A 114,903-nucleotide genomic window follows, 5' to 3' on the forward strand; every position below is an offset into this window, starting at 1 on the left:
CCCACAGGGGACCCTCTGACAAACTGGGGAACACAACCTAGAATCATGCCAAGAGGATGAGACATTTATCCACTGACTCTGATGCCCCGCTGGTTGCGGGATTCCCTGGGGGAGGTCCCCCCACCACTGCACTTGTGGGTTGCCCCTGTTTGAGGCTGAGTGAAATCCTGCAGTGCTAGAGAAATCCCTCAGGAGAGAAGGAAGCAGGAGGGTGAGGAGAGCGGTGGAAATGCTCCACTGCCACTGCAGGCCAGCTCAGGGGGCTGAGGGCACTCACCAGTGACACTGACACTCACTCCTGATGCTGACTTCTTAATGCCGGGAAACAGCCCAGCGATGGACACACATTGGGTCCTCTCACTGGACACACAGTTGGTCCTCACACCGACCCCCAGGAAGCATCAACTGTTACTGTCTCCGTTTTACAGAGTAAAGTAAGTCACCCAGAATGAGCCAGCCTCAGATCTGGGTCTGTCTGGCTGCAGAGGCTGGGCTATTAAGGGCAAACATTAGGGCAAACCTAAAAAGAAAATTAGCCTGTTTCACAGAAAGATGGAAATGCCCATTGTGAGGAATTTGCCAGACAACATTAAAAAGTAATACTAGGACTTCCTAGGAGGCACAGTGGATAAGAATCCGCCTGCCAATGCAGGGGATACCGGTTCAATCCCTGCCCCAGGAAGTTCCCACATGCTGTGGAGCAACTAAGCCTGTGTGCTACAACTGTTGAGCCTGTGCTCTAGAGTCCACAACTATTGAGCCCACGTGCCACAACTCCTGAAGCCCACGTGCCTAGAGCCCATGCTCCGCAACAAGAGAAGCCACCACAATGAGAAACCCACGCACTGCAATGAAGAGTAGCCCCCACTCACCACAACTAGAGAAAGCCCGTGTGCAGCAGTGAAGACCCAATGTAGCCAATTAATTAATTAATTAAATTTTTTAAAAAGTAATACTAGTACATATAAAATTGGTAAACAACAAGGACCTACGGTATAGCACAGGGAACTATACTCAGTATCTTGTAATAAACTATAATGGAAAAGAATCTGAAAAAGAATATATATGTGTGTTATGTGTGTAACTGAATCACTTTGCTATACACTTGAAACTAACACACCATTGTAAATGAACTACACTTCAATAAATAAAGAAGGTAATGCTAATTATTATTCTTTATACTGAGTTATGAAACAGGTATTGAGCAGAGCTTTGGCTTGAATAAAGAAAAGATGGCTGTGATAGAGCCCCTGCTCTCGGGGAGGCCTTGGGCTGAGGCTGGGCTTGCAGTGCGATGTGGCAGGTGCAGTGGCAAAGCTCTCTCCAGCCTCATAACGTACAGTGAGGATGAGCTGAGGGCCAAAGATGCCAAGTGACCTGATCCGTCACACAGTGGTGAGGAAGGCAGGATCTGAACATGCATCTTTAGCCCTTGAATCCTCCATGTTTCCTGAACTAGTTCCCTCTAGAGGAGGAGTTAGCTCATTGCAATCAGCTCAGATCAAAGCTGGTGACCCCAATGACCTTGGGTAGCCACAGAGTTAAAAAGGTCTATCACTTCTGATGGAGAGAAATCCTATGAAGACACATATTGCAGAGCAGAGGGTGAGTGAGTGATTAGAGCACGCAGAACTGGCGGGATTTTTCTATCCTCTGCCATGGAGTGTTTGTCGTAGAGCCGAGACTTACACAACCCTGGGACTGGGAGGAGGTGATGTAGAAACACCCCTGGATGCATGGGTGAGACTTGTCGAAACTTCACTATATTATAAATAAAACTCAGCCCCAAACTGTCTCAGCATTAAAATGACTCCTATTGCTTGGTTGTTTGGATTCACTTCTACATCCCTCCAGTCACTCATTCTTTCAATGCTTAGACTTGAATTCACTGAGTGCTTACTATGGGCCAGCTTGTGTTCCTGAGAGCTGCTGGGCCTTTGTCATGAACATTTCCTATTAGCTGGTGGCCCACAGCAAGAGATGAGTGTTGAGAGGTGAGATCAAGGGACTTTCAGAGCTTATGGAGCAGGAGAAAAGCCCTGGGTGCTAGAATGAAGGGCCCCGAATACATGCTTCCCTTGTTTCCTTGACAACTGCTCTCATTTTCTCTGTGTGAGAGAAAGCATATGAAAGGCAGTAAATGCTCATGAGTCTCATAAACCCAGTTAACCCCCTGGACAGTCTGTGTGACCCTGGCCAAGTTACCCAGCCCTGGGTGCCTCCATTTCCTTATCTGTAAGTGGGGAGAATTTCCCATGCCTTGAGAGCTGCTGCCAGGATTAAAAGGAGGAAAAGGTTGTGGCATCTTGTCCTCAGTAGTGCTCAGCAAACGTTAGTCCTCATCCTCCCAGTCCATCATCTGGAGAATGGGCTGGCCATTCTAGAAAAGGTTGATCTTATTTCCCTAGATTTAAGCATCAGAATGTAGAAACTGATCAAAATCAGGGACACTGTCTAGACCAGAATCATAATAGGATTAATAGAATAACTAGGTTAAACACACACACACATACACACTCGAAAATTTAAACCAAAACATGCTACAAATAAGCTTCCCTTTTTCTCATCCTTGGATAAGAACAGATCAGCATCAGTTCTGGGTTGTATCACATCAGACAAACAGCCATCCTTTTGGAAATGACCTCTTCTAAATAATAATCTTATCACCCAGACTAAGACAATGCTAGAATCAGCCTGGATGCAGCATTTTAGATGTTGTACAAAGCAGATACACATTACTATACTTAAACCCCACAATAACGCTGGGAAGTAGGCAGGGAAAATGTTACCCTCCCATTTTCCCAAATTAAAAATAAGACTAGTCATGTTGCCCTCGATTTTTCTCAAGGTATTCTAACATCAGAGGGGAGTAGTTGTGAAAAAAATTAAATTCAACTTTTCTCTGCAAAAATAATATTTACTTTTAAAAAAATCCTTAAATATAGAACAACAGCATGTTTAAGTAGACCACCCATCATCACTAACCTACAAAAATATGGTTATAATTGGATATATTGGTCAAAATTAATACATGTTAATTTTTCTTTCTTTTGTATTCTGGAGAGAAAAAAGTAAATCTGATTGTGAACCCATGCTGCCCAGGAAGAAGTCCCAGGCCCCTTGTGGCTTGTGAAGATGGTACTGGAATCTGCCAGCTATGTGTGATATTTCAAAGAACCTAACTAAAAATTTTATATTTTCTCTCATATAATTAGGCCACTCAGACTAATTAAAATCACAAATCTTTCTTTTGGCTGGAATTTGGTAACACCAGAGATCACACGATGATCAGCGGTCCTGATTGGTCTTTGATGATGTCATAGCAACTCTGAGGCCTGGAAAACAGGACCACACTGTGACTTATGCTCCATGCCCAGCTATCTCAGCTCTTAAACAGCCAGCACAGCAAGAGACCCTGGTCATGCGTCTAGACACTCCAACCCTTCAAGACAGAGAGAACTTGCTTGCACATACAGCCAGGTCATGTAAAAGGAGTTCTTTGTGATTAAAAAGCTAGCATCCCTGGACTACCTTTGAGGGCTATTGGTTTTCTGATGGAAGTTAGGGGGCGAGGTACAAAGGGGGAGTGCACTTGATAGGCTTTTCTTCCCACAATGAAATGAAAGATGTTTCTTACCACAGATTAAGAAACTCTTTAGGTCTCAATAAAAACACGTTATACAAATGCTGGAGAGGGTGTGGAGAAAAGGGAACCTTTCCACACGGTTGGTAGGAATGTAAGTTGGTGCAGCCACTATGGAAAACAGTATGGAGTTTCCTCAGAAAACTAAAAATAGAGTTACCATATGATCCAGCAATCCCACTCCTGGGCATATAGCCAGACAGAGCTCTAATTTGAAAAGACACATGCACCCCAACAGTTCACAGCAGCACTATTCACAATGGCCAAGGCATGGAAACAACCTAAATGTCCATCAACGGGTGAATGGATAGAGAAGATGTGGTACATATACACAATGGAATATTACTCAGCCATAAAGAAGAATGAAATAATGCCATTTGCAGCAACATGGATGCAACTAAGATTGTCATACTAAGTGAAGTAAGTCAGAAAAAGACAAATACCATATGACATCACTTATGTGGAATCTAAAATATGACACAAATCAACCTATCTACAAAACAGACTCACAGACATAGAGAACAGACTTGTGATTACCAAAGGGAAGGGGTTTGGAGGAGGGATGGACTGGGAATTTGGGGTTAGCAGATGCATTCTACTATTACGTGTGGAATGGATAACAGCAAGGTCCTACTGTACAGCACAGGGAACTATATTCAATATCCTGAGATAAACCATTTATGGCAAAGAATATAAAAAAAGAATGTATATGTGTGTATGACTGAGTCTCTTTGCTGTACAGCAGAAATTAATACAATATTGTAAATCAACTATACTTCAATTTAAAAACACGTTAAGGGACAATTACCAGGAATTTTATCTGTCATGTATCTGAATATATCAATACTTAAAATAGATATTTTTACCACCTGCCAGTATTAAAATGAATGCTTTTAAGTAAGGGAAGAGAGGGTATCAGCCCTGCTGCTCACAAGTGAGGGGTGAAGGGAAAGGAACCTTTTGCATTCCCACTTCCTTTAAGAGATTTGCCAGCTGAAGTAGTAAATGGATGAAGAGCACAGACTCTGGAGTCAGAAGATGAGGGTTTGAGTCTCAGTTCTGCTATTACTTGCTGAGTAGTGCTTAATATCTTTGAACTTTGGTTTCCAGATAAAAAATGGAGGTAATGCCTCTCTCTCCAAAGAATGTGGTATTGCTGAATGAGCACAAGATTACCAATCAATGAATCCTTTCCTTCCAATCCCAGTTCAGCCATTCACTTGGAGTATGTACTTAGATAACCTGCCTAACTCCTCCAAGCTTTAGTTTTCTCCCCATGAGTAAATACCACTTGTCCTTCCAATCTCATAGGTTGGTTTCAATGATACAATTCAGGTCAGAAAAAATAAATCTTGCAAATGGTAAAGCAAATTTGTCAATGAAAATGCACTATCATATTAATGTAAAAACAATGTACCTTGTTTTTGTTCAGATTAAATATAATTTCAGGCCAATCTTCAAAGGATCATCCTGTTTCTTTTCTTGCTCAAAGAAGACAAAGGTAACAGGTTTTTGTTCATTACTCAACAGACCCCATGGTTGCCTGTTCCCCACCACGCTGTAGAGCTGTTTGGGTGCTGTCGACTGTATCCATCCTTTCTTCAGCCAGTTAGGACAATCCCAACCCCTGGCATGGTGATTGCTTCCGGGATACCCTTTTGAGGCCGCAGTCAGTGTTGAAGGCTTTGTTTAAAAAGTTGCAAGACGGGTCACTCTTCCCACCTACATGTGACATAAACCTGGCAGCGGCCCAGAGCCATCTTGGTATCACCAGGCGAGAGAGAAGCCAAAGCTGAGAAAAACCACAGGGAGAAAGAGCCACTGCTCTGATGATATTGTGACCCTCTGAACGAAACTGTGTCCAAAGCTAGTGCACTTCTGGGCTTTTCTGTTAGGTGAGGCAATAAATTTTCTTGATTGAGTCTGAGTTGGTTTTTCTGTTCTTGCAAGTAAAATAATCTTAAGAAATATACCATGTAACCTTGAGCAAGTTTCATTAACCCCCTACACATCAGTCTCCTGACCTATAATGGGGGATAATATAATACCTATCATATATAGGGTTGCAGTGAGGTTCAACAGGACTTGAAAAATGCTTAGCGCAGTGCTTAGTACAAAGTAAGAATTCAATAAATTGTGGCTATTTTTATTATGTTTGGAGCTCTAGACAGTGTGCTAAATGCTTCCAGTACATCATTTCCCTTAATCATCATGTCAACCCCTAAGGTAGGATTTATTATCCCCATTTTACAAATGAAGAAATGAGGGTCAGAGGGTTTAAGTGACTTGCCCAGGGTCCCAAGGCTACCAAGAGGCAGAGATTTCACCAAGTACGACTTTCTCCTTTTCTGTTTTAAACCTTTGATCAGATGGTGTTGAGTGTACTTTATCAGCAAAATGCTAATGTGCCAAAAATGATTAGGTATTAGGGACATAGCAGTAAATATACATATTTTCTTTGAGCTTAGTTTTAGAGGATATAGTCTTACAACTATCTAGATTATAAAAGAGATTAGACTGAATTTGTGCTTTGGATTTAGTAGCATCATGTTTCTTTCAACTAAGCTAACCAGCCAACAACATTTAAATCCTACAGGCACATAAAAAGCACTAGAAGTAAGTTATGCAGCTAAATGCAGGATATACAGAGGTTGTTTCTGTGTATAACTTAAAGCATATATATACATATTACGTTCCAATTGCTATTTAATTTCTCCTAAAACGCTGAGCTGAAATGTAACATTTCTTTTACATTTATTGATTCCATGGGTTAAAAAAAAAATCTTTTTCATATGCACTTTAAAGGTATATCTATATTTTCTCTGCTCTTTCTGACATGATGTCAACTTGTATATGTTTTCTAGGAAGTCTGAACAATACAATTAAGACATGATAATGGAAGAAAAAAAATAGACTAGGGTCTCTGCTACACAATTTTCTTAGGAAATTTACCAGGAAATCTAATGGTGTGTTTTAGTTTGCCTGTAGGTGACATTCTCCAGGTGTCTTTACATGTCACAGAGTGCCTGTGACAGAACTCCATTCACTGGGAGAGGAAAGAACAACTATATGGAGAACAGTTAATCTGAACCTCTGCCTTACAACTGTTGTCTTGTGGGCAAATCAGGAAATTCCTTACAAGCAATCTATAGTAAGGCTCTGGAAAACAAGGCTCTGGACTTGTCTTAACAACTAGGTCAGCATTTTGTCTAAGAAAACGTAGTTATGTCAGGACACACCCCAGATGAGAAGTCACAGGTTTTCACAGGCAGGGCCAGAGGTTCCACTCCTATCCTGCCTCACTCTAGGCTTTCGATGTGAAGTTAGATAGAAGTGTCTGAGAGGAGGACCTGGAAAGTGGTCCTAAAGATAATATAAGCAATCCTTGATTTTATACTTAGAAGATTTTTACCTGTATCAAAGTCATATATGAGGAAGCTAACAACTGAGAATAGAGTCTGTTCTTTTTCTTTTGAGAGCTTAGTTTTTAGATAGCTGAGAGTGTGGAAGTGGATAGATTGGTAGTCTGACAGGTCTAGCTTTGCTCTTTCTAGATGAGAGACATTGAGTACATCATTTACCCTCTCCAAGCCTGTTTCTCATGGTAAAATGAAAATACAGGCACACCTTGTTTTATTGCGCTTCACTTTATTACATGTCACACGTACCGTGTTCTTTACAAACTGAAGATTTGTGGCAATCCTGAGTCACATTTTCCCAACAGCATTATTTTTTAAGTAAGGTATGTACATTGTTTTTTAGACATAATGCTACTGCACACTTAACAGTCTACCGTATAGTATAAACATAGCTTTTATATGCACTGGGAAGACAAAAAATCTGTGGCTCACTTGATTGTAACATTCGCTTTCTTGCAGTGGTCTGGAACTGAACCCGCAGTATCTCTGAGGTATGCATGTGATAAAGCCTACTTCATAGGTTTGTGGAGTAAATGGGCACAGCTCATAGTAGAAACTCAATAAAAGGTAGTTTATATCCCCTTTAATTCTCTAAGAAATGATTTATTTGATTTCATGTGTTACAAGAAAAATGTCCATCTTAGAAATATAACCTCAACATCACTGGACTTCACCAGTGTGAGAGTACAAATAATACATGAATACTAATACATTTTTAAAAACTATTTCCACATTTAGCTAATACAGTAATTTCTGGGTATCACTAGGGATGTGTCTTGTGCTTCTCTCATCTTCATCCAGCCCTTTGTTGATATCCGCTGCCCAGGAAGATCAACTTCGGGGCCGCACCTCACCCCTGTGTCTCCTGGTGATACCTCAATGAGAACACAGTGGTTGTCTTCTCTGAGAACCCCAGATATACTCAAACTGTAATACCATCAAGGAGCCACGATGACGTGACTTCCTGCTAAGACTTCAGTGACCAGAAGCACACTATGTCTGCACAGAGATGATGATCCTCTCTCCCCATTTTCTCACTCGGCTACTTAGACTACAGACAGCACTACTTGTGCCTCCCTGTGAAAAAAGCTTCTTCAGCTTCTTCTTAATCCCTCATCAGCCATAAGCAAGGACCAGGAAACTCTCTATCCCAAGGTCCCCTGTTCCATATAATGCCACCCTAATGCAAACCAATTCCTGCATATTTCAGACTGTCAGTTTCCCAGTTCATCACAACCACCCAGACTCTGAAATTCAGCTGTGGCTCAGCTGGAACCCTCTTGACAATAACAATTACTGCACATGCCGATATTCTGGTTTCTCGTCCACTAGAGGTCTGCCTTCCAAATCAAAAGTATACGACAGAGTAAAATGTGTAATATAAATTTATTCTGTGACATCGTCCTCATTGAAGATATTTTAAAACAGATTAAAATATATCAATATTTCATGAAAAGTAAATACCCAGTATAAGAATTTAGATAATACCTGTAATATACATGATTTGACCCTGAGTATCCTTTTTTTTTTCATTTCAAACATAATTTTTTACAAAGTAACATGAAAATGATAAGGATTGCTGCATTCTTCATATATCCTGTGTCTCATAAATTTTAATTCAATTGCCAGTTCTTTTCTCAACTATACATGTTAATGGTATGTGCTTCTGATTTTGAATGGGAAGAGTATCCACCTTCTGTTTAACAGTGATATTTAGGTCTTCTTTCCCTGCTTCTTCAAGAAAATTCTTCATGCTGAGTTTGAACAGTAATCGAGGGTCTGGTCCAGAAAGGGGTGGGCAATTACAGATCTCTCTAATTTTGAGAGCCTATAAAGAAAGAATACAATACAAAATATACACACATACATAAATTTATTAAGGTTATTCCAATAATTCCTAATATGCTTCTATGCAAAACAATGAAACACAAGAATACATTCTGTATTTTTGCAATAAAAGGTATCTTAATTACAATATATGAGAGAGAACCATATGTAAATTCATAGTAAACAGTTATATTTACATGATTTGTTCATATAATAAGATATCTGCAAAAAACAAGAGTATCTGCAATGACTGCCCACTGTCCTGTTGGGGATAAACAAGCCTTCTTGGAGGTATCTCTAGGATGTGTCAAATTCGAGCCAACCCTGAGAATAATATTCAGATTAGAGGAGATCTGAAGACTCAGAGATTTTTTTCAAGAGAAAGAAAATAAAGTAGATGTGATGTACTGAAAGAAGATATACATCACTGGGACAGTCGGGGTGGAAATGATGCTAAAAACCTAGAAAATAAGCAAATCAAAATCACAACAGCTTTTAACTCCAGGAAAAATAAATGCTGCAAGGAAACGAAAAGTAAGCTCAGTATACAACACTGCTCAGCTGTGATTAGTGTTCACAGTTTTTAAAAACTGTATATTTATCTAACCAAAATCATAACTTAACCATATTGGGAAGGGGGGGAGCTGGATACATGTGTGCGCACAGGGTGTGACAGTGCTAAGGTAGAGCTTAGTTCTCATCTCCTATGGGGGAAAAGAAATAGATGGCACCTAAAACTGAAAAGTTAGGAAGGAGCAATATAAGCATGTTTCATAGGTATGGTGGGAAATACCAGGAGAATCATTTAACAGGGTTGCAGATGGTTACCCTCGAAACTGAAGGCAGGATAGGGAGACTGCTGCTTCAAGTACTAGCCTTAGAGAACAATGTGCTTCTCTAAAGCGGGTACATGGATGACTTTAAGATATGAAAACTAAAACAGCAACTTTTTAAGGGAAAAAAGTCTTAATATCTGAGGGGTTTTAGAAGAAAGATATTTAGGGGGGAAAGCTACTTCAGGTTTTTACTAAAATTTATTTCTAAATTTTTTATAGTGATGTATGTTAAGGGAAATAAAGCAGGGAAGGGGAGAGTCAGTGTTTGGGGAGCAGTAAAATTGTAAAAATATAAGCTCTCACTGACAGAAACAATGACTTGGAGGGCTGGGGAAAAGACCTAAAGGACAAGGACCTGAGGGAAGAGGTCACATGGGTACCTAGAAGAAGAGAATTCCAAGAAGCAGCAGAGAGTGCCAGAAGCTGAGATGGGAGTGTGGCTGGAGTGTTCTGGAAAGGCAAGGAAGCCAGGACAGCTGCAGCAGAGTCGGGAGGAGGTAGGAGCAGATTGTGTGGGATCTCAAAGGTCAGGCTAAGGATGTCAGGCCTTACTCTGAGTGGGCCTGCTCCTCATATTTGTGGGGTGCATGGCAAGAACGCAAATGGAGGCTCAGATACCATCTATTTAAACATCTAAAATGACTACATTAAAAAAAATGTTCTATTCTACTTTGAGGGATAGCCAATCAAAATGACCCTGACAGCCAAGTATGAAAAGGGAATTCTTGAATTTCACAACACGCAAGGTTGCAGGGAGCCTAGCCCAGCTGCTGCCACTGGCCTGCTGTCCACTCTCTTCTCCTCCCACCCCTGGCCCACCTGGCCCGGTGAGGGGCCTCGTGTGCATGCGTCCAAGGGAAGAGGTCCACGCAGGCCCTGGAAGCAGGCTCCAAAGTATTTGGGTGAGGAGTTCCATTATCCCAAATACCAGAGTGCCATGTGGTGAGGGCATGGGTTCTTAAAAGGGGCTATTCCCTTAGGTCCCACGGGAGAGGGGACATGCACCCAGAGGCAAGCCAGAAAAGGGTCTTTTTAAATGGCTGAGGCCAGGGCAAGAGCTTGGGTCTAGGAGACTTTCGATTCTGCACGAGGCTCTGAGTTACCAAAATAAACTGAAAAGGAAAAAGCATTAATGTGATATTCTTTGGTGACAGGGGTCTTGTCTGAATTTTCTTTCTATCTCACAATGCAATAGATTTAATATGTACTGAATGTTATACAGATGTTTGTTAAAGTAAACTGAACTGAAAAAAAGAAAATGTTTCCCAACTCTGGCACTGAAGTAAAAAGAAATTCAGACCATCAGCTAAATTGCAACGTACTGTCCAAACCAGGATACCTTTCAGAGTGAAAGGAAACACTATTATAAGATTTACACTGAGACATCAGGCATAAACTGAGACTGTCCTGGAAAAAACTGGGACATACAGTCTACTCTTGCTTTAACTCCTTTACAACCATGTTGATGTTCTTTCCCAAGTGAGAAGCCAGTGTGTCACAGCTGTTACATCACATGCCTAAGGCCTTCACTGGTATCAGCAAAGCACCAAGTGTGGAGTTCAGCAGGTAACAGCTGGCACAGCTGAGTTTAGCAGTGAGAGACGCAAACCAGCAAACAAAGGGAAGAGAGTGCCATCATCTACAATCTTTTATACTCAGTAAAAGCTCTTCTCTTTCCCTTAAATTATTTTATTCAGTACTTTTACATTCAACAAATATTTAGAACACCACACTAAGGTACTATGTGCACACTGATTAGAACAAATAGTCACGATCCCTGCCCTCGTGCAATTTACTTTGCATTTCCCCATTACTGGGCATTTGAATCGTTTCCATAGTTTTGTTTTATGTGGCTTTTATAAATTTCCCTGCTATGAAAACCTCTGTTTAAAAAAAGATGTTGGGACTTCCCTGGTGGTACAGTGGTTAAGAATTCGACTGCCAATGCAGGGGACATGGGTTCGAGCCCTGGACCAGGACGATCCCACAAGCTGTGGTACAACTAAATCCACGTGCCACAACTACTGAGCCTGCATTCTGGAGCCTGCAAGTCACAACTACTGAGCCCACATGCTGCAACTACTGAAGCCTGCACACCTAAAGCCTGTCCTCCACAACAAGAGAAGCCACCACAATGAGAAGCCCACGCACTGCAATGATGCGTAGCCCCAGTTTGCCACAACTAGAGAGAGCTCATGTGCAGCAATGAAGACCCAATGCAGCCAATAAAAATAAGTAAAGATACTTATTAAAAAATTTAAATTTAAATTTAAAAAAAGATGTTATCTTTTAACCTCCATTTGGATTTACTTGAAGGACAACCCCCCAAAACAGAATGATCTGATCAAAGAGTAAGAACGGAATGTAATTTTTGTTATATAGGACCAGACTGCTTTCACCAGAGAGGCTTTATCACCTTACAATGTCATCAGCATGCATACATACCTGAGTTATTCATAATCAGCACAACATAAGATTTCATGATTTCTATCTACATAACCACAAAACTTCAAACCTCAGAATCCTTAGAAATCATCAGTTAAATTTTACAGAGAAGAAAATTGAGCCCTAGAGAGGTTAAGTGACTGGCAGGAAACAAAAAACTACTTAGGGTTTGTTTATTTACTGGTAATTGCCAAAACTTGGAAGCAACCAGGATGTCCTTTAGTAGGTTAATGCATTAATCTGAGATACAAGCAGACAATGCAATATTATTCAGCACTAATGAGAAATAAGTTACCAAGCCATAAAAAGACATGGAAGAACCCTGAATGCATGTTTTTTAAGTGAAAAAAAGCTAATCGGAAAAGGCTACATAGTGTATGATTCTAGTTACATACATAACATTCTGGAAATGGCAAAACTATAGAGACACTAAAGAGACACTAAACTATAGAGACAACCCCATGTTGTCAAGGGGTTGGCGGAAGACAGAGGAATAGACAGAGCAGAGAGCGTTTTCAGGGCAATGAAACTACTTTGTGGTACTATAATGATAAATACATGTCATTATACATTTGTCAAAACCCATCGAATGCACAACACTAAGAGTGAACCCTAATGTAAACTATGGGCTTTGGGTCATAATAATGGGGCAATGTAGGTTCATCTACTGTAACAAATGTACCACTCTGGTGCAGGATTTTGATAGTGGGGGAGGGCTGTGTTCATATGCAAGCAAGAGGTATATGGGAAATCCATGTACCTTTCACTCCATTCTGCTATGAACCTAAAATTGCTCTTAAAAATAAAGTCTATTTTTTAAAAAGCTGGCATGAAAGTATTGAAAAAAGGGCTTAGAAAGAAGGGATTAAAACCCACTTTTGTTGCTTCTGTTTTCAATCCTTTTGCATTACATGTACTAATGTGGTTTATTTTTTGCGGGGGGGGGCACCACATTATATATTTCTTGACTAAATCTTTTACTGAATAAAATGTACTTTGGAGATGTCTGAGCTTCATTTCCTTAACTGCCAGAAAAACTATATATACTTTGTAAAGGTTTTCTGTTGCTATTTCTTCACGTGAACTGTTTTTCTCCTCTACCTATCAAGCAGAATCCTGTTACAGACCATATATATTTCCCTCAAATCTTCATCTGTTTTGCATAGTAAGATTTTATCGCATATGTTGGTAAACTATTCTTTTTTTTCACTTTCGTTTCCACATTTATTTTATTACATTTTGCAGTGTCAACATCTTTTACTTTTTATAAATTCAAATCTATCTTATTAAATATGCCGTCATCTGTTTTAAAGTAAGCAACGTTTTCCCACTATACAGCTAGAATACACCTTTCTATTTCTTTTACTTTGTTTTGTGTTTAACTTCATGCACTGCACATAATAGGTACTTAATAAACACATGCTGAATTTTAAACAAACATTTACAGAACACAAGCTATGAATAAATCATTACAATAAATGTCACAGGAAAAACACTCTTAAGAGTTTATAGTCTAAGAGAAAGCAGGAATGCACTCTCGTATATACAGTTCTAAGAATCACATGGAAGATCTGGAGTTAAATATGGGATTAGCCATCCTAAAGATTCCAATTAGAAGTGAAAGGAACTAACGTTTACTGTTCATTTTCTATGTGCCTTACACGGTGCCAGGTATTTTACCTGTTATCTGCATTGGTGTTATGATATGAACCACTTTTGAAATCTTGGTGTCAATGCTGAATACTTATCATTTAAGTGTCTTATAAGGGAGAAAGGGAGGGGAGGAGCCAAGAGGGAAGGAGGCAGCATCTCACCCACATAAATATACAAGTGCATACATAAAACATCCAGGAGATAGTGCTATCGCAATTTTACAGATGAAGAAAACTGAATGTTAGATTAGGTAGCTACCTCGAAGTTAGGTGAGTGGGTCAGAATTAAAACCCCAAACTCCTTAGACCACTGCTATTTTTTCACTACTTCCTATAAGCATCCTTTTCCCATCATAAACTATTAATTTGCTACATGCTAAATTTCTGAGAGAATGTAACTGTTATTCAATTGCACTGCAATTCCAATTTTTCTATTTTTAATCCAATATTTTATTACTTATTTTTCCTTTTATTACTCATTATGCAATAATTTAACAAATATTCACTAAGTATCTCATAAATGGTCCCAGGCACTATGGATACAGCAGTGAACAGGGAGGGGCCTTATGTTCTAGGGGAGGAGACAGATAATAAACAAGCAAACAGGGGAACTTTAGGTAAGTACATGAAGAAATTCAACAGTAAACTGTGTTGCAGAATGACAGCATGTGATTTCTCTGGTGGTGCAGTGGTTAAGAATCTGCCTGCCAATGCAGAGGACATGGGTCTGGGAAGATCCCACATGCCGAGGAGCAACTAAGCCCGTGTGCCACAACTACTGAGCCTGCACTCTAGAGCCCATGAGACACACCTACTGAAGCCCTCGTGCCTAGAGCCTGTGCTCTGCAACAAGAGAAGCCACCCCAATGAGAAGCCCCGGCACCACCGTGAAGAGTAGCCCCCACCGGCGGCAACTAGAGAAAGCCTGTGCGCAGCAACAAAGACCCAACGCAGCCAATAAATAAATAAATAAAAATAAATAAATTTATTAAAAAAAAAAAAGAATGTACAGAAGAGAGGCTATTTGAGATGGTGGGATCAGGACCAGCCTCCCTAGGCAGGTAACGGTGTGTCAAGAGCTGAGGGAAGAATGTTCCAGGCAGAGAAACGGACAAGTAGAGGGGCTATAAGCAGGAACCGGGCTCCACGTGAAGCAGCTAGAATCAAGGAAAACCTGCGGAGAGCGACACGTGGAAAAGCTAGAGAGGCAGGCAGCGGCCAAATTACATGACTCAAAGACCAACTCTGGATTTTTATTCAAAGTCAAATGAGAAGCCACTGAAAGCATGGAAATGACCTTACAAGAGCTGTATTGAACATAGGCTGTTAGGGATTGAGGTGAAAAGTGGAACAAGGAGATTAAAATAGAAGATGACTATAGTTAACCTAGGAAAGAGATGACAGTAACTTTTACTAGTATGGTAGCAATGCTAGCAGAGAAGGGAACACATCCCTAATGCCTTGTGGAGGCAGTCGACAAAATTTTCTAGTTGGCAAGACACAGAGGGTAAGGGAAGAGAGAAATTAAAGATGAGTCCTAAATTTCCTTTGTGTTAACAGCTTTCCTGTCATGATGCCACCCATGCATCTGAGGATACCTTACTTGCTCACAGTAAATAATTACTGTTGAGCAGTACTGTATCATTTGCTGGTTAATGACACCAGTCCATAGATTCTTTTAAAGCTGTTATTCTTATCAAAGCGTCAAAACAAAATCTTTCTGCTCACAAAATGACTAACATTTTGCTCACCAAATAATTAACAATGTCCCTTTCTACTATAGTTTGAAGCTAGAATTAATTATTCACTGAACAATTGTTCTTTGAACTTTTAAAAAAAGTCTCCAAAGTTAATCCCCAAGAGGGGTAGATGTCCTCTTCTTTGCTAATTTGTTATGATTCTTTGGGTTTCTAATACAGTTGTTTTCATTTATTTGATTTAATTACATGTTACCACTTTCCTCAAAATTTAATTTGAGAAGGTTCATTCTAGTTATAATTTCTACTTCTAGCTGCATCCACTTTGGCAATACTCACACACACACACTCATGCATGCACACACTTTAATTATTTCTGATTTTGACCTGGCCCATTAATTAATATCCAACTAAAAATAATTCTCCTAAATATTTTTGGTTTTCTTGTATGTTGATTATTGCAGCTCTTCCCTGATCATATTTACATTTTATTCTTTGTCTAACCAATGATTCTCACTTTGACTAAACTTCCCAAAGAAACAACTATTGTAATTTTTCTAATTTCTGCTTAATTTTATTAATGGTATTTTCCCTGTCTGGGGCACATTACTCTATTTCTTTTCTCTTTTTCTGTCTAATAGAGACATTTAAATTGATAAAATTTCCTTTACATATAGGTGTGACAGCAACCCATGGAAATATGACTACCTCACTGCTCTCATTGTTTACGGATTTCTCTCTTGCCTTATACACACACACGTGGCCACCCATTGTTTTATTTTTGTTATACTAATTTTAATGTACTGTGTTCTGACAATTTGAACCATAACATTTTTTATAGTACATACATGTTTTTGTCCAAAAAAGTTGTATGACCAATACTGTTATAAAAGATTTATGCACATTTAAGAAGAAAATATACATCTATTTCCAAGCATTTAGTTTCTAGTATCAGTTAAATCTTATTTTTGTACTACTTAATTCAATTCTTTGTTAATTCCTTTACATTATCTGTGGCTCTCTAAGAACAGTGGGGTGCGAGCTATAATCACAGTCATATATAAACAAACTAAACTATACATTTTATCTAATTCTCGAGAGTCGCTGGATTCTGGAAAGAGCACCACTGCTACTGAGCACTTCACTGACATATTGTTTTATGTGTTTCATTTATTAAGGGATCTTCCATCTTAAAAAAAAGAAAAGTTGGTTTGGCTAGATACCATAGCAAAGTGTATCAGTTCCATTGATTTTTGTTTGGTTGGTTGGTTTTGTTTCTTTCCCCTTTAAACTCTTACAGTTCTCCAAAGTCTGAAAAGTAAGATCCAAAGTCATTCTTACTCTTAAGTGTTTTTAAATTTCTTCTTTATATCTCAGCATTTTGTAAGAGCCTACCTTTGGAACGAAGAACAAACACTTGATAAATTTAACTATCTAGGGATGTTCGTGTCAGGCTTGTCATGCGTGATGCTCTGGGATTCTTCTAAAAACCTGTCTTGAGAAATGTTATCTAAATCAAAAAATGTGATACAGAAACCAAAGTCAAAGAAATGAAGACTTGAATGAATGCACTGGTCCTTACCACTATTACATGCAGCTTGGATTTCCTTGTGTCTCCAATATGCTTCCATTATTTAGACACTTTTTTTAGCTTCAGATGTTTTAATCTGGTTGTGCTATGTTCCTCTATCTCCAAAGCATCAATGAGTCTGCTCCGGAGCATCAATTCTGCTCTTTACAACCTTCAATGAAAGTTTTACAGCCTCTCTGCTGTATTTGCAAGTTTAGCAATTTTTTGAAATGATGTATCCTACATTTGTAAAGTCATTCTTTCTTCTTCTGTCATTTTCAATGTAGTTAAATCAGCCTTATCATGCCAGCTTCACGTGGTGCTGCCTCTCTAGTTCTTGTCACCTAGGCTGTACTCTCTGATGGAGTGAAACTTTTAAATTAGACTAAGATTTGAGATTTGGTTTTGTTCTTTAGATTTTTCTACTCTTTGAAGCTTATCTTATTGGAGGAAAATGGGCATTTCAGGGCCTTTGTTTTTTTGCTGCTGTTATTGTTGGATTTAGTTTAGATGAGGGACTTTGTGGTATTATTAGTTAAGGACACTCAGACACTACCTAGTCTTTTAAATACAATTACCTATGATCAACTTTCCTTTCTTGTCAACTCTTACACACTCACCATGCTGATTTTTTTTTTTTTAAATCTCTTACCTACATCTTAAGTCTACTCTCGAAAAGGAGAAAAATGTGGCTGCAACATCTTTTATTCCATTAGAGTTGACTTAGCTGGTCTGAGCTCCTTCTTCACTGTTCTATATAGATTCCTCCTGAAGACACACATTCAGCTGAGCCTTTTGAGACAGAGGAGGAGATTTCCTCAATCAAAAACACTTCTCAGGTTGCTGAAGAACTGGATCTTTAACAGAGTGCCAAATAACCATAATCACTTGCTGGCCATGAGGGGGAAAACCACATTTCCAAAGGAAGGGTTAGGCCATCGCCATCCAAACCCCCTGATCGAATGTGACATTGGTAAACATGGAGCAACCAGATTAAGAGGATCCTGATGTGAAGCAATATGAAGCATAGCTGCACCACCTATAGAATATTCTTGCCAAAAATTTAACTTCCATTTGTAGGTATATAGAGAAATAGGTTGGTCAAAACCACAAAGAAGCAGATAAATCTAAAATGTGGGACTAGATTTATTCAACACGTCAATTACATGTTTAAAAACAAACAAAACAAAGGGGAGGGGCACTGTTCTAAAGCCAGAGACTTAAGGGATATAGCAACCAAACACAATGTATGGATCTTGACGGACAGTGATCTGAACAAAATAATCGTAGAACTGTATTTTGAGACAGAGAAATTTGAATATGCAAAGGATATTTAATTTTATTAGGGGGAATTAATTTTCTTAGCTATGACAGTGGTATGATTATGGAAGAAAAATGATGCTACCTTCTAAAATGCATGCTGAAGTAATTAGGAGGGAAAGCCCTCATGTCTAGGATTTGCATTAAAATACTTCTGGGGAAAGAAATAAGAAAAGAGGCAGATGAAACAAGTGTATAAAAAGGTTGACACTATTGAGTGTGAGTGAGTAGAAAATGGGAGTTCATTAAGTTATTCAAATTATTCTCTATCTTTACATAGGTTTTTAAATTTTTACCATCGAAAGGTAAACTATAAAATTTTTCCTTTAAAAAAAAAACACTTTTCCTATCTTCCCTTTTCCTCTGTCATTTTTGCATTTCTGTAACTTCATTCTTGATTTTACAACTATATCTTTAGTACTAAATGGCTCATGAGAGGCTTAAATGTTTCTTCTGAAAAATGAAAGCAGTCCCTTTACACCCTCTCAATTTCCAACGCTCTCCCTTAATTTCTGAAGGTAAGCATAAACTTTTCAAAAGATCTGAAATTTTAGCATCAATAACCTCAATGCAAAAACTCACTAGAAACAAATTTAACAGAAAATAATGAGAATAGTAGGTTACCTCTTTAAGAGACGGAAAATACAAGGATAAATGTCTATATGGCTACTTATAAATAACAAAAATTTCTGTTTATATATTAGTCTAACAGGATGATTTGATTTGGTATCTACCTAAAAGGCTAATGGAAGACAACAGGAAATAAAAACAGAGAAAACTGAAGGAATTTGAAATGGGCACTAGAGATCATTTGGTGTCCTGTCAAGTGCATCCTTGGGTATTGTCTCAGCCTGTCACGGCTTTAGAGCTATTTTACCACTCTGTAAGTTGCAGAAGACTTAAAACAATGTAAATGATACTTGTCCACAGAAAAGGAAATGAACTATGTCTGCTGAAATGCAACTGATTATTGCCTTGTGAATGTGTCAGTTTTGCACCTACTTGTACAGTTGTCTGAGCTAGTTATAAGATATTACTGGCTCCCTCATTAATAATAAGTTAGATAAAATCTCAGATGTGGTTCATTTAATATTTGTATAAGTCATGATTTTACCTTAAAAATGTTTTTTTTCCTCTAACTCATTTCCTTTCATAAACTGCAATGGAAATTGCAGTCTAATTTTTTAAATGGTCTAAGATAATTAAGTATAAATAACTAAAAATTTTAAGTAAATAAATATAAAAAATTAAAAATTAAGGCCACATTGACACAGGTCAGTTATCCTCTGGAATGATAAAATAATAAGGGAAAGTTTTCAAACAAAATTTTATAATCAATCACTCCTAACATATGAGAGTCATGTATTAAGAAATGGCTGTATTTATTCCCAGTAAGAACTGAAGTATTTATAAAACAACTGCTGGTACATATTAGGATTCTTCTAGGTACTACATATCAAGTAAAACAACAATTATTTACTCATGAAAATTATAATAATTAAGTTCAAAGATGAAAAAAGGAAAAAAACAGGAAAAAAAAATTAATGCCAAAGAAGGCTCATAATTAGATTAAAAGCTTCCTTTGAAAATAGAAAGCAAAACATTTCAAGGGAAAAGAAAAATCACCTCCATTTTTTAAACATATTTTTCTAAAAATATCATTACTTTTCTCCCCTTTCCCCCAAAAGCAATTTTTTTCTAATAGCCCATTCACTCCAGCCTCAAGTAGATACACATCACATGCACCATAATATTTTTTTAAGGTTTTAGACAATGTTACTGTCAGGCTTCCTGGCTTTATATGATTCAGAGGCCAATTCAATTACAGCAGCTGCTATGATATTTGCCTTTTCCTCAACACTCCTCATGTCAGACAAAATGAAATTCTGTAAGGTGAACAGTGTATGTTTGTGTACATTGGCCAACAACGACATTTCACTTCAATGTTAAACACTCTCATATTTTCTACTTATGAGATGTATAATATTAATCATTTATGCATTTACTTTGTCCAATTATAAATGTGTAAGAACGATTTACACATGAGTTAAAACCCCCGGCTTCCTGAAAGTTTAAAGAATTTGAAATAAAATGAGATTAAAATGAATGCATTTATAGTCTGCCACTGAGTGATTCTCATATCTAAAAATTAAATGTAGTAAATTTGAAACTCAAGATTTAAAACAGTTTACAAATAAATCTGACATTGAAAGTTCTAAGAACATTAAAAAATAAATCCTATTCAAAATTATGATTACAATAACCTAACCCCAGACAACTAATAAGTCCAAATTAAATGTTTTTCCTACATATTCTATTATTCTCCATCCCCTTACCCCTCACCAAGGAAAGGATGGCAAAGCATTGGTGAGAGAAGAAATAATAAAAAATTCAGTGTAAGTGCTTTCAGGTGTAAAATAAATCTTTCAAGTAAATTTCTACCCTGGGTTATCATTCAATTTCTCTTATTCACATCTATTCATACTGTATAATGATACTTACAGAAAGAAAATTAAATAAGGTATTGCTTTCTAGGACAATGTATGGTATGTATAAATTTAAAATCTGAACATCATAACTATAATTTCAAAACTGTCATATGATTAACATCAACAGGTTGGTATAACATCTGCTCTTCAGTTTTTCACCCAAGTTGTTATGGTAACTGAATATGTGGGATATGTGTTTCCTAAATTTAACTGATTATTTCAAGTAAATAAAATTATGACATATCGTATTATTAATGACAATATTATTACTATAACCCTATATTTATCCTTTTTAAATGCTAGTGGATTACATTTAACTAGGCATTTACATATACTTTATCTCAGAATCCACACTTTTTAAAAAACAAGGTTTTTTTTTTTTATTTGGAGGCATTTTCTTGATTTAGAAACAAAAAAGGAACTAGTCTGTTTTCTAAACAATATACTATACTAAAATACTCCAAAATTATATGATTGTACTGCTTTGCAGGAGCTGTAGATCACATTCTTTTCAAGCAGAATTCAGATCCTGTTGCTCCTCCAGTCCTCAGCTCAAAACCCTCCACTGGTGTTTCATCGCGGAGCAAAAGCCAGTCTTTTTTTTTTTAATGGGGCTATAAAACCTGCACCCTCCACCTACCCATCCAGCTACACTGTTTTCCTTGCTAGTCCTCAAACAGACCATGCTCACTCCTGCCTCGGGGACTTGTACTTACTACTCCCTCTGCCTAGAAGGCTATTCCTCCTAGGAAGCTACATGGCTCACTCTTTCACTTATTTCAAGTCTTCATTCAAATACCACCTTCCCAGTGAAACCTTCTCTGACCCAACCCCATTTCAAACAGCTATTCCAGCACCATGACCACCTCTGCTCACACATTACCCATCTGCTATGGAATGAAGTGTCCTCCCCAAATTCACATGCTGAAGCTCTAATTCCCAGTGTGATAGTATTTAGAGACGGGGCCTCTGGGAGGTGATGTTTAGATGAGGTCATGAGGGTGCAGCCCGCATGATGGGACAGTGCCCTTACAAGAGGAGGAAGAGGACGAGTGCAATCACTGTCTCCACCACGTGGGATCCAGCGAGAAGGCAGCTGTCTGCAAGCCATGAGGAGAGACTTCACCAGAAACCAAACCCACCAGAACCTTCTTATTGGACTTCCAGCGCTCAGAATTGAGAAAAAGTGAGTTTCTGTGGCTTAAGCCAGGATCCTGATCTTGTACTTCCAGCCTTCTAGCCTTCAAACCTGTGAAGAATTTCTGTTGCTTAAGCTGCCCAGTCTATGGTATTTTGTCCTCCCTCTTTATCTTTCTCCCTAACACTTACTACTGGCTAACATACAATATATTGGTGATTTTTTCTGTATGTTACTAATTTATTCTATTCATGGTCTATCACCTTTTACGACAGAACAAGCTCCCTGAGGGCAGGGTTTTTTGTCTATTTTGTTCACAGCACCTATAATACCTACAATCTGGCACGTAACAAGTAATCAATAAATATTTGTGGAATGCATAAAGTATAGATTTAAAACAACTTAAAGGCTGATATGCAACGGTAAGAAATAATACACTTCTGTGATGATATTCAAGGAAAACATTAAAAAATAAAAATATACAATCTAAGTTAAATTTTAAAAAATCAAAGTTACCAAGACTTGTAATCTCAGAGAACTAAAGAATATTACTTTCCTAATTTTCTTGATTTTCCCCTCATATGAATCTCATCTACTACAGGCTCTATCTCCCTCCTACCAAGTGAATGTGGAATCCACCCAATACTGCTAACTATCCAGGGTCATTTTCCTTGCTTACTTCCCAAGTGAATTCACTTACTCTCACTGCTTCAACTATCGTCTTTTTTTGGTGAATTTGAAATCCTCATCTCTGGCCTAGACACCTCTGTACTCTGGTGCTATATTCCCAACTACCTTTGAGATGTACATTACTTCAGGCATAACGTCAGCAATGTTAAAGGACATGAGCTTTGGGTAGAATATAACACTGTCCTTGGACCTCCCTGGAGGCACAGTGGTTAAGAATCCACCTGCCAATGCAGGGGATACAGGTTCAGTCCCTGGTCTAGGAAGATCCCACATGCTGTGGAGCAACTAAGCCCATGCATCACAACTACTGAGCCCGCAAACCATAACTACTGAAGCCCACGCACCTAGAGCCCATAATCCGCAATGAGAAGCCCATACACCTCAACGAAGAGTAGCCCCCGCTCACCACAACTAGAGAAAGTCTGCATGCAGCAACAAAGACCCAACGCAGCCAAAACAAAAAAATTAAAATAAAACAAAAATACTGTCCTCACTTAAGTAGAAGAAAACCTTAAATAAAAATCTAACCCAAAATAGGTAGTCTTCAGTAGTATAGAGATTCACATAAATTCTATATATTGCCTGAGGAATTGCTTTCTTTCATTACAGAAATTAGACTGATGATAGTAGGGAATTCCAATCTCTGAATTATGACTATGTATTCTAATTAACAATATACTCTCGTCCCAACTATCAGTTTCACTTCAACCACTGAATTATTCCCAATATTGTAGTAGAGTTTTATTACTTTCAAATTGAATTTAATCACTTGGGGGGAAAATACAAGAAATTATATGAGGTTTTCAAATTAAGTTTCTTTACTAGCATAGTTTATTTTTAGATGAAAAATATCTCTCAGTTTTTTTCTTTGTCATTGGCTTCCAAATAACATATTGGTTTTTCCAACCGTTTTTCTTCATACTCACTAATCAATTCATTATTATTTTAAAGACTTCTCTAAAGCACACTTATTACTTTTTTTTTAATATTTATTTATTTACTTCATTGCACCGGGTCTTAGTTATGGCAGGTGGGCTCCTTAGTTGCAGCGTACATGTGGGATCTAGTTCCCTGGCCAGGGATCGAACCTGGGCCCTGTGCATTGGGAGCGTGGAGTCTTAACCACTGTGCCACCAGGGAAGTCCCATTTATTACTTCTTTAAAGATCCTTAGTTATCTGAAGATGAAATGAAAACCTGGAATTTAGGACAGGCTCCAGATAAAAAAGTTGGGTAGAACTCATTATCCATTTTAAGCAAACCATATACTTTTAGAATTTCACTAAGCAAAAACTTTACAAAAGGAAATTCTAAGACAAAAACATGTGGTTATTATGGCTTTAGAGATAGGTTAAGCCTCCCAGGGTAGTAAGAAGTCCCTCGGTGTTGGATGGCACTAAGAAGACTCACAGAGTCAGCGCTCTTCAGTACAAATCAGTTACTAATGAAACACATGTTGTCCCAGTCCTATGTTGTCTTTTAAGATGAATAATTACTATACATTATACCAAGTAAATTTCATTGCTGTTTCTTTCTCACATATTTTTTTCCTTCAAATAAAGAGTATAAATGAAATATATTTACGATAGGTCTCAAGAACCTATGTCTGGCTGTCTCTAGTGCTCATAAAAGACAAAGTATGCTCAAAATATCAACAAATCCTGTCATCATTTCTTTCAAAATATATCCAAAATCTGACCACTTCTCTCCCTCTCTTCTGCCTCCATAATCTCTCACCAGAATTATTGCAAGAGCCTCTTAAATAATCTTCCTGATTCTACCCTTGCCCCACTATACTCCATGCAGGAGCTCCAGTGATCACTATAAAACACCTGAGCCAGATCAAGTCCCTCCTCTGCTCAAAACCCTCTCTTAGCTTCCCACATCCCTTGAAGTAAGAGTCAGGTCCTTACAATGGTTTAGAAGACCCTTCACCGCCTGGCCCCCCTATACCTCAATCACTCTCCCCTCCCTTACAACATTCAGCTCCAATGTCTTCCCTGCTATTCCCTGAACACACCAAGCATACTCTCACTTCAGGTCCTGTGATTTGCTGTTTCCTCAGCCTAAAAGACTCTTTCCACACACCCAGAGGACTTGCTCCCCTGCTTCTTTCCGGATTCTGTTTAGAAAGGCCTTCCCTGACAAACGAACATTGACTAGTACATGTTCGCCGCCGCCCAGCCTCCTCTCCTACCTTTAACCTGCTTTATTTTTCCGCAACATGCTCATCACTGCTTGACGTACTGTATGTGTGTCTGTTTGCTTGTTTATTATTTGCATTACCTAACTAGAATGTTAGCTCCAAGAAAACAGAGACTGTTTTGTTCCTTCCTCATTCCCCAGCAATAGAGTGCAGAATGGTAGATTAGCAATGAATATTAATAAATATTCATGAATGGATGAGTGCATCTTGTGGTAGTTTCTTATTCCAAACGAGATGCAAGCTATTACTCCTTCAAAATGTATACCACTGTATTTCTACTTTTCTTATGATAAATCATATTCCTTACTATATTAAGAATCATTTTGTCCTTATCTTAGCATCTGAAAATATCAAGACCATGTATCATTTCTTTCATATCTTTCTTATAATAGGTATTCAATGTTTGTTCATCTGAATTTGAAGTCATATTTAAAGACACTTTTATAATACGTCTGTATTTGTTGTGTTATCCTTTAGCAAATAGCCCAAAACCAATTCTTAAATTGGTGAAGAATATTCTGCTTTTATAACCAAGCAGCAAATTTAATGGAAGTGAGACAGAAGAGAGCATGTAGCCTGGCTTAGAGATGTCTGACATTCACTTTGTACCAATGTGGAAAGCACAGAAAACATTCTGAATGATGTTAAATCAAAAGATTTTTAGAAGATAGTGAATATTATTTGGAAGAAAGCTGCTTCAGCTTGATCCATTAATGAATTCTACAAAAACCAAAACAAAAACAAAACAAAAGAGCACATGGCACATGCTTTATTCTATCTTTTAAAAGAAATAACAAGGAAGCAAACTAATATGAAGGTTTTTTTTTTTTCCCTAAGAAAACAAATTCCAGCATCCATTAACACCCTGTTGACCCCAAATTTTTGCACAACTAATTAGCTGATATTTTCAACAATAAGCTTAAATCACTAGGAAAAGATTATAATCAGTATGATGAAAAATATGCCTTGAGTTTTAGACTTTCACCAAATCAGTTAAAATTAAAAAGTATATACCCCCCAAAAAATAATAAATAAATAAAATTAAAAAAAAAGTATAATACTAAAAAGATTAAACCTTCACCATCAAGAAAAGTCAACTGTACATGCCAATTTATTCACCAAGACTTGCGAACTAGCAGGATTTTACTTTTCAGTCAAATCCTTTGAAAACTGATGGTAATCAAAGTAGTTGACAGGTTAGTGCTCTTTTTCTAAGCACAAGAAGCAACAGTATTAAAAATAAATGATACAGTAAAAATAACATCTTGCCTAACACAGTGTTAGCTCACCTGAGGTATGAGTCTGTCCAAGTGCTCAGCTCGATTTCCATGAGAAGGGTGAGTAGATAACCATTCTGGCAACTTGGGATGACCATGGAGGCTTTCTGCAAATTCCATTTGCTGCCAAAACACTGAACTGGCTCTGACGTCCACACAAGCCTAAAACCAAAATTAATAAGAGCACAAAGTAAGCTTAGTTATGAGGACATTATTTCAAATTTCCCTTCATGTCATTACAAGTTTTAAAAATATCTTCCAAAAAAAAAAAAAAATCTTCCATTATTTTAATAAAAGGAGAATATGCTTATTGCTTTAAAAAAAAAAACTTCAAATAATGTGGTATTATAAAACCCAAAAAGAATCCTCCTCCCTTGCCCTTCCCCCTACACAACAGTCACAATAATCCCACTTGCAAAGATAACCCACTATTTTCAGTATGATGGACATTAAGAACATGTATCAAGGGCAAAAATCTTCCACACTAATTAAAAAATTTAGGTTTTCATAAAAAAAGATTTTAAAATCTAATCTATTATTAAACTACTAAAGAATTTTACTCTTCATCTACACCACTAGATTAGGAAAAGACTTCAAATAAATATAAAGAAAAGACGGTTTTGCCCATTTTTGAATCAGCTTTTTGTTGTTGTTGAGTTTTAGAAGTTCTCTATATATTCAGATATTAATCCCTTATCAGATACATGGTTTGCAAATATTTCCTCCCATTCTGTGAGTTGTCTCTTTTTATTCTGTGGATGGTGTCTTTTGATGCGTTTTGTTTTGTTTTTATAATTTTCATGAAGTCCAATTTGTCTATTTTTTCTTTCTTTTTTTTTTAATTTTATTTATTTATTTATTTATTGGCTGTGTTAGGTCTTCATTGCTGCACACGGGCTTTCTCTAGTTGCAACGAGCGGGGGCTACTCTTTGTTGCGGTGAGCAGGCTTCTCATTGTTGTGGCCTCTCTTATTGCTGAGTATGGGCTCTAGGTGCATGCCCAGCTTCAGCAGTTGCAGCACATGGGCTCAATACTTGTGGCTCACGGGCTCTAAAGCACAGGCTCAATAGTTGTGGCGCACGGGCTTAGTTGCTCCGCGGCATGTGGTATCTTCCTAGGGCAGGGCTCGACCCGTGTCCCCTGCATTGGCAGGCGGATTCTTAACCACTGCGCCACCTAGGAAGCCCTGTCTATTTTTTCTTTTGTCAACTGTGCCTCTGGAGTCATGTCTAAGAAATTATTACCAAAATCAATGTTGTGAAGCTTTTGCCCTATGCTTTTTCCTAAGAGTCTTATTAAGTCTTACACTTAGTCCTTAAAAAAAATTTGACTTAGTTTTTGTATATGATGTTATGTAAGGGTCCAGCTTCACTCTTTTGTATGTGGATATCTTGTTTTCCCAGGCACTATCTCCTGAAGAGACTGTCCTTGATCCATTTTCCACCCTTGACAAAAAATCATTTGACCACATGTGTGAGGGTTTATTTCTGGGCTACTTATTATTCTATTGGTCTATATGTCTTTCATGCTAATACCACATTCTTTTGATTCTTACAAATTTGTAGTAAATTTTGAAATTGGGAAGTGTGAGTCTTGTAAGTTTTGTTCTTTTTCAAGATTGTTTTGGCTATTCAGGTCCCTTACGATTGCATATGAACTTTAGGATGGGTTTTTCTATTTCCGCAAAAAAGTCATTGGAATTTTGATAGGGATTACATTGAATCTGTAGATTGCTTTGGGTACTGACATTTTAACAACATTAAGTTTTACAATCCATAAACATCCACAGGATGTTTTTCCATTCATTTATGTCTTCTTTGACTTGTTTCAGAAATGTTTCGTAGTTTTCACTGTACAAGTGAAAACTTGGTTAATTCCCAACTCTTTTATGCTTGTGGATGCTATTATAAATGGAATTATTTTTGTAGTTTCCTTTACATAAGATTGTTCACTGTTCATGTACAGAAATACAACTGATTTTTGTCTGCTGACTTTATACTCTGCTACATTGCTAAATTCATTTATTAAACAACTTTTTTTGTAGAGTCTTTAGGATTTTCTACATCCATGATCATATCATCTGTAAACAGAGATAAGTTTACTTTTTCCTTTCCAGTTTGGATGCTTTTTATTTCTTTCTTCTTGCTCTGGCTAGAAACTTCCAGTACTATGTTGAAGAGAAGTGAAAGTAGGCATCCTTGCCTTGTTTGTGATCTTAAAGGAAAAGTATTCAGTCTTTGCTGCTATGAGTTTTTCATATATGGTTTTCATTGCAGTGATGGAGTTTTCTTCTTATCTCTATTTTGTTGCATGTTCCTTATCAAGAAAGGGTGTTGAATTTTGTCAAAGGCTTTCACTGTATCAATTAAGATAATCATGTGGCTTTTTTCCTTCATTTTGTTGATACAGCATATCACTTTGATTAATTTTTGTATGTTGAACCATTCTTGCATTCCAGGGATAAATCTCATTTGGCCACAGTGTATAATCCTTTTAATAGGCTTCTGAATTCTATTTGCTAGTATTCTGTTGAGAATTTTTGCATCAATGCTCATAAGGGATATTGGTCAGTAGCTTTCTTTTCTTGTAGTGTCTTTGTCTGACTTTCATATTAAGATTACACTGGTTTCACAGAATGAGCTACAAAGTGTTCCCTCCTCTTCAATATATGGGAAAGTCTGCGAAGGACTGGTATTAATTCTTCTATAAAAGCTTGGTAGAATTCATCAGTGATGTTGCCAGATCCAGGACTTTGCTCTGCTGGAAGATTTTGATTATTGATTCAATCTAATTACTAGTTATAGGTCTATGCAGATTTTCTATTTCTTCATGATTTAGTCTTGGTATGTTTTGTGTTTCTAGGAATTTGTCCATTTCATCTAGGTTATCCAATTTGGGGGAATACAATTGTTCACAGTACTCTATTATAATCCTTTTTATTTCTAAGGAATCAGTAGTAGTGTCCCCACTTTCACTTCTGATTTTAGTAATTTGAGTCATTATTATATTTTTCTTAGTACAGCTAGCTCAAGATTTGTCGATTTTATCTTTTCAAAGAACAAACTTTTGGTTTTGTTGATTTTTCTCTATTGTTTTTCTACTCTCTATTTCATTTATCTCCACTCTAATCTTGTTTACTTCCTTCTACTAGCTCTGGGTATAGTCTGTTCTTCTTCTTCTAGTTCTTTAAGTTGTAAAGTTAGGTTGTTCATTTGAGAGCTTTCTTGTTTTTAATATAAGTATATATGACTATAAATTTCACCCTTAGCATTGCTTTTACTGTGTCCTATAACTTTTGGTATATTATGTGTTCATTTTCATTCATCTCTAGTATTTATTAATTTTCCTTGTGATTTCTTCTTTAAATTCATCAGTTGCTTAAAAGTATGCTGTTTAGTGGAGGCTAAACAATATGACTAAACAACCAATGGGTTATGGAAGAAATCAAAGAGGAAATAAAAAAAATACCTGGAGACAAATGAAAATGAGAACACGATGACCCAAAATCTATGGGACATAGCAAAAGTGGCCCCAAGAAGGAAGTTTATAGGATACGTGCTTATCTCAGGAAACAAGAAAAATCTCAAATAAACAACCTAACTTTACACCTAAAAAAACTAGAGAAAGAAGAATACACAAAACCCAAAGTTACTAGAAGGAAAGAAATCATAAAGATCAGAGCAGAAATAAATGAAATAGAGACCTAATAATAATAATAATAATAATAGAAAAGATCAATGAATCTTAAGAGCTTGTTCTTTGAAATGATAAACAAAATTGATAAACTTTTAGCTAGACTCATCAAGAAAAAAAGGGAGAGGGCTCAAATCAACAAAATCAGAAATGAAAAGGAGAAGTTACAAACAACATCACAGAAACGCAAAAGATCACAAGAGACTACGGTGAACAATTATATGCCAATATAATGGACAACTCAGAAGAAATGGACAAATTCTTAGAAAGGTACAATCTCCCAAGACTGAACCAAGAAGAAACAGAAAATATAAACAGACCAATTACCAGTAACGAAATTGAATTAGTAATTTAAAAATCCCCAACAAACAAAGGTCCAGGACCAGATGGCTTCACAGGTGAATTCTACCAAACACATAGAGAAGAGTTAATACCTATCCTGAAATTATGCCCAAAAATTACAGAGGAATAAACACTTCCCAACTCATTCTACGAGGCCAGCATCACCCTGATACCAAAACCAGACAAAGATATCACACACACATAAAAATTACAGGTCAATATCACTTATGAACATGGATGCAAAAATCCTCAACAGAATACTACAAGCAATCTGAATCCAACAATACTTTAAAAGGATAATACACCATGATCAAGTGGAATTTATCCCAGGAATTCAAGGATTTTTCAATATCCACAAATCAATCAACGTGATACACCACATCAACAAATTGGAGAATAAAAACCATATGATCATCTCAATAAATGTAGAAAAAGCTTTTGACAAAATTCACCACCAATTTATGATTAAAAACTCTCCAAAAAGTGAGCATAAAGGGAATAAACCTCAACATAATAAAGGCCATATATGACAAACCCACAGCTAACATCATACTCAATGGTAAAAAGCTGAAAACATTTCCTCTAAGATCAGGAACAAAACAAGGATGCCCACTCTTGACACTTTTATTCAACATAGTTTTGGAAGTCCTAGCCACAGCAATCAGAGAAGAAAAAGAAATAAAAGGAATCCAAGTTGGAAAAGAAGAAGTAAAACTCTCACTGTTTGCAGATGACATTATATTATACTTCGAAAATCCTAATCATGCCACCTGAAAACTACTGAGCTCATCAATGAATTCAGTAAATTTGCTGGATAAAAGATTACTACACAGAAATCAGTTGCATTTCCATATACAATTAACTATCAGAAAGAGAAATTAAGGAAATAATTCCATTTAGCATCACATTAAAAAGAATAAAATACCAAGGAATAAATCTACTTAAGGAGGCAAAAGGACTGTATGCAGAAAACTATAAGACACTGATGAAAGAAATCAAAGACTATACAAACAGATGGAGACATATACCATGTTCTTGGACTGGAAGAATCAACATTGTGAAAATGACTATACTACCCAAAGCAATCTACAGATTCAATGCAATCCCTATCAAATTACCAATGGCACTTTTCACAGAACTAGAACAAAAAAATTTTACAATTTGTATGGAAACACAAAAGATTGTGAATAGCCAAAGCAATCTCAAGAAAGAAAAACAGAAAAAGAAAATTAAAAAAAAAAAGAAAGAAAGAAAGAAAGGAAGGAAGGAAGGAAGGAAGGAAGGAAGGAAGGAAGGAAGGAAGAAAGAAAGAAAGAAAGAAAGAAAGAAAGAAAGAAAGAAAGAAAGAAAGAAAGAAAGAAAGAAAGAAAAACAGAGCGGGAGGATATCAGGCTTCCTGACTTCAGACTATACTACAAAGCTACAGTGATCAAGACAGTATGGCACCAGCACAAAAACAGAAATGTAGATGAATGAAACAGGATAGAAAGCCCAGAGATAAACTCAGGCACATATGGTCACCTTATCTTTGATGAAGGAGGCAAGAATATACAATGGAGAAAAGACAGCCTCTTTAATAAGTGGTGCTGGGAAAACTGGACAGCTACATGGAAAAGAATGAAATTAGAACATTTCCTAACCCCATATGCAAAAATAAACTCAAAATGGATTAAAGAGCTAAATGTAAGGCCAGACACTATAAAACTCTTAGAGGAAAACATAGGCAGAACACTCTATGACATAAATGACAGCAAGGTCCTTTTTGACCCATCTCCTAGAGTAATGGAAATAAAAATAAAAATAAGCAAATGGGACCTAATGAAACTTAAAAGATTTTGCACAGCAAAGGGAACCATAAACAAGATGAAAAGACAACCCTCAGAATGGGAGAAAATATTTGCAAATGAAATAACTGACAAAGGATTAATCTCCAAAATACACAAGCAGCTCATGAAGCTCAATATCAAAAAACAAACAACCCAATCCAAAAATGGGCAGAATACCTAAACAGACATTTCTCCAAAGAAGACATGCTGATGGCCAAAATGCACATGAAAAGATGCTCAACATCACTAATTATTAGAGAAATGCAAATCAAAACCACAATAAGGTATCACCTCACACTGGTCAGAATGGCCATCATCAAAAAATCTAGAAACAATAAATGCTGGAGAGAGTGTGGAGAAAAAGGAACCTTCCTGCACTGTTGGTGGGAATGTAAACTGATACAGCCACTATGGAAAACAGTATGGAGATTCCTTAAAAAACTAAAAATAGAACTATCATATGACCCAGCAATCCCACTACTGGGCAAATACCCTGAGGAAACCATAATTCGAAAAGATACATGTACCACAATGTTCATTGCAGCGCTATTTACAACAGCCAGGACATGGAAGCAACCTAAATGTCCATGAATGGATAATGAAGATGTAGCACATATATACAATAGAATATTACTCTGCCATAAAAGGGAATGAAATTGAGTTATTTGTAACAAGGTGGATGGACCTAGAGTCTGTCATACAGAGTGAAGTCAGAAAGAGAAAAACAAATGCCATATGCTAATGCATATATATGGGATCTAGAAAAATGGTACAGATGAACCTAGTGACAGGGCAGGAATAAAGATGCAGACGTAGAGAACAGACTTGAGGACACAGAGGGGGAAAGGGGAGGCTGGGACATAGTGAGAGAGTAGCACTGACATATATACACTACCAAATGTAAAATAGATAGCTAGTGGGAAGCTGCTGCATAGCACAGGGAGATCAGCTTAGTGTTTTGTAATGACCTAGAGGGGTGGGATGGGGAGCACTGGAGGGAGGCTCAAGAGAGAAGGGATAGGCAGATATATGTATACATATAGCTGATCCACTTTGTTTTACAGCAGAAACTAACACAACATTGTAAAGCAATTATACTCCAATAAAAATGTATATAAATAAATAAATAAATAAATAAATAAAAATAAAAGTGTAGGCCATAAAAAAAAAGATCATCTCAATAGGTACAGAAAAAGCATTTCAAAAATTCAATACCCTTTAATGAAAAAAGAAAATCAACAAATTAGGAACAGAAGGAAATTACCTTACCATAATAAAAGCTATATGTAAAAAATCTCAGTGAACATCATATTTAATAGTGAAAAACTGAAAACTTTTCCCCTAGGGTCAAGAACAAAACAAAAATGGCCAATCTTGACACTTCTATTCAACACAGTACTAGAACTAGCCAGAGCAATTATGGAAAAAAAAAGAAAAAGGGACATACAAATAAGAAAGGAAGAAGTAAAACTATCTCTGCAGATGACATGATCTTATATGTGGAAAACCTTAAAGACGCTAGAAAACTGCCAGAATGAATGAACTCACTAATGTTGCAGGATACAAAAATCAACATATAAGAATCCACCTGCTGGTGAAGATGATCCAGGACTTTGAAAAAAAGACTGGATGCAAAGATCGAAAAATTTATCAAAGACCTAGAAGAATTAAAGAGCAAACAAACAGAGATATGCAACACAATAACCGAAATGAACAATACACTAGAAGGAGCCAATAGCAGATTAACTGAGGCAGAAGGGCGAATAAGTGACCTGGAAGACAGAATGGTGAAAATCACTGATGTGGAAAAGAATAAGGAAAAATGAATGAAAAGAACTGAAGACAGACTAAGAGACCTCTGGGACAATGTTAAACGTGCCAACATTCACATTATAGGGGTCCCAGAAGGAGAAGAGAGAGAGAAAGGACCTGAGAAAATATTGGAAGAGATTATAGTTGAAAACTTCCCTAACATGGGAAAGGAAATAGCTACCCAAGTCCAGGAAGCACAGAGAGTCCCAGGCAGGATAAATCCAAGGAGAAACATGCCAAGACATGTAGTAGTTAAACTGACAAAAATTAAAGACAGAGAAAGGTTATTAAAAGCAACAAGGGAAAAACAACAAATAACATACAAGGTTAACAGATGATTTCTCAGCAGAAACTCTGCAAGCCAGAAGGGAGTGGCATGATATATTTCAAGTGATGAGAGGGAAGAAACTACAACCAAGAATACTCTAGCCAGTAAGGATCTCATTCAGATTCGACAGAGAGATCAAAAGCTTTACAGACAAGCAAGAGCTAAGAGAATTCAGCACCACTAAACCAGCCCTACAACAAATGCTAAAGGAACTTCTCTAAGTGGGAAACATAAGAGAAGAAAAGGACCTACAAAAACAAAAACAAAACAATTAAGAAAATGGTAACAGGAACATACATATCGATAATTACCTTGAATGTAAATGGACTAAATGCACCAACCAAAAGACACAGATTGGCTAAATGGATACAAAAACAAGACCCATATATATGCTGTCTACAAGAGACCCACTTCAGACCTAGGGACACATACAGATGGAAAGTGAGGGGATGGAAAAAGATATTCCATGGAAATGAAAATCAAAAGAAAGCTGGAGTAGCAATAGTCATATCAAATAAAATAGACTTTAAAACAAAAAATGTTACAAGAGACAACAAAGAACATTACATAAAGATCAAGGGATCCATCCAAGAAGAGGAGATAACAATTATAAATATACATACAATATAGGAGCACCAATATAGGAGCACCTCAATACATAAGGCAAATGCTAACAATTATGAAAGAGGAAATGAAAGGCAGAAATAGAGATACAGATGTAGAGAACAAATGCATGGACACCAAGTGGGGAAAGCAGGGAAGGCTGGGGGGGGATGAATTGGGAGATTGGGATACCAAATTGTACACTCTAAACATATGCTGTGTATTGTCTGTTAACTGTATATCAATAAAAGTTCTTAAAAAAAAAAAAAAAAGAATCCACCTGCTAGTGCAGGGGACATGGGTTCGAGCCCTGGTCTGGGAAGATCCTACATGCCGAGGAGCAACTAAGCCTGTGCTCCACAACTACTGAGCCCATGTGCCACAACTACTGAGCCCACATGCTGTAACTACTGAAGCCCGCATGCCTAGAGCCTATGCTCTGCAACAAGAGAAGCCACCTCACTGAGAAGCCAGTGCACTGCAACGAAAAGTAGCCCCTACTCGCCACAACTAGAGAGAAAGCCCAAGTGCAGCAACAAAGACCTAATGTAGCCAAAAATAAAAGAAATTAAAAAATAAATAAAAAATGGTAACTGCTGGAAAGGATGTGGAGAAATTGGAACCCTGGTACACTGCCAATGGACAGCCCGATACAAACTATATGAAGTTCCTCAAGAATTAAAAATAGAATCATTATATGATCCAGCAATCCCACTTATGAATATTTATCCAAAAGAATTGAAATCAGGATCCTGAACAGATACTAGCACCCTTATGTTCTTTGCAGCAGTTTTTACAACAACCAAGATGTGGAAATAATCTAAGTGTCCATCAATGGAAAATTAGATAAAGAAATGTGGAATATATACACAATGGAATATTACTCAGTCTTTAAAAAGAAGGAAATCCTGCCATATGCAACAACATGAATGAAGCTCAAGGACGTTCATTATAAGTGAAATAAGCCAGTCAAAGAAGGACAAATACTACACGATTTCACTTATATGAATGAGGTATTTAAAACAGTCAAACTTATAGAAGCAGAGGGTAGATGGTGGTTGCCAGGAGCTAAGGGTAGGGAGAAATGGGAAGCTGCTATTCAACAAGCATAAATTTTCAGTTATGCAAGATAAGTAAATTCTAGAGATCTGCTGTACAACATCATGCCTATAGTTAACAGTAATGTACAGTATACTTAAAAACTTGTTAGGAGGGTAGAGCACATGTTAAATGTTCTTACCATAATAAAAAAAAGAAAAAGAAGTGATAATTATAGATCAAAATATAAATATCTTTAAAATAACTACTTAGCCTATCACAAGCATAACTCACTTGCCTCGATAAAAATTATGGCAAAGTAAGGAATTTGTGTTTATCAAGTGTCTGGAAGTACATAAAGAAAGAAAGAATGAGACACTTTCTAGACATTTCCTTTTTAAAATAGAACTAGTAATGGCCACAGTTGTTGAAGGGAAACATAAGAAAATATGTTTTAGTAAAATACATTGGTCCTGGAATGCTTTCTGAGACACTATGCTGAGGTAATGGGAAGAGACTGGGTTTTTTTTTTTTAATATAAATTTATTTGTTTATTTATTTATTTTTATTTATTGGCTGCGTTGGGTCTTCATTGCCACACACGAACTTTCTCTAGTTGCTGAGAGTGAGGGCTACTCTTCATTATGGCGCACAGGCTCCTCATTGTAGTGGCTTCTCTTGTTGTGGAGCATGGGCCCTAGGCACATGGGCTTCAATAGTTGCAGCACATGGGCTCAGCAGTTGTGGCTCACAGGCTCTAGAGCACAGGCTCAATAGTTGTGGTGCACGGGCTTAGTTGCTCCGTGGCATGTGGAATCTTCCCAGGGCAGGGCTCGAACCCATGTCCACTGCACTGGCAGGCGGATTCTTTACCACTGCACCACCTAGGAAGTCCGGGAAGAGACTGGTTTTAAAACCAGAAAGACTGGGTTCAAAATAGCAGTTATTTATTTTATTTAATTAATAATCACTTACATGATGCTATGTTACAGGTATCATTATATTAACTCATTTAATCATCATAACAACCTCACGAGGTAAATACTATAATTATGCTCATTTTACAGATCAGACAAAGAAAGCAAGGCCTACAGAGGTCAAGTAATTTGCTAAGGTAACACAGCCTATAAGTGGCAGAGCTACAATCTGAACCCAAGGAGACCGATTCCAGGGCGTGTGACCTTAGACCAATAATCTAGTCTCCAGGAGACTCAAATTTATCTGTAAAAATGAAATTAAAACAGTGAATCATTGGCTTAGCTGTGATAACTCTTGTAAAGCACCCAGCCCAGAATCCAGACCACAGTAGGGGCTATTTTCACTCTCCCTTTCCCCTGGTGAGCAGCCAGAGGCCTACGGTTACGCAGCGTCCTCAACATGATGCTAAGTGACAATGTCATGAATTCACAGCTAAAGAAGGATCTAGTTTATTCAGCCTTTAATGTCAATATGCGAGAATATGCATTAGGGGATGTATCAATGGACAAAGAATTTGCTACTATTCAATCAAAAACTCAGTGGGATATGATATTCATAAGAGTACAGTAGTATAAGACCTATTCTTATAATTTGAACACTTCCCAAGGTCAAAATAATATTAAAGAAAAATATATAATTAGACTTAGACCTAGTACACCCTACCTGTAGCCAAATTTTCATTAGAAGTACAAAGAAGAAAAGTGTCTCTGAATTTTTCTCTTCCTATTCACCTAGACTCTCCAACCAAACTCCTGCCAGCCATCAACCTTCCAAGAGGTAAATTCTGACACCAGCAGTTGTGCATTTTCTTTGGAATGGCATTGACACCCTACACTTGTCCCGGTCACTCTGACATTCTCTCTTGCATTCCACATGGGCATGTGGTAGATAAAACAGCCATCTGAGATAATACTACAAAGCACTGTGGCAAAAGGGTAACTGGACTCCTAGATGTAGAAAAATACACTGAGGGTATTTTAAAATTAGATTTAAAGGAACCAAAATAGACATAAAAATGGTCATCTTAGGGGCAATAGTGCAGATGGTCAAAATTGCTCCTAGCAGGTTAAAGTATAATAAAAAGTCCCATTTCAGAAATAGGAGGAAAAAACTTTATTATGGGTCAGCCCTTTGACAAGTTACTTGCTTTCTCTACCCCTCATATGTAAAATGAGGATATATAATAATTGTACCTATATTTCACAGGGTTGCTATGAAGATTAAAAGAGTTAGCATATTTAAAACACTCCTAACGGCGGGCACGGCACATAAAGAAATGTTAACTATTATTGCCATCACTGTTGTCACAATCATTGTCAGTGTTATCAGCACTGCTGTTATCACTGTCACCATCATCTACCAGGAAACTAGTTTATTTCAGTCTCTCACTTTATCAGTTTCATTTTCCCAGTACCGCTGATGGATGGCATCGCTTGTTAGAGCTCACTTTACTTTACAACCCACTTCTTGTCTAAACATTCTTCCAGTCAATAATTAAAAATTGCTCTTTTCCAACTAAATGTGACATAGTCTTGGGATGGTTACAGCTAAACCATTCTCAATATGTGCCAATCTCTCTTATTTAAAAAGAAAAAACCTTAACTTTTCAAAACTACTTTATGTACCCTAACAAAGAGGAAAAATGAGATGATTTTATAATTCATTTCAGTTTAGTTTTTTGCATCTTTTGATTTCCAACATATCAGTTAATCAACATAATTTTAATTTTCATGTATTTATTTTTTTCTCTATTCTAAAGTTTTATCATAAGATTCAACACTAGTGCTGAAATCAGAGCAAGTAAAAAGTTAAACACAAAAGTTTGTCTCATTTCTCTAGCTGAAACAATTAGGTTCAGAATGAGACGTAAGGCATAATATATGCATTATGAAAGTTTACTTCATAACACACCTAGTTAATGAGATGTTCTCATTTATTTTCTTTCTTAAATGAATCATTGAAAAAGAACCTAAGATATTCACCCAAATGGGACACAAAGATACTCAGTTTTCTATGAAGAAGGCTCAGATTACTAATCTGGAAAACTCTGAGACCTGAATTCTAGCCCTGGCTCTTGCTAGCTGTATGCTATTAGACAAATCACTGCACCTCTTTGGACCCTAATTTCCTAATCCATAAAAGAAGAAGGTGGATCAGATTATCCCCAATTTTCCTTCCCACTCCAAAAGTCTGTGATTCTATAACCTATTATTTTACAGAAAGTTTAGAATTTTAAATTTTCTCTTATTCCTGTGATGAAAGTAGATTTCGCTTATTACCTATTTCCCTCACTAGATGGTGCTATCTGCATAGTTATTCAGATTACTTGAAGAAATCACCCAGCTATGTATCTCAAGAGGGGCACTTACAAGCTTTTGGGGCTGAACAATTCCTCCCTCTGGAGAGCTATCCAGGCCACTACAGTATATCTAACATCCCTGCCCCCTCCATGCCCACGAAACACCAGGAATGTGACAATCAGTAACAATCATACACAGTGCCCTAAAAGGAGGCTGTTCCCTAGCTTGGAACCAATGAAAGAAAATTAGTTTTCTTTCTCATATATAAGAAACAGATACTATATATCACTTAGGTTTTTTTGTGAAATCAAATAAAAGTCATTTCTGTAAATGACTGTAAAGTGTCAAATTCTCTTTACAGTGACAAATGAATATACACAAATCATGGGACGGCGTTTTGTCAGCTGATAACTGGCCAGCCAGTTGTTACTCTGTGCTTATGACACCTCAGACCTACCAGTTTTTATAACTATATTTGTCATTCTGATCATTTATTATTTATGTAAAGATAAATATCACGTAAATGAAAGATTAAAACTACAACTATAAGAATGTAAATATACAAAATAAACTCACTCACAGCCAATAGCAGAGCAGATACAGAGTATCTCTAGGGGAGGCAAGCTGCCTATTTTGGAAGAGGCCTCATGAGTAACCTGATTTTAATGAATTTTCCATATTCTGTTTAGCCCTTGGCCTTAAAAGTTCACAAATCCAATGGGACAGCACATGACCAATAGATCCATCTCTCAGGAACAGTTCCCATTAACCAAGCTCACAAGAATGACCTAAAAGGAGAATGCCAACTTATTAGTTTATAGCAGTAACTATAAATGCCCAAATTACAAGGGCACAGGGCATTTGTGTCCTCAAGTCAGCATGTTCTCTCCCTCGTACGCATGGTACAAAGGAAGCCAGACTATAATCAGAAGGTTGTCTAGTAAGGATAGAATTAGGAATGAGAGAATTATGTTATGTGATCTGAATAATAAGTGGCAAGAAGTCAAAGGAGTCTGATGCATCAGTGTCCAAAAAGAGGACATAAGCCACAAGAAGAATCAAGTTCAGGACATTCAAATTAACCTTTGAGGTAGATACTATCATTATTCCTATTTTTCAGAGTAGAAAATAGACTTAAAGAGGTTAAAGGATTTACCTACTCATGTCAAGGAGACAAGAGTTCAAACCACAGGTGTGACTCTGTAGTCCAAGGTCCCAACCACTGTGCTGGATAAGGTATAAAATCCTAAAACTGCTATTGAGAAGTCTCTACCCACCTTTTAGTTTTATCTCTTAACACTGGTGCTCTTAAATACTGTCTACATTTTCATCATACAGAATTTTCAACCCTTGGGCTTCCCTGGTAGCACAGTGGTTAAGAATCCGCCCGCCAATGCAGGGGACACAGGTTCAATCCCTGGTCCAGGAAGATCCCACATGCCATGGAGAAATTAAGCCCATGCTTCACAACTACTGAAGCCTGTGTGCCTAGAACCCATGCTGTGCAATAAGAGAAGCCACCACAGTGAGAAGCCTGAGCACCACAACGGAGTAGCCCCCCGCTCTCTGCAGCTAAAGAAAGCCCGCATACAGCAACAAAGACTCAATGCAGCCAATAAATAAAATAAAATAATTAATTAATTTTAAAAAAAAAGAAAAGAATTTTCAACCCCTGGACTAGACCATCATTTTTCTTGCCTTTGAACATCCTGTCTGCCATGCCAAAAACAGTTCCATCGACATCTTCACCAGGCTAATTACCACTTGCGCAAGTATTATCTATCCCTACATTCTAGTAAATGGTAGGCACACAATAAATACGTTGATCTAATAAATGAAAATCAACCCAATAGGTCAGAGAAAAGCTGTGTACATCAATTTAAAGAGAGTGACTATAACAGAGTGATCTGGGCCTCAAAGATCTGTCTTCTAATTGCTTGTATTAACAAATAGGAAAAAGAAGTGCCCATCACAAGTAGGGGGTTAGTCAGCCCAGGAACTGAAGAATCTAGTGGCCAATGCTGGTCAATGACCATCTAAATCTCACCTTGAGAAAGTGAGCATCCTAGCTCACTGGACCTGACTCTTATTTGTGGCAGGGGGGAATGGAATGAAGGCGAGTAAGACTGCAGTCCATGAAAGCTATAACCAGGCTGGTGCCGACAGTGGAAGTGGAAACATAGTAAGATACACTTTATACAGAGAGCTACCAGGACTTGGTGAAAGATTACATGCAAATGATAAAGAAGAGGGAAGTACTAAGGAGGACTCCAGACTTTTTCCAAAAGCAACTGAATAGAAGGTGGTATAATTTGGGGGAAAGAAAGACTACAAGAGAAATAAGTGTGAGGAGAAATCAAGGATTTAACATTGAATATATCAGGTTTGAGATATTTGTGAAATAGAAAGAGGAAATAACAGGCAGACATTTGAATATAAATAATCAGAAGATTCACGCTTTTAGGACTTCAACTGTATTAATTCTATGATCTAGAGAGCCTATTTGTGTTCCTATCATACTGATGAGGAAAACTGAAATACATAAGGGAAAAATAACTTGCCCAAGATCACAGTGCTAGTACTCTCTCTGGCAAAGCAGATTTTCAAACAAAGGCAGTCTGGTTGCAGAGCTCACTCATTATTACTATACTCTGCTGCTGCTTTGACAGCTGACTGACACCCCCACGCTATGGGAACCCCAGAAAGGTTCAGCATTTGATACCCAGGAAAGAAGGGTTGAGGTATAAAGACTCAAAAAGAGAATTAAGTAAAAGTCTCCACAATGAATGAGAAAACTCCCACCTCCCTCTCCCATCTCAACCCCTAAACAATTTACAAGATTATTCTGCAGACACTTGAACAGCCAGAGAAAAGATATGCATATATATATATATGTATGTGTGTGTGTGTGTGTGTGTGTGTGTGTGTATACATTCCATGTGTAACTTTGCAAAGAAAGAGCTATAATCTTACGGTTAAGTCCACTATCCCAACTTACGAATACAGAGCTTCTAAAAAGTTTCTTAATGCCTTCTTATAAAACATGGACAGAAAATCATGAATCACAAATTTGGGGCTTTACACTTGCATCCATCAAAATAACTAGTACTGGACTTGTCTTGCCAACATGAATAAGTATAAAACAGAATGATTCTAAAAGGTACACGTTTTCAAGTACTAGACAACAGGCAGGACAAGACTGTGATCCTCGAGAGAAGAGAAAAACATGAGTGATTCCCAGATTTACCCCTGCTCTCTGCCTGGGGAAGTTTTCAGACCACAACAGAGGGAAGTAGAACCCAAGCAGAGCGTGGTGAGCTTGGCTGAGCTAAGGTGTTAGAAGACAGGAGTTTAAGGCTGCAGGAGTGGCTGGAATGTGTGGGGCAAGGTGTCAGAAAAAGCTTGCCCCCCAAATTGGTAAATTGCTGTGGAGTTTACTTGGAGATTCCTTAAACTGGATTTCATCAAAATTAAAAATGCTTGCTCTGAAAAAAAATTCCCTGTTAAGAAAAGACGAGCCACAGATGAATAAAAGCTATTTTCAAATCACATATCCATCAAATGATTGTATCCAGAATATGTAAAGAACACTCTAAAGTCAATAGTAAGAAAATAATCAGACTATATCTTCTATAACAAGAAATCAATAATGTCTAAACCTAATGAGTCACGAAATTACAAAATAAACTCATTATGTAGAAATATAGAGGTAAATAGCAAAAAGAAGTTAAGGTGATTTTCACCTCTGGAGTATAAGGCAGGGGCCAGTGAGTGCTGTTATTTCCCATTATGAGTTTATAACACTAAATGACTTTCTATGCTATACTGAAATGTGGGCTACACACACAAGTAGATACATATTTTTTTAAGGGGAGTAAGTTAATAGCATCAAATGCTACTAAGGAAAAGAACATGATAAAGGTGGCAAAGTACGCATGGGATATGACAGCATACAGGTAGACAAGCTGACCTTGAGAAGTATAATTGTGGAAGAGGGATAGCAGGCTGGAGGATGGATTTTGAAATCAGTACACTCAAGTTTGAATCACGGCTTTACCATTCTGTACCTGAGAACAAGAAACTAACTTAACCTATCTAGGCTACAGTTCTATTATCTATAATTAAATTAAAAATGCTTGCTCTGCCAAAAAAGAAAAAATCCCTGTTAAGAAAAGATGAGCAAAAGAGGTAATAACAACTACTTCATGGAGTTACTATAAGGATTAAAGTAGGCAATGCATATAAAATAATAAGCAAAGTACTGGAACATAGTAAGTATTAAATGGCAGATAATGGTGTTATTATCTAAAAAGGTAACACAGAATAAGTGGTAGTATAAATATATTTGACGTTTTCAAACTATTTCTCCCTTTGGTAGAAAAGAAATACTTGTATTCAGAGATGGCAATTTTATATCCTAAGTGCTCCATAACAAAGATATTACCTTATCACTATGTATCTATCAAGATATACTCTTTTAAAAAAAAAATATGGCTTGCATATTATAAATAATCAAAGGAATGTCAATATTTCTTTAATAACTTCTCTAATTTCATTCCTTTTTTTTTTAAAATAAAACAGGAAATTTAACTTACCAAGTCATCTCAAAACACAAAGCTGGCATTTGATTACTTAAAGCAGTAATTTCCAAATCTGCCTGGATATCAGAATCACTTGGCAGCTTCTAAACATTTTCAGATTCAGACCTTCATCATCTAGCTACTGACTCAGAATTGCCAAGGGGGAGGCTAGAATATGTATTTTTAAAATCTACTCATTAAAACATAATAAAAGGCAATCTGCAAAAGAAGAAATAAAAGAGCCAATGAAAATGAAGCATTATGTTCAACTTTACTGCTAAGCAAGAAAATTCAAGTTTTAAAAGCAATGATACAGCTGATTCACTTTGTTGCACAGCAGAAACTGGCACAACAGTGTAAAGCAATTATACTCCAATAAAGAGCTAAAAAATAATAATAATAAAAGCAATGAGATTTCATTTTTTGTCCCAATTAACAAAAAGAGATTGAAAACAGTACTAAAGTGGGTATTAAAAAAAGGCATCCTGATTTAAGATTCGCTATTAATATTTTGAAATAATTTTTTAAAATAAAATAAAATTTGAAATGCCAGTAATCTTTTAAAATAAAAATTGAAATGCCAGTAATCCCACCCTATAGCTATAAAAGCCCAAGGAGCAGAAGGACATGTGTGTAAGGCTGTCAATCTCAGAATTATTTGTAATAAAACAACCCCAATAAATAACCCAAACGTTCATTAATAGGTATATAATGAAATGAGCTATTCAAATTACAGAATATTAGGTAGTTAAGCAAAAGACTAAGTTAGGACTTACTCTCCTAACACTGATGGAGTCAAGTAGCTTATTATAGGAGACTGATATAAACGTCAAAAAAGATTAGAAAATCTGGATAAAATAAATATAAATAATGTTTGTTCAAAGGTATTGGAGAGTTACCAAGTCAACCAAGACTAGAAAAGCCAAAATCCCAGAAAGAAGGAAAGCTCACTGAGGTGAGTCTGATCTTCTGTTTCACAACGCCATCTAACAAATCTACTAAATTTTAAGCAGTGAAGAACAAGAGACTGAGAATATAAACAGAAATCAAAAGAAATCCAAGTGGAAGGAAGTGACTAAGAAGAGCTTTTGACCGCCTATCAGGGCTAGAGAGCCAAAACTTAGAAGTCAAGATTAACAAGGCAGTCAAATTTGAAAAGTCAAGATTTGAAAGACTAGGGAGACAGAGACAACACTGGATGCCAGTTCACCAAAGTAGCTGCATACGGCACTTTTTAAAACAAAAACTAGATGAAAAACTTAGTAAAGATTTCAACAGTCTTATGACACCGCGAGAACAAAAACTGAAGTTCAGGAACAACTGCAGAGAAGGAACTTAATATCTACTCCAAGCCTTCAGTAGGCTTTGCTAGACAGTAATACTCTTATGAATGAAGGTGAACTAGAGATAAATTGAAACTTATACTAAAGGCTCAGCTCAGGCTCTGACTGAATGAAGTGATCTGCTCTGCTCTAGTTGTCCACCAGACTACAAGGAGAATCCCAGGTAATGCAAGACATTACCACTCAGAGCCAACAGTACTGTTTATATAAAATGTTAAGCATTCAATCAAAAATAAGCAAGCATTAATTTCCAAAATATACAAAGAGCTTATAAATCTCAATATCAAAAAAGCAAACAACAACCCAATCAAAAAATGGGCAGAAGACCTAAATAGACATTTCTCCAAAGACGACATGCTGATGGCCAAAATGCACATGAAAAGATTCTCAACATCACTAATTATTAGAGAAATGCAAATCAAAACCACAATAACGTACCACCCTCACACTAGTCAGAATGGCCATCATCAAAAAATCTACAAATAATAAATGCTGGAGAGGCTATGAAGAAAAGGGAACCCTCCTACACTGTTGGTGGGAATGTAAACTAGTACAGTCACTATGGAGGTTTCTTAAAAACTAAAAATGGAGTTACTATATGATTCAACAATCCCATTATAATTATAATTCAAAAAGATACACGCACCCCAATATTCATAGCAGCACTATCTACAAGAGCAAAGACATGGAAGCAACAGATGAATGGATAAAAAAGGTATGGTGTATACACACACACACACACACACACACACACACACACACACACAGGAATATTACTCAGCTATAAAAAAATAATGAAATGATGCCATTTGCAGCAACATGGATGGACCTAGAGATTATCACAGTCAGTGAAGTCAGACCGAGAAAGGCAAATATCATATGATATAACTTATACACGGAATCTAAAAAAATGATACAAATGAACTTATTTATAAAGCAGAAGCAGGCTCACAGACATAGAAGAATAACTTATGGTTACCAAAAGGGAAAGGGGAGGTGGAGGGATAAATTAGGGATTTGGGATTAACAGACACATACTACTATATATATAAAAGATAAGCAACAAGGATCTACTTTATAACACAGGGAACTATATTCAATATCTTGTAATAACTTATAATGGAAAATAATCTGAAAAAGAATATATGTATATTCTTAATAAATATACTTCAATTACAAAAGACAATATAAAATCATAATTAAAAAAATAAGCAAGCATACCAAGAACAAGACCAAAGGCAAAAAAAAAGCAAAAAACAAAAAAACAGACTATAGAAACAGACTCAGAGATAATAAGTTAATAAACACAAATGTTTAAAAAAATTGTGATTAACACATTCAAGAAAATATAAAGAAAATTATACAAAATGGAGAATTTCACCAGAGAACTGAAGTTTATAAAAGAGAGTCAAATGAAAAACTCTAGAATGGAAAAATATAAAAACTGAAATTTAAAAGTCAAAAATGAGTTTAATGGTAGAATGGACACAGCCGTAAATAAGATCAGTGAACCACAAGACAGGAGTGGAAGATACACATTTTGAAATGTAGAGAGACAAGGACAGAAAATTAAAAAAACAAAAAAAGAATGCAAGAGACATACGAAAGTATGACATGTATGTAAATTCCAAAGCTACAGACAAAAAGAGAAAAATATTGCAAAAACAATATGTTAAAAAGTAATGCCTGGGGGAGACTCAAAGATGGCAGAAGGGTAAGACGTGGAGATCACCTTCCTCCCCACAAATACATCAAAAATACATCTACTTGTGGAAAAGCTCCTGCAAAACTCCTTCCAAGTGCTGGCAGGGGACCTCAGACCTCCAAAACGCCAAGAAAAACCCCGTGTGGCTGGGTAGCACAAAAGAAAAAAAGCAAAAGAGGAGACAAAGTAATCTGGAGGAGACGTGGCCCTCTGGGAGGGAGCTGTGAAGGGGGGGAAGCTTCCAAACACTAGGAAGCCCTCTCACTGGTGAGGACAGATGGGGGGAGCTCGGGAGCCCCCGGAGGAAAGAGCAACAACAGGTGTGCGGAGGCCAGAGCAGAAAGATTCCCACACGGAGGATTCAAGCAGCACTCCCCAGCCAGAGACCCTAGTCTGCTCACGCGCAGCGATGGGTGGCACCTGGGCGCTGAGGCTTGGGCTTCGGAGAACAGACACCAGGGAGAGAACCAGGACTGGCTGCGTGAAAACAGCCTGGGGGCAAGGGAACCACAGCTAGCTGGGAGGGAGTTTGGGGAAAAGCCTGGGCCTGACGGAGAGGCAGGAGACCTTTTATCGGGGTGCACGAGAGGAGCTTGCTGCTCCGCAAACTCACAGGCTGCAGAGCGGTGCCTGTGCCAGCACCACCTGTGACTCACAGCTGCTAAATTGAAAACACAAAGCCTGCTGCCACCGCCACAGCTCCCACCACCAAGGGTCCTGTGTGTGGAGCAGGTCATTGGCCACATCCTTCCAGCAGCAGGTGAGGTCCACCAATGCCAAGGGTCCCACTTTCAGGACCAACTTCCCTAGAAGAGTGCACAGCATACCTCAGGCTCATGACGACCTCTGCTGCTGCAGGCACTACCACAAATTTCAATTAGACTGCCATATCCCTCCCTCTCCCTGACCTGAATTTGCAAGTGAGCCCCAATCACCTTCTTTTGCCCCCTCTTTCTTCAGTGGGGAACCAACTCCTGAGAGCAGCCCACAGGCAAAGAAGGGACAAAAACCAAAACTGATCCCCAAGGACTGCAGGACCAAAGAAGAGAAAGGGAAACAGCAACAGGAGGAGCAGATTTAATACCTACAATAGGCTTGACAGATGCTGCATCTGTGGATCACCTGAATAGACGAGTGTTTCTACGATAGAGGCTGTAGACTTAAGGGGCAACTGTGGACTGTGGGGGCAAATACACACAGAATTAATACCAGATCACAGTCTGAGCTCTCCACAGTCCTCCCCACAGGAGGTGCAAAGACCTACCTAGAAGTGTTGGAGGACTTCCTGGTATGCTTCACTTCTTCCTGGTTTTATGTATCTGTTAGTTTAATCTTTACTGTATATATTTGTATATGGATTTGTTTGCTTATTGGTTTGATTAGTCCCTTCTTTGTTTTCTTTGTTCTCTCTCTTTCTCTTTTCTTTGCTTTCTTTTCTTATTCTCTTTTTTGCAAGTGTAACTCTGTACATCTCCTTGTGTGATTTTGACTGATTAGAGTTGCTTTTACCACCAGTCTTGGGATTTGTCTGTCCTTTCCCGTTCTTCTTTTTTCTTTTTCTTTTTTCTTTTCTTTCCTTCTACCATCTTTTTCTTTGTACTGCACAGCTTCCATGGTCTTGGTGCTCTGGCTTGGGGTCAAACCTGGACCTTTGAGGCAGCACAGCTGAGTCCAGGATGTTGTACCACCAGAGAACTCCCAACCCCATGGAATATTAATCAGCAAGTGCTCTCCCAGAGATCTCATTCTCAACACTAAGATCCAAATCCAACCAAAGGCCAGCAAGCTCCAGTGTTGGATACATCAAGCCAAATAGAACAGAAACAAAAGGAATTACCACTAGGCAACATAGGGAAAGGAGATAGCAAATACTACAAATTAGACAAAATAAGAAAACAAAGAAACACCTTGCATGCAAAGGAGCAATATAAAAATCCACAAGACCAAATAAATGAAGAGGAAATAGGCAAACTGCCTGAAAAAGAATTCAGAGTAATGATAGTAAAGATGACCCAAAATCTCGAAAACAAAACAGAGAAAATACAAGAAATATTTAATAAGGACCTAGAAGAACGAAGAGCAAACAAACAGAAATGAACAACACAGTAACTGAAATTAAAAATACTCTAGATGGTATAAACAGCAGAATAACTGAGGCAGAAAAACGAGTAAGTGAGTTGGAAGATAGAATGCTGAAAATAACTGCCACAGAGCAGGAAAAAAGAAAAAAGAATAAAAAGAATGGAAGACACTCTCAGAGACCTCAGGGACAACATTAAGTACACCAACATTCAAATCATAGTCCCAGAAGAAGAAGAAAAAAAGAAAGGGTCTGAGAAAATATTTGAAAAGATTATAGTGGAAACCTTCCCCAACATGGGAAAGGAAATAGTAAATCAAGTCCAAGAAGTGCAGACAGTCTCATACAGAATAAACCCAAGGAGAAACACACCGAGGCACATATTAATTAAACTAATGACAATTAAACACAAAGAAAAAATATTAAAAGCAACAAGAGAAAGGCAACAAATAACATATAAGGGAAAACCCATAAGGATAACAGCAGATCTTTCTGCAGAAACTCTGCAGGCCAGAAGGGAATGGCAGGATATACTGAAAGTCCTGAAAGAGAAAAACCTACATCCAAGAATACTCTACCTAGCAAGGATCTCATTCAGATACAACGGAAAAATCAAAAGCTTTACAGACAAGCAAAAGCTAAGAGAATTCAGCACCACCAAACCAGCCTTACAACAAGTGCTAAAGGAACTTCTCTAGGCAGTAAACACAAGAGAAGGAAAAGACCTACAAAAACAAACCCAAAACAATTAAGAAAATGGTAATAGGAACATACATGTCAATAATTACCTAAATGTAAATGGATTAAATGCTCCAACCAAAAGACACAGACTGGCTGAATGGATAAAAACACAAGACCCTTACATATGCTGTCTATAAGAAACCCATTTCAGACCTAGGGACACATACAGATGGAAAGGAAAGGGATGGAAAACATATTCCAAGAAAGTGGAAGTCAAAAGAAAGCTGGTGTAGCAATACTCATATCAAATTAGACTTTAAAGTAAAGACTATTACAAAAGACAAGGAAGGACACTACATAATGATCAAGGGATCAATCCAAGAAGAACATATAACAATTGTAAATATTTATGCACCCAACATAGAAGTACCTCAATACATAAGGCAAATGCTCACAGCCATAAAAGGGGAAATCGACAGTAACACAATAAGAGTAGGAGCCTTTAACACCCCACTTTCACGAATGGACAGATCATCCAAACAGATATTAAATAAGGAAACACAAGCTTTAAATGACACATTAGACCATCTTGACTTAATTGATATATAGGACATTTCATCCAAAAACTACAGAATACACTTTCTTCTCAAGTGCACATGGAACATATTCCAGGATAGATCACATCTTGGGTCACAAATCAAGCCTTGGTAAATTCAAGAAAATTGAAATCATATCAAGCATCTTCTCTGACCACAATGCCATGAGACTAGATATCAATTACAAGAAAAAAATTGTAAAAAATACAAACACATAGAGGCTAGACAATACGCTATTAAACAACCAAGAGGTCACTGCAGAAATCAAAGAGGAAATCAAAAAATACCTAGAAACAAATGACAATGAAAACACAACAACCCAAAACCTATGGGACACAGCAAAAGCAGTTCTAAGAAGGAAGTTAATAGCAATACAATCCTATCTCAAGAAACAAGAAAAATCTCGAATACACAACATAACCTTACACATAACACAAATAGAGAAAGAAGAACAAAAAAAAATCCCAAAGTGAGCAGAAGGAAAGAAATCATAAAGATCAGATCAGAAATAAATGAAAAAGAAAGGAAGGAAACAATAGCAAAGATCAATAAAACTAAAAGCTATTTCTTTGAGAAGATAAAATTGATAAATCATTAACCAGACTCATCAGGAAAAAAAGGGAGAAGATGCAAATCAACAGCATTAGAAATCAAAAAGGAGAAGTAACAACCAACACTGCAGAAATACAAGAGATCATGAGAGACTACTACAAGCAACTATATGCCAATCAATTGGATAACCTGGAAGAAATGGATACATTCTTAGAAAACTAAAATCTTCCAAGACTGAACCAGGAAGAAATAGAAAATATAAACAGACCAATCACAAGCACTGAAATTGAGACTGTGATTAAAAATCTCCCAACAAACAAAAGCCCAGGGCCAGATGGCTTCACAGGTGAATTCTACCAAACATTTAGAGAAGAGCTAACACTTATCCTTCTCAAACTCTTCCAAAATAGAGCAGAAGGAGGAACACTCCCAAACTCATTACATGAGGCCACCATCACCCTGATACCAAAACCAGACAAAGAAGTCACAAAAAAGAAAATTACACGCCAGTATCACTGATGAATATAGATGCAAAAATCCTCAATAAAATAATAGCAAACAGAATCCAACAGCACATTAAAAAGGTCATACACCATGATCAAGTGGGGTTTATCCCAGGAATGCAAGGATTCTTCAATATATGCAAATCAATCAATGTGATACATCATAACAAATTGAAGGATAAAAACCATATGATAATGTCAATAGATGCAGAAAAAGCTTTTGACAAAATTCAACATCTATTTATGATAAAAACTCTCCAGAAAGTGGGCATAGAAGGAAGTTACTTCAACATAATAAAAGCCATATATGAGAAACCAACAGCCAACATCATTCTAAATGGTGGAAAACTGAAATGATTCCCTCTAAGAACCAGAACAAGATAAGGGTGTCCACTCTCACCATTATTATTCAACATAGTTCTGGAAGTTTTAGCCACAGCAATCAGAGAAGAAAATGAAGTAAAAGGAATCCAAATTGGAAAAGAAGAAGTACAATTGTGACTCTTTGCAGATGACATGATATTATACATAGAAAACCCTAAAGACTCTACCAGAAAACTGCTAGCACTAATTGATGAATTTAGTAAAGTAACAGGATACAAAATTAATGTGCAGAAATCTCTTGCATTCCTATGCACTAACAATGAAAAAGCAGAAAGAGAAATTAAGGAAACTCTCCCATTTACCATTGCAACAAAAAGAATAAAATACTTAGCAATAAACCTGCCTAAGGAGGCAAAAGATCTGTATGCAGAAAACTATAAGACACTGATGAAAGAAATCAAAGATGATACAAACAGATGGAGACATATACCATATTCTTGGATTGGAAGAATCAACATTGTGAAAATGACTGTACTACCCAAAGCAATTTACAGATTCAACACAATCCCTATCAAATTACCAACAGCATTTTTCACAGAACTAGAACAAGAAATCTTACGATTTGTATGGAAACGCAAAAGACCCCGAATAGCCAAAGCAATCTTGAGAAGGAAAGATGGAGTTGGTGGAATTAGGCTTCCTGACTTCAAACTATACTACAAGGCCACAGTGATCAAGACAGTATGGTACTGGCACAAAAATAGAAAGGAAGATCAATGGAACAGAATAGAGAACTCACAGGTAAACCCATGCACATATGGGCACCTTATCTTTGACAAAGGAGGCAAGGATATACAATGGAAAAAGACAGCCTCTTCAATAAGTGGTGCTGGAAAAATTGGACAGCAACACGTAAAAGAATGAAATTAGAACACTTCCTAACACCACACACAAAAATAAACTCCAAATGGATTAAAGACCTACATGTAAGGCCAGACACTATAAAACTCCTAGAGGAAAACATAGGCAGAACACTCTATGACATACATCAAAGCAAGATCCTTTGTCACCCACCTCCTAGAATCATGGGATTAAAATCAAGAATAAAAAAATGGGACCTAATGAGACTTAAAAGCTTTTGCACAGCGAAAGAAACCATAAACAAGACAAGAAGACAACCCTCAGAATGGGAGAAAATACTTGCCAACGAAGTAACAGACAAAGGATTAATCTCCAAAATATACAAGCAACTCATGCAGCTTAATACCAAAAAAGCAAACAACCCAATCTACAAATGGATGGAAGACCTAAATAGACATATCTCCAAAGAAGACATACAGATGGCCAACAGACACATGAAAAGATGCTCAACATCACTAATCATTAGAGAAATGCAAGTCAAAGGCACAATGAGGTATCACCTCACTCTGGTCAAAATGGCCATCATCAGAAAAACCTAGAAACAATAAATGCTGGAGAGGGTGAGGAGAAAAGGGAACTCTCCTGCACTGTTGGTGGGAATGTACGTTGGTATAGCCACTATGGAAATAGTATGGAGGTTCCTTAAAAAACTAAAAATAGAACTACCATATGACCCAGCAATCCCACTACTGGGCATATACCCTGAGAAAACCATAATCCAAAAACAAACATGTACCATAATGTTCACTGCAGCACTATTAACGATGGCCAGGTCATGGAAGCAACCTAAATGCCCATCAACGAATGGATAAAGAAGATGTGGTGTATTTACACAGTGGAATATTACTCAGCCATAGAAAGGAATGAAACTGAGTTACTTGTAGTGAGATGGATGGGCCTAAAGTTTGTCATACAGAGTGGAGTAAGCCAGAAAGAGAAAAACAAACACCATGTGCTAACTCATATATATGGAATCTAAGAAAATGGTACTGATGAACCCAGTGACAGGGTAAGAATAAAGATGCAGATGTAGAGAACAGACTTAAGGATACAGGGTTGGGGGCAAATGGGAAGATGGGATGAAGTGAGACAGTAGCATTGATATATATACACTACCAAATATAAAATAGATAGCTAGTGGGAAGCTGCCGCATAACACAGGGAGATCAACTCAATGATGAGTGATCATTTAGAGGGCTGCGATGGGGAGGGTGGGAAGGAGTCTCCGGAGGGAGGGGATATGGGGATATGTATAGGGATGCAGCTCATTCACTTCGTTGTACAGCAAAAACTGGCACAACAGTGTAAGGCAATTATATTCCAATAAAGAGTTTAAAAAAAAAATAGCAATGCCTGAGAATTTCCCAAACTAATGAAATATTATAAGCCATAGCAAGCACAATACAAAGAAAAGCACGCCTAGACACACAAACTATAGAAAAGCAAAGACAAATAGAAAATTTTAGCAGTCACAGAAAAAAACAGACTCATTGCCTTCAAAGGAACAACAAAAAGAGTGACAGCTGAAACATGAACAGGAACAATAAGTTAGAGAACACTGAAATGTCATCATTAACATGCTGAAAGAAATAACAACCAATTAAAAATTTTATGCCCTGCAAAAATATTATTTCAGGAAAGGTGATATTTTGAGTAACGCAAGAAAAGGGAAGCAAGCATGTGAACCCACCAGCAGATAGCAATTATAAAAACCTGATTTAAAATGACTTTAAAGATAATGGAAAATGTACAAAAACAGAAGTCAGAAAAGAATTTAATCTTGAAAATTTTCAATAGAAGAAATAAGACAAGAATTCTTACTTTCTGGCCTGAAGGTGTTGCCTAGCTTCCACCAACAAAGTTGCAGAAAATGGCAACAGCCCCATCAGCAAAAGTGAAAGAGATCATAGTTCAGGGATGCTAAAGCAGTGAGAAAACTAAAGTGGGGAATTCTGTCAATGAAAGAACTACAAAAGGAATGAGAAACTCTGTGTAAACTCCACCCAAATGCCTGACTGGCATCTAAACTACATTTAAGGCAGGGAGATACAAGGAGGGTGGGTGGGAGTTGTAGAAAAGCAGGCAAAGACCAGAGAGAAAACTACTCTTGAAAAACAAACTATGAGGGCCAAATCTGTAAGTCTGATGCCCTTTTTTCTTTTTGTTAAACTCAGTGTATTCCTCAACCATGAGCAGTTTGGACAACAAAAAGCTGAAGTGTTATGGACTTGAAGTCAGTTAACAGAACTGGAAGCCAGTAGCACAACTAGAAATTAAAAGGAAATCCTCAGAAGCAAGAAAACAACATGTAGGGTGAACTCCATCTTGGCTTAAATACATGATGACTGCCAAATATACTATTGCAAAGTTCACATATTTTGCCAGAAATTATTCAATATTAACCTGAAGTAGATTTAAATAGGCTAAAGATGTATACTGTAATCCCAAAAGGAGCAATTAAAAATAATGCAAAGTGTTATATGTAAAAAGCCAATGAGTAGAATACTAAAAAATATGATTAACTCAAAAGAAAGCAGAAAAGAAGGAAAAGAGAAATCAGAAAATAGATAAAACAAATAAAAAAAATAGTAAAATGGCAGCTCTAAAGACAATAATATCATCTTCCTTGGCAGCACAGTGGTGAAGAATCCACCTGCCAATGCAGGAGACGTAGCTTCAAGCTCTGGGCAGGGAAGATCCCACATGCCTCAAAGCCTGCCAACTACTGAGCCTGCGCTCTAGGGCCCGAGAGCCACAACTATTGAGCCCATATGCCACAGCTACTGAAGCCTGCATGCCTAGAGCCCATGCTCCACAACAAGAGAAGGCACCACAATGAGAAGCCCACACACCACAACAAAGAGTAGCTCCCAATCACCGAAACTAGAGAAACCCCGTGCACAACAACGAAGACCCAATGCAGCCAATAAATAAATAATCTATAAAAAAATACAATCATATCAATAATTAAATTAAATATAAATGCACTATACACTTCAAACTAAAAACAGAGATTGTCAAACAATAAAAAAGCAAGAACCTAGTTTATGCCATCTGTAAGAGATGCATTTTAAATACAAAAACTCAAATAGTTTGAAAATAAATGGGCAGAAAAAGATATTCCAAGTGAACAGTAACACATAAGAACTGTACTATATATATTAATATCAAGCAAAATAATGTCAAACAAAATAATTCCAGGATATATGCCCAGCAGTGGGATTGCTGGATCATATGGCGATTCTATTTTTAGTTCTCTGAGGAACCTCCATACTATTTTCCACAGTGGCTGCACGAACTTACATTCCCACCAACAGTATAGGAGGGTTCCCTTTTCTCCACACCCTCTCCAGCATTTGTTATTTGTAGACTTTTTTAACAATGGCCAGTCTGACTGGTGTGAGGTGTAGTTTTGATTTGCATTTCTCTAATAATTAGTGATGTTGAACATCTTTTCATGTGCCTATTAGCTATCTGTATTTCTTCTCTGGAGAACTGTCTCTTTAGGTCTTCTGCCCGTTTTTCAATTGGGGCATATATCCAGACAAAACTATAATTCAAAAAGATACATGGGGCTTCCTAGGTGGCGCAGTGGTTAAGAATCCGCCTGCCAATGCAGGGGACACGGATTCAATCCCTGCTCCGGGAAGATCCCACATGCCGCAGAGCAACTAAGCCCATGCGCCACAACTATTGAGCCTGCACTCTAGAGCCCGTGAGCCACAACTATTGAGCCCATGTGCCGCAACTACGGAAGCCCACGCGCCTAGAGCTTGTGCTCTGCAACAAGAGAAGCCATGGCAATGAGAAGCCTGTGCACCACAATGAAGAGTAGCCCCCACTCACTGCAACTAAAAAGAAAACCCCCACACAGCAAAAAAAGACCCAACACAGCCAATAAAATAAATAAATAAGTAATAAATAAATAAATTTATTAAAAAAAAAAAAAAAAGATACATGCACCCCTATGTTCATAGCAGCACTAATCACAATAGCCAGGACATGGAAACAATGTAAATGTCCATCGACAGATGAATGCATAAAGAAGATATGTACATATATACAATGGAATAGTACTCAACCATAAAAAAGAATGAAATAATGCCATCTGCAGCAACGTGAATGCAACTAGAGATTATCATACTAAGTGAAGTAAGTCAGAAAGAGAAAGACAAATACCATATGGTATCACTTATATGTAGAGTCTAAAACATGACACAAATGAACCTATCTATGAAACAGAAACAGAATCAGGGACATAGAGAATAGACTGGAGGTTGCCAAGGGATGGGTGGGGGGGAAGTGTGGAGAGGGGAGAGGGATTGTGTGTTTGGGATTAGCAGATGCAAACTGATATAAACAGAATGAATAAACAATGTCCTACTGTACAGCACAGGTAACTATATTCAATATCCTGTGATAAACCATAATCGAAAAGAACATGAAAAAGAATGTTCATATATGTATAACTGAGTCACTTTGACCACTTTGCTGTACAGCAGTAATTAACACAATATTGTAATTCAACTATACTTCAATAAAAAATAAATTAAAAAAATTAATGCCAAACAAAAAATACTTCAGAGTATTGTTAGAGACAAATAAAAATATTTCACAATAATCAATAAGCTTGGGCTTCCTAGGTGGCGCAGTGGTTGAGAATCTGCCTGCCAATGCAGGGGACACGGGTTCGATCTCTGCCCCAGGAAGATCCCACATGCCGCGGAGCAACTAAGCCCATGTACCACAACTATTGAGCCTGCGCTTTAGAGCCCATGAGCCACAACTATTGAGCCCATGTGCTGCAACTACTGAGGCCCACATGCCTAGAGCCCGTGCTCTGCAACAAGAGAAGCCACAGCAATGAGGAGCCAGTGCACCACAACAAAGAGTAGCCCCCACTCACCACAACTAAAAAGAAAGCCCGCGCACAGCAAAAAAGACCGAACATAGCCAATAAAATTAAATAAATAAATAAATTTTTTTAAAAAAGAGAAAAAAAATAATCAATAAGCTCAATAAGATAAAATAATCCCACATATGTATGTACCTTCAAAATTTCTTGAGCTTCAAAATTCATGAAACAGAAACTAACAGAACTGAAAGAAAAAGTAAACAAATCTACAATCATAGTTAAAGATTCAAAACTCCTTTCTCAATAACAAGTAGACAAAAAATCAGAAGGATAGAGAAGAATTGAATGACTGTATAAACTACTTTAATGTAATTGATATTTATAGCATATACACTCAACAAATACTGAATACACATTTTTTTCAAGTGATGGAACAGTCACCAATACAGACCAAATAATACACCATAAAATAAGTCCCAATAGAGTTGAAAAAAATTAAATTCTCAGAGTATGTTCTCTAACCATGAAAGAATTAATTAGAAGTAAACATTTAGACAAACTCCAAATACCGGGAACAATGCATGGCTGAAAGAAGATTAAATCACAATGGAAATTTTAGAAAATATTCTGACTTAACTGAAAATAAAAATACAACATATTAAAATCTGTGTCTAGCTAAAACAATGCAGAGTGGGAAATTTAGAGCTTTAAATGCTATTCTGAAGGAGAAGGAAGTCTAAAACCCATGATCTAAGCACCTACCTCAGAAAACTAGAGAAAGAGTAAATTAAAAACAAAGTAGAAATATTAAATTTCAAAGATATTTTAAACTTTTATTCTTCAAAACACACCATAAAAAAAATAAAGCCACAGAATATGGGAAAATATTTGGACAAATATTTGACAAAGGACTTATATCCAGCATGTGTATAAAGAACTCTTACAGTGTAAGAATAAGACAACTCAATTTAAAAATGAGTAAAATATCTAAAAAGACAGTTAACAAAAGAAGACACATGTACAGCCAGTACACACATGAACATATGCTGCGCAGCATTAGTCATTAAGAAATGCAAATTAAAAATATATAGACTAAACATCCCAAAAAGGGCAAGGATGAAAAAACAACTATGTGCTACTTATAAAAGACTCACATATAAGAACACAGAAAACCTGAAAATAAAAAAATGAAGTAAGACATGCCAGGCAAGCACTAACCAAAAGAAAGCTGTCATGACAATGCTAATAAAGGAAAAAGAGAACTTCAGGCAAGAAGTATTACTAGAGACAAAGAGGGATTACATATTGATAAAAGGATCAAGCCACCAGTAAAATCTAATAATCCTATATGTGTATGCTAAAAACAGTATTAAAATCTAAAAAGCAAAAATTAATAGAAAAGGAAAATTAGAAAAATCCAGAATCACAATGAGAAACTAACAAACCTCTTGCAATAACTAGAAAAAAAAGCAGAGAAAAAAATTCTGCAAGAATGTAGATGATCCGAAACAACAGATTTAACACACTTGACAAACTTGACATATCTAGAACACTGCACCCACAATGGTGGAATCCACTTTCAAGTGCACACCATTGTAACAAACTTGGTAACATGCTGAGCCGAAAAGCAGAACTGAAGAAATCTGAACAAATTCACCATTCAGTATATTCTCCCATCAGACTGTAATTAAGCTAGAAATCAAAAACAAAAGGTAACCATAAAACCATCAAATGTTTAGAAACTAAGGAACATACTTATAAATGGGTCAAAGAAGAAATTAAAGTGAAAACAAGAATATAAAGAATATATTTTAAATTGAAATCAATAACATATCAACACTTGCAAGGAACTTCCCTGGTGGTGCAGTGGTTAAGAAGTGGCCTGCCAATACAGGGGACATGGGTTCAATCCCTGGGCTGGAAAGATCCCACAAGCCATGGAGCAACTAAGCCCGTGCACAACTACTGGGCCTGCATGCTGCAACTACTGAAGCCTGTGTGCCTAAAGCCCATGTTCCACAACAAGGGAAGCCACCGCAATGAGAAGCCTGCACACCTCAACAAAGAGTAGCCATCGCTCACCACAGCTAGAGAAAACCCGCATGCTGCAACGAAGACCCAATGCAACCAATAAATAAATAAAATATACGCAACTCAATAGGAAGACAGAAAAACAACAATGAAAAAAAACACTTGCAATATGACAAGATATTCTGAAAAGAAAATGGCTAGGCATAAATGTATATATTAGAAAAGAAAATGACAACTCAATGACATAAAATCAATGGCATAAGTATCTATCTTAAGAAGTTAGGAAGAATAGCAGATAAAGCTCAAAGCAGAAGGAAATAAAAAAGATAACAGTAACTGAAACAATAGAAAACAAACATAGGCTAGAGAAAATAAAGCCAAAAAATATTTTTGAAAAGATTAATGAACGTAATAAAATCTAGTAAAAAGACAAAGCATATATCACCAATACTAGGAACAAAGGGGACATTTTAAAATATATCTGTAGAATGCAAGAATCCTTCAGACATTAAAGATACAAGAAAAGTATATCAAAACAACTTTATACCAATGATGCTGAAAGTTCAAACAAAACATAAGTTCCTAGAAAAACAAAACTTAAAAAACTGATGCAAAAATTAAAAAATCTGAATAGTAGTTCTGCGTATAGTAAAGAGTAGATCTACATCTATTGAATCCACAATTAAAGACTCTTCCACAAAGAAATTTGTAAGCCCATACGGCTTTACCCATGAATTCTTCAAACACTGAAAAAGTAATTATCACTAGTCTTACACAAACTCTTACAGAGAAAAGAAAAAGAAGCAACACTTCCCAACTCATTTTATGAGGTCAGCATAATGTTGATACCAAAACCTGACAAGTCATTACAAGAAACTTTCAAGCCACTACCTCCTATGAAATATTCTCAACTAAACATTAGCAGACCAACTCTAGCAATGCATTAAGAGGTTAATATAATTGACAAAATTGGTTTCTTTCAAAAATAAAAAAATTGTTATTTTTTAAGCAAAAACAAAATGAATGTAGTCTGCCACATTAACAGATTAAAGAAGAAAAGCTATATAATCATCAATAAATGCAGAAAAGCCATTTGATAAAACAATGTTCATAATTTTAAAAAATCTCTTAGCATATTAGAAAGAGAAGGGAAGGGATTTCCCTGGTGGGGCAGTGGTTAAGAATCCACCTGCCAATACTGGGGACAAGGGCTCAATCCCTAGTCCCAGAAGATCCCACATGCCTCAGAGCAACTAAGCCTGTGTGCCACAACTACTGAGCCTGCACTCTAGAGCCTGCACACCACAACTACTGAGTCCACACACCACAACTACTGATGCCCACGAGCTCTAAGGCCTGCATGCTGCACCTACTGAAGCCCACACGCCTAGAATCCATGCTCTGCAACAAGAGAAGCCACCACAATGAGAAGCCTGCGCACTGCAACAAAGAGTAGCCCCCGCTCACCACAACTAGAGAAAGCCCAAGTGCAGCAACGAAGACCCTGAGCTTTTCTTTTGGCTGCGTTGTCAAAAGAAAAAAAAAAAAAAGTACTGTTTAAAAAAAAAAAAAGAAACAGAAGGGAAACTCTTATCTGACAAAAGTCAGATTTAAAAAAAGCTTATAACAAACATCAGAATTAATGGTGAAATACTGAATGCTTTTCCACTAAGATCAGGAAAAAACAAAGGCGCCTACAGTCAACACTGTGTTGAAGTTTCTGGCCATTGCAATTAGGTAAAAAAAAAGAAAAGTATATGGAATGGAAAGGAAGCAATAAAGCTGTCATTATTCACAGACAACATAACTATGTACATGTAAAAATCTAAAAGAATCTACACACTGTTAGAATTAAGTGAACTTATTTAGCAAGGCTGCTGCATACAAAGTCAATTATAAAAACAAACTGTTTTTCTATATATAAGCAAGTTTATTTTCTCAATGACTGTTTAAAACATCAAAAATGTCAAACATTTACCAATAAATCTAACAAAAGATGTGTAAGTCCTACACACACAAAAAAAGTCTAAACATCACTGAAGGAAATTAATATCTAAATAAATGGACAAATATACCATCCATGGATTGGAAGACTCAATACTGTTGACACTAGTCAACTGTCCCCAAACTGATCTATATACAATGCACGTAATTCCAATCAAAATCTCAGGCATGTTTTTGTACAGGTGTGTAATTTGACAAGCTGATTCCGAAATTTATATGAAAAAGCAAAGGACCAACAATAGCCAAGTCAATATTGCATATCAAGATATCAGATATTAAGACTTATTACATGGCTACAATGACAATGTGATATTGGCTGAGATAAATAACAGGCCAATGGAATACAACAGGGAGTCCAGAAACAGACTTACATATAGCCTCCCACATTTATGACAGAGACAATGAAGTACAGTGGAGAAAAGACAAATTCTTCAATAAACAGTGCTGAGTCTATTAGATATCCACGTGGGGAAAAAATTATCTTGACCTCTTCCTTATATTTTATTTAACAAAACAATAAAACTTCTTGGAAATAAAACAGGAAGAATTTATTGAAATAAGCAAAGATTTTTTAACTGGAACACAGAATGCACTTACCTAGAGGGAAAATGTCACAGACTGTAGTACATTAAAATCAAGGAAATTCTTGATAGAGCCAGTTTGTGGCCCATTATTTGGAAACCTCCTAATCTATGCAGTCTGATAATCCACTTAATTCTACTTATGTAATATTCAAAGAACATTGCTTTTGTGAGTGAGTAATATCTTGATTCATGAAATTAAATCCATAAAACTCATAATGAGAAATTCAGATAATAGTCATTTTCGATAGTTAGAACTTTTAATAATTACTGAAGACTCAACAAAGAATCAAATACAATTTGAACTTAATATGTGAAGTGGCACTGTTTTCACTCATTTTTAAAAATGTAGTTTTACTTCTAATGTTAAATCCTACTAATAACACACAGTTATCTCAGGTGATTAAAAACAGCAGCCAGGCATGAAGTGCCCTGTTATGCAGATATGAACAAAGCCAACATAAACCAGAGAAAGGCCCAGAGCTGCTCTCTGTGGCTAGCAAAAAATAAGCCATCTGCTGCAACAAAAATAATCTGAAAGATACAAAGTAAGAAGCCTGCTATTCTATCGTTTATTTAAATAGTAAAAATTCAGTTGGCTCAGCTGGGAATATAGCAACAATAAGATAAACCTTTCTACAAGTGGGGAAAAAAGCTACACATCATCTTACTTACTCAAAAAGCCTCCTTAGATCAGTAAAACAAGGGAAAGGAGTAAAATAAACACAGCAATAGCTTCCAGAGGGCACAGACTTAAAAAGGTATTAATGAAAAATTATATATACTCCAACTCTTATTCCATGCTCATGCCAAACCTCATTAAGATGACACATTTATCTTTTACTATGTGAAGGACACAGTGTAGTCTCAACTACTAAACATTTTAATTTTACCTTTGCAGCAAGCTGTAGTCCAATTTTGTCAGCTTCAGCCTCCAGTGTTCTACTATATGGTCTATCAAACAAAAACTAAGAAGAAATAAGAAAGAAAAGTTCCATTAAGGCTATTTGTTTCAAAACAAAAGGAGCAACAAAATGAGATTTTTAAAATGAATTTCATGGAGTATCTAGGATATAGTTTTTATGCTCTCCATGATTAAAGAACACCATGGAATAAAACAAAGTGCAGCCTTTATTTCCTCCATCAGAGATTAATATTTTAAAAACATGGAAAGAATAGGAAAAAAACATGCCTAGAAAGTTTTGGAGAGTCCACAGGATCATACAGAGTACTTTTTCCAATTATAATCTCTACTTACTATGTAGAGGATTCCCTAAGAAAGCTTATTGATGCAGGATTTTTAATATGGGAAAGGAACATTTTGATCTTGCAGTTTTAGAAGAAAATTGAAAAACTATAGCTATATAATAGCCAGTGACACTACTACAAGATTTATTTCAGTTAGAAAATTAACTGTATAAGAGAATGTTCTTCCTTTGATATATTATCTTAATTTCCTGTTTTCTGAGTATTGATTAGTTAGGAAAATGAACTATTTTTCCAACTTCAATTAAAAAAATACAAATAGATATGGTAACTTTAAATTTCCTAATTACTTGTATTTATGTGAATGCTTTCCAGTTAAATACTAATTTTCAGTAAGTACTAAAACTCTGTAGAAGATGGATCAATAGGCAGGATTTTTGAGAAAAAGCTATTAATTGGGGAAGCAATTTTTCAGAGGTAGCTACATCTCAGTGACGGCTAGAAATAATAAAAATCAATCTAATCCACAGTATATGACCATTAGACAGGATTTGCTTCCTCCTCAATCGTGTCTCCTTTAGGTTGCTAAACTATATTATAGAGTGTCTGTGCTTTCCATGTCTGCAGGTGTCTCAACAAACCTACTGGTAGTATAACTGATTAAAAACATTGGCTTTAAAAGGAGAGAAACATGTTCAAGCCCAAATGCTGACATGTATTAACGATTAACTCTGGGCTAATTTTTTAACCCCTCTAAGACCAATAGTATCATATGTAAAATGGAGCAGTAACAGTATCAAACTCCTAGAGTTGCACAGAGGATAAAATGAGCAAATAATAATAATAATAATAACACCTATTTATTGAGTCCTTACCTTGTACCAGGTACTGTGCTAAATTCCTTCAATCAGTGGTTCTCAACCAGACGTGATTTTGTCCCTCAGGGACATTTGGAAATGTTTGGAGATATTTTTGAGTGTCACAACTGGGGTTGGCGGGGAGGTAGGAATGCTACTGGCATCTAGTGGATAGAGGCCAGATGTGTAGAAGCATCTAGATGTGCAGAAGCCACTAAACATTCTGCAATGCAGAGGATAATTCCCCACAACAAAGAATTATCTTGCCAATTCTTTGTCAATTCAAAATGTCAATAGTGCTTATATTGAGAAATGCTGTTTTAAATGCATCATTAAACCCACAATAATGCTTTGAGTTAGCCACTACTATTACCCAAACTTACAGATAAAGAAACTGAGACCTATAATAAGTAAAGTAATCTGCTGATATTTCTATAGAATTTAGGTCTAATAGAGATTAAATTCAAACACAGATCCATCTGATCAGAGCCTGTATTCTTAACCCCTGCACAAAATTAATCTATAGTGTTTAAACTAGTGCCTACCATATAGTAAGTACTCAATAAATGTTAGCTACTATAATTAATAGCTCTCAAAACCCTACCTAGTAGCGCCCTATGAGGGCTGCTACATTATACCCAAATGGTTAACTGAGGGCCCCTATTTCTTCCTTCCTCTCTCCCTTTTTCTGACCAAAAAATGTCAGCGATTCCCCCTCAATAACTTCACCATCAGCATTCCCCTCTGCTCTCCAATCACAATGGGAAAGGCTTCTAGAGAAAGAAATATTTCCCTGTCACCAAAATTATTAGGAAGGGACCTTGATTTAGGAAAAAAGAGTTCGAACAGAAATAATCCTTACTTCATTTTCAGTTTAATTACTAAAGAATTATACTCAAGTAGCAGGATCATCAAGTATTTCAAGGGAGAAACAGCTTCCAGTTATCTTTCTTATGTCTTAGTCTTCTGATTGCATTATAGAAAAAGCTATCTATTGATAAATGGGGGGGAAACTACATTATCTTCTTTGACTTCCCAGCACATCAATGATAAAAATAAAATTCAAAATATGACATTCTATAATCTAAGCAATAATCACTTTTTCTTTTTCTGTTTAAGAACCTTTATTTCAATATAAACGAAACCAAACAATATGGCAACAACGAATAAAAGACTTAGCTATTCAATTTCCAAAGCAATTTGTCTCAAAGAATTTTACACATTAGATTTAAACAGCACCCAGATGGCACTCTGATGGGTGCTCCACAAATCACTGAATAAACAAATAACAGATTGTTCCTAAATAACCAAACCTCCCAGGACAAGAAGAAATAGCTGATGAAAGATGTAAAATAAAATAACTAATCATAGTTAACAAAGCAAATATTAAGATTGCAAGACCTCCTTTCAGCAGTGTACTGTTTTGAGCAAGGTGGAGGCCTCAACAAATTTTGTCAGATGACTGTCATTATGCATAAGTACTAAAAACAAAAGTTAACAAACACCTATTAAGACTGTCCTTTCAATATTTTCCAGGCAACATTAGTTTAACTGGGAGTAAGGAGGTGAGCTACTGCCAAGCAGCTTCTGCCAACACTGTGCCCATAAAAGTTTACAGGTTTTAAGAGTTCCCCATCAAAATGCAAATATTTGGGAGAGTCACCCAGTGAGTACACCACTGTCACTACAAGAGACAAAAGTAGAACGTCGGAAGGTAAAGCAACAGAAGGAAAGAAACGTGACTGGGTTTTCTCTCCATAAGAACAATAACTACGCCAAAAAAAAAAAAAAAAATTATGTTAGCCAAAAGTTGCCAAGGCCTTCTAACCCATTTATTTCCATCATTTAAGAGATGTAGTATTTTCTCATTTGAATGCTCATTATTAAGAATATCCCCTAAAAATAAGAAAACATAGGAAACTAAAAATTAGTACTCATATTTCATGATAAGATTCATGATAAGATATGAAAACATTTCTGATATTTTTTTGCTTTACAGTAATATTAAAATATCCTCACCACAGGCCATTGCAAATTCAACTTAATGTCTCAGACTTACCTCCTGCAATTTAGACTGTATCCACTGGCCCAAAAGTGCCAAACTATCTCGAGGACAAATGGCCCAAATCATTGTGAGAAAAATCAGACCTAGGAAATCCAATAAATGAACCAAGCTAGCCTTTTCTGCCTGAGAAAAATCAAAATAATGAAAATTACACTTAATAAATACAGACAGTACATGTTTACATTTTCTAGTTCATCATGTGTAATCACATTAAATAATTACATGTGTTTAACTGAACTTCACCAAGTAAAACTGCAAATTCTTTTTCTTGTGTGCTTTATCCTTTCCCAGTCTGTTTTTCCCATCTCTTGCTTACATACTTAAGCATTCATGTATTCATTCAACTAATATCTACTTGAGCCACTACCACCATTCACATACAATGACAGGTTCATTAACCTACAGTGTCTTATATTAACAAGCATAATAATCTTGTAAAATAGGACAATTGTTCCCTATTTTATAGATAAACTAAAATGAAGAGAGGTTAAAAGAGTTGCCCAAATTCACACAGCAATTAGTAAAAGAACAAGGAATCAAACCCAGGAAGTTAGTTTCTAATATAGTTGCTAAATCTTTTTTAAAAATCAAATAAATGTGTTTATTATGCTTATACTTATAGACAGAGACCAAACAGTACCAAACATATGAAGCAGTTAAAAGAAGGAGCAATTCAGGAAAATATTAGAAATTTCTTTTTTAAATAAAAGTCTTTTGCCTTCATGATGTAATATATGAAGAGTCATGCAAGTCTGCAACTTTATTAACCTGGTATTTCCCACCAGGAAATTTAGTTATATGATTTTTTGCATTTAATTATAGCAGTAACAAAAAATATTTTACTTAAAATGGTTGTTTGAGTAGTAATATCTAAACATAAGTTTAATGCACTCGATTGTTCATTGTTCCTCACTAAAGTTGGTTAGCAAATGTGATTGTAATGCTGATACTGATAGTATAGGAATCATTACTTGAATGTATGAAACATGGCCATCAACTAAAAATAATCACCTAGAATATTTCTTAATATAATCTGCCCTCACAAAGCATTCTTTGCTTCATTTTAAGACTCAAGAGAAACAACTATGGAATTATTTTAGCACTAAAGAATAGAACTCCAAATGATGAAGTCACTATAAAAGAGAAAATCTTTGTAATTAATTGTTAAAGAATATAATTGCTATTACATAATCTTCAAAACTAAAAAATTTTTAAAATCTGTATTTGTGGAATAAATAACGAAAAAAACATAAAAGGCTAGATCAAATCAAAATGGAAACTCCTAAAAGAGAAAACTTAGTATTGACACTAAGACCTCTAACAAAGAAATATTAATAACTATTTCCTGTTTTTAAGACTATTTGCTTTTTATGTCTCATCCAATTATTGTTCTTGCACTGACAGAGATGACAACATTATGCTGAATAAGGCATTGATCTAGATGCCAGAAAAATTAATGTACTGAAATAAACACTTTTAAAAGCTAAAAATGGCCCAAATTGATTGATTTTGCAGTTATTAAGCTATTTCTAGAAAGACATAGTTTCTCAACTGCTTGGATTTATTCTTGTACGTATCTGTTTAAGGAAAAAAAAATTTTTTTAATTTTTAACTCAGAAGAAATAAAGGAGATAATTACTATTTGCACTCCAGAATAGCACAACTTTGGCCTACCCCATGTTATTAATACTCTCAGGAAAAGAGATAGAATTTAAGATGACTTTTAGAGGGATTAATAACATTATCATTTCCAATTGAAGTTAATATTACTTGCATTTCTGACATAGCATTTCACAATCCTTTCACTATTTACCTTCATGTTTTCAATTAGAAAATATACCTCTCTCTAATCATGTGGACAAATGAGCCCTGCACATTTTTTAATGAATAAGAATAAAAATATGAATAAACAAATCATATCAAGTCAAACAGATGTATATTCACAAGAGCATAAATTGACCTGAATTCTATGATCTATGAGAAAAGTGCTGCCAACAGCCAGGTAACTGTGGTAAAAGGAAGCGGCGCTGGACTTGCACACAGAAAACTTTGGTTAAAGTTCCAATTCTGTCAGTTTGTCAGGTCAGTCATGTAATTTATGGTCTTTTTAAACACTGGAGTTCTCATATATAATATTAGGATATGAAATACCTACTTCATGAGGATAGGATTAAAATTACGAAGGAGAAGGAACATATTAAAAAGCTCAGTAAACTGTAAAATGGCAAGGTATCATTATTATTACTCTGCACTAATTATGTATGGCATATCATTCTAGACATTTTCAAAGATGCTCTAAGCTATCCTCTAAGAATGAATAAAAATGCAAGAAAACTGATTTACCACTTAAATAGTAATATCACTTTCCTACAGTTAATTTTCTGACTAGATTACAAGTATGCTAATAATTATGGAAAGTTTAAAATCTAATTTGAAATAATTAGAGGTTGAGAATAATTACTTCTTAGCAAAAAAGAAGTGATAAAAATAGTATTTAAGAGAAACACTAATTATTCAGTATCAAACACTAAAGACCATAAAAATTCCCAAAATTAGCCAATCATACTTTTTCAGATAACAGAATAAGTCAATTGCTAACAACTAAAATTCCATCATTAAAAAAAAGTGAAAAGATTCAGTTCTCTAAAAGATTTAACTTGCTAATTTCGAAGGAGTATTTCAACAACAGAACATTCATTTTAGGTACTTACGGCATGCTCAAGTACTGCATGTGCTATTTCATGGCCCAAAAGGAAGGAAAGCTGATGAATATCAGTCACACTATTTAAAAGCCCAGTGAAGACAAACACTTGTCCATTCTGCACCACAATGAAAATAACATAAGCAATTAGAACCCCATAAAAAAACAAGGACATTAAATTTAACAATTAAAAATTAGGCTGGGTAACATTTACTTACTGGTAGCACAAAGGCATTTATGTCTGGGGAATCAACCACATGAATAATCCAATTGATCTCAGAGATCCCTGGAATATCTTTATTGCATTCAATTAAATGATGAACCACTTCTTTAACAGCCACGTATCGGGGGTCCTTCTCAGTTAACATTTCATTTTTAAATTCTTCCATCCACTGTAAGATTAAAAAGGAAAGTAGTCTCTAAGAGAGTGTTAGCTCTACAAAATGTTTATATTGCTTTAAGGAGTGTTATATGGCACTTATTGTTGAGCATTTTAATTTTTAATTATGTAAAAATATGCATATATTAAATACTCAGATTTTTCAAATTTGAATTATTTATGCAAAGACAATCTGGTTTCTCACAAATGGAATAAACTCTAATAACTAAGATTTTTCATATAAATTGGTTGAAATAAAAACTTCATTCATCTTTTCTATTAGCCAATAAACAAATAAAATGCTTAAATATTATTTCCAATTTCCCAAATATTTTAGAAAACGAAACATTGCCTAGAGAACTGAAAGATTTCATACAAGAAAGTAAGATACAAAAGAAAATTACTTTCATAACATACTGAATAGAAAAACACCCTATACTTAATTCTTATACTTCATACTTATACTTAATAAGAAAGTTAAACTTCCACCAAAAAAAGGATATTTCATTAATTTCAAAGTGTTTTAAGACTGAAAGGAAATTACTGAAATTTTAGAACTAACAGGCATATCATTTTCTCTATATTACACTGATTAAGACCAACCATCATATGAAGACATTTTTCTGAAGCTATATTCATGAGACTCTTTCAAGTGTGCTTTGAAAATTAAGGATATTCTGAAAATATTAAATTTCCATAAAATGTATAATTTCTTTCATATATGAATCAAGAAGTTTGTAACTTCTTCCTTGAGATACATTAAAAAACAGATGATTTTATAGAATATGAATTTTAAAATCTTTACAAAGCATTTTTTTAAAAGCACAAGTCACCAATGTAAACTGTCTAAAACAAAGAAAACCATTGAAGTAGATACAACAAAGTTACATGTAGTTATAGTACTTTACAATAATCCCATAAAAGCATGTGTTTGAATTTTCCTATCAAGCAGGTATTATATTTGTAGGCTAAAAAATAAGAAAAAAAAAACATATGTGAATGTATATAATTTTTTAAAGCTTGTTAGTGATATAAACGGTAGAGGATACACTAACACTAGGGCTTTCTCAATCTTAACAGAACATTTTCCTCAAACTTGCTTCTGACTATATATTTCTAAGAAATATCTCAAATCTCTGTATAAACTGTATAAAAGAGATTGGTCTTATCTTTATTAAGAACAATCTTTTTAGTGAAAAACCACTGTTATTTCCTTTTTTTATGGTAACTTTCCATTGACAAACTCAGAAGCTCAATCAAAATAAAAATATATAAAAATCTAACCATGCCAAAGCTGTCAAGTGAGGCTATAAATTCAACAAATATTGAGTATATATAGGCACACTTCAGAGACATTGCGGGTTCATTCCAGTTCTTAATATCTTTATTGAGATATTCACCACAAAGTGAATATCTTAATAAAGAGAGTCACGTGAATTTTTGGTTTCCCAGTACATACTGTGTGTAACAGCATTGTGTCTAAAAAAACAATATACATACCTTAAAAAACATTTTACAGCTAAAAAATGCTAACCATCATTTAAGCCTTGAGCAAGTCAATCTTTTGTGCCTAACAAATACAGTAATAATGAAAAGGCTAGAAACACTGTAAGAATTACTGAAGAGTGACATAGAGATATAAAGTAAGCAAATGCTGTTGGAAAAATGACGCCAATAGATTTGCTTGACACAGGGTTGCCACAAACCATCAATTTTTTAAAATACAGTATCTGCAAAGTGTAATAAAGTGAAGAACAATAAGATGAGGTTTGTCTATACTGTTTAAGTGATATGTGCTAAGCATAAGTGATAGAAAGATGATCTGTCCTCAAGGAACTCACTAGTGGTATAAAATGTTTAACTACTCGAGTTACTATACTTTCCAAGAAGTTAAGGCTTCTGAATTCCAACTTCATTTTGCATTCAAAAAATATAATAAATTGCCAAAATTGATGATGTCGGGGGGAGAAATATCTTATTATACTTTATTTTCAAGGTACAAAAATTCAAATTACAGATCTATTTATTCAAAAAATATATACTAAAAAAAATTATATATATATATACACACACACACTAGTTTGTACACTTGCCAGTACTTAAGATGAAATGATAAACAGAACAGACAGGGTCTCTGACCCCCTGGATCTAGTCTAGCAAGGGAGACAGATCAACAAGTAAATAATTATGCAAATAATTATGATGTTACCTTCATGATAAGTATTTTAAAAGTACAGTATGCAAAGAGAAAAGTAGGAGACCTAGCCTCAATAGAGTCAAGCACTGAGCACAGCTACAAATGACTGATTCATAATGCAGTCTGTATGAAGGATACCCGAGAGCCTGATGCAGTCACCCTGCCTAACCCAGTCAGGATAATCAAGGAAGGCTCTCCTGAGAAAGTGACATTTAAGGTGACATGTAATGAGCAGGAGTTAGCTGGGTGATCGGGAGGAAAGGCAACGTAGGCAGTAGGAATACTAAGTACGAAAGGTCTGAGGCCTTTTGGAAAAAATGCTAATTTCCTATCAGAGATTAAAATTTAAAAGTAGTGAATCTTTCATATTTCAGAAACTTTCCCGCTTTGAGTATTATATCAAGCAATCTAATTAAGAACAATTCTTTCTACTTACTGCTTCGTATTCCAGTTCTGATAAAAGTCTGAAATGTTCTTTCCCCAATAACAGTAGCTTGCTCCTTCCTGTGACTGGACTCACTTCCAGGTGTGTAAAATAAAACGCTACAAAAAGCAATCCAAAACTACTCAAACCAAGGAATAACTTCCATTTATTCTTCCTTACACTTTCTTTAAATAGTTCCTTCTTGTTAGGAGGAAGTGCCCGCCACCATTTCCTTATGCCCCTAGAGCAAAAAGAAAAATTCAAAGTTCTGATAATAGTACATATCCCCAAAACTTAATGCTTATGCTAAAATTTTGTCATCAAACACTTGAATTTTTATATTTCTCCGTATAGATGGTTATTTCAGTTTATAAAAATTCTTAGCTAAATGATGAAAAATGAATTATATAGAGCTATAGTTAAATATTCTAATGCTCATTTGAATTTTCCTCTTCACTTATTTTAAAGGTAAATGCTAAATGAGAAGCTGTTTTACTATAACTACCATTAGTTAACATTTATTGACTGTTCAGCACATTCAAGGTACTCTTCTAATCGCTATACGTATGTCATCTCATTTAATCTTCATAATAATCCTGTTCCAGAAGAGAAAACTGAGATATAGAGAAGTTAAACAACTTATACAAGGTCACAGAGTTAATAAGAGGAAAATCCGGCAAGGAAGGCAATGAGATAATAGGGATGAATTGCCCAAATAAACATCTGGGGCCATTATGGTACAATAAATCTATACCTTTAACCGCTACTCCTCCCACTGCTCCTCAGACATGAGGCAACTGGCACAACCTGCCAGCACTTCAGTAGGGTACAAGGGAAACTCTCTCAGCACTGATTATAGAAACAAATGGTGCTCAGTAGCAGAAACTCTACTAACCCCTCAAGAACATGGCAAAGGGGAGGTAATAAGAAGAGGATAAGCACTGTAAAAATGGAAATGAGAGATTTTATACATAACATCTGGGGATGTCCCATTCTACCAGGCAACAATACACTCTCTGCTGCTTATTAGAGTTCACAGACATTTTGATAACCAGTAATGTTTTCAGCACTGGAACAAAATTTTTCCCTATGAGTTCATCTGTGAAATTACAACAAAAATTTAAAATATAGGCATCATATATACGGAATCCAAAAAAATGGTACTGGGCTTCCTAGCTGGCACAGTGGTTAAGAATCTGCCTGCCAATGCAGGGGTCACGGGTTTGATCCCTGCTCCATGAAGATTCCACATGCCGTGTAGTAACTAAGCCCGTGTGCCACAACTATTGAGCCTGAGCTTTAGAGCCGTGAGCCACAACTATTGAGCCCATGTGCAGCAACTACTGAAGCCCACATGCCTAGAGCCCATGCTCTGCAACAAGAGAAGCCACGGCAATAAGGAGCCCACGCACCACAACAAAGAGGAGCCCCCGCTTGCAGCAACTAGAGAAAGCCCATGTGCAGCAAGGAAGAGCCAACACAGCCAATAAATAAATAAATAAATTTATTTAAAAAATAAATAAAAATTTAAAAATGGTACTGATGAACCCAGTGGCAGGGCAAGAATAAAGAGGCAGATGTAGAGAATGGACTTGAGGACATGGGGGCGCATGGTGGCGGGAGCTGCGACGTAGTGAAAGAGTAGCATTGACATATATACACTACCAAATGTAAAACAGATGGCTAGTGGAAAGCTGCTGCATAACACTGGGAGATCAACTCTATGACTGGTGATGACCTAGAGGGGTGGGATAGGGAAGGTGGGAGGGAGGCTCAAGATGGAGGGGGTATCAGCGTATATGTATAAATACAGCTGATTCACTCTGTTGTACAGCAGAAACTGGCACAACAGTGTAAAGCAATTATACTCCAATAAAGATCTTAAAAAAAAAAAAAGTGGAAGGAGCTTTAAAAAAATAAAATATATGCATCATTCTCTTGACAAAACTTATTTTATAAAACAGCTTCTGAGTTATCTTAATCTCATTAAATGATACACCTAAAATGGCTTTAACGTATTTCAACCTAAAAAGACACAGATCAAACTATGAATTATACTTATTTCCAATTTAAAAGTTTATATGACATGAGTCAGAAAGAGGAAAACAAATACCATATATTAACACATATATGAGGACTATAGGAAAATGGTACAAATCAACTGGTTTGCAAGGTGGAAATAGAGACACAAATGCAGAGAACAAACATATGGACACCAAGTGGGGAAAGCGGGGAGAGTTGGGGGGGAATGAATTGGGAGATTAGGATACCAAATTGCACACTCTAAATATATGCAGTTTATTGTATGTTAACTGTATCTCAATAAAAGTTCTTAAAAAAAAAGTTTATATGACATTATTATTTACACTGTATGAAAACATATCCTAAAATAAAATTTTAGGTGATTTTACAATAGTAATAACAACAAAAAGTTAAAAACAAATAAATAATTTGAAAGAATGAAAAAGAGTTATAGGCCTAAGAACTTGGGGTGAGTTGTGACAAAGATTCTCTCCTCCCCTAAACTCTACTCAGACTCCCCTGAACTCTTTTTTCAAATAGGCCTTAATTTTGGACTCCTGTGTTCATGTCTGCATTGTCCAATTTTAGAAAGCATCCTGCTAGGTCGTTTAAGTCAGAATCCCTCATCCTCCATATATGACCACTCTTTTTTTTTTTTTTAATTTTATTTATTTATTTATTATTTTTTTGGGGGGGTACACCAAGTTCAATCATCTGTTTTTATACACATATCCCCGTATTCCCTCCCTCCCTCGAGTCCCCCCCCACTCTCCCTCGAGTCCCCCCCCCCCCCCCCCCCCCCCGTCCCAGTCCTCTAAGGCATCTTCCATCCTCGTTGAACTCCCTTTGTTATACAACTTCCCACTGGCTATCTATTTAACAGTTGGTAGTATATATATGTCTGTGCTACTTAATTTTGGACTCCTGTGTTCATGTCTGCATTGTCCAATTTTAGAAAGCATCCTGCTAGGTCGATTAAGTCAGAATCCCTCATCCTCCATATATGACCACTCTTGATATCTAATCTGTTCCTTATCACTCACCACCCCCCAGGTGATGTCTGATCCCCTCAGCTGCCTTCAGCAATGACTCTAGTAGGTCAGTTTGGGAAGAATCCCCCCTTGCTCCTGATGTTTCCTCTCTGTAGTTTTCCATCTACCGACCCCCACCCTGCCCGCATAGCCCATGGTATATTCAGAACTGACTCTGTATACTGAGGTCTCTTTTCTCCTACGGCAAAAGTTCTGAATAAAATCCATTTTTCCTTCTTTAACTATTGTCTAGCTCTGGCTTACTTTGATAGTCGTTACTTAAATTGAGAGCTGAATTAGCTGTATATTTTCTGAGTGCCAAAGCCTAGTCGTAAAGAACACGATCAATTACAAAGTACTTGATTTTTGATAAAAACAAAATTGCGTTGGTTAGTATGGAAGAAAGGCTAGAAGGCACTTCATAGCTATCAAAGGTAAGAAAACTTTATAAGGAGACAATGCTTAACTTTACCTTTCTTCAATCTTCATGGAGCAAATAAGAGAAAACAGAATTAATTATGAGGGGGAGTTTTAAATTAAATACTAAGTATTACTTAGCTGTAAAAACATCAAGTATTATAAAAGATCACCAAGAGAAAGTAAAGATTTGTTGGAAACAGAATAGAAAAATTAACTAATAATGAATACTAATTAAGAGTTAACTTGGCTAGGAATGAGCCCTTTCTTAAAGAAGCAAAGTTCTTCAGTTTCATGATCCATTGCCTCAAATTCCATGAACTAAAACTAAAAAGGAATGTTTCTAAGTACGGTTCTCATACATGAGCTATAACAAACATTACCGATTCTTGTAATCATAAATATAAGATCTTTTAAACAGTGTTTATAGAAAATATATAAGAAAAAATTTTAAAGATCACATTTCTGTACTGTAATATGCACCAATGATTTCAGGATTATTAAGACACACAAAAAAACTGGGTAGAACCAACTGCTGAGAAACTGAATTCTGAGCTAATTATGGGAGGGAAATCTACCAAGTTTTTTTAAAAGTGAGTTTTACAGATACTTTTTATTATAAAAGTTTATATTTTAAAAAGCATTTTACCTGCCCACAATGATTGCAAGTAGCTTCTGCACTGGTTTAAGAATCATCAACAAGAGAGGAACCGGAGCAGCTTGAAACCGTGGAGAAGTGTGGAAACTCCTGATGTCTCTTGTGGGTACACAGTTTAGAGGATGTAACACTGAAAGAGCAGGAACTATGGGAACATCTTTCATCAGTAGCTGTCTTGAAAAAGAGTTATTCCATGCAGTACATTTCTGGGTAATCATCCAAATTTCCTTACTTCTGGTGCTCAAGACGCAGCCTGTTCTTTTGTTATTAAAAGTCCTATAGAAATGAAACTTTTCAGGCAGAAAAGTCCATCTATCACCCTGATTTACTCCCAGGCCCGGAGACTTATTTACTATATGGTTAACTTTCACTTGATGACAGTCCAGTGAGGTTACAGCTTGTGTGTTACATTTTCTCCAGTTGGTCAGTAAGTTAAACCGGAAGAAAACACAGTTTCTAGCAGCAGACTGCAGTCCATAGATGAGGCTCATCTTTGTTTTCCTTGATTATCTGGAACACAAAATATAAACTATAAATATCCAAGCAAAATACTTATTACCAAACTGGGAATATAACACTTATAAAAAAGGTGTTCTTCCTTTAACACATCTCCAACTAACTTACCTTGGGTTTCTACTCACCACTCCTGCAGCAACTCCTTTTAACCATGAAAACCAGAGAGGTTTTACTAACTTTTAACTCAACAACACATACTTTCAAAATTTGGATTTTTTTCTTCTTTTCATTTTTTAAATTTTAGTTGGAGGAGTCTTTATTTTAACAGCTGAATTATTTGGGGAATAAGAAATGGATTAAACAAAAACATCACTAAGTTTCAGCAATTGGCAGTAATGCGGGGAAAGAGTACTTAATGGAATAGGTAAAGTCTAACATAAAATATATTTTTTAAAATATAAATTTGTTCCTTTCATGTATAATACTAGCCCTTCTGATTCAAGAGACAGAGTAAAAGGGACTTACCCTCACACCAAAAACAACTAAAAAGACAGAATATGAAGACCTAAATAGACATTTTTCCAAAGAAGACATACAGATAGCCAACAGACACATGAAAAGATGTGCAACATCGCTAATTATTACAGAAATGCAAATCAAAACCACAATGAAGTATCACCCCACATTAGTCAGAATGGCTATCATCAAAAAGTCTACAAATAAATGCTGGCGAGGATGTGGAGAAAAGGGAACCCTTCTACACTGTTGGTGGGAATGTAAATTGGTGCAGCCACTATGGGATACAGTATGGAGATTCCTTAAACTAAAAATAGAGCTACCATATGATCCAGCAATCCCACTCCTGGGTGTATACCCAGAAAAGATGAAAACTCTAGTTCAAAAAGATACATTGCACCCCAATGTTCATAGCAGCACTATTTATAACAGCCAAGCCGTGGAAACAGCCCAAGTGCCCATCAACAGATAATTGGTTTAAGATGTGGTATACTAATCATCCATATACAATGGAATATTACTCAGCCATAAAATAGAATGAAATACTGCCATCTGCAGCAACATGAATGGAGCTACAGGATATTATACTTAGTGAAATAAATCAAAGACATACTATATAATAACATGTATATTTAGAATAAAAGAATAATACAAATGAGTCTATACAAAACAGAAACAGATTCACAAACATAGGAAACAAACTTACGGTTGTTGGGAAAAGGGGGATGGGGTGGATAAATTAGAAGTATGGGATTAACAGTTACAAACTGCCATACACAAAACAGATAAGCAACAATGACTTGCTGTATAGTGTAAGGAATTACATTCAATATCTTCTAATAACCTATAATGGAAAAAAATCTGAAATATATATACACATATACGAGGGTGAGTCAAAAACTACCCGCACTTAAGTTATATTAAAACTTCTGTTGGGGCTTCCTAGGTGGTGCAGTGGTTAAGAACCCACCTGCCAATGCAGGGGACACGGGTTCGATCCCTGCTCCAGGAAGATCCCACATGCTGCAGAGTAACTAAGCCCATGAGCCACAACTATTGAGTCTGCGCTTTAGAGCCCAAGAGCCACAACTACTGAGCCCATGTGCTGCAACTACTGAAGCCCATGGGCCTAGAGCCCATGTTCCACAACAAGAGAAGCCATGGCAATGAGGAGCCCACACACCACAATGAAGAGTAGCCCCTGCTCGCCACAACTGGAGGAAGCCCGCACACAGCAATGAAAACCCAATGCAGCCAATAAATAAATTAATTAATTAATTAATTAAAAAAAAAAAAAAACTTGTTGGTCTTATCAGCACTTTCCATTCAAGGCTACTGTCTCCTCAGTCACTGCTGGGTAGGTATGTACGTGTTACATCAGTTCATTTGTAACTGCAGGGCAAGCAAAAATGGATACCCCTCTTGTGATCGGCACAAAGAAGAGCAGCACGCAGTGATTCATTTTTCATGGTCTGAGGGTGTACCTGGTGCCGTTATTTACCAAAGACTTTGTGCGCAGTATGGAGAAAATGTTTTAAAGCGAAGAAGTGTGTATGAATGGTTAGAGATGCTTATTGAAGAGCTGAAGCCTAAACTTCTGCTTAAATGCAGAGGACTGCTAACCAACAAACAGTGTTGTGATCTTGCATGACAATGCACATCCGCACACTTCTGACCACACTGTCAACACTGTAAAAACTTCGTTTTGAGGTGTTAAAGCATCCTGCCTCTAGTCCTGATCTTGCTCCACTGGACTTTCACCTGTTTGGTCCCCTGAAAGCAGCCCTACAAGGATGAAGATTCACTTCTGATGAAGAAATGAAGACAGCGGTACATTCATGGCTCGCGGCTCAGCCTAAAATATTTTTTAATGAGGGAATGCGAAAGCTTGTTGACAGATGGACAAAGTGTATTGAAAAGGAAGGTGATTACATCAAAAAATGATGTATTTTCATTACTAATAAGAAAAATGTCAAATTGTACACTTTAAATATGTGCAGTTTATTGTCTGTCAATTGTATCCCAATAAAAGTTCTAAAATTTAAAAAAAATGTATTTGTCTTTTCTAAAAGTTAATTAAAATAAATCCTACAGCCAGAGTGCAGATAATTTTTGACTCACTCTCAAATATTGGGTTGGTCAAAACGTTCGTTTGGTTTTTACTGTAAGATGGCTCTAGTAGCACTTGTCTTTATTTCAAACAATTTTGTTAGACTGTATTGTGACAGTTGTCATAGCGTGCATCTAAAAACAAATTCTCAAATTTGGTCAATTTTTGTGTAGCTATTTTAATATTGAAGATGGAAGAAAAAAGCAATATTTTCAGCATATTATGCTTTATTATTTCAAGAAAGGTAAAAATGCAACTGAAATGTAAAAAAAGATTTGTGCAGTGTATGGAGAAGGTGCTGTGACTGAATGAAAGTGTCAAAAGTGGTTTGCAAAGTTTCATGCTGGAGATTTCTCAGTGGAAGTTGCTCCACAGTTGGGTAGACCTGTTGAAGTTGATAGCAATCAAATCAAGACATTGAGAACGATCAATGTTATACCACACGAAAGATAGCCAACATACTCAAAATATCCAAATCAAGCAATAAAAATCATTTGCACCAGCTTGATTATGTTAATTGCTTTGATGTTTGGGGTCCATGCACATTAAGTGAAAAAAAAACCTTCTTGACCATATTTCAGCATTTGATTATCTTCTTAAACGTAAACATTCCGTTTTTAAAACAAATTGTGATGGGCGATGAAAAGTGGATACTATACAATAATGTGGAACAGAAGAGATCGGGGACAAGTGAAATGAACCTCCACCAACCATACCAAAGCCCAGTCTTCATACAAAGAAGGTGATGTGTATATAATATGATGGGATTGAAAGGGGGTGCTCTATTATGAGCTCCTTCTGGAAAACCAAATGATTAATTCCAAGTACTGCTCCCAATGACCCCAACTGAAAGCAGCACTCAATGAAAAGCATCTGGAATTAGACAACAGAAAACACATAATCTTCCATCAGGATAACATAAGACCACCTGTTTGTTTGCTAACCAGGCAAAAACTGTTACAGCTTGGCTGGGAAGTTCTGATTTACCCACCTAATTCACCAGACATTGCACCTTCAGATTTCCATTTATTTTGGTCTTTACAAAATTTTCTTAATGGAACAAATCTCAATTCCCTGGAAGACTGTAAAAGGCAGCTGGAACAGTTCTTTGCTCAAAAAGTTAAAAGTTTTGGGAAGATGGAATTATGAAGCTTCCTAAAAAATGGCAGTAGGTAGTGGAACAAAATTGTGAGTACGTTGTTCAATAAAGTTCTTGGTGAAAAGAGAAAATGTTTCTTATTTTTACTTAAAAACCGAAGGAACTTTTTGGCCAACTCAATACATATACACACAACTGAATCACTTTGCTGTACACCTGAAACTAACACAATACTGTAAATCAACTACACTTCAATTAAAAAAATAATTAAAACAATGGTTTCAACATACTGGACATTAGGCAATGAAGAACATTCAGCCCTGAGAGATGGGAAATGAATAAAGTGAGCCCTACGACTACCCCAGCCTTCTGCCTGGAGAGTTTCCAGGCCACTATGTAAAGAGCAGAAACTTTGTGCAGCCCAATGGTCCTCCTAAATTAAAGAGATGAAGCTTGGAATTCAAGGATATTAAAGTAGTTATATATATTGCATATGTATAAGAAGTTAGAGGAAAGTTTGAGCATGTTATGTAGAGACATGGAACATATTTTTTCTAAAGATTGACACTGAATTTCTAGATAAGAAAACTATGTCTTAGATAAAAATTACACTAGATGAGACTAACACCAAATTAGACATCATAGAAATAAAGACTTATGAAGTTGACATATCAATAAAAACCATCCAAAATGAAATGCAGAGAGAAAACAGAATTTAAGAAATGCATACAGCATCAGTGAAGTATGGGATAACTCAAGTGACCTAATATATGTGTAAATGGAGTCCCTGAAAAGTGGGGAGGGATAGTAGACAGAAAACAAAACAACAGAAAAAAAAACCTTGGAAAAATAAAGGCCAAAATTTTCCAAATTTGATGAAACCTGTAAACCCACAAATCCAAGAAGTTTAACAAACCACACACACAGAAAACACAAAGGAAACTACTCCAAGGTATATCAAATTTCTTAAAACCAATTAAAGAGAAAATCTTAAATCTGACATCTTAGATTAAATGGATACATTCCTTGAAAAACAAACTACCAAACCTTCCTTAAGAAGAAATAACCTGAAAAGCCTTATATCCAATTTTTTTAAATGCCTTTTTTTTTTTACAAAATTTATTTATTTTTGGCTGAGTTGGCTCTTTTGTTGCTGCGCATGCTTTCTCTAGTTGCAGAGAGTTGGGGCTACTCTTCGTTGCAGTGCACTGGCTCTAGGTACACGGCCTTCAGTGGTTGTGGCATGCATGCTCAGTAGTTATGGCTTGCAGGCTCATTAGTTATGGCTCACAGACTCTAGAGCACAGACTCAGTAGTTGTGGCACACTGGCTTAGTTGTTCCATGGCATGTGGGGTCTTCCCGGCCCAGGGATCGTACCCATGTCCCCTGCATTGGCAGGCAGATTCTTAACCACTGTGCCACCAGGAAAGTCCCCTTTATACCCAATTTTTAAATTGAATTTGTAGTTAAAAACTTTCCCACAAAAAAAGCTCCAAGACCAAAAGGCTTCACTGGGGAATTCTACCAAACATTTAAAGAAGAAATAATAATAATTCTATGTAAACTCTTTCAGGAAATTAAAAAGGAATAGTTTGCAACTCATTCTATAAGACCAGCTAACTCAGTCTAGGCTAATACAATATTACCTGGAAAGATGTTTCAGAACAACAATTTTCATAACTAGTATTATCTATATATCAAACTATTTGACAATTACTTGAATTTCTTACATACTTTATACATTCTGCCTTGCATTATTAATATACAGTGTGAATAAAGGGCATGCTAAATAAACACAACTTCCAGTTAATCCTTTAATTACTACCAATTTTAAATCAGTAAGAGTCCAAGCTCATATATACCTTGACATTATTAACAAGACACTTGCTAGTTTCCTTCTTCTTTAAACCTAGCTGAAAAGTGGTAAAATATTTTAAGCCTGGAAATCATTTTAAAATTACTATTTGAGTAGCTAGTAAAATTCTTCATTGGCTAGGTGACATGTGAGTTGCAGACACAGCATAAAATTCAATCCCTGACCTCATGGAGGTTATAATCTAGTTGAGGAGAAAAAAAAGTACTTTAGCAACACTATTAAGGGACAGTAAAATCCATTAAGTGCTGTGTACCGTATAAATTTTAAAAAGAAAGTATATCCCTGAATAGAACAGTTTAGGAAGGCAACTATCACTCATGTCATTTGGGCAGATAACAGAAAAACAATTTTTTTTAAGATTTATTTCAAATAGGAAAGTGTACTTAAGGTTTAAATATAGAAAGTCATCTACTAAAAGTCAAAACTGCAGAAACAAACACTCTTTCCATTACTCTAGTAGACAAGCTTCAGGCACTTATCCAACCACACTCCCTTTTTATAAGTGTACTCTACAGCTTCAATTTAGGGGACAGGCCTAGACTGCCATGTTTGTCCCTACTAATATGCAGACCCCATTCAGTTTTTGACCTCTGAATTATTCATTAACTATTTCATGAGTGCCTACTACATACCATACCACATACCCTTCCAGATGTTAGGGGTACCACAGAAAGCAAAACAAATAAAAATTTCTACCCAATTTGCAAAAATAGTAATGCTTAAAACATGCTCTTATATACAAATACAAACAAACCTAAAGGAATACACATCAAACCATTCACAGTGGCTATTTGGGGTGGCAGGATGATGGTTGTAAAGGATTCAGTATTTCCATCTTATATATTTTTGTGCTGTTTAAACTTTTATAGGATGTATTATTACTTTTGTTAAGTCCCAAATCAATAAAGGCAACTATATTCGTAATTTCCATTGGTTTCCATGGGCTTCAATAAACTGCATATTGTAGACCAAGCCCCTCATAATACCACCTTCCACTATTTCTCCAGGCACCTTCGCTACCCCTCCTTTACCCATTCCTAAGCTTCAGACCTACTGATTCACTTACACCTCTCAGAAAAGCTCTCATCTCTGTCTGTGGACATCTATTTACACTGCTTAGCTCTATTCACATGTCAAGCAAACTCCTGCTCATCGTTCACGACTTATGTGAAATATAAAGTATTCTACTGGCACAGAGAAGGTATAAGCAAAAGCCCCAAACACTATACGTATTACATATATAAGCAAAAATATTATCATTTATATCACCCACAAGTGTCACTTAGAACAGAAATACTGCCTGATATTTTGTAATCCCTGCTTTATCCTTAAGAAAGGGTAAAGAATGGGAGAAGCAATCTATTTATACATTTTCAAAGAGCCAATCACTAGACTACACACATAGAAGAAAGAAGCAGCGCTGACATCCTCTTCAAAGAACTGTAGCAGGTCAACAAACATAGCTGGCAGCCTTCTAGGATTACTAAATTAATGATGTGAGAAAATTAAACAATTCGGCTTGTTAGCCTCTGAGAACGTTTCAGATCCTTAATTCTTTAAGTACCATCTCAGAATGAGCAAGTACAGCGCTCACTGGCACTCACAGCTGAAGCCTAGAAGACAGTTTTAACAACTCTGCTGAAAATGACTATTTCTTCTCTAGTTTCTATGGAAACAGCTGTCAGATTGGCAAAAATAGGACATGTACTTTAAAATAATCATTCAAGCAAAGTACACACATGATGGAAGGCTTAAAAAAAGTAATAATAAATTGGAAGGCAACAGTCTTGGTTCCTAGGCTTCCAAATGTCAGACTGCACCCCTTCACCACGGCTGAGAATGATGGCTATGAATCCAAACCCTTTCAGTGAGGGTTACACGGCACTGGTCAGAGTCACCACAGCTGATCAATCCCTGAATTCGCAATGAAGTACTTTCATCTCCTTGGACTGAAATTTCTCATTGAGGGCCGCATGGCACAATACAACTGTTGTTCCACTTCACAGAGCCAAGTGACATTATTTAAAGAGCACAAAAAGTGACTTTTGTAGACACGTTCATGAGGAAATTATTTAAACACCCTACGACTGTTTAGACAGGGAATTTCCTGTTTTTCCTTGCGGGGTTTAGATAGGAAAACTTTTATTTTCCCTACTCTAAGAGGAAGGAGGTAAAAGAGAGGGCTTGGGTCTCAAGACGCCCACAGAGGCTGGAAGCGGTTTACCACGCGTGAAGGCGTCCCTGGGAGGCACATGATACTGCGTTAATGAGAAACACAACTTTTAAAAAGCGGCCGCTAACAAGAAGGCTGGGAGGAGAGCGAGGTCAGCTTCCCGCAACATGCGGCCACCTGCCCATCTGCAACTCCCGCGCTGCCCGCGCAGCGCCCTGGGGTGCCTGAGTTCAAGGGGGGGCCAGGCGTGAAAGTGAGGCTTGGCTGCCACGTCCTCCCTCCCCACTCGCCCCTCCTCCCCGACTCCACACGCCGCCCGCCCCCCCACCATCCCCGCCTTGGCGCCTGTCGTCCCTCCCCCAACCCCAGGCCTCGCCACCCCTACCTCGCGGGGTCCCCACGGGTCCCCGCTCCTCATCCCAGCGGCCCTCGAAGCTCTCCCCACCCCAGCTCCCGTCCTCTGCCCCCTCCCCCGGGCCCGGCCCAGGTTAACAGCCGTGCAAAGGCGTCCCCAGCAGGACAGACCCTAGCAGTGGTGAAAGCGAAGACTCCTCCGACCCGACCTAGGCGCAAGCGCACACCCCGCCAAAGAAGCTCGGCCTCTTCACTTCCTGCCCTAGGCTCGGACCTGAGCGCCTTTTGCTCCGCCCACACCGGGCAGTCAATACACCCTCCCAGAGTCGTCCTCCCAGAGAGCCCGGATCCCGTGTGAACTGTGGCGCTCTAGCGCCCCCGCGTGGCCGGAGGAGGGACGTGGCTGAGGGCAGGGCTGCTTGCCTGGGAATATTTTCACTTGCTCCTGTTTCGGAGCCCGACTTGGGTCCTCTGGTGAGTGATCCAAGCAAGACTGTGCCCGCTGTAGATTCTAAGGCAGTGCTGGCCGAAGCGAAAGAGATTCGAGGGCTAAGGTTTCTTGGTTCAGAAGTTACACTGACAGAAATAGACTTTGGCGTATGAGAACGCTCTGCTTTCACATGGCCCATTCCAAGGAAGATGAAGAATCACCTGAAGCATCTGGAAGTTGGTTGAAAATAGCTGGGTACAAAGTGATGTGTATAGTACACTTCATTCATCCCACCAAAAAATATTTATTGAGCACCAGGTGCATTCGAAGTGCCAGAGAAACAGAGAACAAGACAGAGACCCTACTTTCATAGATCTTGTATCACAGTGAAGAAAGACAACAAGCAAGTAAACAAGGAAATAAATATCAGATCATGATATGATCCCATAATTCCAAAATCAGTTTCTTATATGTATATTCTATGCACAATGAAGAACATCTTAAAGAATATAAACACTGTCTTTAGGTATCACTTTTAGAGCATTTTAAAGTAATTTTTTCTTTTATCTTGCTTGTCTATATTTTGTAATTTGCTTTTTTGCTTTAAAGGAACTATGTTGGCATATCTCTGACCACTGGTTCCCTGAAAACTGAAGTGGCAGTTCCCTGAGTCTTCATGAGTTTATCTCCCACCCTCTGAAGTGCATGTTTCTTACCAAGGTTTCCAGTGTACCAGCCACCTCTTGCTCATCCTGCCTAATGAGTGTGGTCATCAATGAAACAGGTGTGGCGTTCTGTAGGCCGCCCAAGTGGTCCAGATCCTGCACTGTGATGGATCACAGAGCTGACACAACAGCTGTGATCAGGGCTACTACATGGTTAGATCTGCAGGAGTTTGTAAGCCATCCTCCTGGTTTCTGAAGGGGCCAGATGGGCAAACTAAATGGAAATACGACAGGGACAACCATTCCTGCATCCTTTAGGTGGTTCATGGTGGCATTAACTCCACCATCACCTCTGCGTGCCCTTGGATGAAATATTGGTTTTGACTTATTTTCTCAACTTGATAGGAAGGGACAGTTTCAGAGGTTTTTCGCTTGGTCTTCCCCACATGAGGACTCAAGGCCAAGAACCTAATCTGGACTTGCTTCACCTGCCCAATATATACTCCCAATTGTGCAGAGTCTGGGGAAATGACCACTGGGTGGGTCTATGAGACCAGGGACCCATTGTAAGCTGGGTGTTATCTGCTCATTATCTGACCCCCAGAACCCCCCATTCTTACAGAGGGGCCATGATGGCACTGTGGGTTTCTGGGTAACAAGATCCTTTCAGTCTATTAATTTAAGAGACACAGAGAGGAATTTTCTTCTCCTTCAAATTCCCATTGGAAATTTCTGGGTGTTCCTCTTTCCCCAGCATACAGTTAGCTGAGAAAATGATCATAGGCCATAGAGCCAATCATTACTGTAAATACTTGTTTCAGTGTTGCAGGGTCCTTCTTCCTAGGGACCCAGCCACCTCTTTGGTCAATGGGTTCTGTGGTCTGGGTTTGAAAATTGACTCAGATGTGAGAATTAAGCAAAGAACATGACTTTTTATTGGGGTCACCACTCTGAGACTCCTGTTCCTCCATTCTTGTGTTTCTCTGGTCGTAGGTATTAAGCAGAACCCGTTTGGCTGTCCATCTATTTCTCCCCTAGCAACAGCTTGAACTGTTAAATGCCTTCACAGATCAAGCCCCCTTAGGCTGCCCCTTTGACCTTGCCAGCTGGTATAGTAATTACAGCCCCCAGGCCTCTGGTGGTTAAAGCCACCACCTGGCTTCTATTACTTCAGGATGCTATCCTCCTCCTAGATATTATCAAGCCCAGCCCTGTGATTGCTTCTCTTACCATCATCCCTAGCCTGCAGAAGAGAGCCCCCTCTGAGCCCCCTGCTCTCATCAGTGCTTTCCTTGTTGTCTTTGTACATGATCTGTCCTTTGAGCCCTCAGGGGAACATGACCCTCTGTTTGGTCTTCCGGTTCCACAAAATAAATCATTCCAGCAAGGCCACTTCCATCGGGCTTTTCTTTCCTTCTTCTAGAGTCTGCCAGAGCCAAGTCAGATGCCTTCCTCTCTGGAGATTTCCCTTGGATGAAGACACCTGCCTCATCCAAGAATATGCCTTCTCGCCAGGCACAGCGCACATCCAATGACCCGTTAATCTTGGGGGACAAAAGCCTGACCCTTGTGTTTCAATTGAGGACAACCCTGCAGGGCCATCCCAGCTCTCCATGGGATTGGCGGAGAAGCCCCACTTCTGCGCAGTCCTCTTTCCCTTCCTCTTTTATAGATGTTGTCCTTGTGGATGCCCTCCAGCAACTCTGCACACTAAGACTTCTTTCAGAATCTGTTTTGTGGGAACCCAACCTAAGGCAATTCAGTTTTCTGCAGAAGTGGACTGCTGCTTTGATACAGACTTTCATTCTCCCCTCCTAGAGGAAGTACTGGAAACTGGATACCGAGTTAAAGAGACTAAAACATTTCTTGCTATTGTTTTAATGTGAATCCCTTTGATTCCTAACAATGTAAGCACTTTTTCATGCTTATCTGCTCTTTGGATTTCTCCTTTAGCAAATCGCCTGTTCATGCTTTAACCTGTTTTTCTATAAAAACATTCATTTTTATCTTGTTGACTGGTAAAGATATTTTATATATTTAAGAACTGTCTGTCGTTCACGTAGCAAACATTTCCCCTGCTTGACCTTTGCCTTTCAACTTGAATTCATGTCTGCATATATGCATAATTTTTAAAATTGTGGTATAGACAAATCTGTCCGTGTTTTCATTTTGGTTTTTGCTTTTGAGGTCATATTTATAGTCTGTCTCAATCCAAGACTTTGTATTTACCTATATTTTTCTCTAGTATCAATGTTTAATGACTTTGTTATTAAATCTTTAGTATACTAAGAATTTATTTCAGTGCAAAGTAGGATAGAAAAATATAACCTAAAATATTTTCTGAATGATTAGGCCAGTGGAGCTTTTACAAAAGACAACAGGCATATGCCCTTCCCATGGTAAGGACACCAAGGTAACTGCTGTCCCAAAAATTTATTGAATAGCTCACTTTTGTTACATACCAAACTCTCATAAATACCCACATCTGTTTCAGGACTTTCTCTTTTGTTCTTTTGTCCATCTGTTCTGGCACTAGCATACAATTCTAATTATTCTAACTTTACAATATAGATTTTATTTTCAAATATTTTCTGGCTCTTCTTATACATTTGACCTTTAAGATGAACTTTAGAACTTTTTTCAAGTCCTCTCCATCAAAACTGCATTGAGATTTTGATTTTGTTATTGCTGTTGTTTTTAAAGTTAATTTTGAGGAAATTTATGTCTTTGCAATGTTGACTCTATCAATCCAGGAAACGGGCATGTCTCCATTTATCTAGGTCTTCTTTTATGTCCCTCCATAAAGTTTTACGGCTTTCTTACGTGGGTCAAAGCAGTATATTTTTTAAAGGAACTATAAACTTTGACTTGTCATCTTAAAATTACAGAATCTCAGAACTGGAAGGGAGTTAAAAATCATCTCGTCACCCCGCTCAATCTGTTGCTGAGTTTGCCTCTCAAACAAGCAAAGATATGGGGTGTGTTTTGGTGAGGTTTTTTTTTTGACATGATGACATCATATTATGTGTATTTTCTGTCACTTCAGTTTATCACTTGAACAACAAGTCTTGGAGAAACTGCTGTATCAATGTATATAGATCAACTTACTTGATTTTAATCACTGCATGGTGTTACATGGAAATGACATTGCATCATTTCATTTATTATGCCCCTGTTGTGGACATTTAAACTATTTCTATTGTTTTGTCCTTACAAAGAACTCAGCTTACAACCTTGAGCCCTAACTAAAATCAAAGTTCCTAAAATTCTAGAGCACAACCAGTACCTGCAAAGTCCCCCTCCTCAAAGTCACCACCAGGTGGCACAATGCCTATTCAAAGAAAGGCTTTTCTTTGGCTTTCCAGCATCCTTCAGTTCTGTGCGACAAACATTTATTGAATGGGTGTTGTATAGTAAGCACTGGAATTTTGTAATACCCCAGTTTCAACACAATAAAATTCATTACTTCAAAAAAATACTTACTGCATGCACACTATGTGCCAGGCACTGTATAGGTCCAGGGAAAATTAACAATCCCCAGCCATTCTTCTGAACTTCCACAATTCCCAAAACAAAAGAGGAGTCATGACAACATGGCACCCATTTATTTCTAAGCCCCGGATAATTATCTACCCATTAGACCAAGAGACCAGGCAGCAGATTCTCAGATAATTTGGGTAATCCCTTAAATGTGCTGTGACACGTCCATGCTTATGTTCCCACTTTCTTGCACATGCCATTCTTTCTATGTGGAATGTTGTCCAGAAGGATACCCTGAGACAAGTAATCAAATGCAGGTGATTTATTTGGGAAGTGATCCCAGGAAGCACCAGCTGAGGAAAAGAGAACTGAGATAGGAAAAGGAAGGAAGCCAATAAATGATGCAATAACAAACTAGTTACAGGTGGGGTCAAATGGAGTGGCGTCTCTCTGAGGAGTGTGGGAAGACTATATGACACACAGAGTTTTTCCAACTGAAGGAGGAAGTTGCCTTGCTATTTATCTACCAACTCCAGCCAGTCATTGGCTGAGGGCTGTCCTGGGGGTTTAATTCTCTGGCAGTTCCAGCCTCTTGCATGTGCTCCTGGGCGGCGGCGGGGGGTGGGGGGTGGGGGGGGTGCACAGTCCAGAAGCCTCAAGCAGAGGAATTCCAGTACTGGTTATTGCAAGTAGAAACAGCAGGTGCAGAAGTGTGGTCCAGGCACCAACATCCAGGGAGATACGAGTCAACACCACTGGCATCTACTACAAATACCTTTTCTACTGTGACCTGGCTAATTCATTCTTCAAAACACAGGGCAGAAACCACCCCCTCTGGCAAGGCCTGCACACATCTGCAGCAAGCCTGGTGAGTCGCCCCACTTTTCTGTGCACCAGCAGCACTTTGTGTGTACATCTTTCCTACTAAGAGATTGCAAGTGCTGGCACTGAGACCCAAGTTGGCTCCTGTCTCCAGATCTCAGGATGAAACCGCTAACACGCTCCCACACAAGTGAGCCCCTTGGCTTGTAGATGCATAACTCCAGGCTCTGCCTCTGTCTTCACATCACTCTCTTCTCTGTGTTTCTGTGTCCTCTCTTCTTATAAGAACACCAGTCATTGGATTTAGGGCCCACCCTAGGTCAGGATGATCTCCTCTCAAGATCCTTAGCTGAGTTAACATCCGCAAAGACTATTTCCAATGGGAATTTGAAGGAGAAAAACATTCCACTCTGTGTCTCTTAAATTAATAGAATAAGAGACTGGAGCTGCTGGTGGCTCTATTGCCCCAGATGAGGAGGAAGTTGGCCTAGAGAATGAAGCCAAGCCATGAGCAGGAAAAAGATATAAAGAGAGAAACAGAAAACTGACATTATTTGAGCCCTTGGATCCAGCCATGCCTAAAGCTGATAGCTCTCCTTCACTTTCCAGTTACATGAGTTAACAGATTCCTTTTGCTTAACTAGTTTGAGTTTAGTCGCTGACACTTGCAACTGAAATAGTTCTTCCTAATACAATCTAGAATTGAATGTCTGCTTTCCTCCTTGATTGATTTTTCTCCTTCTCTTCTTATACCTGACAAATTCCTATTTATCCTCAGGTCTCAGCTAAAACTGTCTCAAGCAGACCTTCCCTAAACTGATCCCCACCTCCACCCCAACCGCTTACATAAGTTCTACCTGATGAATGTTTTCATAACACAGCATTCCCTTATCATAACACTTATCTCACATGATTGTACTTGCTCATTTAATTTATTCCCCTGTCCCAAACACTACCTCTGTGCGGAAATGTAAGATCTTTGAGAACAGAAAAAAATTCCGTTTATTGCTCTATTCTGGTTTCTAGCATAGTGATGAAAAGCAGTAGGTGACTAATGTCTGTTTATTCACAACTTTGAATCTTCATTAGTTTTTCAAAGTATGGTAAAATAGACTATGAACCAAGTATAAGTCATGGCTACTTTGTGTGTGTGGTGATTGGGGGGGGGGGGGATGTGGCGACAGGACAATTGTAGTATGTTCTGGTTAATTTTTAGTATAGAAACTAGTAATTGCTTTTACCTAGGGATTTCTTAATGAAATTATAATAATAATTTTTTGAAAACTCCCAGGTTGATCAAAGGGAATAATTTGAAGAGGATAATTACACTCATGGAGGGTGAAGATTATTGTTTTAATAGTATTGAGTGGTCTGATGAGGCTAAAGGAAGAATTCCGTTTGCCAGTTCCTTAGGCATTTTCTGAAGATCTAGATTTAAATCTAAATAATACGTCACCTTGAATTGTCCTTCCTTTAAATAACTTTTGGTTTTTTTCCCTGATTATTGAAGCAAATTATAAGCATCGTAGAAAATTTGGAAAATACGTAAAAGTATAGTTGGAGAAAATAGAAAGTGCCAGTATCCCCATCAATGAATCTTTGTGTTTTATTTCTGTGTGTATCTGTAACCAATTATCAGTTCAGATCCCGGCTCTTGTCCCCAGGGACACTCCTGGCCTTACCTTCTCAGGGCCCCTGCTCCAGAATTCCTGATTTCACTTCTCAAGGGTGTCCCCTTTTTATTCCACAGAAACAAAGAGATGCCTTTTCCTTGATTCCCACACTTTCATGGCCAACTTATCCTGAAAATCTGGGGGTAAAGACAAGGAGGAAATTTACATCACAGTTCCATATTCATCACTCATTCATTCATTCTGCAGGCAGAGCCTTCAAAAGAAATGGAATATTAGATTTTCCTTTTCTTACTCAAATCATGTGCTAGTAGTCTGGATGGAGTTGAATAGTATCCCCCCAAAATTCATGCCCACCTGGAATCTGTAAATGTGACCTTATTTGGAAATAAGATCTTCTCAGATGCAATCAAGTTAAGATGAGGTCATACTAAATTACAGAGCATCCCAATCCAATGACTAGCGCCTTATAAGAAGAGGGAAATTTGGACATAGACACACAGAGGGAAGACAGCCATGGGAAGGAGAGATTAGAATTATGCTGCCACAGGCCAAGGAACACCAAAAAGCTAAGGATGCAAGGAAGGATGCTTCCCTAGAGCCTTCAGAGAGTACATGACCCTGCTGACACCTTGATTTTAGACTTCTAGCCTCTAGAACTGTGAGAAATTTCTTTCTGTAATTTTTAAGCCACTGCATTTGTTGTGCATAGTTATGGCGGCCCCAGGAAATGAATACAGGGGTCAACCCCATGCTAAGTGATCTCCCCTCTCCCCTCCCTGTCTCCCCATCCTCTCCACCCCACCTTCACCCCTCAGCTTCCACCCAATTCCAAAAACTTTCTTCCCACTTTTTTTTTTCTTTTCTTTTTAGGGTTTCTGGTTTCCAACAATAGAAACCACATTCAGTTGATGGAAGACATTTTTACATATTGAGGTATGGGGAAGTCATTCTGGCTTATATATGATTTGGCTTGAATGTTACACTAACTAGAACAGCCTGTCCTGTGGTCCGTCAAATATGCATTGTACATCTGTTTTAATCATTAAAGAATGATTTAAAAATCAAAATGGAGAAACTATGGTTCAGGATTCCAAAATGGAGCTGGGTGGCCATTGTAGATGTGGTTTCAGACACATTCCTGCATCACTGAGAACTTCCTCCCACTTCTTAATGCAAAGCAATTTAGGTTCTTTCTCCGGTCCCCCAAGCAAGGGGCCTCTGTTTGTATACCCAAAGGCTTATCCTTTGCTTCACCAAATAGGCAGTGGCCAAGGAGGGATTCCCTTTCTCCTGCCCCAGCAGACTGTTCAGAGAAAACTGAGTGGAGTAATGATTGATTTCTACACTGATAAAAATTATACCATTGCACTTGAAGATTAAAAACAGAAAGAAGAAAAAAAGAGGAAAACAAAAGCAGTTATGGTCAGTTTGGATTCAAAGCAGCCAATTTTGCATTTAAATTACAAATGTGTTCCCATTTTTCTTTTTAAAAACAGAGTGGGGTCATTATGTCACTTTGGTACTCTCTCCCCTGCCCCTTCACTTAACAATATATTATGAGCATTTTCCCATATTAAAAAGTCCTCAAAGATTATACCATAATTTATACAGAGCCACAATCCCTTATCCACAAATTCAGAATGCTCTGAAAACTGAAAGCTGTTTTGAAAGTTTGGTGCCAACTCATTTGTTGGTAAAACTGACCCCTAGTGGCCTACAGCTATTTATGGTCTATTTATACCAATTACTGTGGCTATTAATAAGTTTCATGGCAGAAATCTTGATGTGTGGATGATGTTGCTCCAGACCTTATTGAGAGTGCTAAATAATATATGCACTAAATTATTCTTCTAACATTTGAAAATTCTGAATTTTGAAATACATTGGGTCTCAGGGAATTGTGGATGTGTATAACCATCTACTTGCTGTTGGATATTTAGATTATTTTTCAGCTTCTTGCTATTATAAAACTGTTGCAGGGAACACGTTTATATGTGAACCTTTGTTTGTATGACTGTTCATTTCCTTAAAACAAATTCCTTGACATGGAATTGGGAAGTCAAAGAAAATAAACATTTCTAAGGTTCTTGGTGGATATTGTGAACCTGTTTTCCAGAAAAGTATACCAGTTAACATCTCCTTTACCAGCATTAATACCAATTTTATGAATTTCATAGAAGAAAGATTTTATCCCATTTTACTCTGAACACATTGGATAACAGGTTGTTACCATGTGGAGCTAGGTCAGACTCCATGTTAGATCTGTTTCTTTGACTTTAACCTTTGCTTTTTGTTGCTTTTGTTATTGTAATCATACATGATGGCCTGCCTCCGGGAACACTGCCCGTCTGCCTGAATGTTGAACTAAAGTGCCTCTGTTCAGCGCATCAGTGGACAATCTGCTCTGCCCCGCTGTGTGAATGGCTGAAATTAACATATCCCCTCACTGAGGCTGGTTATTCCCAGAGATCTTTTGTAAGACTGATGGCCCTTTAACTTTACTTCCCCACAGCCCTTCCCTATCTGGTTCTATAAAACAAACTAGCATCCAGACCCCAATAAGATGGTTTTTTGAGGAGACGTTAGTCTGCCATCATCTCAGTCTGCCGCATTGGCCTGTCGTGCGGCGAGCAGAGCGAGCATGGACTTGGTAACAAGGTGATGTTAGATACATTTTTAAAAGATGTTTATTATCATTTCTAGTTTCCCTTCCAGAATTGTCTATTCATGACCTTTGTCCATTTTCTACTGAAGACAGGCCATCTTATAAGGTTGTTCTGTGTAGGTGTTACATCAAGGCCAAGGGGTGCTGTAGCCAAAATCAAGTCTGACTCCAATTCTTTTCTCTTTGTAAAGGTACCTACCTACCTGTGCACGTGGCAAGCCTGCGCCACAAAACTGGGTCCAAATAAACGGGGTGCTTTTTTCTAATTTATATGCCCAGAAGGAGGTACCCTTTCTAATTTGCACAAAGGTACCTAGCTGAGGCCTTGATTAGATCATTGTTTTTCTAATCAACTTGTCTCAGTTCTCTATATTGTAAAGCTATTAATTTTTTCATGTTCTATTATGCTGACTGTTTTCCTTGCTTATTGTTTTGTATTAGTTCTACTCATAAATTATTTAAATGTGCTCCACATTGCTTTTCCTTAAAAAGAAAAACCTTCTTGGAGTTCTAAATAGTTTTCCTTTTCTTCCTTTTGCTCCTGAATATTTTAAGTGGTGAGATACAGGTAGAAGCATATGAAATTTACCTCCCGGAACAGTTAATCCCAGATGTCAAAAGGAAATATTTGGCCCCATTTAAACTCCCAGCCCAGAGCTAGCCCTTCTGTGAGATCTCCACCCATCTCATCTGTCCAACCATTGAATCGGCATTAATTATTGAGCACCTGCTATGTCCCATGAACTGTGCAGAGGTGATTAAAAGGAAACAGCTCTTCCCTCGGTAGAGCTTGCACTGGACACTGTGTATTCAAGTTTAACACACGATTAATAAGAGCTAACATCTTTGAGCCCTCCCTGTGTGCCAGGCACTAGTCGAAGTGCTTTACGCGTACTAATGTAGTTACTTCTCTCACCAACCCGATGAGGAGGTGAGTACGTTATTGTTCCCATTTTACAAGTGAGGAAGCTGAGACACGGGGAGTTTAAGTAACCTGATCCAAGATCATGTGTTGATAAGGAGCTTTGCCAGAAGCTGCACCCCGGCAATCTCAGCCACCTGTGTTCCCCCAACACGCTCATAGATTAGTCTCTTGAACTGTCTACTCCGACCCTCTCCTTTTTCCCAGATGGTTGTCCTCAAAGAGCAGGCAGCTGATGGACAGAAACTGTAAGTGGCAGACACTCAGGTCTCTCTTGATCTGGACCTTCGCTCCTACCAACGCTCCCCTCCCCCATCTGTTCTGTGGCCTCCACCTTCTGACTAGGTCCATCTCCTGGCACCAGACTGGGCTGGTCCTTTCATCTCCATCCCTGGTTTTGACCCTTCTTTGTTCCTTTGCCAGCTCATCCTCCTCTTTCTTGTCTTGAAGTGTTGGAGTCGTTGGAGGCCCAGAACTAGTTCTCTCCCCTTTTCAGTCTGTCACTTTCCTCTAGGCACTTACACCCCTGTTTATGGCTTTTGGTACTACCTACATACTGGTGCCTCCCAAAACCTATGTGCCAGTACCTCCCAAATTCCCATCTGCAGCCCATAACACACCAGACATTTATATCCAACTCCTGGCTGAACTCAACATGTCCAAACCGTACTCATCATTTCATTCCCACCAAACACATACTCATTCCTGTATTCTCTGTCATGGGTAATGGTACCACCAACCTGTCATGAAAATGGGAAACCAGGGAACAGTTCTTGACACCCTCCTCTTCCTCACCACCCTCACATAGAATCCAGCACCCAGTCCTATTGATTTTATGACCTGGGTATCCCTCCAATACTCACTCCTCTCCATCACCATCACCATCCTCTATACCTGGTCTCAGTCTAAACTACCTTTATCTCTCACCTGAGATTCTTTCTCTGGTCTTCTACTTTCCTTGCCTCAACTCTTGCTCCTTTTCAGTCTGTTTTCCAAACTCCAGCCAGAATGATCTTTTAAAATTGCATTATGTCACCTCCGTGTAAATATATACGTGTGTGTGTGTGTGTATACATACATATATGGATGTTCAATGACTTTACTATAGTCTTGAATGGGGTCAGGGTAAAGTGGTGTCAGTAGGGAGGAGGGAGCCCTTTTTATTCACACAAAGATTCCCACCAGCCCATTTGCCAAGCCCTGCACTTCAGAGTTAAGTTCAACTAGATAGGATGCCTCTTTCTGCTTGTCTGCACAGAGGGTGGTGCCCTATGCTAATTTGCACAAAGTTCAAAATATTAGCTTGACAGGCCTTCCATAGTCTGTCCTCAGCCCACTTCTCCGTCTCATGTAGCATCCCCTTCCCCTTGCTATCCACATTCCAGCCATGCTGGCCTACTCCCAGGCCCTCAGACAAGCCACACTTCCTCTGCTTCAGGACCTTTGCACATGCTGTTCTCCTTTATGAAAATGCTTCTCCTCCTGCATAAATGACACCTATTCATACCTTGGATCTCAGATCAAGCATCAGTTCCTTAAGGGTGTGACTCCCCTGAAGACTAGGTCAGCACTTCCATAAACGCTCTTTGTCTTCAGAACACTTATCTCACCTTTCAATTGTGCTCTTACCTTTATGATTGTGTGCTTGATGACTGTCTCTGCCTCTGGCCTTTCAGTTCCACAAAGGCAGGGCCTCTACCAGTCAGATTGTTGGTTGTAAGCAACAGAAACTGACTCTGGCTAAACTCAAGCATAGAAGGAATTTTTTGGAGGATTTGGGGTAAATTCACAGAGTCAATGGGAAGATTAGAGAACCAGATTCAGGAAATGGTCAGGAAATTATGTTGTCTGAGCAGTAGGAACATGGTGGGGCGATCTGATTGGGATGGTCCACTGGTCCCAATGTCACTAGACAGTTGACACCCGTGGAGCTGCTGTATGTATGGCTGGCAAAGCTAACGCTGCTGGGACTAATTTATCAAGAGGCCTGATGTGTGGCTTCATGTCCTCTACATCAGTGTCCCAGACTGGAGAGCTCAATCGGTTGAGCCAAGTCCCATACCCATATTCCACCAGCCAGGAGCAGGACCATCTAGCCTCTCATCAAGACTAGATGGTATGTTTCCTCACTGAGAAGGTTGTCAGGATGCCAGGCAAGCAATAAACAAACACCAGAGAGACCAGGTCTATTTAATGCATCACATATTCCCAAAACTAGTACAATATCTGGTATAAAATAAGACAAAAAATGTTTGAAGGAATGAGTGAACGATGAGCCTTGAGCATCCTTAAGGACACAGGTTGTCCAATTTGGGATGACTTCAGGATAACCACCCACAGTCATTCAGGACCTCTTCACTCTAAGTATTCCCAGTACTGGTCAAACTGGCCTCTTGGTCACATTTACCTTAGTCCCACTGAGATGAGATTAGAAGACAAGAGTGCCATTAACCAGAGTGAGTGGATATTATTAGATCCATTATACAATGTAAATGTGAGGACCAGGGAGGTAAACTACCAGATCCAAGTTCACACAGCTATAAAGAGAGAACCAAGACATCAAGCTTCATCTGCTGACCTAGTTGAATTAAAACCTTCTGTATCAAGTTGTGTTTTGATAGCATGTGATAATGTTACGGAAAACATTAAGATGCTATGGAGGACTTCCTAGGTGGCGCAGTGGTAAAGAATCCGCCTGCCAATGCAGGGGACACGGGTCCGAGCCCTGCCCTGGGAAGAGTCCACATGCCACGGAGCAACTAAGCCCGTGCACCACAACTATTGAGCCTGTGCTCTAGAGCCCGTGAGCCACAACTACTGAGCCCATTTGCTGCAACTATTGAAGCCCATGTGTCTAGGGCCCATGCTCCCCAACAAGAGAAGCCGCTACAATGAGGAGCCTGTGCACCACAATGAAGAGTAGCCCCCGCCCTCAGAAACTAGAGAAAGCTTGTGTGCATCAATGAAGACCCAACACAGCCAATAAATAAATAAATAAATAAAAAGATGTTATGGGAAAACATGAAGGAACTTTTTGGCCAACCCATTATTTGGGCGGTCAGAGCATTTCCAACAACTAACCAGGGAGTTGAGAGTAGTGGGACCAGCAAAGAGGCTGCATCACATCCAGTGTGGGAGCCATGAAGACATAAGTCTTCTAAAGGGTTAAACTGATTAGTCAAGGGACTCTTGCCCCTGTTTTTCCAAGGAGACATGCTGTGTTGGTAAGCTGAGTGTTCAGACTGTTGCTCTGGGGCATTTCTCTCTACCTCCTTACCCTCCTCAGTTTGGCCTCCTGGTACAGCATAGACCTGAGAATTTCCACTGAAATGGAGGATATCTAGCTCGCTGTGGAGCCAGGGACAGTGTAATTCCTGTGTTCAGTGTAATTCCCTAACACTGAATGAACTTAGGCCCGCATACTCATCCCCACCCTCCCAACAATTCCCTCCTAGAGTTCATCATAAAAAGCAATAATGAAACCTCTGATGGTATTTAGCAATGACAGAGAATGGTTCCAGGGAAATTACAACTGGAAGATGTCCACCAGAATTCACTATTGATTTTAAGAGAAATCTGTGAAGTTCCCAAGTGGTCCTTTGAGGCATTCCCTCTAGGTCCCTGAGAATAAGCTTTCCAAGTTGCATCATCACTATTTGGCATGGAACATGTTTTTTTACCCTGCAGTGTTGTAGAGCATGGTGATAAAAGCAGAGACTCCAAGGAGGGTAGCCCTGAATCTAAATCCTAGCTGTATTCCTTACCAGCTTTGTGATTTCTAGCAAGTCAAAGCAAGGTTTTCTCATCGGTAAAACAGGAACAACAGAACATACTTTACGTTCATGGGACTGTTGTGAAATGGATGAGATAACCAGGGTAAAGCTTGTAGGACAGTGTCTGATGACACATTATATGTGTTCGATAAATGGCAGCCATTGGTATCGTTTCAACTCAACACACATTTCTTGAGTGCCTACGAGGTGCTAGGCACCCTGCATGACCCTGTGTGGGATATAGGAATACCCCCAAGAGTTCATTTTCCTCCTTGTAAAGGCTTTGTTCAAAAAGGGATAGAGCAGGGGGCCATGGGGGAAAGAGCTCTTTTGTCACTAAATGCAAAAATGCACTCTGGCCTGGAATTTTACAGAGGCAGTATAGTATAATGGTTAAGACCATGGATTTGGGGAGGGGGCATCCTCTGGGTGGTAGACAGAAAAATGCCCTCCCTGTCAAGGTGCCCACAACTTAATCCCCAGGATTTGTGAATATGTTACATTACATGGCAAAAGGGACTCTGCCGATATGATTAAGGTTAGAGACCTTGAAGGAGGATAATCTTATCCTAGATTATGTGGGCGATCCAACCTAATCATGTGAGTCCTCACAAGTGAGAACTTTTCCCAGCTGTAGCCAGAAAGAGATGGGACAATGGAGAGAGTTCAATGTGGAGATTCTACTTGCCGTTGCTGATCTCAAAGATAAAGAAAAGGAGTCCTGCACTAAGAAATGTGGGCTGCCTCTACAAACTGGGGAAAACACTCAGTTTACAGGGAAAGCACTCAGTTTACAGCCGGTGAGAAAGGTCACATAACTGAAAAGGAACTGAATTATGCCAATAACCTGAACGAGCAGGAAACAAAATTTCTAGCATCCCCAGAAAGGAATATAGCACACAGATATCTTGATTTTAGCCCAGTGAGACCTGTGTCAGGCTTCTAAACTAGAGAACTGTAAGATAGTAAGTGTGTATTGTTTAAGCTACTGATCTGTAGTAATTTGTTGTGACAAAAACTCATATACTCTGGCTTGCAAATTTACAAATTCTAGGAGGCAGTAGAGCACATTGGTTAAGAAGCTGGATTTAAGGGCCAGTTTGCCTGGGTTCTAAAACCAGATATGCCACTTCTTAGATGTGACCGTAGACAAGTAATTTAACTTTCAGTGTCTTAGTTTTTTCATCTGTTACAGGAATAATAGCCACCAACACTTGTTTGTGTAAAAGATTATACTAAAATAAAATAAAAGACTCTTACAAGAGACCCAGCAATGATGTAATTTGAAGACAAACACATTTATTTCTTTCTCACATCAGAGTCGAAGGTACCTCACTCGGCTCTGGCAGCCGCTTTGTACAAATCAGGTCGACCGTAGCTTCACCTTTGTAAACAGGTAGCTTCAAAGGTTGCTCTCATCCCCCTAATAGCAGACACCTAGGGACAGAGACGTCCCCTTAAGGAATTGGAGTAGAAGTGCTGTTTGCATTGCATTGGAAAGAGTTCAACCATGACTAGTTATTTACTTACCTTGGGTCTTGGGAATCTTGCGGTCATTCTAACAAGACTGATCATTTATTAAATGCATACTCAATCTTTTCTTATGTCTGATCTTTAAAACCAAGCATATTAGATAAGACTCACCTATTTTACAAATAAGAAAACAGAGGTCTGAAAGGCCAGATAACTTCAAAGCCCACACATTTTATACTTAACCAAAGTATCTATCTCATTTAAGTGATGTTAAGAAGCTGAAGAACAACCACTACAATTTAAGAACATAAATGACTGAATGAAAATAAACAAAAGACCAACTAGGGAGACAAGTGGAAGAGACATTAGACAAGACAGAAGTCAGGGTATTGGGCTGTAGGGTAGCTCTGCCACTATTTGCCAGACTTGGGTAAATCCATTCTCCTCTCTGAGCCTCAGTTTCTTCATCTGTAGAATGGAGTCTTGGACTAAATGATCCTCTTTCCAGTTCTGACATCCTGTGATTCTATTCGAAAAACAGTGAAGCCAAAACTATGTAAGCAGGGAGAAATTACGTGATTTAAAGAATTGCTCTGGAAATTCCTTGGCTGTCCAGTGGTTAGGATTGCGTGCTCTCACTGCCGAGGGCCCAGGTTCAAGCCCTGGTCAGGGAACTAAGATCCCATGAGCCTCAAGGTACAGCCAAAAAAAAAAAAACAAAACATTGCTCCAATTAAGGAAATATGAAGAATGCAGAAAGCGCCGGTGACTGAAACAAGGAAATCAGATGAGCCTCCCACAGGACTCAGAAGACAAGTTGTAACCAGCTAGGTGAGTCACACCTGCTCCTCACATTCCTTCCAAGGACAGCCCCAGGCCTGCACTCAAAACAATAAATGTTAAGTTGTTGGGGGAAAATCTGGAGGTGGTGACTAATCCCCTGGAGAGAGCAGGCTCTGCATAGTACAGTCCTGTGATCAGCAGAGGCAAGCTGAGTTTCAGAACAGAGTATGAGGGGCTCTTCCTTGGAAGAATTGAATAAGATGTCTAACCTGCTTAGTGCCTGGGGGAGTGACCTGGGCTAGAAAACCCTTTTTCAAAGGGTTCTAAAATTTGGCTTTGGCACATGGAGGATGTGTGATCATGAGTTACTCAGCCTCTTTGGACTTCAGTTTTCTGACATGTGAAATGGATATAAACTATAGGAGAGGCGAAAATTTAAGATATACTGAATTCTAAGTGCCCAGATCTCTCCAGGCACTTGAACCAACTACCTTCATTTAATTTTGGTAATTGACAGACGTTTGTAGTTTTCAACAGATGAGGAAACTGGGGAGAGTTAAGTGACTTATTGCACAGTAGAACAGGATTTGAACTCAGGTTTGTCAACACTTATCTGGGTTATTACCAGTAAGCCAACGCCTCAGATTGCTTTTAGAACCATGAAGTGCAGTACGGTGCAAGGACTCAGTTCAGAATTAATGTAGAAATTTAGAAATTATCCAGAAGTAACATTCTGATGAAGGAATGGGTTTTCTCAGGACGTTTTCCTTTGTTCAGCCATCCACTCAATCCTTAACCTATTTATTTCTGGGCAGTCAAGTGATAGTTTGTTTTTGTTTTGTTTTTGTCTTTTTTTTGGCCGCACCACGTGACATGCAGGATCTGTTCCCTGACAAGGGATCGAACCCGTGCCCCCTGCAGTGGAAGCACGGACTCAACCGCTGGACCACCAGAGAGGTCCCAAGTGATAGTTTTTTGAAGTGACTCTTGAAACAATGGCAGTGTGATGTAGTGAAAAGAATACTGGATGAGGGATCATGGGGCTGTCATTTCAGCTGTGCCTCAGAAACATTAATCTTGAGAAGTCATACACCCTTTCATCTGTAAGATGAGAAGCTAGGTTAGAGGTGATTGCCAAGGACCCTTCAATGAAGGCATTTCGGTAATCAGGGACCCAGGGTGGGGGTGTTGCCTGAGAACAGTCTCACTCTCACTGTTAAGGTTCCCATTCTAATCTCAGGCACTTAGGCTGTTCTTTCCACTTCGGGGGCTTCCTAGGTGGTGCAGTGGTTAAGAATCCGTCTGCCAATGCAGAGGACACCGGTTCGATTCCTGCTCCAGGAAGATCCCACATGCCGCAGAGCAACTAAGCCCGTGCGCCGAAAAAAAAAAATAATAATATCCACTTCGGGGAAGCCAGCCCACATCAGCCTTCTCCCCTTGTTAAGCCCCATTTTAGCCTGAGAGGATGTTTGGAGCCTGGTGGGTGTTCCTCCCTAGCAGGAGTGCTTACAAACTTAGAGACCTCTGGGAATCAAAACTTACCACTCCACCAGCACACACCAGCCAGGGCCCCAAGCTGCCAAGGCAGCGGCTGAGAGCTCCCTTGCCCCAATTCTTACTGGTGCTTCAGTCTTGAGGGTAGGCAGAGACCACAGAATGGAAGTGGGAGGAGGAACATGACATGGATTCTGGGGGAAGAAACTGACATCCTGGATCTAGCTATACCAACCACCCCACCCTTTGTGCACGCCCATTGTTGCAGCAACTTCTCAGGAATTGCTGTAACTTGTTTACCTGTCGGCTACCCCACAATGACCTTCTAACACACCCCACTTCACATAAATGACTGTGAATGAGTGAAAATGAGGAGATAAATATGAAGGAGACAAGGTTTTTTTGCAGCTAAAATAAATGTTTTTAGAGCACATTACTAGTAAAATCTTAGGAAAACAGACTGCGTGGGCATACGCGCACACAGAACATAGCGCCCTATACAGACTGGCTATAACTATGTGGGAAAGTCACTTAGCTCAGAGCCGCAATACTTTGGGGTTGTCAATTGCCAAGGGCTTAAATGGGAATACTACCAGCTACTTCCAAGTATGGTGGGGATTAAAGGAGATACAGCTCCTGAAACAAAGGTAGAGTTTTTCTTTCTCCAGGAGAGAATTCTCATTTAGAGATAACCTAAGGCTGGTCCCCTTTTCCAACAACAGCAGCTAGTTCTAGCCTCCTCCCTCAGACCCACCCTTCCTGCAGGGGGTTTTCAAACAATGTTATTTAGAAAGACCTGTGTTTACACTTGCCAGTTCAGGTATCTCAGAAACACCAGAGTGGCTATAGAAAATTGACCCATCCTGCTAAAAGAGTGTTAGAATTTGAAATAAGAAATCTGTGTCATGGGAAATTAGACAGAGGAGACCAAAGTGATATAAATCTGGAGCAAGTTTTCACAAACTCCATCTTTTGGTTTATGCCTTTTCCATATTTTATTAAATCTGTGTTTAAAAAAAAAAATCACAACAGCATTATCAAGGACAACCTATGTACAAACATTTTACAAAATAAACATTACCAGTATCAGCTGCAATAAGGGCAAGTTGAAGAGCAGATGCTGAGTTTCTGGGCCAAAGTCTGCCCGCAAACAAAGACATCTAAAATGTGTTTAGGCACCTGAAACAGGCTGCCTTCCCAGAGACAAGTATGTGTGGTGGGTAATACAAACGATGGTGAATGAGGATACTACACGGGCCCTATTAGCGAACTCCAAGGCCACAATACAAGTGGAGCTAATCAAATAACTTAAACCCAAGACCGTAAAAGCGCTGTTTCCCATCTAAGCCTTCAGCATCGATTGTCTCACTTGTAAACGACGCGGGGTTGTCACAAAGACATTTGATTGTCATACATAACCCTACGCCAAACTTCCCTGAACTCTTCGAGTCGGGTTTCTGGTTGGACCGAAAGGGGAGGAATTTTAGAAATGCATCCTTCAGGACAGAAGTCAGAAAGACGGGTGACCCTGAGAACAGGATCTATTAAATTTGGTGGCGGTGGGAGGAGGCAGGAATTTGGGAGGAGAAATGTCTCCTTGCAGCCAAGAATCAAGAAGTGTGACTCACTTGGGTCTGGGACCTTGCTGAAATCCGATACCCCCATCCCACCCCAGCCCCGCTGGTACCTACAAGCTCGGTTCCTTTCTCATCTCCCCCAGTTCCTTGATCTCCACCTTCTTGTACTTCCCCGACTTCCTCCGGTTGGTGATCATCAAGACGGCCACGCCGGCGACCAGGGCCACCACGATCACCACGATGACGGCGATGAGCCCGCTGGTGAGGCGCTTCATGGAGAACTGGGGGGGCTTCTCGTCCAGGTAGTAGATGAGCGTCCTCTCCAGCAGCAGGGGCTCTCCGCGCACGCGCACGTCGAGGCCGCCGCGGCTGGGGAACAGCGACTCGCCCTTGACGTCCCTCTCGAAGTAGTAGCTGGCGTCGGCGATGTCCACGTCGCCGGCGACCTTCTGCGATGCGTTCTGCTGCAGCTCGATCTGGATGATGGGGTGCTCGTAGTGCACGGCCGCCACGAACCTGGGGTGCAGCAGGTAGCGCTCCCGGAAGAGCCGCCGCAGCTCGGCATCCAGGTCCGAGTGGTTGAACGCGCGGGCGGCCGGGCGGTGGCGCAGGTCGATGAGGATGTGGTAGGTGCGCACCAGCTCGTCGCAGCGGAGGCTCTCGTCGCCCTTGTCGGTGCGGCGCACGCCCACCGAGTTCACGCACCAGCACACGGACGTCTGGTTGCACTGGCGCGCCTTGAAGCGGCCCTGCTGGTCGCAGTCGGGGTTGTACAGGCCGTCGTTGTCCACCAGCGCGTGCTTGCTCGGCCGCACCAGCGCGCGGCCGCTCTTGGGCGCGCTCATGCGCGCCTTCAGCAGCAGGCACTTGGACGTGAGCGTGGAGCAGTCGACCTCCAGGCCGGAGCCGAGCACGCGGCACTGGCAGCGGCCGCCCGGGCCGCTGCGGTCGCACACGGTCATCTTGTTGGTGGGGCACGTGCAGTTGTCCTGCGCGGCCGCGTGGCCGATCACCGCCGCCAGCAGCAGGAGCGGCGGCAGCAGCGACGGCGACGGCAGCGCTAGGCCCAGGCCCCGGGCCATGGTGGGGCGGAGGAGCGCGGAGCGGGCGCGGGCTGGCGCGGGCTGGCGGCTCTGCGGGGCTCGGGCTCCGCGGTCCGGGACGGTCTCCAGGCGTCTGCCGCCCGCCGCTCCCCGCCGCTCTTATACTCCGCCGGACCTGCCCGGCTGGTTCGGCCGCCGACTCACCCGCTGGTATTTGGGTGACACATCCCACTCCCCCCTCCTCCCCGGGTTCCCGTCCCAGTCCCACGGAAGGCCCAGCCCGCCCTGCGCTGCCCGCGATAGGATCGGGGGAGCGGAGGCTGTTCAGTCTCCTCTGGACCGAAAGCCCAGGGATGGAAAACCGATACTCAACTGCGGGCGGCGGGGACCCGCCCCCGGCAGGCCCGGCCCCACCTGCGGAGGGACCCGCCCTAGGCGCGGCCTCCAACTGCGGACCTTGCGCATCCTGGCCGCTCTCTGGGCTGGAATTCTCAGAAAGTGTACTGGGAAGTATGGCGTGGGGCTGTCACGCTTTTGCTCCCCGCCCCCCTCCCCCCCGGTGCGCCTTTTCTCTCTCCCTTTCCCAGCCCTTGTCCCTGCTTAAGTTCTTTCACTTCCTCTCTTCTTTCCCCAGTTCCCTTAATAGCACACATTTACATCGTTTACAGTTCCCAAACATTATCTCATCCTCACATCAGGTCCTGACAGGTCTGCAGTCTCTATCAGACCCATTTTATAGGTGGTGTAGTTGAGGCTTAGAGACTTTTTAAAGTCGCCCAGCCACCAGTTTCCTCAGATTCCTTGGAGGCGCTTTGGGACTCTGCCTGGCTGTTCTGAGACCTTAAATAAATGCTTATGGAAATGGAGTGGTGCAAAATCTGAAGAAAGATTAGGGAGCAGTTCTGTTACCATATCATGGGTAAAACCCAGGTGTCCTGGTGACCAGTGTATTAGAAGTTCTGTTAAACACTTTTCCCCCCTCTCCGTCACACACGCAAACCCGGAATGCAAACCCGGAATATTTATGCACGTACTCAGTATAGGGAGATGAAAGGGAACAAATTCTTTCAAAGAACCAGCAAGACTATAAGGAGTTCTTAGTACAGTTTGATTCTAAAAGAGCAAATCATTGCTTTCTTTCGCTATGTCCCATGTAAGTAACTGAACCACTGCAAATAATGAAAGGATGGAGCCTGTGGGAAATTGCTTGACTGCCTGTGTGGCTACTTCTGTGGGATGGAGGAGTTGCCATCTCTTTTTTTGAATCATTGAGAAAGTCCAGGGTTTCAAAGCTGCGGTAAAATTAACAGTAATTAGCAAGCTATAATTACTCACAACTCCTCTGCTCAAAGTGCATTTTATATGTTCAGCATCTAAAGAACACCAAGAGTGATTCAAGGGTGTTGTTCAACAGATGAAAGCCAGCCAGGCCTCTACCCCATTAATTTTCTAGCAATTCCTGAGGCAGGTAAGTGGATATATATTATTCTGCCTTTGCAGGCAGAGAAATCAGAGACATGTAAGGGGAAATTTCTTATCCACAAGTAGCAAGCATTGTGGGAATACTCCTCTGCTCTCTACCCCCACTGTCTCTGTTCAGGTTGTTGAACCAGGAGCCTAGTCAGTTTTCCCTTCAACACCCAGTCCACCCTGAATAAGATAAGGGTTTCTTTTCTGTTCTTTTGTTGTTGTTGTTGGGTCTTCATTGCTGCGAGCGGGCTTTCTCTAGTTGCAGCAAGGCTGGGCGACTCTTCATTTTGGTGTGCTGGCTTCTCATTGTGGTGGCTTCTCTTTTACGGAGCAGGGGCTCTAGGTGCCCACACTCGCTCAGTAGTTGTGGCAGGCGGGCCCTAGAGCGTGCAGGCTCCAGCAGTTGTGGCATGTGGGCTCAGTAGTTGTGGTGCAGGGGCTTAGTTGCTCCATGGCATGTGGGATATTCCAGCCCAGGGATTGAATTTGTGTCCCCTGCATTGACAGGTGGATTCTTAACCACTGTGCCACCAGAGAAGTCCGAGAAGGCTTTCTGAATCACAAATCTGTGCCCATCTCCTCTCTGCTGAGAATCTTTCAAGCACAGAGTGGGGGATGCCCTTGGCTCTTAGGATAAAATCCATACTTCTTAAGTTAGCACACAGGATCATATATGATCTTGGGCATACTTCTTAAGTTATATTACTTAACTTCTCTGTGCCTTAGTTTCCTATCCTCATGTAATAAATTAAATGGGATAATAAAAGTACCTACCTAACAAGGTAGATGTGAGAATTAATGTAAATAAACCTAAATAAACCACTTAGAACAGTATCTGCACTTAGTAAGTAAGCATAGATAGGTGTTAGCTGTTGTCATGGTCACCACCATCATCACCATCTTTATCTAGCTTTATCTTGCCTCTCCAATCTTCGTCATGTTTTCAAACCTTTGTAAAGTCACCTACCCGGACTTCCCCCTTTATCACATTTTTAGTGCCTAATTTTGTGTTCTTTACTCAGCTCTTGGGTCACCTCCAGGAAGCCTTCCCTGATCTATCCTCCTATTGCTCTCAGGCAATGCCCCTTCTCTGTGCTTTCCTAATTCCTATAACACCAGGATGAGAACACCAACTTTTCTGGGCTTCTGGCCTCTCCTCTAACAGGGAGAAAATAGCAATTCTCTATTTCATAAGTCATTCTGAGAATCAAATGTAAGTAGATGAGATGGTAGATGCCAAATCTTGGTAAACGGTAAGACACTGTGAAAATCATAGGTTGCCTTTTTAGTTGTTAAATGTCTATCGTATATTCTCACTTTTCCAGCTGCTGACTAGGTAGCCACAATCCTCTATAACTGAGAGCTACCTGCTTCATGGGTCCCAGGCTGGCAAAAGGAAAGCTGATGCGGAAGGGGTCCTAGGGCTAAGGAATGCATACAGTGGTGTCTAGCTAGGACAGCCCCATTGCCTGGGCCTTCGTTGGGCTAGTGCTCTGAGGTCTCCAAACCTGTCTTTTGTAGCCATGTTACGTGTTGGGAGGAAGCGGATAAAGGGAGCCCATCCTCAGTATCCTCTATGGAAGGTGGAGAGAAGAAAAGATGACTCCCCTTCCCCCCACCCCACACTTTCTTAAATTTTGTGGTTCTGGCAGACATTCTCCAACAGGCACACAAATACCAAGATTGCTTTATTAAGAGCAGCCCCAGCTCTGATTCTCCCTTCTCCCTTTGTCTGTTTCCCGCCTGGCTCCAGAAGCTCTCATGTGTTAGCTTTATCTCTGGGTTTTGGTTTGTTTTAATATTTAAATATTTAACAAAAGCATTCCATGAACTCAGACTTCTCAAGTGTGTATCAAGGGCAGGAACCACATCTGAGCACTGTAGCCCCAGCATCATATTAGGCATTCAGTAATATTTATTGGGTTAATTAACACTAAGTTGTGCCTAGAATGTTCAATATCAATATAGGCTCCTAGGAGTATTCATGTTGACCATTTCAATTCTTCCCTTGTAATCCAATTCTCATCACTTATCCCAGCCATGAACCTCTATAACCACCATAACCTACCTTCCAAAGGAAGACTGGATAAGGACACCTAAGTGTTATTTTTGTTCTTATGCTTGATCCCAGGGACGAAGTGTGTAGTCTGATGAGGGTAAAAGCAGACAGAGATTCTGGAGGCAAGCAGTGTAGTATGGTTGAAACAAAGTTAGCTTTGGATCTACTAAGACTTTGCCTCCAATTCTGGTTTTACATCACTTACTGCCTGTGTGTTATTTCACTTCCCTGAGTCTCAATTTCCTGAATTATAAAATGGGGATGATAATGCCTGCATTTCTCTGACATCTGTGAAAAGGTTGATATCCCACCTTGTTGTTAAGAACATGCTTTTCCCCTGTTGAACTTCATACTTCATCAATTCTTGTGCTCTGTTGTCTAAACTGGTGTTAATTTTCTGATTTCCCTTACTATTAGACCAATACCAACATATCAGTTTTATATTTAAGGAGGTGATTCACAGAAACAAAACACAAAAATAAAAGTGCATTTGATTAATAAAAATAAAATACCGTCCATAATTATTTTAATGATTCAAGATAAAGAATATAAAATATGCAGCAGAATGTTTAGCATATACTAAGTGGAATTAATCTTAGCTATCATTATCAGCCATCTCAGGAATGTGAGGATGTTTTGAGATCATAAAAGCACAAAGCTGGTGATTGTGCGGATTGCTGACCATATCGTCCAAGGAGCTGGGTGTTAGGGAGGGGAGCTACCCAAGAACCCCTGCCCCCACCAGATACAGGCATATGGAGAATGTCTAGAGGCAGATAGTGCTTTAGTATGTCTACACCCATTTTCTGTTAGAATACCTACAACACCCTTGGGGGTAGGCAGAGAAGATACTATTATCCCTATTTTGCTGATGTGGAAACAGAGACCTGCAGAGGGGAAGAGAAGGATTTGGACATGGTCACGTGCTTATAAGTGGAGAGGTCATGTCTAGAATCCAGGTATCCTGACTGCATATTTACATATAAATTAATTAAGATGGAAGAGGATTGAAAGAATGAAGAGATTAGAATCTCATCTCACGTTCCTTGGGTTGTCTTTTATTGTTTTTCTTTCCCTTAATTGGACAAATACTTTTTAGGAAGTTCTGGTTTTGTGAAGAGCACAACATAACTAATTGTGCAGGGTGCACCAGTGAGCTCACACCTGAAAACACTACGACTTAACGCCACTAACCACCTGCTCCTCCCACATTGGAGTGGAAGTGGTCCCTGATGTCTCTGCTTTGCTGAAAAAACAGCCTACATTTACATTCTGGACTGCAGTCTATGGGCAGCTTCTTCACCTTGGTTTCCTTTTCTGTAGAACAGGGTACTGGTTACCTCTTAGAGATGTTGTGGGGGTTCAGCGGTGTAAGGTCTATGGAGCTGCCTGGCGCCATCTTGGGAAGAGCCCTCACTCTTCTTTCTGGCCTGACCAGGGTCAGCTTCAGGCTCTGTAAGGAGCAGCCATTGAGACAGTGGACAGGGCCTGAAGGCTGGTCAGTTTCCCTTCTTCCTCAGAGGGAGCTTGGAGCCCTGGAGGAATCAGGTGATCCTTCAGCCAGAATGCAGAAAATGCAGAAAGAGAAGGTGGCTGTGGTGATGATTGGCTCGAGATAGAGGAAAGAGGCCCCAAGAAACAAACCATAGAAAGAAAGGGAAGTCAACTAAGGGGCTGGGGACAAGCATACAGAGAATCAGATAAGAGGTACAGGACTCTATCTTCAATGTTCCATTTCTTTAAAAAATGCAACTCAAGTATTAGAAACTATTAGAATTCAAAAAAGCCAGGTGATGTGAATGTTCTGTATTTTCCTGTTTGCTATTATGAAAATATCTCTAATAAAAAATTTTAAATCAAGTTAATCCCTCAAATTAAGTTTTGGAGGAAGTATTTGGAGTAAAGTTTCTGTGTTTGCTTCTACTTTTTTTTTTTTTTCCATTCCCATAGTTTCTCTCATTAATATGAACTGGCATTTATAGATAATCAGCATTGTGCCAGGCACTTTATAAATTCCATATAATCCCCCCAACACGTCTACAGAATAAATATCCTTGTCCCCCTTCATCTGATCAGGAAGCCGAGGCTTAAGATCACTCATTGTGAGGAATCAGTAGAGGGAGATTTGAGCCCGGGTCTGGTGACACGCTCATCTGCACTTCTCCCTGGCACCGTACGGCCTCTTGTCAAAGAGTCTTGACTGAGCGAGAGTAGTTTGAAGACCTAGGGAGGCAAACTAAGTGTGTTTTGGGACCCGGCTGCCTAGGAAAGGGAATGTCTGATCTTTTCACTTTTCTGGCAAGACAATGTTTCTCTGTTTGTGCTTGCTCATTTGGGTGGGACTTAACTCCTTTTTTTTAGGAGAGGTTGGCTGTGACATCTGTGGTTCTGCTTGGTTTCTGTAGTTCATCAGACGGCAGTCTCACTTGAAAAGTCTGCGTCATGGTCATTTCAGTACTGCATCTTCTGTCCACAGTCTTCTCTTTATGATCTTGTCATGATCTCCTTGCCACAAACTGCAAACTGTAAGTGGCTCCCCTCTCATTCTGGTCTCTTCCTCTAGGCGTAGTTGGCTTCTTTCCCCAGGACTTTACAGCTGGGGAAAAGCCAATAAAACACCCAACAACTTTGTAGTTAATCTCACTGGCTCTTGGGTCCACCAGTTTCCGGAGAGATCTGGCAACAAATGAGGAGAGATTGGGAAATCTTGTCACAACATTACCCAGGCAGGCAGGTTTCTCAAACTCCAAGTTCATGAATCATGGTGTTTCCTTTCCCTGAGCTGCCCAGGTGATGTGTGATACCTCATAGAGGGCAGTGCAGGTGTGTGCTGTTTCTTAGCACTTCTAGCTGTTCAGGGGGTGAGGACAGGTGGTGCACCATTGCCAGCCCACACTAACCTGCTTCTCTGGGCAGTGCTGGTCCAAGTGATGCTCCTTAAAATCATTGAAAAGGATCTCAGAGGTCATTTATCCCAGTCTCCCACCCAAAGAGAGGAATCTCTTCTCCAAATCCTAAGCAGGTGCGTAAGCATTTCCTGGGCTGATGAATCATCCATTCTCCCCCACAAGACAGCTCACTCCGGTCCTGAACAGCTTTATGCGAAAGTTCATCATAATATTTAGGAAAATTCTGTGCCTCTGTAATTTTTACAAACTGATCCAGATTTCCATTCTCAGAGCACTAAAGAGTAAGTGATTTTCGCCCTCCACTCAGTGGTTCCTCGGGTATGTGTTTGAAGCCAGCTCTCCTATCTCCCAGTCCTCCTCCTGTCTCCTTCTGCCTCTTCCCTTGCCTTTGTCTCGGTGAGACATCGCTATTCCCTCATGCTTCCTCCTGTGCCAACCTCACACCCTGGGTTGTGGCGTTTCTACCAGTGGCCCCGTTCAGCAAATGATGTATGCGACTGGGAAGCTGCCAGCAGAGAGTTTGTTCCTGTTGTCTCACCTCTCTACTCCTCTGCCTAGGAAGTTAGGTGTAATCCAAACTGGATACCAGTTTCCTCTTTTCTAGGAACAGATGGTTTCTGAGCAGTACTTATAATATCTGCAATGTAATGAGAGCCTATTATGGGTTAGCTTCTTAGCATGAGTTATCTTTATCCTTGCAACATTTAAATGAGGTAGGTTCTGTTATTCACACTTAAGGAAACTTAGCCAAAAGGGCACGTGCCCAAGAATACATAGACGGGACTTCCCTAGTAGCGCAATGGTTAAGAATCCACCTGCCAATGCACAAGACACAGGTTTGATCCCTGGTCCGGGAAGATCCCACATGCCTTGGAGCAACTAAGCCCATGCACCGCAACTACTGAAGCCCTCATGGCACAACTACTGAAGCCTGTGTGCCTAGAGCCCATGCAGGACAACAAAGAGTAGCCCCAGCTCACTGCAACTAGAGACAGCCTGCATGCAGCAATGAGCACCCAATGCAGCCAATAAATAAATTTTTGAAAAAGTTATTATAGTTATTTCTTGTGCTGTATATTACATCCCCATGACTTATTATATAATTAGAGGTTTGTACCACCTAATCCCATTTACCTGTTTCGGCCACCTGCCCCCCACTGCTGGCAACCACTTGTTTGTTGTCTGGTTCTATGAGTCTGTTTTCATTTTGTTTTGTTTTTTGTTTTTTTTAGATTCCGCATATAAGTGAGATTATGCAGCATTTGTCTTTCTCTGTGTGTCTTATTTCACTTACTTTAATACCCTTCAGGTCCATCTGTTGTTGCAAATGGCAAGATTTCATTCTTTTTGTATGGCTTAGTAATGTTCCATTATATACATATGTATATGTATATGTGTGTGTGTGTCTGTGTGTGTGTGTATAAAACATATCTATATATATACTGTATCTTCTTTACCTGTTTGTCTATTGATAGATACTTAGATTGCTTCTGTATCTTGGCTATTGTAAATAATGCAGTGAACATTGGAATACATATATCTTTTTAAATTAGTGTTTTTGTTTTATTTGGGTACTCAGAAACTGCTGTATTATATGGCAGTTCCATTTTTAATTTTCTGAGGCAACTGCATATGGTTTTCCATAGTGGCTGTACCAATTTAAAATCCCACAAGGGTTCTCTTTTCTATACATCCTTGCCAACACTTGTCATCTTCTTGATGATACCATTGTGACAGGTGTGAAGTGATATCTCATTGTGGTTTTGATTTGAATTTCCCTGATGTGGAGGATTTTTTTCATGTGTCTGTTGGCCATCGCTATGTCTTCTTTGGAAAAATGTCTATTCAGGTTCTCTGTCCATTTTTTAATCTTTTTTTTGGGGGGGGGGGAGGGGGTCTTTTTGATGTTGAGTTTCTTTGTCTATTTTGGGTATTAACCCCTTGTCAGGGGATGTATCATTTGCAAACATCTTCTCCCAGGCACTGGCTGGGCAGAGGGGTTTGCACTCCCCTGCTGCTCTCAGCAGTGGTGAGTCACTAGACTCACACTGGGGACGGAAGTTGAAGTGAGGAGGAGTGAGATGGGGGAAAAGTTCAGAAGTCTAGGGAGAATGTGCTGGCCAGGCGGGAGAGAGGACACCTCATTGTTCTCTCATGTGGGGACAAAGGTCCAGAAAGCTCTCATTGTTCCTCTGGCCTCAGTAGGATGCAAGGAATTGGACTCATTTCTTTGGATTCATGTGGGAAGTCCTGACTCTGTCAACTAAACTTCAGCCATAACCTTTCAAACCATGACTGATGGGAAAATGAGGACTGCCCTCAATAGCTTCTCCAAGAACACGGAGGCTGCTGATTAGCAGGCAGCCAGCAGCCAACAGAACCAAGCGGCTCAGCACCCTGCACCGCCTCTCCCTACCCACGTGACTGGTTTCCCCTACGTCCATTCATCCTCCGCTGAGCCAGTCATCCAGGCGTCGTACGTTCATTCCAAATCCTTTCTGAGTGCCGACCACATACCTTCCCTGCACCAGGCTAAGAGGATAAAAGACAAATAGCACGTAAGCCCTGACTCTCAGGAACTCACGGTCCACACAGCAATGGCTGCCAAGTGAGGGCTCAATACAAATCAGTTGAATAAATACCATAGAAACATAAGAATAACGACAATAAAGGGTTATAAAGCACTGTTCCCGTTCTTCTCACTAACGTGGATTTTTCACCTAGAATTGCAGAATACATCAGTAGAAAAACCTAACTTGCTCTTAAGTTTGTATGTTTTTCTCATTTTTGTCAGTGATGAGTACGTAATGCTTTGGGGGTAAGGAGAAAAACATAATGCAATAGATAACACTGGCATTAAAAAGGCAACAAATAAATAACATTCGGGCAGAAAAGACAACCTAGAGTTAAGATAACATTTGAGGCACAAAAATGACAACCCAAATTAATAGCATCAAAGAATGTTAACGTTGGAGATGACTTTCCAAGAAAGTTAGTAGATTAGTCCGGTAGTTCTAATCTATTTTGAGTTATAGAATCCATTTCTGAGGAAAGTGATGGATTCTTTCCACAAATAAATGCAGCTGTGCACAAACACTAAACTTTGTAGTTTCTAGTCGAGGCCCCAGAGTCCCTGAAACTTATTCATCTCAAGGACTCTCCCACTCCCAATTTAGAATCTCTGATAGAGTTTAGTGCCTTCACCTCATTTAACAAAGACAGTGGAATGATTTCTTCAAGGTCCCACAGCCAGTTAGTGAAAACATCAGGCAGT

The 114,903-nt window shown here is 38.7% G+C and overlaps 2 protein-coding genes across 4 annotated transcripts; both read right to left on the minus strand.

The window, feature by feature from the left end:
- Positions 1 to 8,431: 8,431 nt before the first annotated feature.
- OMA1 (OMA1 zinc metallopeptidase) lies at positions 8,432 to 84,669 on the minus strand. 3 transcript variants are annotated; one of them, XM_057712314.1, is made up of 10 exons: positions 84,599 to 84,633; positions 76,467 to 76,500; positions 75,834 to 76,352; positions 71,727 to 71,955; positions 68,933 to 69,106; positions 68,725 to 68,832; positions 66,008 to 66,136; positions 62,779 to 62,853; positions 26,221 to 26,370; positions 8,432 to 8,890 (listed from the first exon to the last, which is right to left on the minus strand). In XM_057712314.1, exons 3-10 carry the CDS (start codon positions 76,331 to 76,333, stop codon positions 8,681 to 8,683), a joined length of 1,575 nt encoding a protein of 524 aa, XP_057568297.1. In that variant the 5' UTR covers positions 76,334 to 76,352; positions 76,467 to 76,500; positions 84,599 to 84,633; the 3' UTR covers positions 8,432 to 8,680. The 3 variants fall into 3 exon arrangements, with proteins under 3 accessions (XP_057568297.1, XP_057568287.1, XP_057568279.1); XM_057712304.1 differs by lacking the exon at positions 76,467 to 76,500 and having other exon boundaries at positions 84,599 to 84,669; XM_057712296.1 differs by lacking the exon at positions 84,599 to 84,633 and having other exon boundaries at positions 76,467 to 77,847.
- Positions 84,670 to 103,504: 18,835 nt separating this feature from the next.
- TACSTD2 (tumor associated calcium signal transducer 2) lies at positions 103,505 to 105,362 on the minus strand. Its single transcript, XM_057712330.1, has one exon. It carries the CDS (start codon positions 105,228 to 105,230, stop codon positions 104,259 to 104,261), a length of 972 nt encoding a protein of 323 aa, XP_057568313.1. The 5' UTR covers positions 105,231 to 105,362; the 3' UTR covers positions 103,505 to 104,258.
- Positions 105,363 to 114,903: the final 9,541 nt, after the last annotated feature.

The sequence above is a fragment of the Hippopotamus amphibius genome, chromosome 1 (genome assembly GCF_030028045.1).
Source record: "Hippopotamus amphibius kiboko isolate mHipAmp2 chromosome 1, mHipAmp2.hap2, whole genome shotgun sequence".
Classification (NCBI taxonomy): Eukaryota; Metazoa; Chordata; class Mammalia; order Artiodactyla; family Hippopotamidae; genus Hippopotamus; species Hippopotamus amphibius.

What these genes read in the sequence shown, in the direction of transcription:
- TACSTD2 (XM_057712330.1), bottom strand. Translation starts at nt 105,230, where the DNA reads ATGGCCCGGGGCCTGGGCCTAGCGCTGCCGTCGCCGTCGCTGCTGCCG.
- OMA1 (XM_057712304.1), bottom strand. Translation starts at nt 76,333, where the DNA reads ATGAGCCTCATCTATGGACTGCAGTCTGCTGCTAGAAACTGTGTTTTC. An exon ending in CAGAACTGGAATACGAAGCA is followed by an intron (nt 69,107 to 71,726) that starts GTAAGTAGAAAG and finishes TTAATCTTACAG; the next exon opens with TGGATGGAAGAATTTAAAAA. An exon ending in TGGACAGACTCATACCTCAG is followed by an intron (nt 8,891 to 26,220) that starts GTGAGCTAACAC and finishes CTTTCTTTATAG; the next exon opens with GCTCTCAAAATTAGAGAGAT.